Source organism: Amblyomma mixtum, chromosome 10, assembly GCF_055824585.1.
Source record: "Amblyomma mixtum isolate Tamu chromosome 10, ASM5582458v1, whole genome shotgun sequence".
Classification (NCBI taxonomy): domain Eukaryota; kingdom Metazoa; phylum Arthropoda; class Arachnida; order Ixodida; family Ixodidae; genus Amblyomma; species Amblyomma mixtum.
Genome location: NC_143021.1, coordinates 158,196,460 through 158,340,638, shown reverse-complemented (window position 1 = coordinate 158,340,638; position 144,179 = coordinate 158,196,460). Strand labels below are relative to the sequence as shown.

The following is a 144,179-nucleotide window of genomic DNA, read 5'->3' as shown; positions in this document are numbered from 1 at the left end:
CTACAGTAAATGAATTCGAAACTGTGGCGGTAAATAGAGTGCTTCAAGTGTGTTTGGCGCAATTGAGTGTCCAAACAACAAAACTTCGAAACACGCAGGCTGTTTCCGGCACAAATATGCCTACAGCTGGCTCAGACAATGCTTCTTAGTGGCAGCGTTGTCCTCGCTGGTTCTGCCATGTCAAGGCAGTGGTCAGCGCATTGTGAAATGCCTGCTCGCTACAAAGGGCGTGACGCTCCCATCCTAATCATCATTAGCGCAACACTGACGCTGGTCGAATGTGAGGCAAGCTAAGCAATCAGAGGGTCGCACTGGTTGAAGCCTGCATATGCACGTGGCAATTATTAGCACTCAGCATTAGCATTAGATATCAGCACTTTGAGGGTACAACATATACAATGATGGCAACATCCCTGGCATAAACAGTAAAACCGAATTAGTTCGAAGTCATCAGGACTGCAAAAAATATTCTAATTAACCGGGTTTTCGATTTAACAGACCTGAGCAAAAAAAAATGGACGCAGACAAAAATTTTGTTGCGAGAATGTGCTACCTTTGTGATTACATTATAATTACCTACGAAAGGTTGACTCTCCAGCTCGTAGCCCTTGCTGGCCCTCCCCCCAAAAAAGGTCATTGCACACCCTAGCCCTGCATGCTTTGTCCCACCGCTGCATTTTATTTTGTAGTTTCTCACTGGATAGCATCGCGGCGCACGCGAAACTGAAAGCAACAAATGTGTAACTACGCAATTACAAGGACAGCAGTCTGAAGCCACTGGAAATAACAAGCAAAAAAGCGGCGTTCCACACTCGCATGTGGCCTCAATGACAAGCAACAAACTAAACTACGATTCTGTAGTTTCATACTGCGGTGCGATGCACACCCTGGATATTAACGGTTGTAAATGTGCCCTTGCACTACCTACCCCTTCCTTGTCCAAGGAAGTGATCGCCAGCGCACATGAGCTGGGTAAACAGCGCACAATTTGAATTTTCTTCACAGGAACTGAGTAGCATGCGAATTAGCAGCTTTTTTTTATGTAAGGAGCCCCATGCATCCTGCTGGTGAACAGGCACCAGCACGGGGCGCGTACTACCTGGTGCTCGTCCAAACAACCTTAGACACCGTTGATAGATGGTCTCTGTGTGCAGGTCGATCCCGAATTTTAGAATGATCGTAATTTGAAGGTTGACCTAACCCTCCTATCATGGCACACTACTCAAAGAAACGGCGCAGGGCGGCAATGTGTGGAGTCAACCTGTCGCGGGCACATCAGAATGGTCGCATTGTGAAGCACACACTGACGATGTTAGGGAGATGCTTTGATGCCAGCACCTCTTCTAGATGCTGTCTTGACCACGACCAGGCTGGAGATGAGCGACAAGCATGCGCACCACTGCCTCTAGCTTGGCCATGTCTTGACGAAGCGTTGGAGAGCCTGTCACGTGGAAGATGGTACACTAGCCTGCGTTGCAGTATAACATGTCCTTTTCTCTGAAGGCGCATGCTTCAGCGGTCCACAAGTCGTAGCTGATTCGTTTTTTTGCTGAGAGTACTGGAACTGGGGTGCTTTGCATACTGAGCATTGGCATTACTAATCGGTAATGCTTAGCAGCGCTGCCTCACGGCTGGAAGTGGCTGTCACTTCATCGGTTTGTGGCAAAATCAGGATCGGACATCCTCGCATGGCATCTCAGATCATCAAATTAACCGGGCTAATGCATGCCGCTGCTTTGAATTATATGATCAGATTTGCAGTATAAATAATGGGATTGCAGAAATTCTTCAAATTATCTGTGATTTCAAACCAACAGAGTTCGAATTATTGAGGTTCTCCTGTATGCGGAGGTGTCACTGTCTCATGTGCAGAAGCCTTCTCTGACTTAAATGTTTGTTCCAGCGATCACTCTGCGGGTGCTGCACCTTCTGTTGGAGGTGCGCCAGCAGCTGCATCATAATTCACTGCAAAATGAAAAAATATTGCAGAAGCTGGCGGCACTGGAGGCAGCGAACGGGGCCCAGGCTGAATTTCAGCCTCCTTCAGCCCCAAGTGTGGAGCTGCCCACCCTACCCGCATCTACCGTTGAGGAGTTGGAGGCAGCGGAAGCAGCAGTACAGGATTCGGGCGTGGCCGCTGCTGTGTTAATCTGCTGTTTGTTTAGTTTTTTGTAGTGATTGAAGTGACCAGTGATAAACGTATGTCGGTGTGTTGCTTGTTTTTCCTAGTTCTATTAACAAATAAGTCGCCCGCCAAGATTAGTTGGATGCAGTAGTTAGTAATGATGCTTTTCTTACCCATAATCCCTACTTAATGTGGCATGTGAATATACACATTAACCCTTCTGGTCAGGTATACAGTATTGTTCATCTTTATCGTGAATACTTCAAAACATTTTCTCGCCTCAACCGCTGCCTCGTTTGTGGTAAAACTGTGGTAACCGTGCTGTGGTAACTTTTGTCCCGTAGCATGTTACAATGATACTTACTTGAATAAGCCGCAAATGATGCTACTCTGTAATCGTTTGCACTGAAATCCACGAACTGAAAGCCGCCAACGCCGGATTGCCGCGAAGGGCGGCAGTGGCGCCGTCGAGGGACCTGCGCAGCTTGTAATGTTGATCTCGGCGCTCTTTGCGTCGTGGCGCATTCCTCCGTAAACAACAGATGACGCCACGAACACCGTTTTGTGAAAACCTAGGGTTGCTGGCTTTCAGTTCATCAGTTTCGAACCAAAAGATTACGGGTTTGCGTCATGTGCGGCTGAACCAGGCAAGTACTGTTGACAAATTTACTGCGAGACAAAAGTTACCTGCAATACCCAAATTCAGTGCGCAATTTCAGTATAAACGAGCCAGCACTTTAGGCGAGAAAATGTTTTAAAGTCTTCGCGATAAAGATGTACAATACTGTACTTTCCCCACTGACTGCTTCACCAGTCAGTGTTCGTTTAGGTCTTTAGCTCCTCGCAAAGAAAGGGAGTGGCATGTCATGATTTGGTTACAAACACTTATTTGAAGCATTTTTTTTTTCAGCTTCGCTAGGGCTTCAGTGGAACTGCGTCTCCATTCTATTTTGTTTTCTGTTTGGTGCTGACAGGTAGTTACTACGGTTGAAGATATAGTGTTATGACCAAAAAGAGGTCGTGTCGCATTTCTTATATTTTTGTAGCAGAGGAACCTGGTCCGCTTGGGTGGACGGTCCTTGCGGGAGGTGGGGTCCAATATCATGACGGGCATCATGGGTGTGAGGGTGCAGGAGCAATTTAGCCTTCATGGACGGAAAGGCAAGAAGGCGTTTATCAACATGACGCTGTGCAAGGTGGTGACAGGTATATTTGATTTTTATTTTCTATTCTTCTGCTGCCTGTAGACAGTACTACGTGCTGGCACATATTTCAAGGGTATGCGAATATTCCAGCAGTTTGAATAGTGAAATGAGCACCCTCCTAGATGTGGGATTATTCAAATGAATCAAACGTGTTTGCTCAAAATTGTTCATAATGTTGTCAACTGCTGGAATGCTTTCAAATATTTGGCACAATGTTCGAATAAGGCCTGCTGTATTTTCAGCTGTTTCAAAAACGGCGCCTACACCAATGCCATGAGCAATTCTGACGCAATTCATATGCATCGGACGAAGAGTTCAGTGCGACAGCATGGCCCATTTGTGTAGCAGTATACACAGGACTCGTACATGGCCTTGAAATCTGGACGGCACATAGGGGCTCAAGCAAGCTCAGAAAAGCATGCTTTGATGGCAGATCTTTGAGGCGATGGCTCATATGTAGCAGGCGCCCATCTTTTGTTCAGAGGTGCTGCCTCAATTTTATTCTCATCAGTCAAAAATAGCCCGTACATATAACGCTATGCTTATAGATGTAATATGCTGACCTCATGTTGCAGCCACTTAGAGGAGATTAGGGTTGCACCTTTTATCTGCTGGGATGTTAGCCTTTAGTATTGTAACACAGCACCGTCACTGATGCTATATTTGGCACGATTCTCATTTTGTACGAATATTAGAACAAGTAGTGAATATTAGTTTGATTCCTCTTGTTAAGAGTGGACAACGTGGTCCTGGGAGGCGGGTGTGACTCATCGCAAAGGAAGGGATATGACGAGGCTTGGCGCCGGCGGCAGAAGCATAGACGACGACGGACGGGGTTGTTGCACTCCAAATCACCGAACCTCCGAACCGATCGAAGGACGCTGTGTCCCACGGGCCTGGGAGAAATTACTGTCAGACGAGTGTCGTCGTTAGGCAAAGATGCGGCGAGAGCTTGCGACAGCAGCAGCAACAGTGGAAGCAGAACTGCACAGGAAGCACGGCGGAAGCAGCGGTATACGTTGGTCGAGTCGGTCTTTGGGTCACCGGACGAGGTGATGCTACACAAGGTCACGCCAAGCGAGGCTGCTAATTGAAAGACGCTGTGTACTCGAAGAGGTCTCGTGCTTCGGCCATCCGGCGGGGGAAATCGAGGAGGTCATTCACCTGCGGGGAGACTTCGGGATTCTCCTTTCCTGCGGCGGCAACGCACAGAAGACTAGCCCCAGTGGACAAGGCGACACCTCAGTGTTTGTTGGTGTTCCCCTTCCATCCCCCGAGCTGTGAGAGAGCGAGAGAGCTTCAGCACCGCCCCGTGCCGTGGGTGGTACCGCCAGCGTCATCAATGGCCCATCCGATTGGACAACGTTATTCGAACTAAGTTCCCCAGTCAGGGATCTGGGGAACGCGAACCGTATTTAACGGGATGTTGTTGTGTGATCGGAGCATTCGATTCGATTCTCATCTGTAAATATTCATCCGGAGCCGGGACCTGCGGGGCTAAACGAGTTAGTCATCTCCAGGACCCCTCCGTCTCCAACACTGGTTCCAGCGGTGGGATTGTGGCCCCATCTTTAACACTGGTGGCAGCGGTGGGATGGGCCGTGCGACATCATACTTTCTCCACAGGTGAGCGTTTTGGCTTTTGCTAGGGGATTCACCAGGCTGTAAGCTTCAGAGAATAATCTTGACTGGGAATCAGGGCTTTGTCGTTTGAGAGGGGTTATTCTCAAGACATTGTTGAGTTAGCAGAGCCAAAGCGGAGAAGCCGTTGTCATGGAACTAATGAAATTGTGGAGGTCGGACTTGCTGTTGACATGCGAGGAACTATCTTTTGAAGTGCCGAGCAAAATAACCAAAATTGAACTGTGCGAATTCATTCATGAACAGGTCAAGAATAACGATCAGCTGCTGGTAGATACGTGGAATTTGGTACAAGGGGAAAAAGCCCGCAAAGTAAAACCCGACCAGGAGGTTAAAGAGAAAGCCGATCGGGAGAAAAAGAAAGCACATAAGGAGGAAGCTGATCGGGAGTGGGAAAAAGAGAAAGAAAGAAAAAAATGGGAAGCTGAAAAGGCCGAAAGGGATCTAGAGCGTATACAGCTTGAAAACGAACTGCGAAGAAAAGGCGGTATTGTGAGAGCCGGAACTCCTGAAAGAGCAAGCGATGCTTATGAAATAGGTCCGCAGGCAAGACCCGCAAAGTCTGTGACCGTAGCCGAGTTGGTAAATCGCGACACCACGAGGGAAGTGGCAGAGAACGTGTGCAACCGGTACGGTAGTCCAAGGAAAGCCGCAGAATCCGAGACCGTGTCCAGTTTAGTTGGACGTAATGCTAAGAGAGCATTCCGAGATAGCGTCTCAACGACACGAGTGCGAGGATTCTCCTCCAAGTGAGGTAGGAGTGGCAATGGACAGCTTTGTCGGGACTGTTACGAGCGCAACCCTTTCAGTAGAGTCGATACAGGCGTCAAACCGGCAGGACCGCGAAAAGGGAGATTTTCCTATCGAGAAAGGTTTCGAAGTAGAAATAGCGGAAACCCCTTTTGAGAGTAACAACCGCGGTAAGAGCGAGTTGGGATGTCACAGTGGCTTCAGTGGCAAAGGCTCCGGAGAGTAATACTGGCACAAGAAGAGTGCGAGGCTGCCGAGGAAAAGGATAGCCATAAGAGCCAGGCTTCCAGTGAAGAGAACTCAGTCGTAGCTGAGCAGGGCAAGAGCCAGACTTCCAGGGAAGAGAACTCAGTCGTAGCTGAGCAGGGCAAGAGCCAGACTTCCAGGGAAGACAACTCAGTTGAAGCTGAGCAGGGTGACAGCCAGACTTCCAGAGAAGAAAACCCAGTTGTAGCTGAGCAGGGCAACAGCCGGACTTCCAGGGAAGACAACTCAGTTGTAGCTGAGCAGGGCAACAGCCAGACTTCCCGGGAGGACAACTCAGTTGTAGCTGAGCAGGGCGACAGCCAGGCGGGCTCAGTTGTAGCTGAGCACTGCAGTACAGAGAATGGCGCGCAGAGCGACAGCCAGGCGGGCTCAGTTGTAGCCGAGCACTGCAGTGCAGAGAATGGCGCGCAGAGCGACCTTCAGGCGGGCTCAGTTGTAGCTGAGCACTGCAATGTAAAGAATGACGCGCAGAGCGACAGCCAGGCGGGCTCAGTTGTAGCTGAGCACTGCAATGTAAAGAATGACGCGCAGAGCGACAGCCAGGCGGGCTCAGTTGTAGCTGAGCACTGCAGTACAGAGAATGGCGCGCACAGCGACAGCCAGGCGGGCTCAGTTGTAGCCGAGCACTGCAGTGCAGAGAATGGCGCGCAGAGCGACCTTCAGGCGGGCTCAGTTGTAGCTGAGCACTGCAATGTAAAGAATGACGCGCAGAGCGACAGCCAGGCGGGCTCAGTTGTAGCTGAGCACTGCAGTACAGAGAATGGCGCGCAGAGCGACAGCCAGGCGGGCTCAGTTGTAGCTGAGCACTGCAGTACAGAGAATGGCGACATTCAGGCGGGCTCAGTTGTGGCTGAGCACTGCAAGGTAGAGAATGACGCACAGAGCGGCAGGCAAGCGGGCTCAGTTGTAGCTGAGCACTGCAATACAGAGAATGGAGCGCAAAACGACAGACAAGCTGGAGAGGACAAACCCCAAAGGAATGAGCTGGGGATCTCAGGCGCAGTTTCAAGTCCGTCCGTCAGCTGCGTGGAACTGGCACTCTGCTGCGAAGGCACTGAGGCCAGTTTGGAATTTCAAGACAATTTCCGAGGTGCGACTGAGAAACTAGAGAGAGCTAGTTGCGATCAGGAGACGCACGCGGCACAGTCTAGGCGCAGAAAAAGGAAAAGGGCAAGAACCAAGAGGAAACGGATCAAATTCAAAGCCCTAAATTCGGTTGCGCGGACAGGTGCGAAAGAAAGAAATGCAGTAGAAGGAAAGGCGAGGCCTTCCCGCGTTGCAGCTCGCAGACTTGCAACTGCAGTTAAATGATCTGGAGACGTGTGCAGCTCGTTCGAAGGCTGACTGCAGCAACGGAAAAGGAAGTGTGCGTTTTCCGACCAGTACAGGCGCGAAGTGCTTCAAGGGGCATCGGCCTGTAAGAACGCCTAGACCGCGCCGTCGGGACAAAATCCAGTTAGAAAAAAAGCAAAGCAGCCCAAGAGATCAGAAAGCGCCAGGTTGCATGGCACTCAGCGCATGCGAACGCAGGCGTCGAACAACCGAAACGGCGCATGCAGGCGCGTTCGGCGGGCGCACTTGAGAGGGATTCATCCTTCACTTTTGGCACCCCGTTCTAGGAAGCGCGCAGGACGAAAGGGTGGCCGAGCTTCGTGCTTGGGGCGAGAGAAAGAGGCACCTTCTCGGGCTGGTCACTGCTCGTTGTCCAGAGCCAGAGTCAGTTATCGACATTGTAGGCGCGACCAAGGTTTTCGGAGAGCCTCGAGGGGGCGCGGAAACGACAGTGAGAGTCGGGGATCGTTTTTTTCTGCAGCCTTTTGTCACAAGTTGACCGCAGTACAATCAGTCAAAGCGCGACCCCGGCGGGCGCGTCTTAAAGACTAATCCTTTCAACTCGGCGGCGGGGAGTCAGCTTTCCCCCCCCCCGCGTGGCGATTTGAAGTAGCTTTTTTTTTATTCCTCTTTTTTTGTGTGTTTATGAAATCAGGCATGGAAAGGCTAATTTTTGAGTTAAAACGAGTTGATCGGAGGTTAGTTTTTTTTCCTTACCTTAGACAAAGGCTATGGCGTCACTGAGAGAAATCACAGGTGTCAATTTCCCATGCTACCAAGTGATGAGGGCACTCACAGGAGTGCAGCTCGCGTAGACGGAGATTTGATTCCTTGATTGACTGACACCTTACGAAAGGGAGCCTCACTGACGTACACTGAGATGACCTAAGAGAAAACTCTTGAAGGAGCCGAAAGGATGCGCGCGTGTCCCGACCTTTGCTTCGGACCGCTGCCTATGGTAAAGAGTTTAAGTCCAGTGTGACGCCAGTGATAGAGAGAGGACTAGGTGCTATTTTAACTCACATTGGCGACGGCCACGAAGAGCAGCATGTTCTGTACGTCAGCCGCAGGCTGACTTGTAGAGAAGAAGCCTTCAGCGTTTCAGACAAACAGCGCGCGTTTGGTTTAGGCGGCACAGATGCTGTCGGGTTACCAGAGTCACTTGAACGGCGCAAGGCTCATATTTGAGACTGATCATGGTCTGAAACATGCTTATGACAGTTTTGTCCCCCCAAAAATGGTCGCTTGCTTAGACGGAGTCCTGCTCTCCAAAAACAGAATTTCTCGATGCGTTTCAGGAACGGTAAACCGCACGGAAATGCTGATGGATTCAGCCGATTGTTGTAGACAGGAGTACTTAGTAGGACAACCTACCAACCAAACCTACTGTGTGTTTTTTTTTAAACCTTGGTCCAAGCAGTCCGCCTTTGGCAATTTCAAAGGGGATAGTTTGCGCTTTCTCGGCACCAAAATTACACCAAAATCCAATCATGTTTTAGTAAACATTTGTTGTCATTGTGGGAAGCCTGGTGGGTCTTTGGCAAATTCCGAGCGCTTGCTTGTGGGTCAGTGCCCTGTCTCGTGGAACAGTCCACTGATGCCATTCTTTGTTGAATGTTCGAGCTTGGATGCCATTTCTGGAAACCAGCCCTTCCACCCGACTCCGGCCTCATCTCTTCCTGCCCAGCGGTCGTGAACGCTGGCCATTCGAGATTTTTCGGGCCGCGGATGAACTGTTAAGAGTGGACAACGTGGTCCTGGGAGCCGGGTGTGACTCATCGCAAAGCAAGGGATATGACGAGGCCTGGCGCCGGCGGGCGGCAGAAGCATAGACGACGGACGGGGTTGTTGCACTCCAAATCACCGAACCTCCGAACCGATCGAAGGACGCTGTGTCCCACGGGCCTGGGAGAAATTACTGTCAGACTAGTGTCGTCGTTAGGCAAAGATGCGGCGAGAGCTTGCGACAGCAGCAGCAACGGTGGAAGCAGAAATGCACAGGAAGCACGGCGGAAGCAGCGCTATACGTTGGTCGAGTCGGTCTTTGGGTCACCGGACGAGGTGATGTTACACAAGGTCACGCCAAGCGAGGCTGCTAATTGAAAGACGCTGTGTACTCGAAGAGGTCTCGTGCTTCGGCCATCCGGCGGGGGAAATCGAGGAGGTCATTCACCTGCGGGGAGACTGCGGGATTCTCCTTTCCCGCGGCGGCAAAGCACAGAAGACTAGCCCCAGTGGACAAGGCGACACCTCAGTGCTTGTTGGTGTTCCCCTTCTCATCCCCCGAGCTGTGAGAGAGCGAGTGAGCTTCAGCACCGCCCCGTGCCGTGGGTGGTACCGCCAGCATCATCAATGGCCCATCCGATTGGACAACGTTATTCGAACTAAGTTCCCCAGTCAGGGATCTGGGGAACGCGAACCGTATTTAACGGGATGTTGTGTGATCGGAGCATTCGATTCGATTCTTATCTGTAAATATGTAGAATAAACCCTTCTGTACAGTTTCCTCGATAACGCAGTCCGACAACGTCATTCGGAGCCGGGACCTGCGGGGCTAAACGAGTTAGTCATCTCCAGGACCCCTCCGTCTCCAACACTGGTTCCAGCGGTGGGATTGTGGCCCCATCTTTAACACTCTTCAGTTTGGTTTTTAGCTAAGCTATTTGTGTTTGCTGTTGAGAAAGTACTGTCGCACGCCCCTAAATGTTGATTACCGAGAAGCAGGGGATGGACTAGGCTGAAGCGCTGGGATTTATTCGAAGGCGGCTGCCGGGGTCAATTGACCGAGGAGGCGGCAGGAAGAGGAGGTATGCCAAGGAGTTTAGGCAGCCCCTCCAACCTGCAGTCTCGGCAGCCACCGAGCCCAGCGCTGGCTCTTCCCCCTGCTTGCTCGCCCTGCCCTGCACCCCACCCGAGGCCCTGCCCTGCACCCCACCCCATGCCCTGCCTGGCACCCTACCCCAAATCCTGCCTCCCACCCCAAGTCCTGCCTCCCACCCAGTCCTTGCCCCCACCCAAGCCCTGCCCCGCACACCAGTCCTGCCCCGCACCCTTGCCCTGCCACGCACCCCACCCCTGCCTCGCACCCAAGCACAGCACCCCACCACTAGCCGTGCCCACCACCCGACATCGAACCCTGCACAGCACCCTACCGCAAGCCTGGCACCCCACTTCACCACGAGCCCGGCACTCCACCCGAAGTCCAGTCCCCTTCCTAACCCCTAGCCCTCCCTGCCTAGCGCACCTCACGCTTCAAATAAAGAATAAAGATTTTCAAAAATAACAGCGGGAAAAACGGGGATGAAGGGTAGAAAAACACAGGACAAGCGCTGCCCTGATCAGTGCTTGTCCTGTGTTTTTCTACCCCTCGTCCCCGTTTTTCGCGCTCTTATTTTTGTAATGTATCACCAACTCGCCCACTTGGCTATCGTGTTGAAATAATAAGACTTCATAGGATGCAACACTGCCGCTGCACAAAGCAGAAGAATAAAGATCTTATTTTGTAAATACTTTTGGTTGCCTCATTTCTTGCTTACCTTCCTGTGGGTTGGTAGGTGGAATTGTACCATATTTGCGAAAAGTAACCAGAGTGCATAGTTTGCATCACAGTTGTATAGGGGAACCCTTAATTCCCTAACGATGAGTTCTGGACGGTGAGGAGATGCTAGGGTTCTTACCCTACATATGTTTGTTACTCCATGCAAGAAGCCAGCCATGCAGCCTGGTTACTTTCGAAGACTAGATCGAAAATGCTGGTCAGTAGCCAGCGGCTGGGTTTGCAGTTGTGCCAGCGTTCGAACGCTGGATGCCATTATTCGAAAGCTGGAAACTAATGTTTGAAAGTTGGCTACCAATGCTTGAAAGTTGGATGCCAGTATAAGACCTTTGCTGGCCCATGCTGCAGAACGAACATCGGGTCTGCGTTGGCCGCTTGATCGGCCGAACGTTGGCCCAAAACTGGCATGAAAGTAGGGCCAATGTGTAAAGTGGTAGCGCTCGGCCCAAATGCCAGTGTAGGACCGATGTTCGTGCCAATTTTTGCCAACAGTTGCCCGACGTTTGGCCAATGCTGTTGTGCTGCCTGGGTTGCACCCCGACGGCCAAGTGATGTTCCCCTCACCGAGTGTGTCCAGCTGCTGACCAACCATTATTCACCAAAACTGTCAGTGATAGTTAGGGCCCGGAAATTTAGGCATTTGCCTAAACAAGCCTATAAATGCCTAAACGGGGGATTTTTGCACTTGCCTGCCTTTTTGCAATTTTTTAGCAAATACTACCTATTTAACCGCATTTTTTGCCTATAAATGCCTAAATCCGGCACTTTGGTCCTTGGTGCGGTTTTTCAATTTTGAGACATCTGTCTATATATGGTGAAAGGCGCGCGCCGATGCACGCACAAAAGGCGCGGGTCTCGCCGAACGTTTTTCTCGAATTGTAACTTGAACGCAGTGTAACGAACTGTTTATCTCGAAGTGTAGCAAGAGACGAGTTTGGAAAGAGACCTGACATACATTATTACAAACTTCTCAAAATTGACGGAAAGGATGGCAAAGTTGGAAAAGGCTGGACTCTCAATAGATGAATAGTTGAAGGTATACTGGCAGAAGTACCAGCAGCACTTCGGGAACTGGAAGGAAAGGATGCTACTGCTTCTACGAAGATGCAACAATTGGCAGAAAAAAATAGATGCCTAGAAACAATTTCCCAAATCAGAGATTAGAGCCTAGATGCCTGCCTATTTCGGGGTTCTTTAGTGCCTAAATTTCCGGGCCCTAGTGATAGTACAACGGTATCATTTTCACTGCCGGACACAAAGGGATGGTGAACCAGTCAAGGAGTTCGTTGCCGAACTGCGTAAGTTGGCGGACCCATGTGATTTTGGAGGGGGACCGGATTGTGCATGGTATTCGGGACGATGCAATGCGACGGCGGTTGCTGGAAGAGTCGGAGCTGACGCTGGATCGCACGGTCCGAATTATCACCAGCATGGAAGCCGCCGTGTCGGGCGCGAAAATGATGACCGGTCAGGCAGATGAGGTGAACGTTCACCGCGTGTCGAGAAACGGCGAAGCTGCCAATGAGTGTCATCGCTGCGGCGGAAGGCACCACGAGCGATCCTGCAGATTCCGGAATTTATGGTGTTTTACGTGCCAGAAGAGAGGTCATGTAGCAAAAAAATGCACGAGCGGACAGGAATCTGGGACCAGTCCGCATGACACGGAACAAAGGAACAGGCAGCAAGGAGCAGGACCGGCCAGGTATCGACCTCGCCGATGAGTGATGGTCGTAGACCCGGTGGATGCGACACCCGACGGAGAAACGAACGTCGACAATTTATGGCTACTGGAGGGCAGACTAGTGAGTGCCCCCATCAGACCACAGCCGGACGCTGTGAACGTTCTGGAGCCGAGAGTCCCACCAGTTTGCACTACAGAGGTCATCAATGGTCAGTCGATACGCATGGAAGTTGACACAGGGGCAGTCTACCCGGTAATGAATGAAGCGGAGTTCACGAAACGCTTTCCGGGGATGGCGCTGGAGCCGTCCGACCTCAAGCTAAGAGGCTACTTCGGGCACCAGTCGGCGGTCGCGGGAAAAGCTTCAGTGCTTGCCAAGTTTGGGGGCAAGGTGGCACAACTGCCATTGTTCCTCGTCAAAGGTGGTTCGCGGGCCCTACTAGGCAGAAACTGGGCAAAAGCTTTTGGCATGCCGCTCGAGAGCCTGCTCAACGTGAACGCGGTCGAACACATGCAAGACTTGATAGGTCGGTTCCCTAGTGTATTCGCGGAAGGTCTCGGACAGTTTTCCGGAGTGAAGGCCAAGATAAGAGTGCCCGAGGATGCACAGCCGCGGCCAGGACCTTTCGCCCTGCAAGACATGGTAGCACAGGAGCTGCAAAGGCTGCAGAGGGAGGATATTCTCAGACCAGTGCGAACATCGGAATGGGCAGCACCGTTGGTTCCAGTTTTGAAGAACGGGAAAGTTAGACTATGCGGAAACTTCAAGATCACAGTAAACCGGGCAGCAGAGATAGAGACGTATCCCGTGCCGCGGGTCGAGGAAATCTGGGCACAGCTGGCTGGAGGAAGTTGGACCTGCGGGACGCATACCAGCAAGTGGAGCTGGACGAGGAGTCTAAGAAATATGTGACTATTAACACCCAACAGGGACTTTCTCAGTACAACCGACTGCCTTTTGGGGTGGCATCAGCACCGGCCATTTTCCAACGTGAAATGGAGAATTTGCTTCGCGGTTGTCGGAGGACTGTCGTATACGTTGACGACATACTGGTTGCGGGGGTGTCAGAGGAGGACCACCGTAAGAATGTGGAGGCAGTCTTACAACGATTGAGTGATGCTGGTTTGAAGTTGAAAGCCCAGAAATGTGTATTCGCAGCAGCAAGCGTGGAGTACCTGGGGTATGTCATTGACAAGGATGGTCTGTCCTCAGCACCAGAAAAGGTTGAAGCCATTGTCCGAGCATGTGCACCGACTGGGACGCGTGAGTTGCAGAGCTACCAGGGTTTGCTTAACTTTTATCGGAGGTGCCTGCCACAGTTGTCAACAGTGCTACATCCATTACACCATTTGCTGAAGAAAGGAGTGCCATGGCATTGGGGACTGGAACAGGAAGCAGCATTTGCACAGAGCAAGCAGTTGCTGACATCTGCGAGTGTGTTAGTCTATTACGACCCAAAGTTGCCCTTGCTACTGTGCTGTGATGCATCGCCATATGGCATTGGAGTCGTCTTGGCACATCGGCTGAAGTCTGGAGAGGAGAAGCAATAGCCTTTGCTTCACGGCGTCTAACAGCGGCTGAGAAGACCAAGCCTTCAGAGCACGCAGGCTCAAGTCACTCTAGCGATACCGACATAATGGGCAGTGTGACGAGTGGCACTTCCCACTGTGCATTGGTCGCAGTTTCTCAAGAAACGGGGCACGACATCGCGACAATTGAAAGCGTTCGAACCATTGCTGAGTTCCGTTCTCTGCTGGTTGGTTGGGCACTTGAGCACAACATATCCCATCGCTCGCTAACGGACTTGCTGCGTCTTTTGAAAGGTCACGGCTGCTTTTCTGATTTGCCAACAGACGCGCAAACGTTGCTTAACACTCCTCGTAGAACAGCAATTATAGCTGGCATTACTGAATTGCCTCCTGGACATTACTGCCATTTCGGGCTTAAGAAAGGCTTGGAGGATGTCCTGCGTCCCGCAGCGCACCCGCCACAGGTCGTTGGCCTTTCTTTCAACATAGATGGCCTGCCTTTGCCAAAGAGCTCCCGTCTGCAGCTCTGGCCAATTCAATGCCAGGTTGAACTTAGTGCCACTCATAAATTACCGGAGCCTGTGATCGCTGGTGCTTTTCTGGGCCCTGCGAAGCCAAACTCTGCCAACGAATTCCTCCGTCCTTTTGTTCTTGAGCTAAAAAATTTGGTTCAGGTAGGTGTGATGATCTCTGGCAAGCTGGTTAAGGTAGAAATCAGAAGCTTTATCTATGACGCACCTGCACACGCATTTATATTTATGACAAAAGGACATGCTGGCTACTTGGGGTGCCCTAAATGTACTGCAGAAGGCAGCTTCAATGAGATGTTTTTTCCTACCTCAGAATCAACGCTAAGAACTGATAAGTGATTCCGGAAACAGGAAGATTTTGAGCACCACCACGGTGTGTCATTGTTGACAGAACTTCCTATTGACTGTGTGAGCAGTGTGCCAGTTGATCCCATGCATTTGCTCTATCTTGGTGTAGTTCGTAAGCTCATAAACTTGTGGTTTGCAGGACCATTGACAGTCCACCTTGGTCCCACAGATCGTAAAGAAATGTCAGCCAAAAGTGATGCCCTTGAAGGTTGTGTCCCACTTGAGTTTGCTAGGAAACCTAGGAGTCTGGATGAGAAAGACTGCTGGAAGGCGACAGAGTTCAGGCTTTTTCTGCATTAAGTCCCTGCCAAGTCCCATGCTTTTGAATTTTTTGACATTGCATGTAGCTGCAACTATTCTCAGCAGTCCATCACTTTGCCAACAGCATGCAGACTACGCAGAAACACTGCTTCAGCATTTTGTGAAATGCTTTGCTAGACTATATGGACAGGAGGAGGTTTTGTACAATGTCCACTGTTTGTTGCATTTAGCAGCTGATGTTCGTTTGTATGGAACACTTGACTCTTTTTCTGCATTTTCTTTTGAGAACAACATGCAGGCGATCAAACAACTTCTTCGTAAACCTGGTTGTGCATTGAATCAGATATATGATCGGTTAGAGGAAAAACTTGCCTCCAAAGCAGAGAAAAGTTACTTTGAAAGGCTGCCAAGGGAATTCTTACTGGCAAATGACGATGTGGGAATTCTCCCTCCAAGCTGTAAACTCGCACAGTACAAAGGAATCAGGCTTGAATCCTTCACTTTGAGCTTGAGGCCTAATGATAACTGCTGCCAAATGAATGAAGATGTTATTCTCATCGAAAATTTTGCCCATAGAGTGTCTGACGGAGAGCCGTGCATAGTTGGCAGGAAGTTCTGTGAAAAAGAAGCATTGTACACTAGCCCACTTGACTCAAGAAGGCTTGGCATTTCAGTTGTGAGCAAACTCTCCTCAGTAATGTGTTGGCCTATTGAAAATGTAAAAAAATTGGAGAAGCTGCCGCACAAAGACAAGTTTGTAGTCTTGCCACTTTTGCACACAGCATAATTTCTAGTAGTGCATGTGTCAAGGGTCTAAAGCTTCCCAAGAAAGATTGTTTTTCGGCACACAAACATGGACTTGGATATGGTTTGGCATGTTCGTGCAGTCTGATGGCTTCTTGAATTTCATTTCACAATGTGCCTTTTATTTTCACTATGAAAACTTTACGACTCTTCTCTGTTGATTGTTTCTTAGCATTTCTGTGATGAAGCAGCGTTCAGCATGCCTGAAGCATAAGGATGATTAGCACCAGTATTTATGCTGGCTCTAAGCAAATAAGCTGTATTCTGGTTTTAAAATTTAGCTTATTTGCGCTTTGGTTTCTTGCTCTGTGGACGCCTACCCAGTTCTTGCATGTACCTAGAGCGTTGGACTGCATTTTGTCTTGTGTGCAACCTTGTAATGTTCCACTTCATGCACACGTACTGCTGTTTATATGGAAAGTGGCTCAGCCTTTCCTTGGTGTTTATTTGGTTTCGGAGACGCAGGCCTGTCTCTCTTAGGACATTCCTTGCTGCAAACGGTTGCATGGAAAAACAACTACACGTTGGAGAGCTTTCTTGAGCCACCTGCTCTACATAGGGGAAGTTTGGGATTCTCTAGTGAGGTCAGGTGTAGACCTTTTACAACATATAGAACTCTTATAATTAGAGGTCACTTTTATTCATTGGAACAGATGATGTACCACATGTACAGTAGAGCTTGTTCCAGCGACATGGGTTGAGGGCGAGGTGTGCTCATGGCCACCTGGCCCTGGAAGTAAAGCCAACCTCATTAAGAATTGTCAAGCTCCGTGAGAAGACTGGAAGACATTCAAGGTCTCGATCAAGGGAAGCTTTGGTAAGATTTGAGCAATTTTTTTTCTTGTTTGTGCTCATACAGGTAACATTAGTAACTGCACAATATGGGATATTTGGTATTGCTATAATTGCAGAAAAGTATGAGGATCGTGGTAGAAAGCTCGATTTGGCCCAGTATACTTCAGACCTGTAGTCAGAGCAAGATATCAAAAAAAATAAGAGTGCAGAGGCCAGGAAGATACATGGATGATGACGCATTTGATGGACCACAACCGCCTCAGAACTTCCCAAGAGGCCCAGCTCAATGTAGGGCTTCTTTGGTTGTGATTTTAGGTCGATATTAACTTTTGTTTCTTTCACAGGCACTGCTGTGAATGTGTCTGAAGACGAAGGTAACCTTAAGTAGTGAAATGAAACTGTTATATTTATGTATTTTTATAGAGACAAACCTTAAGTTTTGTTTATTTATGCAGCACTTCTCACGTATACTGAAGGCTTATTTATTTAATGTCAAAACTTTCACGTGCCTTGAAATTCTAGCTCTACAAACACAAATGCTCACATGAAAGAAGTGTTAGGAATGAAATTCAGAAGGTTCCTTCCGTAGCAGTTTTGAGATTATCATGTAACATTAAGGTTACAGTTTGTAATCAACACTTCGACTTCACTTAATGATTCCTGGAAAAGCAGCACAACTTGCAAATTTCATTCCAGTTACACCTTTACAAATGCGGACGTATAAAAGATAACAAGGAACTCCATTAGGAGGTTACCACAGTATACTGAAATACCTAGCCATATATTATACGATTCTGTTGTACTGTAAAGATGGGCAAAAGTAAGCATTCTGGCTTGACAAAAACTGACCGCATGTTTCACAGGAGATGAAGACCAGGAAACAAGCTTAAGCCAAGCCTTTGAAGCTGAAGTATGCAGTACAGGTAACATAAAATCAGTTTTTTCTTAAAGTTGCAAAAGCATCACTGCACATAATAATCATGCTGACACTTAACTGTCAGTAATGACTGCTAACTGCTGAGCTAGCGCAACTGTACTGCTGCGGACTATACCTGGTTCAACATAATGGAAACCACGTCTGTGTTGTCTCTCTCATAATCCTGCCCTCGCGCGCTGCTCTTTTCCACAATTGCACCCTGCTGGTTTTCCTGAAAGGGGTTGTTTAATTTAAACCTGTAGGAAACAAGCAGGTGCACTGATCAACTCCAGTCTTCCATGAATATTTACCAGAATGGTGAAGGGCCTACAAATATGGCTCGGCTACTAAGGTGTCTACTGGTTCCACACAACGGGACTGTTTCTTGGCCAGTTTTGTAAGAATCAATTAAGTGCTTTCTTCTGAGTGTTTTGCTTTCCAAATTGATTTACAGCAATTTCTGATGAAAAGCATTGGGCTTAATTGTTTCCTGTAATGATGTATATCGAACAACAGAGCATATATATGTATTTGCGTGTGCCTTCGTAGTGCGGACCCTCGTGGCACCCGTTTATAGTCTCTCCTCTCTGTTCGCAGTCTTTAATGTGCATAGTATCCGAAAAGGTTCTTTTCCCTGCGGGCCCTTCGAAGATTCAATTCTCACGCGATGTAGGTGAAAGGCCTTCATAGGTTCCGCGACCACAGGCGTACGCGGGAATCCGCTGCTCCCCGTACATGCTGAATACCCGCTGCCGGATCAGGTGTCACTTCTGCCCGCGGCAGCGCATTATTCAGCAGCTGACGTTGAACCGTGCTTCTTCGCCGTCTTCCCGGCGCCGCTATGCAGCGACCCACATTGCTCACCGTTCTGCGCTTTTCGTTCGTCGTCAATGCTGCAGCATGCGCATGTGCATACGTACGTAGCGCTGCTCGTTTCTAGCCGTGTGCGAAAGTCCAACCGCTATGCGCTAGTCCAACAGCTATGCGCTAGTCCAACAGCTATGCGAGAGCGACGTGTTCGTTGCGTAATCTGTGTGCATTCATGTGGAGCCATGGCGCGATCCTTAAGGCGCGGTTATACTCCGACGTAGCACGCGCGCGCGGCACGGCGACGTCACGTCGGCGAAACGCGACCCTCTATAGGGAACCGCAGCGTCGCAGAGTGGCGCTACTGCTTTTGACAAAAGTGCCATCTCCCGACAGAAAAACAAACACTGTGGGTATCCGCGTTGGTGCGCGCCCTTTCAGCCGCGCTCGCTTCCGTGCACGTGCCGAGCTCTCGCAGCGTCAGTATGTATCGTCTTAAGTGCGGCTACAAAAAGGTGGCTCAGCTTGACAGATATTTCAGAAAAGCAAACTTGAATAAAGGTGAAAAGCTAATTTTGCATGTATACTCTGTGGAGCAGAGTATTGACCATGATGAAGCCCGGCTAAGTGGGAAATGCACATCGCAAGTGAGCGACCACATCGTGTACGGCGAGGTAAGTCTGTCATTTTGTTATATGCTCGAACTACCGATAAATGACTCGCAATGAATAGGGCAATGAATGACTCGCACTCGATCCATCTGTGCTGGCGAATACGAGGCAGATGCTTTAGTCGCTGGTTGGGAAATTCACTGACGCTTGCGAGGTTGGCTGAATTAAAGCACTGCGAAACTCGGCTTACTGTCGCCTCATTTTTTTTTATTCAGTTCTCATGCCTGCCTACGAGTTTTGTGGACTAATCTTCATTAAGCCTGCGGCGTTAAACCTGTGGCGTGAACGCGTAGTTAGCTGCGAGTGATACCCAGCCACGGGTGTCGTGCGCGCGACGCAAGCGCAGAAATGTACAGTGGCCTTAGTTTTATTCACGACGAAACCGTTAAGCAAAAATAAAACTCAGTCTGTGTGCGTGAGTGCGCGCATGCCTTTGAAAAATCGGGCTCGATTCTAACCCAATGATTTTTAACGGAAAGCAATGCGTGTGATAGGACGGCTGATCAGATGGTGATAGAGAGTGATATAAGATAATGAGACAGCGCAGGCAGTAGCAGAGCATTTGCGAACAGTAATGCAACGAAACATGCATGACGAGATGGAGACGTGGCCCTAGCAAAATTGAGCAATGTTCTTGGCGCATCCAACTATAAGCCAGGTCACCCAAAATCTGACGTTGCCTTTCATATAAAATTAGTTTTATGGTCTAGTATGCCTGGCTGGTTTGAGGAATACCCAGGCAATTTATTTCTCTCATAGTTGGCGTGGTCAAGCCAGGAGAGGCGGAACCTCGTCGTTCAAGGAGGGAGATGCACATGTAAAGCTGGCATCACAGCTCATTGCAAGCATGTAGCTGCTATGTGCCTCTATGCAAACTACAATGAAGAGAAATCGTGCACCAGCCAGCCCCAGAAATGGGGAAAGCCGAGCGACAAACGAAAGAGGCGCTTAGAACAAGTCGTTTCGGACCTCTTCTCCTGTGAGTAGAATACGCTGCTTTATTATATGCTTGAACACTGCAGCCTGAAAATATGCTTTCTGGCCAATTACTTTAGCTTATCTTTCTTATTTCTGTGCATTCAACACGCCGCCCTTAATAGCTGCTGTTTACATTTGTTGAGTATACCATTAACTTGTTTATTTTTTTTTTCGTCCCTCATAACAGGCCAGGACACTAGCACTCAAGAAGGAAAGCCTCATGACCCAAATATTATATTTACCTATCCGGATATAGTGTGCCCACTAAAACAAATATTGGAAATAGAGAAAACAAGTGCCGAGGATATGATTTGTGAGGAAGTACTCAATGATATTGTTCAACAAGTGACGACGAAATTGGAGAAAGAAACCCTAGAGGATTTACTTCAGCCAATGAAGCACAGACCAGTGTACAGATACCTAGAGGTTCTTGAAAACGAAAGAACCCAAATAAGAAATTTCGCCAGCGAAATGGATGACAAGAGGGCTCTGATTTATGCAGGAAAAGTGGTACTTAAAGAGAACCCATGTGACCTATGCCTTCACACAATGGGCCAGGCAAACTGCTCATGGTATGTAATGAAAATTCAGCAAATGGTAGCAAGCACAACACAGAATGAATGAAATCATGTTCATCATACTTATAATTTGCAGATGGCATGAAGAGCGTCACGTCCGCATAAGTAGCACAAAGCACATGTCATCAGGACAAAAAAGAATGATGACGGATTGCAGAAAGCAGCTGAACAATTATGCAAGAAATCATCTTACACAAGTGCTGCAATGCATTACGGTATGCTTTCCAGCAGCATATCACTTCATTTAAAAGAAAAACATGCTGTGCTTTGTCATCAAATCACATCACTGTGCTTCCTGTGCCACAGCAAGATTGAATTCTGTCCTATTTTCATAATAATGAAGTCTAAGACGCAAAATTGTTTTTTCAGGTATCAAGACAGAAGCAATTGCACGAGATGAGCTCCAACAAAAGCTTAGTATTTGCATTGTACAAGTAAGTTTGCTTGCTGTTTTGCCTTCCATGAGTCTCTCTTTGTACGTCAAGTCTTCTCTTCCTTGGCTCTTTCAAATACATCAATAATTAATCCCATTCGTTATTTTCAGACAGGACTCATTGTGCTTCCAGAGCAACCATGGCTTTGCTGCAGCCCAGACGCTATAGCTAAAATTGATGATGAAACTGTGGTCATTGAGATTAAGTGCACATATAAGTTCAGAGATGAACCTTTCATCCTGTATGAAGAAAGGCGCAACCTACTGCCTTACTTAGTTTTCAGTGGGGATGAGATTGTATTGAAAACCACACATAGCTACTACACTCAAATACAAGTCCAAATGTATATAATGAACCTTCACAAGGCCATTCTGTATGTTTACAGTCCTAAACACTCACTGATAGTAAAAGTAAACCGGGATGAGGCCTTTCTGTGGAATCTGATTCCAAAAATGGAGTATTTTTATTTTAAGTCCTTAATTCAGTTGTTGTTCTAGGCCTCAATACTTTATTTCTTTAGCTGATTCAAGACGCTTTGTTCAAGTTATTTTAGATTATATAACCACCATTTCTATCATGTACATCCCGAATTCTGTATTAATTTGAACACCTATGCATTTTTTATTCCAGGAATATCCAGTAATTAACCATATTTAAGAATTTTGTGTTCAGGAGTTATGTATTTAAAATGTGTTACATTATGTGATATTTATTGCCATGAAGCAAGTCTGGCTATAACAGGTGCCTTTTGAAAGGATGTGCCATGTTAATTTAGAACACCTGGAGATTTTAAGTGTTTGAGCATGAATTTTTGTTGTAATGGTAGCTTTTTCATTTGTTAGCCCTAGTGTCCCCTAGTCATAGCATAGAAAAATTCGCCAGATAAAGCTCTAACATAATTCATCCATAATAAAATTGCATTTCAATAAAAAAGCAGAGTAATGCATGAAATAAATTTTTAACAAAGCACTAGTAAAACTGAAAAATGTAAGTTATTAATAATATACCACTGAAAGTAGCATGCAAAGACCACATGACCAATTAGGGGAAGTGTCAAGTGTTGGTTTGCAGGAGTTTTATGTCCAAAGAACAACAGTCACAAGCTTTAACTACAGTAAATTTCAGTGCATTGTTTTGCATTTTCATTGTACATCAGGCTGACAGCCCAGATGTGTCGCACTGTTCAGGCTAGCCAGATGTCTAAGTTTAGGATGTCTCATTTAAGTTTAGTCGGGTGTAGCTCATGTTCAATAAATCAGAGTTCTGTAATATGAAGTCACCATCATCATCAGCCTGACTACACTCACTGCAGGGCAAAGGCCTCTCCCATGTCTCTCTCCAATTAACCCTGTCCTTTGCCAGCTGCATCCACCCTTTGCCTGCAAACTTCTTAATGTCATCTAATTATCTGCCACCCCCCACTACGGTTTACTTCCCTTGGAATTCATGTTGTTACCATCAGTGACCACCGGTTACCCTTTCTTCACATTACATGTCCTGCCCATGCCTGTTCTTGATTTCAACTAGAATGTCATTAACTGAAGTTTGTCCTGTAACCCACTCTGCACGCTTCCTATCTCTTAACATTACACCTACGATGAGGTGATATGAAGCGATGTTCAATAAACCATATTTCTGTGATATCATTTCAGTGCCGTATACTGGCTTGCGTCCACTGCTTTCACTCTTTTGCTGCCATCTATGGGAGAATAAAAAGTGAAAAGCACAGATCTGCTGTGCAAAACACATGGTGACCAACACAGAACCTTTTACAACAAATGAAAGTCAAACAGAAGTCCTCAGTGCTGTGATTAGCATACCCATTTATTGGCTAGGATGCATACAATTAAAGAGTTATGAACTCATTTGAATGCTAACATGAACTGTTATGAATGTAATGCATAGAAAGTAATGTATGGACTACATCAAGCAAAGCAGGCCTACTGCTTAATTATTGGAGGTTGCAAATTTACTAGGGCAGCACACACTGAAAATACTTTCTTCATGTGTGGGATCAGGCTAAGCGGTACTCTGTTCCTTAGAACATGAAAAATTTTCAACCTTTGGATTTCTCTCTCAACATGGATACGTACAGAGGCAATCTTGTAAGTCATGTCTATGTCATCATCAGACATTTGACCACCCGTTGAATTAAAAGGAGGCATAAGTAGCACCGCACCTTTCCCTTCTACCGTTGTGCGGATGCTTGGAAATCCTTTATCACTTAAAATTAAATCGCCTGGTTTAACAAGCTCCAGAAAGCCAGAGTCTTGGGTAATGAATGAGTCAGTGTGTCGCCCTCCATAAACTTTGGATACGAAGCTTATCATACCATTAGGAATTATGCCAATTAAGAATTTCAGCGTGTATCCTCCCTTGTAATGTGAATACAAAATATGTTGACAGTCAGGGTTTGAGGGTGCTTCAGTGCGGATCTCGGTACAATCTATTATTAAGGTGCAGTTCGGGTAGTTTTCCTTAAATGGGGCAGGCAAAGAAAGTTTGATCGCTCTCCGGGAAGGCATGAAGACCCAATCCTTCAGAGCAATGCTTAAAATACCAAGTGTTTTCCTAAAAACAGTGGATGCTGTTGAGGGTGCAACACTGAAAATTACCCCTAGTGCATTATATGTTATCCCAAGACATAGCTTGGCGAGAAACAAGCACAGCCTATCTTCCTTTGACATAGTATTGCGCCTGTACTTCGGAGGAGGCAGGAGGTTCAAGAGAAGGCAGAAGACTTGTAGCGTCACTCCACAAAAATCTTGCAGCACTTTTTCTTTTTGCTTTAGAGACTGAAAGCCTTGAAACCCACAGTTTTTCTTCCAGTTGCCATCCGTACTTGCAACCTTCAGCAGAATAAACAGAGAACACGGTGAAATTCACAGGCAAATATACTTTAGCAAGAGGACTAACCAATGAAAATTGGTATTTACATCTCCCTGCAACTATGCTCATTCATTCCAAAAAGAAAATAAGCACCACCACTATAAAATAAGAGAATGTTACACAGGAATAAAAATTAACAACAAATGTAATCGCACTGAATCCAGAACTCCTCTGTTAGCCCTAATAAATTGTTAGCTACAATTAAGCACAACTGATAAGGGAAAACCGCAGCATAGTTTAACCTTGTGACTCATTTCTGCATGCACAACTTGAGTAGATACATCAGTTCCATTTGTCGCCACACACTCTTTGGTTTGGCATGCCTGAAAAAAAATTATGTATAAATGACTATGTTGTATTGCACTGACATGTTTTCAGTGCTACATGTGAACAGTGTTGAAAGGGCAGTATTAATAGAAAATTAATGTTGAGTTAGTTAGTTAGTTATATTGATTTTTATGGCACAAAAGCAACTGAGGCTATGATGCGCCAAACACAAGGTTATAGTTTTTGTTAAAGGTGAAGCTTTTATACTTAGAGTTTGTTTAAAACACTGGCTTCCCTGAGAAACCTAAAAATACAAGAGATGTCAACCAGTGCTCGATCATCTAAAAGTAACATGGGGTGTAAAGGGATGCTTTCCCTGTAAAATGTTGTAAAATATTTCTTTCTTAGTTCTTCTAGTTTGATACATGAAATTAAAAAGTAGTTCACGGTGAGTTCAGCACCACACATGTCACAGAGAGGTTTGTTCTGTTTGGTTAGTAGAAAGCTGTGCGTGAGGTGGGTGTGTCCAATGCGGAGCCGACATAAAATAACTTCGGTAAAACGTTCTTGATGCCTACATGATTGCCATTCCCCTAAAATTGGTTTCACAGAATGTAGTTTGTTGTTTATGTGTTCTTGCCATGCAGCCTGCCACTTATTTCTGAGTTTACTGGTGATAAACTTTAAACAATCCCTGTGCGGTATGTTCACTTGCTTTATTTGGCCATTCCGGGCTTGTGCAGCGCATACATCTGCTTTCTCATTACCTACGATTCCAACATGGCTAGGAACCCAGCAGAATTTAATGTTATGTTTTTGTTTTGTGATTTTAACAATGTTATGTATGATGTTACCTATTATGGGTTCAGCAGCATTTCTGGAGTGCAGTGCTTTGAGCATACTCAGGGAACCGCTGTAAATGATGCTATTTTTTCTACAGCTACAAAGATGGCATAACACTCAGCAGTAAAAACCGATGCGCATTCTGGTAATCGCATTATCTGTTTATTTTTTTCTTGAATTACTGCACTTCCAACGTGACTTTCTGTTTTTGAGCCATCTGTATAAAATTCAATGTAGGTGTCATACTTTTCTTGTAGTGCAAAGAATTCCTGTAATATGTACTCATTTGGCGCTTGCTTTTTATCTAAATGTGTCATTGTGAGGTCACATACTGAAGGCAGGCTGTACCATGGTGGCAAATATTCATTCCTTTGTGCAATATTCGGTAAGCAGTCTAGTACTGTTAGCTCTTCACATTTGTCTTCAAAGCGCAATAGTAATGGTCTGATAGAATGTGGTTTGTTGATGAATAATCTTTTAGATGGGCACTTGGTGACAACTGGATGGCAGAGATGTTTCGGAAGAGAACGGATTTTTAAGACGTATGTGCATGTTAGTGCGATTCTTCGGTCCTCAAGAGCGGGCTCATTAGTTTCAACGTATAGGCTGGCTACTGGTGATGTTCTGTATGCTCCAGATGATAGGCGCAGACCAAGATTATGAATGGGGTCTAATCTTTTTAAGTAGGATGCTCTTGCCGAACCATATACTATGCACCCGTAGTCCAGCTTGGAGCGCACCAGAGAGCGATATATTTGTAAAAGGCTTGCTCTATCGGACCCCACCGCTTCCGTGAGAGCACTTTTAAGATATTGAGGACTTGAGAAGCTTTCTTTTTAAGGTTGTTAATGTGTGGTAGAAATGTGAGTTTCTTGTCGAAAGTTAGGCCTAAAAATTTGTGTTCTTGTTTAATTGGTAGCGCAGTGTGACTCAGGTATAGACTGGGATCGACCTGTAGGCCTCGTCGCAATGAGAAAAGAACAGCTACTGTTTTTTGAGGGGAAAATTTAAATCCATTTCTGTCTGCCCAAGAACCTAGTTTATTTAGTGTGATTTGTATTTGTCTCTCACAGGTTGATATACTGGAGGACGTGCATGCTATTTGTAGGTCATCTACATAAAATTAATACATTATGGACTTGGGTATTACTTTAGCTAAGGAATTCATTTTTACTATGAAGAGTGTCGTGCTTAGAATGCACCCCTGGGGTACGCCGTTCTCTTGGGTGAAAGTCATGGAGAGAGTTGCTCCTAGGCGGACTCGGAATGTGCGGTTAGCCAGGAAGTCGTTCAAGCAGTTCAACATCCTGCCGCGGATACCTAGCTCTGCTAGGTCCCGGAGGATGCCGAACTTCCACGTAGTATCGTAGGCCTTCTCCAAGTCGAAGAAGACCGCAATACAGTGCTGCTTGTGGATGAACGCCTCCCGGATGGTGTTTTCTAGGCGGACAAGATGATCTGTGGTGGAGCATGTTTTCTTAAACCCACATTGGTGTTTATCTAGTAGTTGCCGAGATTCAAGTACGAAGGTTAGTCTAATGTTTATTACACTTTCGAAAGATTTAGCAATGCAGCTGGTGAGGGCTATTGGTCTATAACTGCTAGGACTTGTTGGTGGTTTTCCGGGTTTGAGAAAGGGTATTATGACTGCTTTTTTGCACTCGTCAGGTATATGTCCAGTTATGCAGATTTTATTAAAGAATTTTAACAGTGCCTCTACAGCAGCCTCCGAGAGATGGGCAAGCATAGCGTAATGCACATTGTCCGGTCCTGGTGCTGTCTTTTTTCCAGAAGATACCTTATTTAATTCTTGCAGTGTGAGAGGCTGGTTGTAATCCTCATGTATACCTGCTCCGGATGGGAATTTTTGTTTTTCAGCTATAGGGAAGCGCACCTGAAGTTTGCTTCCACTGCACCAGCGCCACTTCTCCCCTGCCGGTCATTTTGGCGTTGCTGTCCGGGCACGTCGCCGGCGGAGCGCATTGAGCCAGCAGCCTGTCGGCTGGTACGCGCGTGCTGCTCGCGCAGCTGGCACTCTCTCTTTCATTGTGAGCACGTGCCGTCCTGCTCGCGGGCGCACAAAAGTGGTGTTGCCGCTCGCTGTGAATTCCGCGACGTTCTAAGAGTGGAGAAACTGGTTGTGTGTGCGGCTGTCACAATAGTTCTCTGAACATCAACGGCCAAGGAATGCCCGTGTAAATCTACAGATTTCCTGGTGATGTCCTACATTCTTGGGAAAAAAAAATTTAATATTGGAAAATTGTAACGTACAGTAACGGAAATATTGAAGGTAATGGTCCACCCTTTCTATATGCAGCAAAATCTTAAATATTTTTCATCGCTCGTATCGAGCAGTTGACGATAGGAAAAACGTTAATACGAAAAAAAAATTCAAGCCTATCGATGGGAGATTGCTATAGTCAAATCTTCCAGGATATGAAAAAAAAAAAATGCGGTCATACATTTTTTACTATTCAAAAATGTTTTTGTCCGGAATTGTTGCGTATGAAATGGATCAGAACGAGAAACGGCAGGCCTCGATAACTGCTATGGGCAGGGTGAAGTAAGCTTTTTCCTGTTACTAAACACGTTTGGTATGTCGCACGCGTAATATTATTTCTGCGCAGTTTTTGCTGTAATTCACTAAGCATGCAGTGTTTAGTAAAGCTCGCGCTAACGAAACTCATTTTTTTTACCGTTTTTTATTTTGGAGACTGACTGCAGCTAGCGGCGTTATGCAGACGCGTGTGAGGCAAGGTCAGCGATCGCCTGAATGTTCCGACTTGTGACGCCGGGCTCAATTTTCGAAGTTGCTTTACATGTAAAAAATTTCAAAAAATAAAAATAATCAAAATGTTTGCTTGCACATGAATGAGCGATGGCTCTGCAAATAATTGTTTTGGGAATGCGCGTGCGCTGTAATCGGAATTAAAATAAATATACGAACCGCTTATCTCCGTTGTAGCGATTGACAAACTAGAGCATTTTTTCTCTTAGCCGTATATAGCAAGCAGCTGGTAGGCGCATTTCGTGCGTGTTTTCGTTTTTCTCCTCAGCCTCGCGTGTCGCCTTAAGGCCACTTTATTTTAAGTTAAAACAAAAATTATTTCCACCATTATTCATCGAAACACGTAACAAAATCATTATTATTTGGCCAACAAACCTGCATGCACCGAAGTGCTCAGTTAGCCAACGAAATTAAACATCTTGCGAAGATGGCCGTGCCAAAAAAAAATGGTATTTACCTCGAATTCCACGTCTTAAATGATCTCGTCATTTACATGCGATACACATTTCGCCGTTACGGTACCGGCTTTTTCGTCAACAATCTGCTTCACGTAGTGGGCCTGATCCACTAGCAGTTCTTTTTTCAAGTTCGCAGCGAAAAAAAAAATTCACTGTCCACTATTTCTTTTAACCTACATCTCAGAGCGTACTGCCGCGACCGAAAGAAGTGCGAACAGCGGAGTGCCTAGGCTCTCCGCTGTTGGAATTTATTTTCGTCACGCTTATACTTGGCTCGCAACACAACTACGCTAGAGACATCCGTGATACAATAATGTACCACTCTAGCGTCTTTTTGTTACTACCGAGATAAAAACGCATTGAAGATAAATTCCGACTGCGCAGCGCGTGGGCGCCGTGCTGTTCGCATTTTTTTCTAGCGCCCCTGTACATTTTGCTAATCCTCTGAAGCTCGCCAGCGTTCAAGCACGAGGGAAAAAGCTCGGGACTGCACAAAGAGATTTGCACGCTGGCCAACACGTGCAAAGTACGTGCAGAACTGGCTTTTTTTTCAGGGGAAAGCGCGCTGCTCGCGCAGCTACTCAATGGGAGGGGTGACCGGTTTGCCCGGACAAAAATACGGAGTCGGTCGGAGAGGGCGCTTTTCACTGGCGTCCGCAGCGCCCCCCTGCGAAGCTGCGGTCCCCTATTGCTTTGTGTTTCTGAAATGTGTTTGTGTAGTTGGATGAACTTGAGATCTCAGCAAAATGCTCGCCTAATATGTTGGCCTGTTCTTCTAAAGATGTTTGTGTCCCGGGTGCTGTCAAGAGAGGAAGTGTGAAAGGGGTATGGTCACCAGTAAATTTACGAACTTTTTCCCACATTTTCTTTGATGTTATTGAACTATTTATTGAGGAGACATATTTCTGCCAAGAGGTTTTCTCTGCATTTCTTCGCACATAGCGCGCTCTGCTCTTGCCTTCTTAAAGGTAAGTAAGTTCTCTGCAGTGGGATATCGACGCAGAGTGCTCCACGCTTTGTTTTGTTTTTTTCTTGCTAATGTGCATTCTTTTGTCCACCACACTTTGTGTTTCTTTTGCGCGAGTCCTGTTGTTTGTGGTATAGCGAGTGTTGCGGCCGATATTATGCATTCAGTAAACTTCTCATTAATTTCATCTGTGCTTAGGTCGTCACAAAATTCCTTTTCCAGAGTGGCACTTTTTGTAAAAAGTGACCAGTCGGCGAGCTGAATTTTCCAGCGCCGTGGCTTTGTGGGGATGATTGGAGTCGACGATGAGAGCCTGATGATGGTAGGTAAGTGATCGCTGCCCATGGGGTCATTTAAAACATCCCATTTAAAATCGTTAAAAAGTAATGGTGATGCGAAAGCTAAATCGAGAGAGCTCATTTTTGCTGAGCTTGAACAGCAATATGTGGCTTTTCCCGTATTTAAAAGACAGATATTATTCGAAAGTATAAAATCTTCGATTGTTTGGCCTCTAGAGTCACAGCGTTCGCTTCCCCAAAACGGAGAGTGAGCGTTAAAATCGCCAACTACCAGAAATGGCTCCGGCAGTTCATCGATCAGGCCTTCTAGATCTTGGCATGTTAATGTGATGTGTGGGGGAAGATATACAGAACATATTGTTATGGTTTTGTAGCTGATGACGCTAACTGCAACCGCCTCAAGTTTTGTTTTCAGTTTGATTTCTTGAGCCGGGACGCCGCTTTGGATGATGATTGCGACGCCTCCCGACAGTCTATTTGCATGTTCGCGATCACGCCTAAAAGTTGTATAATGTTTTAAGATATTTGAATGTTGTGGACCAAGATTGGTCTCCTGGAGACATAGGGCTAGAGGCATCACTGACCCTAGAATATGAGTTATATCACTGTAGTTCCTCAACATTCCTCTACAGTTCCACTGAACCACAAATGTCATGTTTGTTTTTTGGGTGGGAATGGAACGGAAGAAGTTTACTGTGCTGGGCCCGTTACCGGGGTTCTATCTTTTCTTCGCTCGTCAGAGCCGGTCCGCCGCTGCAAAGCGGGCGGAGTGTTAGTTGTATCCATCACCTCACCAGAGGTGCTGGAGGACCGCGAAGCCGCGGATGTTTTGGTGTCGGGCCTCCCCCGACGGGGGGAAGTCCTGCGGGATGCTGACCCGTAGGCCGGCACTCCCTGGCTTGGAGTTGGCAGAGCAGCCTTGGCTGTCTCTGTCTGGGGCGTTGATGGCACTGCCACTGGCGCGGTGGGAGTGGCCGCGGCAGATGCCGGAGTGCTGCGTGGTGCACCGCCCCTGCGCGCCACGTCAGCATAGTTTGGTTTGGCTGTGAAAGAGAATGTATTTGTCAGTGCAAAACGCCTTCTGGCTTCTTTGAATGAAATGTTTTCTTTGGTCTTAATGGTGATGATTTCCTTCTCCTTTTTCCAGGACGGACACGCCCTGGAGTACGCAGCGTGGTCGCCTTCGCAGTTAGCGCAGCGTAGAGCTGCGTTGCATTCCTCAGAATGGTGGTCCTTTGACGCGCATTTCGCGCAAGTTTTGCGGCCGCGGCAACTCTGTGATCCGTGGCCAAACCGTTGACAATTAAAGCACCTTCGGGGGTTAGGGATGTAGTGTCTTACATTTACTTTGAGGTATCCAACGTTGATGGTTTCTGGCAATGTGCATGTGTTGAAAGTCAGGACCAGGTGTTTGGTATCTATATCTTTGTTGTCCTTGCGGATTTTGATTCGGCACACATCAATGACGTTTTGATCGGAAAGGCCTTCAAGTATTTCTTTCTCTGTGAGATGTAGAAAATCATTTTCTGAGATGACGCCATGGACAGTGTTGAGGGATCGGTGTGCTGTGATGGAGACAGGTGTCTCCCCCATACACACTATGTTTGCGAGTTTGGAAGTTTGAACATTATCTCGGAGTTCCAGCAATAGATCGCCGCTGGCCATTTTTGATACTTTGTAGCCGGGGCCTAAAGCCTCTGTTAAGCATTTCGATACGATGAAGGGGGATAGAATCCTGGCCTGTTTATCTTGCACTTCACTGTGGACGACATGGAATTTGGCGAATGTTGGTTTCTTTTTGGAAAAAAAGTACTCTGCTTCGTTCCGCACTCTTTTAAGAGAGCGATCAAGTTTGGAAAGGGGGGAGCCATAAAAAATTGATGTTTTTCGGTCATGGTGCCAGCCACCCACCATGGAGCCCAACAAGGGGACGGGACAGGAACTTGAAAGCAAGTCCTGCCCACGCCAGCTGTACACCTTAACTATAACCTAATATGACTCAACTCAGGGTAGTTGGTCACACACGGTTAACCCTTGCCGCCAGGAAAAAGAGGAAAAAACGAAGAAAAGAGGAGGAGACAGGAGAGTTGTAAGAAAGAGATAGGAAAGTGAAAGATAGAGGGGAGGACAGGAAAAGGCGACTGCCGATTTCCTCCAGTTGGGTCAGGCCGGAGGTGCCATCTACAGGAAGCTGGGGCCAAAGTGGTGTGTTGCCTCCGCCGAGGGGCCTTAAGGGTCCAAACGCTCGGCATCGGCTCAACCACCAGGATCCCCTTTTCCCCAGACACGGCGATGCCACGCACGGCTAAGCGCGGATGCTCGGGTCCGTGGTGACGCATTGTTCACCATCATCCCCCTGCGGGGATGTCCCTGCGGATGCTCGGGTTAACCCCGTGGTGTCGCCACTCACCAACGTCTGCATGCTGCAGACGCCTCCCTGCGGGGAAAAATTAATGTTGAATTTGTGTGGTTTTTTGTATACACAGAAATATGATGCCATAATTAAAAGGTGTCCTCACAGCATCTGTCTTTGCAATGAAATGACTTTCTCCTGCGCCACACACACTCATTGAAGTATGCGAGTCACTTGTGCTGATCGTCGAAGCCGCAGCTGCGCTCATCTCCAGAGGTGCATAGCTGAGATCCATCATGTGAATGTCCTCTGTAATGGAGGTTCCTGGTTTATGTGTGAAGGACTGTGTACGGGAGGCCTAGGCATGGCCCAAAAGAACTCTCTCCATCGACTAACACCAGAGACACTGTGTCTGGCTCAAAATTATCAACCCGTCCCGTCAGCGAAGGCGGTTGTGTGGAATGCAGCGGGCGCAACACAAAGACGTGCGAAATAGCCAGAGGGCAAAAGAGGAGAGGCCGCGCGGGGCGCCCAGCGCGACCACACGCATCCCTGCGGCCCGTTTTGCAGCGCGTCCCCAACTCCCCCCCCCCCCCCCCCTTTCGCGCAGAGACGGGCACGTTTGTGCGTTTGTGTGTGCGCGCATGCAAGCCTGCAGACGGCCTTGTTGCGAGGTACGGGCTGTGGACTCGGGCTGTGGACTCGGAGAAGGCTAGGAGTTGGGTCTTTATTAAGGGAAGTTAACCCAAAAGAAAAGAGGGCCCCAGTTCCTTGGAAAGTACAGACTGGCTCCCCAAGCAGCTGCTCTCTTCCGCTACTAGAGGAAGACTCGCTTTGTCCGTTGACGGCCGAGTTTGCGAATGCCGTGGTCGCGTGACCGGGCCGCGGTTCTTGGAAGAGACCACCCCGAGTTCCGATGCGAGAAGAGAGAGGACAGCCGTGGCCCTCATAAACATGTCAAGTCCGGGAGGGGTGCGTCTTCGATGGAACATGAAGCCCGCGTTCGCGAAGAGGCCGGCACCCTGCGGCGCGGAGGGTAGGCCGGGACGCTCGCGGCAAAAACAGTTTCCCGGAGTTCGCGGGCCCACTGGCCTGCAGTGTCTTGCAACGCGACGGCCTTACTAATGGCTCGAGGTGGCGAGGGAGGCCGGCAAGTTAGCAACAAGAGGGCTCCCAGCAGAGGAGGCGAGGAGGACACCGAAGAAAAAGAGAGAGAGTCCTCAGAGAGACGCGTTGGAGACAGAAGGGACAAAGGGAGAACGGGCAGAGACGGGCGAAGTGTACGGACGGGAGCAGATCGCGCTGGTCTGTAGTCGGTGAGGCCGGACCCGAGGGCATCCGTTGCAAACTGACCGCCAGCCGAGACGCCCAAGAAGCCGGACGCCACAACCCGTCAGAGTACCGCCAGCTGAGACGCCCAAGAAGCCGGACGCCACAACCCGTCAGAGTACCGCCAGCTGAGACGCCCAAGAAGCCTGACGCCACCACCCGTCATAGTCACCGAAACGTGGGACCGCCACCAGCCTGAGCGCCACCCTGCCAGAGCAGCCGAGAGCGAGGCACCTGTTGGCCGGACTGCACCGCGACGCCTGATACAAGACAGCGGTGAGCGGAACTCCCAGTTTCACCTTCAGGCAGAGTGAGAATAAATTAGGTTGATTCGGAGGCGTTGTGTGTTGGCTCATTTCTCCTCGCTTCAGCAGAACCCGTAGATAGCAACAAACAACTGTGTTGCATTGTGACTGACCCCCGACAGGCGGGAACGTCACATATGCATTGTCGCTTCATCGTCTGTACTTCGTGATGGATTTTCACTTCCTGCACCGAGCTCTCTAGATGATATTGCCTGGTTGATTGACAATATCAAAAAAAATTCTGTGAATACTAATGCGATAAAAATTGCGAAAGAAACCTGTCCCTGTGGCCTACAATATTATTTATCCCAGGAACTTTCCAGCATGCACAGCAAATGCAACTAACGCGGTCAAATGATGTTGGTACACAAACAAAATTGGTCAGCCTTGCGAATGTGGACCTGGTATTTTTCAATCCATGTAAACTTTTACTTTGCAGAACTTCATGCAGCCTGAATACCGCTTCGTCTTCAGCTGGTGATGGTGACACTGCCGAGGACATCTTCTTGAGCATGCAGAGAAGCAGGCCATCATCACCAGTCACAGAGAGTCTCGTGGATGCTGCATTGCCTGCAGGTGCGTCATCACAAGCACCAATAACATCAACATCACCCCTGACATTGCCAGTGCTCACCACAGCAGCACCAAATCATGTGCCTGAAGCACGACCACATGAGGCTCGCAGACAAAAAACAAAAGAAAAAAAAATGATCGATTTGAAGAAGAGCTGCTAGGACAGCTGCAAAAAAAAATGACAGAAAACGAAGCTTTTGGCCTGTCTATCGGCCTCAGCTTAGACAGGATGCCTACAAAGGTGGCATCCAAGTGCAAGGTAGGGATTATGCAGCTGATTGCCGAATCTGAGGAAGAGATTTAATCTGGTATTGAAGCAATTTTGAATCTTCCTCTTAATTCACTGCATTATCTGGGAGGAATGGTGCGGCAGGGAAAGACATGGACTAAAGAAAGAAAACACACACAAGCGCCAATCGGAGGTAAACTCTTGGAGCATAAGCAAATCCAAGGGCATGTTCTTGACATTTGATGTTGGCAGCCAAGGCAACGAGCACACACGGATCTAAACATTTAAGAGAAAAAGAGCCCGATGTACTAGAAATGTGATTGAGCAGTACATCGGGCTCTTTTTCTCTTGAATGTTTAAATCCGTGTGTTCTCGTTTCCTTGGCTGCCAACACCGAATGTCAAGCATGCGCCGTTGGATTTTGCTTATGATCCAAGATTTTACCTTTGGTTGGCGCTTGTGTGGGTATTTTCTTTCTTTAGTCCAAGTCTTTCCGTGTCATGGTATTCTTCCCACAGCATGTCTCACCAACTTGCCAAAACCTTTATGTTGTTCAATGACTGCATGAGCCTGCATATTTATGTAGTCTTTTATTGTCCTTATCCAGAAATTTTAATCACTACCTTGAGTTTATTATGCTGCAATGATGTTTTGTTTCACAACTGTCTCAGGTTTTTCAACATTTTTTCAATGACGAGAGACAGGGTCCTTGAAGTTCATAAATTTTGTTCTTAATGCCTGGGCATTGCAGGGTTAAAATCTTTGCATGTTTGGTCCCTTTGTCATGCTCATGCTCACTTGTGATAAAAATATGGTTTGGTTTGGTTTATGGGGTTTAATGTCCCAAAGCAACTCAGGTTAAGAGTACAAACATATACGGATGCTGCAATACTAGACGCCAAAAAGATGCCAAAGATACTAGATGCCAAAAATGGCTTGGTTCTAGCTCACTTCCTTTGTGCAACTAGTGCAATCTTTTTAAGCAGAGAACTGAACTTGTCAGACACGATACAGTGTTTTTGGCCGCGAACTTCTCGCCATATACCTGGCAGTGCGTTATTTCCGCCACTTGCTTGAGGGCAGAGCATTTACCATTTTCACGGATCACAAGCCTCTTACTTACTCAATTGGCCGTCCTGCATCCCTGTATACGCCACGGGAAGTGAGACAACTTTCCTTCATATCTGAGTTCTCGACTGACATCCGACAACACCCCGGCTGACGCCCTCAGTCGCGTCGATGCTGTCACGCGCAGTCGTTCTGAAACATCGACTTCGTCCTCCTTTCCCTTCGACATACATGAACTGTCTGCAGCGCAAGCAAGCGACCCCGATCTTTCCCGCCTACGTACAGCGCAAACATCCCTGAAGCTCGAGACAGTCTGCATTGAAGATGTGCCCATCGTTTGTGATACCTCCACAGGTACGCCAAGGCCCGTTTTGCCCATCGTTTTCCGCAAGAAAATCTTCGAATCCTTGGACACCCTTTCTCACCCTGGAATTCGTGCAACTCAAAAGCTGATCACATCCCGCTTTGTCTGGACCCGCATGAACACCGACATTCGCGACTGGGTCCGCGCGTGTGCACCCTGCCAGCGTGCAAAGTACACCGGTACCCTGTGCCCCCAACGCAGCGTTTCCTGCAGCCCAACGAACGCTTCGCAGTAGTCCATATCGACATCGTTGGCCCCCTACCCCACTGCCAAGGTTACCGGTATTTATTGACATGCATCGATCGCTTCACCCGATGGCCTGAGGCTACACCAATCGCCAACATCACAGCAGCCACTGTCGCCGCGGCCTTCGTCTCTACTTGGGTAGCGCGGTTCGGCTGCCCCACAACCATCGTCACGGACCGCGGTCGCCAGTTCGAGTCATCGCTTTTCACAGAACTCCTCAAACTGCTCAGAGCAGCACGGCTACGGACTGCATCTTACCATCCACAAACAAACGGACTCGTAGAGCGTTTCCATCGGCACCTCAAAGCAGCGCTTACGGCGCACGGACCCCCCGTCAAGTGGCTCGAAGCTCTTCCGCTCACACTGCTCGGAATCCGATCTGCCTTCAAAGAAGACCTTTCGTGCGCCTGTGCCGAGCTTGTTTACGGAACCTCTCTTCGTCTTCCAGCCGATTTCTTGGAAAACACGAATCCCGCCGTCCCGTCCACAGCAAGTGAATACATCGACAGGCTCCGGCATATCCTCCGCCGCCTTCAACCACAGCCGACGCGAGAACACCAACGCACTGTGTACGTGACTCCAGACTTAAAGACAGCAACCCATGTTTTCGTGCGTTACGGCCCTGTGCGTGGTTCCCTCCAACCACATTATCTCGGCCCCTTCCGCGTCCTTGAGCGCCGTCCTTCCACTTTCCTGGTAGACTTGAATGGAACGCGAGATGCAGTGGCCCTCGAACGACTCAAGCCAGCGTACGTCGAGGCCCCAGTCTCTTGCGTTTCGGCGCCTGCACTTGCGACAGCCCCATTCATTTCCGACCGACAGCAAGCTCCTCCAGCTCGTCGCGTCCACTGGAATCCCAGCTGCCCAAAGAAGTAAATCGTTCGTCGCCTTGGCTTCCTCTCTCGGGGGGGAGCCGTGTAGTGCGCCAGCCATGGCGCCAGCCCTCGCCGGCACAACTTACGCGTGCTTCTTCCCTATGCCCCCGGCAACGTGAGGTGAACGCCATTGCGGTCGAAGTCTGCGGCGCCCCCTTCAAAGGAACCCGACCGCACCCCGCGCGCACCCGCATCTGGCACGCTCTTTCCTTCTCCTCCCTTTTCCCTCTCGCAGCGGCGGGGCGCGCCTCCCGCGCTCCCCGCCGCAGCTCCGTTATTCAGAGAATAAACGGTTGAACAGAAAAGACGTCTTGTCTTCTCTGAGGATCTCCGAGCAGCTTACGCCCTACAAGTACATTTGGCATGGTGAAAGGTGTCTCAGTGAAGGATGAAGCAATCAGAATGGATGCAAGGTCATGAAATAACCTAAAGCTTGGCAAATGAATGAATGAAGGCAAATGCATGGCCGAATTATTTTAATGCAGTCGTTTAGCATCCCAACCATACAGAAAATTCAGAGAAGCTCAGACTTACTGCATAGAGAGCACAGCATGTGACTGTGTGAGCATACAGCGTAATGAACTCACAAAAAAAAGTTAGGCGTGTTTATTTATTTATTCAAACAAGTGACAGGCTACACATGGGAGTATTATGTGAACAGAACGTGCATGAAATTATTGGAGATGTGAGCAAAAAAAGAGAAAGAAAATACAATGGATAGCAAGAATTAACGAGCAAGATATGCTTGAATTAGCTGATGACATTGCCTTGCTAAGTCACTCAGGACATGAACTACAAAGCATGATCAATGAGTTAGACAGGCAGAGCAGAACGGTTGGTCTAAATATTAACATGCAGAAAACCAAAGTAACATTCAACAGTCTAGCAAGGGAACAGCAGTTCGCAATTGGTAGCGAGGTGCTGGAAGTGGTAAGAGAATATGTCTACTTAGGGCAGGTAGTGACCGCTGATCGGGATCATGAGAGGGAAATAACTAGAAGAACAAGAATGGGGCGGAGCGCATATGCCAGGTCCTCCGAGACCATGAAGGACAGTTTACCAATATCCCTCAAGAGAAAAGTATACAACAGCTGTATCTTGCCGGTACTCGCCTATGGGGCAGAAACGTGGAGGCTAACAAAGAGGGTTCAGTTTAAGTTTCAAGTTAAGGGCAACACAGTGAGGTATGGAAAGAAAAATGATAGGTGCATTGTTAAGAGATTGGAAGCGGGCGGAGTGGGTGAGGGAACAAACGTGGGTTAATGACATCCTAGTTGAAATCAAGAGGAAGAAGTGGGCTTGGGCAGGGCATGTAATGCGAAGGCAAGATAACCGCGTGTCCTTAAGGGTAAGGGGGGGGATTCCAAATGAAGACTAGCGTAGCAGGGGGCGGCGAAAGTTAGCTAGGCGGATGAGTTTAACAAGTTGGCGGGGATACACTGTACTAGCTCCGTCTCACAACACTCAGCTGCCATGGCAATGATCCTTCTGCAGACATGAAATAGTATGCAATTTCATCCCTCATTGCCATAGCAGCCGAGCTAGGTCGGTGATTTGATGGTGGTGCAGGGGAGCCAATTGGGGCAACCGTGCGCCTCCACTCTCCGTCCAGCACAGTTTCCTCACATGACCGGTCACCATAATCATCTGGACAATATGCACTGTCAGTCATGAGAAAATTATGAAGGCACACACGGCTGCCTCTATCATGTTGGTGAGGAGCTCCGGCTCTCCTTCTACTGTCCCAAGGAACACCCGCCACCTTGAGACTAAAATCCCAAACGCATTTTCCACGCACCTGCGCGCTCTCGAAAGGCGATAATTGAACACCTTTTTTCTCTCATCAAGCTTCCTGCCTGGGTAAAGACGCATCAAGTATGTCTGCAACGGAAATGCTGCGTCCCCGAGCAAACAAGCAGGCCATCTTGACACTACCGAAGGAAGCCCCGAAGTTCCTTCTTTCAGATGAGTGCTCAGGGCACTATCTCTGAATACAGAGCCATCTGAAAGTCGTCCTTGAGCTCCAATGTCCACTGCAATGAAACTATAATTGGCATCTGCTATAGCCAGCAGCACCAGTGAATGATAGCCTTTGTAATTAAAAAAGTCTGACCCGCTGTTGTCCGGGCATTTGATTGCAAAATGCTTCCCGTCAATGCTTCCTATAGCATTTGGGAAGTTCCACTGAACTTCAAAATCTTCTCGCATTTTTTCCCATTTTTTCGCACTATGATTGCTTGAAACCAATTGTACTTGGGTGTCCGTTTCATGCAATCATAGATTGCTGGAAGGGTCTCTCTTAGGATCCCCAACACAGTGGAAGCATGCATTCGATAACTCATAGAGATATCTTGAATGGATCCCCCTGTGGCCAGAAATCTGCAAAAAATGTAAAAGAACAATCGGTTCGTATGAACGTTCAAATATTTGTCACAATTAGCTTTATTGCTGCAAGCATTAATTTAAGAATGAAAAACGCATGCATCATGTTTCACAAATAGGACTAAGAGCAGTTACAGGGCCATAGAATGCGGAAAGGACGTTATTTTGAGGTTCGGCATTTCGCGCGCAGCACAGTAGGACATGGCCAAGCAGTGGGGCCCACACCGCTGTTGCGTCGTGTACCATCCGTCCTGCGCCCATCCACATCATATTTCGTTCCCTATCCCATGTTGCTCTCAGAGCCTCCCTTTTTTAACCCGCGCGCTTTCCCACTACGGTTTCAAGGTTGTCTAAAGGTGAGCTTTCCCTCACAGCTCGAGAGCCTTACGGCTGTGATTGAAGCACACTTAAGAGCAGCGGAAAAAAAACAAATGCGTGCTATGTATTCGTATGTTGCTTTCGAAAACCACGCGAAGTGCGTCCTGTAGCTGATGATGTGAGGGAAAAACTTAGTACAAATACGGTGCGCACGTACCGTGCGTACCGCCTCATTGACTAGGTTCTCAAGAAATGTGAGCATTTTACCTCAATGTAACTGCGAGCCGTTCTGCCGGAGAGATGGGCCTCCTATGCGTTGCTGGGTGCAGTATTCTCTCGTACACGAGGCTCAGCAGCTTGTCAAATGAAGCCTTCGTCATCCTAAGTTCAAAAAATGCACGTAAGTTCGACATGAGAACACAATTTTTCCGCTCGTGGTATCACTTTCCGAAGGGTGCTTGAAAACAAACGACAAGCACCGCATGTTAAATGTATATATCTGCTTTTTATTCACCTGAAATACTTGAAATGGTATTCCGGATCACTTTGTCGCAGCTCCTGCACGAGGTGATGGTACTCGCTGTAGGCCGGACGCTTGTCGAAAATTTCACGGATGTAGAGTGACCGCTTCCTCTTGCGGCGCAGGCGGTGTAGGAGCAACGCGATAGTTATATTTCGTCGTACTGGGTACGTCCACGCCATCCCAAGAAGAAATGCAATGCCTACTGCGAGGCGCCAGAACCGACAGACACCTTTCTATATGCAGACGCTTTTAATAAAAGGCGCGAAAGCAGTATGCCAGAGCGGAAGGACAACGCTGAGCAGCGACGGGGGCTGTTTCGCATGTTTCGCGGCAGGCGGCGTGCTAGACTCTCTGCCCAGAATACACCGCATGCGCCTCCCACGCCACTCCTCCCCTCTACCCCCTTCGCCACTCGCCTCCTCTCCCAGCCGGTTTTCGAACGAAGAACGTTCTGCGCATGCGCTGCCTCGTGTCGGAGCGGCTGGACTGTAGAGCTCCCGAACTGAGCCTGGCGTAGCGTCGCCGATCTGACGTATCCGACCACAACCGGCTCTCGCCCGCGCGCCGAAAACGTCGGAGTATAACCGCGCCTTTAATCGCGGCGTGGAACCCACTGTAACCAATGAGGGTAGTGGATTTTAGTGGTATGACATGGCATTCGATCCGTCGCTACGAGAACTTTCGGAATGGACAAGCGGACAAAGTACACCCAGAACTACAAGAAATAATGGGAAAAGGAGCCGGAATTGAAGGGTAACATGTTTCACTTTTTATTGTGAACGTGCTGTTAGTTGCATTGAAGATAAAATTGACATAGATTGTCATCTCATGTCATATCCTTGATTTATTCTGAGCTCATGCTTATCGTTGAATGTAGCTTCAAGATGGCACATGCTAAATGCTTTGAGGTGACGCTCTCAGTGAGAACCTTTCTCCCTGGTAGCATATGATGTTGCTACAACATTGCAGCAATGTTACGTATGTTAGGACAGCGAGGAAAGCTGCGATGATTGTTGCCTACCATCTGCAGTCCCTGCAAAGTCACTCCAGCAGCTACCATTCGTTGGCCGTCCTGCGCCGAGGCCAGCGCAAGTACATGCGAGCCCACTGGTACAAGCAGAAAGCGGAATCCAAGGTAAAAACCTCGTGCCTCTACCTGGCTAGTTGTAAGCAGCATTTCATTGTGCTGTGTGCATTTAGCTCTATATAGATGTGCTCATTTTGGCAAAAATAAAAGTATGGCTAGTTTTGAAATTCTGGCCAGCAGTCCGTTTGTGCTGTGGTACGTTTTTTTTTCCAATTCCTTGCTTTTGCTCATTCTAGAGCTTCTAAAGAACCTTGCACAAATGGTGGCAAAGGTAGAGGAAAAAATTGATGCTCTAACAGAAAAGGTCAACAGAATAGCACATGCTCGGGAAAGTGCAGTGGATCTTTCAGCAAGAGTAGATGAGGTCCTTCAGTATTTGCCTCTTAAAAATGCAGAAGGAGTGGCCATTATGGAACACATACTGGGTGATGAAGAAAAAAGAACCTTGGCAAGTGCATTTTTATCTCATGCCAGTTCTGCTAGTTGGCTTTTTTTTTCACATTGCAGAGCTATACATACAGAGCTATACTACATTTTCAATTGCTGTCACTTGTGAGAAAAAGCAGTTTACTCACTGTGGTGATCTAATAGTTGTAGGGCTTAGCTCCAAAGTCTAAATGCCGAATCAAATTCTAGCTGCCATAGCCTCATTCGGAGGAGCAAAAAAATGCTGTGCAATGTTAGCGTGCAGTGAAGTATCCAAGATCTTTTAAGTAATCAAGATCTCTACTACGATTCTCTCAGCCTGTGCTCTGCTTTGGGCCATTAAAACAGCTCATACAAATGCATAATGCTAGCATTTTGGAGCATATACTCGTGAGTCAAGGACTTATTAGCTATTGATGCATTATTCACTAGGGACCCAATTTTAGTTGTGTTTATCTTACCATCTAAAAGTTCCTTGCATTTTTTTCTGTTCAGATTTCGCACCTTGCCTTAATTGGAGGGTCGTGCCAAAAGCATATAGTGCGCCAAATGATGGGCTGCATCACGGACGAGTTGGCAAAGGAAGATTGCCTGACTGGCCGAAAGGGCAAGAAGCCATTTTCAAACCTTAATATCAGGCGACCCTAAGCCCGAGAATGTTGAAGTGTACATTTGAGACGTGCTGAAGGAGCTTGCTTCACTTCTTGAAGTTGTATTGCAGCATGGTGAGGCTATTTATGCAGTGGTTGTGCATGCATTTGTTTGTGACATGCCTGCGCAGGCTTTTTTAAGTGCACCAAAGGACATGCCTGCGAAAAATGCACGCACAAGGGCGTGTACTCTGAAGAGCACAGGAAAGTGATATTTCCTGATGTATTTGCCCCTTTGCGTACAGACGAAGATTTCAGAAATATGGTACAACCCAACCACCATAATTCTGCTTCACCATTACTTGAGCTGGGTATTGGACTGGTCAGCAAATTCCCGCTAGACTACATGCACCTCGTTTGCCTTGGTGTCATGAAAAGACTTCTAGTTCACTACTGGACATCCACAGCCCCATCAGCATCAAAGCTGCCTGTGGGTACACATCAGAAAATTTCCGAAAAGCTGGTGCAGCTGGCAGTTCACACTCCATACAAGATTCAACGCCACCCGAGGTCACACGAACTGTATAGTTTTGGAAAACATCTAGAGTTTTGGAAAGCATCGGAGTTCAGGAACTTCCTCGTGTACTTCAGCCCTGTAGTGCTCAAGCACCATCTGGCTCACCAGTTCTATGTTCACTTTTTGAAACTGAGTTGTGCCATTACCATGCTGGCATCACCCAAGCTCTGCATGGCTTACTGTAACAAAGCTGAGGAGTTGCTTCTTAACTTTGTTACAGAAGCGGGCAACCTGTATGGTAGTGGCATATATACTCTCAGCACACACAGCCTCATGCATTTGGCAGAGGATGTGCGACGATTTGGCTGTCTGGCATCGTTTTCCGCCTTCCCATATGAAAGTTTTCTTGGGAAGCTGAAGAAACTAGTGAGAGGCTGTGCCCTTCCAACCCAGCAAATTTTTATCAGGGCAACTGAACTGAAGCTGCAGAACAAGCAGTCATGTCATCTTGACAGCAATGACATTAAGCTTGCTAAAATGCACGTTAGCGGACCTGTCCCAACAAATTTCCAAGGGCAGCAATTCAGTAAGGTGACAATTGAAAAAGTGCTGTCTACAAAGGCTGGAAACAACTGCGTGAAGATGAAAGATGGAAATATTGTTCGAATAAGGAATGTGTTAGTAGCTGATAGAGAGGTCTCCATCTGTGGACAGTATTACACCAATATTAGTAGATTTCACAATGTGGTGCGGCAGCTCGCTGATATCGGTGTTTACAAAGCCAACGAGCTTTCTCAGAGTCTCAGTATGTGGGATGTAAGAGAGTTCTCTGAAAAATGTGTGTGTCTACCATGGAGCAAGAACACAGATGTTATTTTCCCTTTGCTCCCATTGTGAAGACCCTTGGCTCGCAATCTCTCATCAGACATTTTTTGTTATCTGATGCATAGAGTCTGTCACCCTTGTCTAGAGCACTTCAGCAGCACACTTTCCTACACTAAACTGACACCTTGTCGCAGCCTCTAGCTTTCAAAGGCAACGCTTGCGAGGACGTCGAGCCACAGAGACCTGCAAGCAAAATTAGCACGAGCACGTTGTCCGGAAACTGTTATCTGCATTCTAGTTTCAGTTTTTATCAGGTGTTGAACATTGCTCAAGCACTCTATACAAGGACGACGCGGGCTCGGTGGCTGTGCCACAACACAGTTCTCTAATCCGCTCGTCTTCGCCATGCAGGTGCTCTCGCCCCTCATCGGCTGCGTCATGCACCCTGGCATGTTTTGCGCTCCCTGGTCGAGCGCGATAGAGCATGCGCCCCTGCACCACGCAGCTTACGGAGGTCCCATCTATAAGACAACCAAAAACGCCCCTTTTCCTGCAATATCGGCTCAAAACAACTGGATCCTCAGACCCGATTGGAAGGCCCCATGGCGCTGCACTGTAAATATTTGTGCTGCGGTTGTTTGATGGGAATATATTTTAACGAGAGTATATGCTAGCTTGCTATTAGCGTCTTTTCGACGCCTCATCGCGATGCCTGCAGGCGAATCTTGGCTTCTGATCTCGGAAAAAGCCGCTGTCTGAGTGCCTGAGTGTCTGAGTGCGCGGCTCTCGCGCGCTGTGTATTGCACGTCGTCGACTTCATCAATTAACTTCTGTCCGGATGTATCCAGAGCATACCACTGTCGCAGCTGCAGCTAGTGCCCTTTTAAAGTGCGCGTTACGCGGTTCTAAAATTTTACAGTGTGTTACCACTGAGGTCCTAATTGACTGATTTCGCCGATAAAACCATAGCCTCGACCCGACAGCGAAATGAAACGTGACTTGCTATCGCACATCGTTTAGCCAATTATTATTGGAACTTTGGATCGACAGCAATTTTTTTTTCTCTCCCTCTCATCGGTGATGAAGGCTTGATCAAGCCCATGACGGGAAGTGTTCCGAGAAATAGTGTTCAGTATTTCAGTCGGTGTTGCAGGTACGCGGCCGGGTGGTAAAGATCTAGAAATATGCCAGCATATATTTCTAGACACTACAGCACGTCTGTTGCCAGTGATGTACATATTCCGCGAATTCGAACCTTATGCCTCAGCAGCATGTGGCATATATATTGAATTCACACGGAATTGGGAGCGCTGATCGTTGTGTGTGTGTGTGTGTGTGTAATATGCACACACTTATGAGAGCACTCAGGCAGGCCCGTATGCACGCCACACCTCGCTTATTGGTAATATGGTTTAAATTGCCAAATTGGTTTCTTGAGGAAGGGAATGGCGCAGTATATGTCTCACTTTATCTCGGCGGACACCTGAACCGCGCCGTAAGGGAAGGGAGGAAGTTGGGAGTGAAAGACGAAAGAGAGAAAGAGGTGCCGTAGTGGAGGTCTCCGGAGTAATTTCGACCACCTGGGGATCTTTAATGTCCACTGCCATAACGCATAGCACATGGGCGCCTTTTGCGCTCGCCTCCATCGAAACGCGGCCCGCCGCGGTCGGGTTCGAACTCGGGTACTCCTGATTGGTAGACGAGCACTTTAACCACTCAGCCACCGCGGCGGCTTGACAAGATTTAAGTAGGAGATTTTGGGGCATGCCTCGAGCTCATAGCCAGGACCTGGCGCCCAGTGATTTTTGCTCCTTTGTTCATTCGAATATATAACAGCCAAATAAATAACGAACAATCGACTGCACGTGCATATATCCGCCAAATATATATTTCTTTCTGATAAACGCGCGGATTCCAGAAAAATAAATCGGTGTTCGTGAATGTGAATTCATCTTTTACAAGAGAGCACTTCTAATTGAACTGTCAGCATCAACTAAATTGTCTTCGAATGTGTGTGAATACGAAAAGGTGTCACATGTAGTGACGAAGCGTTCTTACATGGGCCTCTACTGCCAACAACACTGCGGTTTTTAAAGTTCATACGAGCGTCGTTTCGTACACTAATTCGTCTCGGATGATCACACCAAAACCGAAACAACATCAATTATTTAGCGGTCTCATACATTCTAATGTCTTATGCATTATTACAAAGAAAACAACATGCAAACAAATGTATATGTGTACCGTCCTTTTAATAAAACAACATCAGCACTAGCACGCAAGAACGAAAACCTATAAAACATGGAGAGAACTCCACGACAGCGACATGCATGGCACCGTGCTACGCCGCACGGCAGCCGTCTCTCGACAAAGCTGTAGCCGAATCGCAATCCAGGCGGGAAAGTGGTCATTGCGTTGGCGTCAGCGAACGTGTTGCTCGGTTATAGCTCGGTGCTACGATGCTAGCATACGTGAAGTATGAGGACAAATTTCGGGACGTATTGCCCGTTAATTTGATTAAGGTTTTTGAGCCGATTAACGTTGACGATTTTGATCCCAACAAAAAAGTGGAGGCGTTCTGGTGCTCAGAAGACCGGAGCGTTCAAGGGTATTACCCGGCCTTTGTTTACGCCCTGGCAGGTAAGTTGCGGTAAAAACATTTCTCTTTTGGCAGTTTTCATTCTGCCGGCAGTCGGGATAATTTCTGGGCTGAAGTTCTCCCGGCACTCGCCTCTGACTGGTTACGAGAGGCGCTGTGAGTACGTTTTATTCACTTTTCAAAGTTCCGATCCTCCCACCAGCACAGTACATTTTAGCCGCTGCCAGCAGAAATACGGACTGACATAGCTCTTGCCATTGATCAATTACAGCTTGACAGTAGTCCCTTTGTTATATCTTGCGTCTCTTCTTGGCTACTGAATGCATTTGGGTGCTGTGGTACTGAAGTGAAAACGAGAATACCGCGGGCTCTGTCCCTGTCTGCTCGTGCGCCAACAGTGCTGAGCATAAAAGATCAGTGCTGCTCGAAACAACCGAAATCGAGCGTAATGAATAATGGTTAGCTCCAAGGGCAACAAAAAGTACAGCTAAGCTTCGTAGAGTTCCGCACGTCCAGCGCAGGTGCAGGTCTGACGCTCGCTAACTGAACCCTCTAAATTACGGTTTCGCGTAACCATGGTGAACGTTGCCCGTGTGCAATAGTCAAATGGTACACATTATTGTCCTCCATCTTTTAGTCTTTTTGCTTTTATTATTATTATTTCCTTGAGTACGCACTCAGTAAACTGCGCTTCTTTCGACTTTCAGTGCGCTAGAATTCCTCTCCCCGAATGCTGGTTATTATCCGGCTCACATGGTCTATCTCAAAAAGCAAAGATACGTGGCTGCCTGCAGGCGCTCGAGACCCAAGAAGCAATGAAGTCTCTTTCGCTGAAAATTAGCTGTTGTGAGGCAAGACCTGTCTAGAGCGCTTTCTTTCCTGAACGACGACCTCGAAAGTGTCAAGCATCTGTTTTCATGGTGAAGGGTCCCGGTTCCCTGTACCCAATCAGAGGTGAGCGCGGGGACAATTTCAGAAGGTGAATTGTCCAGGCTGCTGGTAGAATAGATACTTCCTTTCCTTTAGCTTACATACGTGTGACCTTAAGCAACTGAGGGGGCCTGGTACACTTTCTATTTAAAGCGCTCCTGCTGCATGCACCGCAGTGTTAGCGCTAAACGTGAATGCTGCTTAGATACCATGCGACTGGAAGCAACGGACGTATCTGGGTGATAGTTTTGAGGTAACCTACATTTATGTGTGCCAGATATGATCTAGCGCACCGGGGCGATGACTTCGTGGCATTTGATTTTGGCCCATCAAAAATGAACTAAGCGCACTCCATTGCGAGGTTAGCAAGCGTAAGAAGACTAAAGGAGCAGAAGAAAAGCATTGTAGGCGGGTTCACCAGGAATCGAACTCAACCCTTGACAGCAGGTCAGTGTGGTCAGCACATCACTATGGAGCTTCTCCTTTTCTGCCATCTTAACAGAGCTTGGCTTACCCTTTCTTGCTGCCCTTGGCCCAAACTATCATTCATTGCTTCCGCTTTTGGCTGTGTCCGGCAGCTTGGATCTTTTGCTTTAGACTCTGGTGTTGTTGCTAGCTGAGAGGGGGCCACATAAAATAGCAAAGGGACTGCTATCAAGCTTACAGTGCTTAAGCTGTATCAATAGTAAGTACTTGACTTTGATGGGGACAAAATGAACAGTACCAGGAGGATTGGTGCCAGGAAAAAATGGTAGAATTCATCTTGTGTCACCCTAAGTACCCATTCAGAGGTGAGTGACAGGGGAATTTCACCCTGGAACCGTGAAAATTCTGCCAGCTGCTGGTAGAATAGACGCTGCCATTCATTTATGCAGTTCAGAAAACTTGAGCATGGAGTCATGTTATGATGGCAGGTTTATTAATGTGCAGTGATATACATGGGTTGTTTTCTGCTATAGGACCTGCTATTGAATGCACTCATTGTGTTGCTGTTTTCTATCATGTTCATTTCTGCTAATGCAAAGTGCCGTGTTTTGTGGCTGTCCTCCAGATGATCTGCAACTCATGCATGTAAAGCTAAAGAACTTGCGGGAGCCATTTCCGACACTAATTGACGTTGATTTAAAGCGCGGCAGCAAGTATGTTGGCAAGAGAGGGGTGAGTTGTTTCACATATGGTTTAGCATTGTAGTTGATTATGGTTTTTAAAAGTGCTTTGGCATGATAAGCGGCATAATAATGGCTTAGAAGATATTACATGTGAATTCATTCTTTTTTTCTTCGCAGAAAGTGCGTAATGACAAAGAGGCAAAACGATGCAAAGCTATGGCTGTTGATCTCATAAATGAGGAGATTATAGAGCACAGTGAATTGGAGGTATGAGTCTTTTGAATGAGTATCGCCGTGCTTTGAGGGGGTATTCACACGGGGGAGCTCATTGGGGAGGGATTTGAAATACGTAGCTGGCCGTCCTCCTCCCCTTGGGTGTCAGAGCCAAGAGGGGACCAGATGACTGTGGCTTGGTGCACTCACGGAGACTGCTGCAGCTGAGTTGTATTAGCTTGTGCACCCAGTTTCTTGGTTTGCCTTTTCTGTCAGCCAAAACACACTAGGAAATACTGCTTAGATGAAGGCTGTCTGCCAAAGTAATGAGCATTTGTGCTAGCCGAGCAAAAGCTGCATACTCCTGGGGAGGTTGGTGTCGCCGTACTTCCACCCAAAGTCATCACGTTTTTGTGATACAGTGCACTCCTGTGGCAGTGGCGTGGGGTTCTCCTCGCTCTCAATACCCTATTATTGCTGAGCTTATGCCTATCCTATAGTAAATGTGTCCTTTCGACTGAACTCATTGCCTATTATGTATTTTATGCTTAGGGTCACGGATATGGTGAACAGAGGATAGAGAAATTGCAAAGAAAACTTTCATTGGAAAACCAGACATAAAACACATGCGCACCTTTGCATGCATGAGCAGTTGAGGCGTCCAGATGTCTGAAAGAGTGGGCTTTTTGAAAACAGTGCATAAAGCTGCCTTTGCAGGGCACAGTGGTTGTGCAGGGTACCTTTCTTGTGTAGAAGGTTTTCATGAGCTTGCAAGCCTTGCAGCGAAGAGCAAAATTTGCACTGCTACCTTCACGTTTTCAGTGTGCTTCCAGTCTATTGTTCACGTAACGTCTTATCCGGCCTTTGTGCAATTCGCTGCATGTGTAGAGAATTCACAAACCAGTTTGTTTGTTTCTTCAGGCATCTAGGTGATATGTGAGGACACAGCTGTGCAAGCTTGCTCGGTGTTGAAAGAACTGCATATTATTCTGATTAGTCACCTTTTTGAAGTTACCCACTACGGTGGCTTTGGTGTTTTATCCCAAGATCGCTAGTTTGATGCTGCAGTGACTGTATTATTGATATTTTGATGGAGGTGAAATACAAAAATAACTATTTTGCTATGTCAGTGCACATTAAAGAACCCCAGATGGTCTAAATTAATCTGGAACCCTCCACTACAGTGTCCCTCATAGCCCATTTGTTGCTTTGGGACGTTAACCCCCGCGACTTAGTTTTGTTTTGCCTTTCTGATGCTTTGGGTAATGCTGTGAATATGCAGCTCTAGCCTGGCATTACCCTTTACATTCCTTGCTGCTTTGTTGCTTGTGCCAATGTTTCCCTCCATGAGACGGATGCTCTTGTGTGTTGATAGGCAATTGATCTGGCTATCTGCAGCTAGTTTCTGTGAATTTGCCATGGCAGAAGCACATGTTAAGCCAAAGACAGATACGGGCAATAAAGCGGTAAGGGCTGTGAAAGAATCAAGTTATTTGTGAATTTGCCATGGCAGAAGCACATGTTAAGCCAAAGACAGATACGGGCAATAAAGCGGTAAGGGCTGTGAAAGAATCAAGTTATTTGTGAATTTGCCATGGCAGAAGCACATGTTAAGCCAAAGACAGATACGGGCAATAAAGCGGTAAGGGCTGTGAAAGAATCAAGTTAATTAGAATCAAGGTATATATTAGAATCAAGTTGATAATTAATTAGAATCAAGTTGATATTAGAATCAAGTTAAGGTCTGATCGAGGTTAAGCTGATCTGATGTGTTCGTTCCGAAGGTGGAAGCTGATAAAGACGACGGTGTACAATGCACGCAGCGCAATAGTGTGTTACATTTTATTTTTTTCCTGTTTGGGTCTGCACGCAACCCTGGCCAATCTCCCACCGTGGTTATGTGCGATTGTTTTTGAGGCAACAACAACAAGAACACGAGGCGTGATCGGCGGCTGCGATAACACAGTGCTCTCGTGCAGTGGCCAGCGAAGCTGATCCGATTGCGTTGCCGGGGGTTCGAAATTTCCAGTCGCGGCAATATTTATTTTATTTCTGCACCTTTAAATTCAGGGACGCCACAAGATTCTTGGCTAGGTTTGACCCCGTGGAGTGGTGCGAAAGCACCAGCACCACTCCACGCTGTTTGAAACAGCGTGGGTACAGCTGTTTGAAACGCAACATCGTCACAGACTCGTGCCCAAGTACGCTGGTAGGCATTCGAATATCCGTAGGACAGCGCCTGGCCTGACTTTCAGCTTCTCGTGTTGCGGCGACACTGCTTCTCCGTTGATCACGAACTCGTGAGACCAGATCCGTAGGGAAAAATGCCTCTCGCAGACACGGACATGCTTGGAGTCGAAGCTAAATCCACCGCTTTCCTGTCGGGGTATAGCCTGCTTCCATATTTTACGCTGCTTGACGACGCTCGGCAGACAGAATAGCGAGGCCTTTTCCTGCGTACCTCCATAGCCAGAGCGGCAACCTGTCATGCAGCAAGTATTCGGCATCACAGGCTTGCGCGTTACGTGCACTGTCCTTATTTTGCAAATGAAGGCAAAGTGAGAAGAGAAAATAGTTGTTGCCGCACCGCCGGTGTCCCATTCCGCCCGTAGACTTCCAGCTGTAGAGGTGCTCGCTTCCTCACGCCGTTGCCTCCACATGACTCTTAGCACCGCCTCGTGGAAGGCGCGGTCAACATATGAAGCTCTCCCATAGCGTTACGGAGAAGTTTCATGACCCTAAAAGCATTGAAGGACTATGGTATAACGTACCAGTTCTCCCAGCCTGAAGCAAGCGTGCAGAGCTGTGCCCTCATGTCTTTTGAAGAGACAAAAGCTGAGATGCCTGAAGACACATGCTAAGTTGTTTTTTAATTGTGTTGTGCATGTCATGCATGAAATTTTATAAAACTGAAACTATAATTGCATAAGGCCAGATTGGACGCTATGCTGATGACCAACTGGGAAGCGCACTCAGAACCGGAAGGCAGCAGTGCAAATTTTGCTGTGGTCATCCTGGGCATAAAAATGGACCAGGCAGGTATCAAGCTCATAGAGGCCTTTTACATGACAAAGGTGGTGGTCAACTGCATAAATGATAAATTGTGCTTTCTTGTGCAGAAATGCGGGTCTGTTTGCATCCATTTCAATAGGTGCTATTTTTTTAGGCTTCTGGATGCTATGTACAGCTGCGGAAATGCTAGTGTGCGTTCATGACCTTTCTTTTTGGCTTTTTAATAAACAGTTAAGAGAAGCATTTGTGTCACCTCCTTTTGATTGCCTGTATTGTTGTGCTATAACTATAGTCCTAAATGCATGGTGTTTGAGCAGAATGAGGTGGTACAACAAAATAAGGGGGGTGAACTTCAAGAGGCTTTAAGCCGCAAAGAAAAGGAAGTGAAAAGGCTGCGGAAGGAGCTCCGAGAAGCCAACGCATTAAACCAGCGCCTTACACGAGCCCTTCTGGATAAGATCGGTGAGCATGCACTCGCTTATTTTTTTTTATGTACAAGTAGCATAGTAATATTTGCTTGGCTCAGATTTTAGGCATCAAGTGCAGATTACTGAGCCTGATACACTGGTTGTACCACGTAACTTTACTCAAAGATAAAAAATATCCAATGTGAATAATGCAACCTGGACTGCGGGAAAATGTTTTTGCCATTCTATGCCACTTTTGCCAAGCTACTGAGGCTATGAGGGACGCCGTAGTGAAGGGCTCCGGAAATTTTCTCTTGGTGGTCTAAACTTGTAGCTCTGAAGTGAATGGCGCACTGTACTGTTCACGAAGCGACCTGCAGTATCTTTCTGAGTGCAGTCCACGCCTCCACAGAGGGAAAAAAATTAAGCTTCTTTGTTCCCGTGTTTTGAAAACTTCTGTGAGAACATACACATTTAGTGCAGGTTGCATTCTGTTTATTCTCCCGTCTGACACTACAGCACTGGCTCGATGAATCAACCGAAATACAAGACAAAGACGAATTTGATATGCAAGGGTCGGCTGATTTGTAAGGCAGATTTGTAAAGCTGGCAACATTTAACAGCTAAATGGGGTGACTTCCGTATTTCCTTACCCCAACACATGGAAGCGTCACCGAGGACAAGATAAATACCACACTGCAAAGAAGTGTCAGTCTTTTTTGATTTGCCATGGACATTGCTTTTTGCGAGGCAGTAGTTTGCAGCAGCGCAAACAGCTTGTAGCAAAAGAACTCGTATTTTTTCTGGGCAGGTGAAGCATCTGTGTTTTGATTAGCTGTGGTACTTGAGAATAAAGTCCTAGCAGTGAAGTGTACTGCAGATTTGCACCAGTGGCGACAGAATGTATACTAAACTGCACCTTCACCACCCACTCTTACTTCTACTGCGTATCTGTCGGTTCATAATTGGAGAATTTTCGGCTGTACACGGCTCGATTGGTATGCTGAGGCACCAACGCATTCTTCTCCATGTCTTTAGGGAGAAAAGAGAATGAGCACATGCCGCTGACCTAGCGAGAAGCACCCTTATGCTGCCGTCTAATTGCCTGCAGTACCCTCTTTCTGGCACTTCATGCTCTCACCGCCAGGTGGTGATACAATCTACAGACATTGCGAAAAGTTATAGCAGTGGCTTAGTAGTGTCGAAATCTTTTTCATGCCCAAGCATGTTTAATGTCTGTGCATTGGGGTGAAAGCACTTGGCATTTTACTATTGTGTGCACTAATGGTGTTCATTTCTGACTTTCTTAAAGAGGTTGCACGAGATACAACTGAAGTTGTTATGGCTTCTTCTTTGGATGCGGGTAAGGCTTTTATGCCTCTGCATTTGTTCATGTTGAAATACAGTGGTAATATAGCTTATTATGGCTTGCTTGCAGGTAGTGGCCTTCCACAGGAAATGGTGCCAGGTGTACCCAGTAACACAGGTATCTTCCTGAATTGAACTTTGAGACGGGGGCTTCTTGCACACCTGGAACCTGGTTGAGCTATATTAGCTGTCTTTCTTGGAACAGCGAATAGCAAGGTGTTTGTGATGGGCAGAAGATTAGTCACAGGTTAAATTGCTCACATGCCTGCTGTCCTTACAGGGAGTAACGCCACATCATGGCACAGTGGGTTGAGTACCCTTGCCAGAGATGTGGAGGGGGCTCAACATAGCGGTAAGTGTGAAGCATGCTTTTGGGTGCTGTGAGGCTGCTTGCTGCGGAACATGACAGTACGTATGAAAGATGTTCTCGATTGTTCTGTATTGCTTGAGGCTGCTGGCTGCTGAATATAACAGTGTGCATGGAGCATGCTTTCGGATGCTTTGAGGCTGCCTGCTGCTGTAATTGCTTTTCTCCTACGTCATACTGAAAACTTTGTTGAGCTCTACTCTGACCTAGCGGTAGGGTTTCATACCACAGTGAGTGTCAAAGTGTAAAGTGCTTGAGGGCAGGCAGTAGAAAGTTAAATCGCACAACAGCTTATTGTTTTCAAGTAGGTATGTCTAGCTGTGCTCCTTTCACGCACGAGGTACAAAAACACCTCTGCGACAGGATGAAGAAGGAAGGAGAAGTGTTACTAAGAACTGAAAGATTATTGGAAAAGGCATTTTACAACCAGCAGTGCATTCAAAGATATATCAGCTAGCCCAACTTTCGATTTGATACATGATGTAGAACGCTATAAAATGTACGGAAGCGGGCCACTTGAAAAGTAGGTTTTACTCTGCGCTCTTTTTGTGGTTGAGTGGTCAGGGGCATAACATTAGAGGAGGCAACAGTGTAACTTTCAAGAAAGCAACAGCGCATTTGGGGTTCGTAGGTTTGAATCTGCCTTGCAATAGTTTTTTTTTTTGCCTTTTTTCGGCATTTTTATTTGTTGTCATTTCATTTTAAAATCGCTTTGTTCAAAGAAGAGTTGATTGTAACAGTATGCAGAACTGAACTGCATGTATTAGTTTCTTTCACGCATATTGTATCCATATGTCTAAATTGAAGCGCTGCATATGTACTTTGAATGTACTTTCTATGTCGTAGAGAGGCAGAATCGCCCTTAACTGCATGCTGTGCCCTGTGATACGCAAGTAAAAACGTCCCTCTCATAACGCAGTGTTAAGGATTATCACCATCACACTGCAAGTGCTGTAACAGAACAAAAAAAAGCTTATTTTATAACCTTATAACTTTTTTAAATGCTACCTTTACGTAGAAGGTAGCAATTCTTTTCATTATATATGGAATTTAGTGCTTAAATGCTAAACACTACCTCCACATACATTTAAAAAGAAAGCTGCTACAGAAACCTTTTTGAAGGTTGAGCTGCTGCAGGCGTGTCTTTCAGACAGGGCACTTTTCTGAAGCTGCTGAGCGCAGCCTTACTGAGCAGCAGTGCCGCTCCATGGCTACTGCAGGCAGAAAGCTTCCAGCCACTCCGGAGAAGGTGGAGGTGATAAAGAGTAAGTAAATCAAGGCTGCTCACTACTATTTTTTCACTTACAAGTTGCGCTATATTTCACCGAGTAGTTGTGGGATGCTGCATCGTTGTGTTAAACCTGCTACACGCTGCTACAAATTGGTGGGTTTTGATGAAATTGCGCTAAGGCTGCACCAAAGTACTTTTCGAGCAACTAAGAGCTGTGACAAATGCGAAGACGTGGAGGCTACCGCCTGTGTAGACAAACATGACCCTGGCTCCTTCTACCAACATGCAACGTGAAAGGTGGCCTGCAGAATCCAGTGCTGTCCCATTTTGTTTCCTAGCCCTTAACTGCCTACTATTTATATGCACATGGTATGCTCACGTTTTGCACATCTGTTTCGGTGGTCTTGCCAACACTGTCCGAAGTGAAGATGGCGAATGAACACGCAAAGAAAGAATTGCTTTGAGAAGGCTCAAGCAATGCTAAATTTGGATCCTGCTAGATTTCTCTAGCTTTTGTGGAGCACTGTTGTGTGTATGTTAATTGTAGGACTGTATGAAACGTTTGCGAACGGATGACTCTACGGACCTCATTTATGCTCGCTGTTACAGCATCGTAGGCATCCGAGCTTCTGGTTTGTTTTTATAGTGGAACCACATTCCAAATTTCAGCATCAGAAAGTTGGTTCATATAAATAGGAATTCTAACTAAACTGAGCCACTGCTAATGATAGGGCGGCATTCTCCGTGGGTTAGCATACGATGATGCCCATATGCATGCTTGATCACTAGCTTGTGTTTTCTGCCACGTGAGCTTGAATTGTTGTTACGGTGCGAGGAAGGTCGAGCACAGTTTCTTCATCAGAGACTTCAGGAATCATAGACGTATGTTGGAAGCACACGGCAACACCGGACCCCTCAGTGGAGAAAAATAGTAGTGCTCCTTGAGAAGACGGCTTCAAGGAACCTAGGCTATGCCACGATACAGAGACAGTGCAGTCACACTCCTGGTGCAGCATTATCTCTCTTAAAGGAGCATGGACACCCATCTTTCAATTGATGTGTTACACATTACAATATTGGTTCACCTCATGGTGTTCACCTTCGACTGCTAAATACCGAAGGGGCTTTGATTTGAATTTTTACAGCTTTTCGGGACGTGCATGACTCTCATATTTTGCAGAGGTTATCTTTGATGCGTCATCTGTGCAGCGGGTTTGTTTGTCTAAAATGTCCAGACCCCTGGTCAGTGGCCCTTGAAGGGCTGGAATGACAGCAAACGACATATCAGTGGTTATATTGCAGTTTTTTCATACCTCACGTGGACTAAACACTTTAAATGCATCACAGCCATTGTTCGGTTAATGAAACTGAAGCAGCAGTGGTCCTAGGCAAATACAACGGGGTGAAATTTGTATTCTTATGTCTGATGCATCGTTTGAAAGAAGAAAACATGCAACTAAATTTAATATCTGTGGTCCTTCAATGAAGTAGTGAGCACTCTAATCCGGGAACTACCTCTGTAACCAGTGGTCTGTTTATTCATCCTTGCTTTCTTTCCTATACTCACCCTTCAATCGGTGTGCATTTGAGAACATTGAAATGAATGAGTGCGGTCACACGCTAATACTTAAATCCCTCCCTGTCCTAGGTTTAAAAAGAAACCATGCAAGCTAAAGTGGTATTGAAGAGGCTGAAGCGATAGTGAAGAAGACAACTAAATCTGTTTGAAGACATTCCCTGCTACTTTTGCTGAAAATATTTGCGCTTTTGGGTGCATTTAAAAAAGTGTATGCACACCTGCCCAATACGACGTCTATCCTGCACTGTTCAAATCTTTGTGCAACATGTCATTTTTTAAACCATGCTACAAGTTTGGTTGAAATGCTCTCTCCTGTGTATTCGAACTTTTACCTTCCTTTAATTCTCACTGGTAGAAAGCATGAGGTAGTTGCTCCAGATTGAATGTTCACCCGCTAGAAATTTCCAAGCTGCAAAAACCTTTTGGCTATTCTCACCTGAGCACTGAGTGAAACTGATTAAATTCTCGTAATTTTTCAATTTCCTGTCTCATTTTGTTGAGAAACACCCTCTGCCGGAACCGCCGAAGGACCATCGAGTGGCTGCCATGCGGAAGCACCTGCGGAACTTCTTCACTGAGGCAGGCCGCCAAGGCAAGAGGGTGCGAGGTGCTGCTGCACAGAAGCCCCAGCCAAACCCAGCCGAACCAGCTGTTGCACAGGAACCCCAGCCGAACCAATCAACTGAGGCAGGCCGCCAAGCAGAGTGTAACATAGAATAAACACTCTGCTACCATTCAACCTGAGGTTTTAGGCACTTACTGCAAACATGGCATTATAGTGCCACTTTGCCATGATGCATTCATACTGCACGTACTACATGCCGTAATTCTGCTGTGGGCTGCCAGTCATAAATTAGCTTTCGATTGCAGGCAGTCATCAGTCATGTCCAAGTGGTTATGCCTTTGCCTAATTTTGTTGTAACCTGTGCATGATTTATACTCTATACTGGGCGTGCATGCTCATCATTAAGCAAGCCCGCTACCCTGCACACCTGTTACCCTGCATGCCCACCACCCTGCATGCCCACTACCCAGCATGCCCAATACCCAGCTTGCCCACTATCCTGCATGCCCACTACCCGGCATGCCCACCACCTGGCATGCCCACCACCCGCCATGCCCAATGCCCAGCATGCCAGTACCCAGCTTTCCCATCACCATAATCCACTATGATGCTGGATGCCGGGTTCCAGTATGCCCGTATAGTCATTTTTCCAATAGGGCTGCCATTCTTAGAAGCTCTTGGCTGGTCAAGCTATGAAAGGCAGCAGCGCAATCTTCAAGGTGTGCGTGCAGCAAGCGTGCATATTTTGTTTGTAACTGGAATGTTGTTTTATGTTTCTCAAAACGTTATATAACTTTGCTTAAACATTTCACCAATGATGTAGCAACATTGTTGTGATGTTGCATGCTCACATTGGCTGAATGTGATTTCAAGAGGACATTATCCACGTTGTAGCAACATAGCAGTGAAACATTGCTGCAAATTTGCTGCAACATTTTGTACTAATGCATAAAATTGAAATGTGAGGCTGCATAAGTACACAGCAAGGTATTTTCACTCTCGATGTGCCTAATTTGCGTGTGAACATTTAAAAGGTGAAATATTCCTACACTAGAGCAACGATTGCATTATAAAGCGCCGCCGTTCTTTTGCACGTGCAGACTGGTTGTCTTCATCCGCTTCGGGTGATAATGGCCCACTGCCACGCCTGCAAAGTGGAACTGCGGCCCCATCTTCAGGACGTAAAACTGCACCTTACGAGACTCAAACACACCAAAAACATGAAGCTTTCCACAGAACCGATGGCGGGGCGAATGCTATCATTCGCGGAAAGAAGACCATGGGAGCCCTCCGGGTCCTCTGATGAGCTCAAGGCTGCGCCTGGCTGCTCATGTTGCCTTCCACGGGAGCTTGGCGACTGCTGACACCCAGGCTCCCATGGTGACTGGGTACTTCCACGACTCTGCGCTGGCGTCGGCAGTCACAGTTTATTTCAACACCACACTTCTGTAATATGTGAATGAGTTGTGCAAGTAAAATTAGGCTTGAAAGACGCAACAGCTGTGTCAACTAGAATTGGGTCCGTGCAAGAGTACAGTGCTGTGCTTACTGCACGTCATGGAAGGGCTGAAATCCTAAAGGGCTGATGGACCTAACATCTGCATCCCGATTAAGATAGTCGACCCGTCTGGAGACCATATTTTGTTACACTCATGGCCAACCCTTTGTTACATGCAGGTGTGGAATTGCCAAAGGTGGCCATGGCAGCAAACTACTACGAGGATGTCATGAAGTCCATGGGGCATAATGTCACAACTAGCACTTGCGGCCTATTGGTGAATTCCCGTGGCTCGGTGCTTCACAGACAGAATTGTATTTGATCCTGTAGAGTCAAGCCATGGGGTGCTTGAAATCAAATGTCCCTATTCCTTGCGTGATGTCAAAGGGAATAAACTCGCGGCACGCAGTTTCTGCTCAGAAATGACATCCAGCGGGCCAATGCACAAGAGAGAGCACATTTATTATGCCCAGGTCATCGGCCAAATGTCCATACCTGGGCTAAGCTGGGGCTACTTTGTCGTTTACAGTAAAGAATTAATTCTTGTAGAAAGAATAACATTCGACCAGGTGGAGTGGGAGGGCATGAGGGAAGTGCTGGACAGCTTTTACTTTGACACATTGATGCCCTATTTGGAGAGGAATTCACAAAGCTGAAGTGCTTTCAAACCTCTGCAACATAAGTAGTGCGAACATGTTCATTTCAAAACCTGAAAATGTAATAAATCTACAGCTTCCATTTGTCTCATCAACTTTCCTCAGCAAGGGCTCTTGAAGGTTGCTTAATATTGCACAAACAGTCCACATCTGGTTGACTAATTGAGCCAAAGAAATTGGCAAAGGACGGTCGAATACGTGATAGGCCTTTATACAAGGCTCGCACCGACGTCACTTCCGCAAACGCAATTTTGTTTGCCGGCATCGTGGAGCACCGCACCGCAGACCAGTGGAGTGCCATTGCGGTCGTGTGCGCCCACTGTTCTGAGTTGGCTGCAGCAATCGTAGTAAAAGCAGTTCGAGGAAGCAGTCGGCCAACACAAACCTTTTTCGCCTTCCGAAGGTTGTCGAGGGCCAATGCGAGCGAACGAGAACACTCAGCATGAAACGGCGCAGCCTGTGGCTTGCGCATATCAAGCGCTCTGATCTAAGGGTCGATCTTCCAAACATCCGAGTGTGCGGTGCCCACTTTGTAACAGGTAAGCCTTCCCTATTATTACATAAGGCACACTTTACACTGCGCTAGAATAACGTCTGCTTGCATTTGTAGGGAGACCGTCCAAGCTCTGGGACGAAACGAACCCGGATTGGGCCCCAACTCTTTTGCTGGGATACAGCTCGAATTACGAAAGTACTGCGCGCTACAAATGGGCTCCAAAGCGCCGATTCAAACAAACAGCCGAGCTTGACAAGGAGATCACAGAGCTTCCGGAGTCGCCACCACGCCATCCGAGAACCGCTGCGACGGTGATGACAGCACATATGCTGAGAACAACCTGCCACTACCGCGAGCTGAATCTGAAGTCAGCACAAAGAGCAAGCACCTTGCTAAGACTCCTGTAAGTAGACTGGAATTTAAAGCTGTGCATTTTGGCACGTTAATTCAGGGCGTTGAGCGTTTAGCATCACGCTAGCGATCGTTTTCCTGTCGGTTGCAGGTATTCTTCAATACACAGAAAAAATAAATACTGGGCAGTCTATAACAAGCATTCTATATTATTCAAGCTAAGGCAGCCTCCGCTGAAAAGGTCCAAAGGATCACTGAATGTCAGTGATCACTGTGGAACAGTGCAGTAGGTCTGAGTCACCAGTAATATGCACTTTATTGCAAGAAAACTGGCACTTGCCAACAACACACACGATCATGAGGGCAGGCAGAGCTAATACATTTCAGCTTTTCTTTCTTGCATTGCTATGCTTGTGAAATAAGAACCTTGTCTTCTCATTCGCTATATGCAGCGCAAAGTTCTTCCAACGAGAAGGATCCATCGGAGACTGCTGCAGGAATATTGGAAGAAGTTGCTGCTGGTGTAGTGGAGTATGCAGGCGGTTCAACAAGCCCAGTAGCCTTACCACAGGATGAACCAAGCACAAGTGCTGCACCACTCAACAATGCAAGTGCGCCAAGTCAGCAACCAACACAGCCGTCCACAGCAGTAGCACCTACCCACCCGAAGTATGCAGTATCAAAAAATGCAATGAATACAACAGAAATGACTTCATTTACTAGGGTAGCAAGGATTCGGGCCCAAGCATCAGTGACAGCAGTACCGACAAAGCATAAAGGTGCCTGCAACTGGGCAGCAGATATAAAGTCAGGCTGTATAGTACAGTAAAGTAGTTTTCCCATAATATGGTTGGTAGATTGAACAACAAGTGTCGCTTTCGTGTAAGGGCCACACCTTGCCAAAATTGCAAAATACAAGTGCAGACCTTAGTCGAGCATATGCGGCATTTCTTTATTCGTTGTTTCTGAGGTTTTATTTTTAATGCAAGAGTATTAAAATCCTGTTTGGGGAAAAAAATGTGGCAGTCATAAGATTCGCTAATTGTCTGGAGGGAAGCGCGGTCACTTGTGGTAAAGGTACCAGTGGCTTCTAATGCTATTGAATTGCAACACAGGTGGCAATCGGGTGTCCCTGCAAATTTTTTTTTTTGCATCAATCTGTGGTTTGCCTTTCTTAGTGCAGTTTCTGTGGTTGCCTGCAGCAAACCACATCTTGAAATGTTCGCTAGCCAAAACCTTAAATGGGGCACATGCATTCTGAGGCATGTATCCTTGGCAGAGTTTGTTTCAATCTGCATTCTCTGTTTACACATTTCAGCATGAACATCATCACGCTTCTGGTCCACCTACATTTTGCCTGCCCGCAGTTTTATCACAATGCTTGGGGATACTGCACTGTTGCTCTTGAGGAAACCTGCAAACTGCCTGCATTGTAGCACTAGAATTTTTCGCTCATGTTTATGCTAGTGTCCCATCCTGAAGTGCTGCCAGTAATTAAAGCGTGTGCAGCAGCACATATTTGCTTTTTAAAATTGTGCATGTTCCTGAACTGCCTTGTGATAGCATGTGCACCGCTTGGGGAGCAGCGTTTCTTTTTCTTTCCCTATCAAGCATGCTCCTTTGATGTCAGTTTTGCAGACATGCCATGATCTACAATGTGAAATTCTGCGTGTTTGTGATTTTTTTCTCTTGTTCCTATCTCTAGATTCCTTATGCCTACTCTGAGAAGGTTGCTGGTCAGCGCCGGTAAGTGATGCTAACTAAAATACAGTTAAAGGGCCTGCCATAACGGCTCCGGCTGCTGACTGCAAGGTGGTGTAGTCAAATCCTGGCCACAGTTCGATAAAGGTGTAAAAACTCCCGTGCGCTGCGAGATGTCAGTGCACGTCAAGGAACGCGTACATTCAGTCTAAATTAATCCGCAGCCCTCCACTAGGGCGTTCGTTGTTGCCAGTGTGCAACTTTCGGGCATGAAACCCTGCGTGCCATACCACAGCGGTGTGGCTGAGGGTCCAGTTACGTCAGAACGTTGAAGATGTTTGTTTTGAAAATATTTAAAATTGGTTACTAGCTCTATGAGTGCAGCTGTGCACAATGCAAGTGATGGCCAGTGTGCCATGCCTCTTGTTACCATGGCACTGGGCTGAGGCTATAAAAACATTTCAGCGCAGACACATCCAGCTGACAGCTTAGGACTATGGTTCTTGAAGGTGCACTAAACAGGATTTCTTGCAGTCCCAGTGTACATGGTTGACGATTCGACAGAAACCCGTCCGGCGAGGGAAATTCAGCATATTGAAGAAAACAGCACTCGCAACACCTTAACTTCATAAGCAACGGCCCATTTCGTTTCATTTCCATTGTGCACAAGACACCCGTAGCGGTGCCGAAACGTCAATGTGTTTATGTTTTGAATGTTTTTTTCTTTTACTCTGTGACCTCGGCGAGTGCTGTTATCTTCAATATCCCAGTGTACATGCTGCGAACATTCTTACAAATGACCCGGCTCCCACATTTTTTATTACGTCATCATGGAGAGTAGGAGGAGGCAGCCAACATGATTCGTATGGTAAAAAGCGTGTGGAGTGGCTTACAGCCAATTGTGTTTCAGCTCCGCTGTGCCGTTGGCTGAGTAATATGCATGCAGAGTGATCTTTGAAAAATGTGTGGGCTGCTGTTCGGACTATGTACAGCTGTAACAGACGGTCGGGCACAATGTAGCTGCAGATGAGAAAACATTGTCAGCTTGCTTCTGACTTACTTCAGTGATATATTCTCTGAACAACAAATATGTACCGGTTTTATCAGATTACTACTCACACAATGTCCAAAGAGAGCACCCACATTGGAACCCGGCCGGGGCGGCCTTGTTTCGATGGGAGCTAGGCTAAATGTATGCGCCCGCGTGCTGTCCAATGTCAGCGCACAGCAAAGATTCCCAGGTGGTCGAAATTATTCCGGAGCCCTCCCCTACGGCGTTTTCCTCTTCTTTCTCTCACTTCCTTCTCCATTCGACCCCCCCCCCCCCTCACCTCCACGTTTCAGGTGTGACCAAAAATGTCCGCCATTTACTGCACCTTTCCGTTCTGACAACCAGTTACTGTTCATTCCTTTGTTACAACACATGGCAAATTATTGTTTTTGCTTTATTTCTCAGTTACTTAAGAATGCCTCCAAGTGTATTTGACACCCTCTTGGAGGTGGTTGGACCTGCAATCAGCAAGAAGGACACAAAGTTTAGGAAAGCAATCCCGGCAGAGCACCAACTTGCTCAAACTGTGAATAGCCTTTCTTCAACAAATGCATTACTCCGTACACTATCACTGAAGACCACTGCATCGTGTACATGCACATAATCTGATTGCTTGCGTGAAATAATTCTTTCTTCAGGTCCTTAGCAGCCGGTGATACAATGCGGTCGTCGTCATTCTGTTTTTTGAACCACCTGTGTGGATTTCCTCAACATGCCAAGCGATTTGGGACATCCTTGGACCGATATATATTTTGGTCCCAACAACACCTGAGGAGTGGTTGCAGGTAATCAAAGAACTGGGCATACTCGTGGCTACCACACCGAAACTTCTTTACGCTTGTCATGTAACATTCCTATTTTTGAAGCACCTCAGCTTGCTCCCTGATTGCTTTACATATGAGAGTCAATTATTTCTTTCACCTCATTTTTTAGATCGCACACGACTTTGAACAGCGATGGAACTTGCCACATTGTTTGGGTGCGCTTGATGGCAAGCATGTTGCCATTGAATGCCCTGCTAATTCCGGCAGCCTAGACAGAAATTATAAGAATTTCTTCAGTAAATCACTGCTTGCTATCAGTGATGCTTACTACAGGTATAACTCCTTGGTAGCAAACTGCACTCTTTGCATGTTCAACAGGTCCATCGAAAGGGAGACCTTACTTCATTTATATTTTTGTCAACACTGCCTTGCATAAATACTCATCACGTCCACATGTAAGGATAAAGAGGTGCAAACTTCCTTATGTGTGATAGGTGCTTATAATGAACACATGAAAATAGCTCAGTGCATTGTTGCAGTGCTGTACACACTGTATCAGGCATTAGCTGCCTGCCAACGTGATATGGTTGAAATTCATGCACAAGTATAAATGTGGTATGAAATGACTTGGCGTGCCTATGAAAGCACTTATATAAAGTGCACCATTTCACATCTTCATTTTAAGTTACATAAACATCCTGTGCCTGTTGCTTCATTTTTCAGGTTCATTTATGTCGAGGTTGGACACTTCGGGAGCGAGTCTGATGGCGGAGTATTTGGCCGCAGTACCCTCCACGAATCAATTCAAAGCAACCAGAGAGGTTGCTTTGAAGTAAGCTTCATCAATATGTTTGCATGAATACTTTGTTGCAGTAGCAGAAAGCACCGATGTTTGAAGCTATGCTTGAGCTCTTTTTTGACAAGCACTGTCATGAAACATTTAGGCCGACATGTGATGAAGAAATCCACTTCCTGCATTTCGTCCCATGTGATGCGCCGCTGGGAACAGCAGGCAATATGCCATATTTTTTTGTTGGGGATGAGGCTTTTCCCTTGAAAACCTGTATGATGCGTCCGTACTCCAGGAAAAGTAAGCTTCATCAATATGTTTGCATGAATACTTTGTTGCAGTAGCAGAAAGCACCGATGTTTGAAGCTATGCTTGAGCTCTTTTTTGACAAGCACTGTCATGAAACATTTAGGCCGACATGTGATGAAGAAATCCACTTCCTGCATTTCGTCCGATTTCTAACCACAAGGAAGCTAGCCAAAGGTTTTTTTCTCCGCTTTCTCCGCAGCTTGACTGCAATGTGCATGAGAGCGATGTTTAAAACCTGGCACCAGCTATATCACTTAGTGGTATAAGGTACTAACTTAATTAGTAGCAGTGGTAAGCATGAGCCTAGGCAAGCATTCATAACTATGTCTCAGTCACCCAAGGCTAGCAAACCTTCTGGCCGGAGGTGCACAGCAGCCATTGCAGCAGACAAATGGGCTGAAGGCACTGAAACAAGAGGAATGTTTGCCCAACGGAATATAGTGCTAAGATTGACCTGCAATATGCTAGTCCCACATATTCAAGGCTCATTTCTTATACATTAAACTTGTTCATTGCAAAATCATAGCTAACTTTCTTGCATGAAGGTACTATTGCAGTAGAAAATATCACATGGCCCAATAATATGACATATTGGCTGGCATGTCATTGATATATGCTGTCCATGCTGGCATTTCATCAGAACTCTGTAGTGAATTGCTGTTGTTGGCTTGTTAATTTTTTATGTATTTATTTGTTCTCTACTCATGGTTCACATTACAGGCCTTCATCCGCAGTTTTCCGCCAGTGGTTCTAGTGGACCACAGCTAAAGCGCTGCACCAGGTGCCTTTGAAGAAATGCACCAAAAAAGAATTTTCAATTACCGTCTGAGCCGGGCTCGCAGGGTTGTAGAAAATGCCTTTGGCATTATGGCCCAGAGGTGGCGCATTCTGTGTCGCCCTTTCAAGGCAAAAGACGAGAACGTCAAAAAAATATGATCGACATGTATTGCCTTCCTAATTTCCTGATGAAGGAGTCACATATCTCTCGATCTTCACATTGTCTGCCCGGTACAGCTGACAGCACTGATTGGCAAGTGAATGTTATTGATGGAAGTTGGAGGGCAGAAGATGATGCAAATTCCGCACCGAGGGGCTTGCCCTACTCTGGCAGCAACTCAACCAGGTACCAAGAGCTGGCAGCTGAATGCGGGTCTTTTGCATGCCGGTGTTCAGTGATTTTTTCAGAACTGTGCTTGCATGTTGTTGCATCACTTGCTTCAGTTACAGCGTTTCTGTATTTGCCGTGTGTTTACACCACATTTATGTAACAGGCTTGCGTACCATGGCAAGTGTCCATGATAAGGGGGAAATAAGATTCAACAGGTAAAATATCACATTTTCACATTAGCGACTAGTTGTCACGCTTTGCAAGTGCGCCTCCTATTTTCAGTGTCATGCATGGCATCAAATTGTGTTCAGGTGAATATAATATATTAGGTAACATTGGCTTAGAAAACATGTCACAGCTCTGTTTAGAAAATAACTGCAAAACAGTTAATTATCAAACAACAGTAACACTTCCCTCATTTTTTGGATATATAATGTTATCAATTTCATGCATGGCATCTAGCTGCTGCACTTTGGTCAAACTTCGCAGTTTGTCAGCGAGTGCCACGCAAAAATGGTATGGCAGATCTTGCGTCTGCTGTTCAGATTTCATTTTTGATATCCGTTGCAGGCACGCTGAAGCTACTTGTAGATGCATGTCCTTTGAAGAGCTGGAAATTTTTGTGTGTAAATTACAGTTAATCCTGTTTGAAAGCATTTTCATTTTAAATGAATGGTACTAATTTTTAAAGAAAGATTTTAATTGCACCACAAGTGTATTGTAATTTCAATGGTTTAAACGTGGTTACATGTTACATGCCAGAGCATAGTGGAAGAGCAAGTGCATAGTGCTCTAGTAGAAGTAGTAAAAGTAGCACCAGTGATTGCTGCTCCAGAAGAAATTATTCTCATTCACGTGACCAGTAGCCGCCAACGTCATGGCCAACGTTAATGGAATTAAACTCCATTAACGCTGATAGCCGCGGCGGCTTGGTGGCTAGCATAGTAGTGGCACAAGTATAGTACAGGACAATAACAGAAAGGTGCTGCCTGGGCAACAAACTACCCGGCAGGGCATTTACCATAGCCATCCGCGAACTAAACGGCGACGCTACAAACGCTCACTCCTGGACACAGTTTGTTAGCAAAGTAATAAAAAAATATATATATATATTTGTTTTACGTTAAGCAATTAGTGCACGGACATTCACTTGGGCGAGAAAATGTGTAAGAACGCAAAGAGAAATCGAAAAACAAAAGTGTTCCTTTCGAGACGCAGTGTTGAGCGTTGGCGATCGCAGCGCCGCCGCTGCTAGTGTCTCGCAGAGACGTGCACCTGCTGCACTATTCATTTCAGCAAGCTGTTGTTGCGGCAACTAGGGCAGCCCATTTGCGTAAGGTTTGTGCTTTGTTCGACGTGTTTTTATTCCTTGCCGATCGATCCAACGACATGTACGTGCTTGTGCGCTATGTTGGCGAAAAAAAGAGCTACGTGCTTCAGCACACAGACGTGCGGAATTTTTTTCCGCATGTCATGGAGGATTTCGACCGGAACAAGGTGTATGAAGTTTTCTGGGATGGTGGCGAGTACCTGCGGTGGATACTATGAAGCCAAAATCATCTTCATGACAGGTAAGCGCTGTTTTCAGGCGCGTTTTGTAGTTATTTTCTCGTGCCCATAAATTGATGATGTGCACTACAAACCGCAGATACGGAAGAAGAAATGAAGCATTGGAGAGGGCGCTGCAAGGAAGCACGGAAATGCGCCCGCAAAACAGACATTCCTCCGAGGAAAAAGGTGCGAATAGCAATCGCTTTCAAGCGAATTTTCTGTAGGCTGTGGTGCTTGGTCATCAGAAACCCTGCCGCTAGCAACTTGCATCGATCCTGGCCGCGGTGGCCGCTTTTGAATGGAGGTGAAAGGCACGATGTCAGTGCACGTTAAAGAACTTCACGTGTTCGACATCAGTCCGAAGCCCTCCACCCTCGTTGCATAAGTGAACACGACGCTGGCAAATTTAATGCTAAAACAAACTCATGTCCAGAAACAAATGTCCAGAAAGCGCGAGTCCTTATGTATCGCATGCAGAGTGCAATGTGAACATCTGCATGAGTTGCGAGACACGTTCGCCCATGGTAAAAAAAATATAGGAATGGGCACTGTGTCTACGTATGTTTTAATTGCATGGCAGTAGTTCACAGCGCGAGTCATAGTTGTTTAGGACGATTTTTTAAAAACAGTTGCTTTCAAGATAGCATGTGCTGCTAATTTCGGGATAACTTGTACCGTTTTCCGCCTTCGTCAACAGAGTTCCACACAAGGATTACATGCTTTCAGTAAGGCTTGGTTGTGGGCTTGTTGGTATTGCACCACGAATATGACGCACTGTCCAACTGCTCTTAAGGCATGCAAAAAGATCATTTGCAAAGGAAATGCGGGACTGACAATGAATAGTGTCTTTGTTCTTGTAGTGATTTGCCAACGGGTTATACCACGATAAACTGCTTGTCTTGAATATCTACAGTGACTAGCACTGTCTTCGGTGCTATCACGCTGAGCACGTAAGGCGATTTGAATGTTAGGTCTCCTCGATTTGGCTGCACTTTCTGCACTAGTTCGCAAAAGTGCTGCGTAAACAGTTCCTTTCATTTCGTTCAAGTGACAGTGAGGCAAGTGGTATCTTGCTGTAACTGGTTCATTGTTTCGTGCTGAAATGCTGTACATAAATTTTCCAATGAAATTGGTGAGCTCGCATTTGTTATTGTGTTACTTGATTTGCATTCTGATTATCTTGTTGTAGGCAAGACTAGAGAGTCAAGCTAAAGGAGTCGCAAAAAAAAAAAAGCCGAAAAGCAATTGCTGGGGCTGGGGATTCAAGAACCAGGAGCAGGCAACTCGAAGGTGGCTCAATTAGAGGCGTTGGTGGACGACCTCAAGGCTGAGTTGGAGGCGTCGAAGGAAGCCATGGCTGAAAAGGTAGAAGAAGTGCAAAAGCTGAGGAGGCTCAATGAAAGCCTCCAGAAAGCACTCTGTGCGAAAATTCTTCAGAATGGCATGTAAACCACTATATAGTCTGCTGCTGCTTCCTTGCACAGGCTGTTGTCAAAGCTAATCTACTTTTGTGAAGTCGAGTTAGACTTGCTTATTCTTTAGGATAAAGTTAGCGCCGCTTCAGGAGGGCACTAGAATGAAGTGCAGGACATGGTTTCACTAACAGCTGATTTGTGGGCAAAAAACTGTGGCTGCAGTATGAAGTCTTGTAGACGCATCAAGTGGGAAGAGGAAAAGGAGCATATGGGAACATTCCATTTGCTTCAGTAGAAGTCATGTGAAATGATTTCTGTACAAGACTGATGCAGCAGTGACTTGCCGAAAGTGCTTGTCACGAAGTGCCTCTCATTCAGTTTTAGGGTTACATGGTTGCATCTGTACAAGACTGATGCAGCAGTGACTTGCCGAAAGTGCTTGTCACGAAGTGCCTCTCATTCAGTTTTAGGGTTACATGGTTACATCTCTTTCGGCCATTTGTTCAGACCTTACTTTGATATGGCAGTCAAGACTCAGTACCATTCATGATAATTCGTACCCATGTAACCATTCATTTAGTTACAACCCTGGATGACCAGAATAATAATATCATTGTGTACCGCTGGGCTAGTTGCCATCGTGAGTGCTTAATAATGCAAACATTTTGTGAATGAAGGCAAGACAAAAGAAAGGGAAATTCTGCTGCCTTTGCTTGATGCACATACTCTTGAGCCAGTGTGCAAGTTTTTGCCTTTTCCATTAGATCATTCACAGATGAAGAATGACGGTATCTTGAATGTGCCCTGTGCTGTGGAAGATGACGAGCTGGGCTACGAAGGCGATGATGCTGCTGAAACTGTCAACTCTGCATATAAGCATACATGCTTGGTACCTTAGACAACCTTTAACCTTCAATTCCTCTTCTAGTTATGTGTAGATTGCAAATTATGCTTCCTTGGAATTTCTATCCAGTGTTTCTGATTTAGATCACAAAGTTTAATTTTGTGACCACGTTTTTTTTTTTTTTTGAAGCAGTGTTTTGTATTTGCTGGTTATGTCTGTTGTATACTTTTCTCCTGGCAGTTTACCAGTATCCCTCAAGAGAAAAGTATACAACCGCTGTATCTTACCAGTACTCACCTATGGGGCAGAAACGTGGAGGATAAAAAAGAGGGGTCAGATTAAGTTAACTCTTTCGCTACCGCGCCATAGGCCGTCGTTCGCATATGATCGATTCAAATCGCCCGCGCAAAAAAGCTCATTTTGAAGCGTCGTGGACGTGCTCCGCCATCTAGTTAGCAAGCTCAACAACTGCTCTTTCAATTGCAGCCTTGGTTTGAGTGTTTTGACATGAGGGGGCGCCGTGAAAAATAAAACTTTGAACGGCCGCAGCAGCGTCAGCCGGAGAAAATGGCGTCCGCGTCGCCGCGCGCTCCTCGAAAGCAACAGCTGACACCGAGCACGTCGGCCGGTTTCGGTTTCGTTTTTTGCTACAGAAGCAGCAGTTATTAGTCGGGCAGCAATGTACAGACGTCGGATTTCGGTTTCGACAGCGAGACTTTGCCTCGGGAGCCTGGAACGACAGCGCGTACTTGCATGCAAGTTCTGTTTTCGTTCGCTGTATGTTTTCTGCGGTGCATACGGTTTGTAATTGATGACAGTGGTTTATTTTTGTGCTTCAGGGTCTTGACAATGTATAGCGAAGACAGTTTGCCAAATGCTCAAGGTCGCGTCGCGTTTTTCAACCAAGACGACAGCTAGGTGTCCATATCGGCACATCGCTGCGGAACGGCGCTCGGAGATTCGCTCGACTTTTCGACTTTTTTTTGATGCTCTTCACGGCGGAAATGATGAAGACCGTGTGCGGAAACACTAATAAGTATGGATGGATGAAGATTTTCAGCAAATTCGGCGTGACGGCTCATGGGAAGAGGTGAATCTGTTGGAAATTCTGATGTTCATTGGAATCATCATTTACATTGGAATTCTTGACCTGCCACGATTGTATCTCTACTGAAATGCCAGAATAATCTATTCTGGCCCTCTGCCATCAATAATCAATTTTCAAAATTGGTTTTTCGCATTTGTTGTTTTTTTTTTGCACGTAACGGACCCGGATGATTCAGTGGCGGCAGCTTCTATTGGCAACACTTGGAAAGTGTCCTGGCTTTTGAATCACATCGATAAAACATATTTCATCCATCCTGATGTTTTAGAGCTTGCCTAAAATGCCAAATTTTATCAGCTGGCTTTCAGGGAGCAGCTCATTCAAGAAATCTTCGGGTATGATGAGGGAAAAAAAGTCCACGCCCCCAATCCTCTGATAGAATCCATTCAACACCAACCGAAAAGAATGAAAAAAAAGAACAAACTGCAAGCTCGGCTATCAGAGAACAAGGGAGGAACAAAGATAAAACCTTATGTGAAGCACTTGTCAGTCTACCTCTGCTTCACATCTCCACCCCTTATTGCTCTTCACAGTGGCACCACAGTCATGACCCCTGACTTGACAAGCCATGGAAAGTGCAGTAAATTTTTCTCGTAGCTGAAACTGTGAATAATGACAGCTATAAGCATGTGAAACAGTTTGTATATTCCAGTTTTCCTCTAATCAAGCTCGTGCTTAGTGCAGCCGGTAATTTTTGTTTTTGCTATTTACTTTTTTTGTATTTTTAGCAAATTTCACAAATAAATGTTCATTTACTTTTGCACACACAACTCTTCTGTTTGTTTCATTCAGAAGTGCAACTAATAAGCTACAATTTCATGCATTGCAATATGTGCGGGGTGTAATAGTTCTTGTGAAAAAAATTTTTCTTTCAGTACACTCCAAATCGGGCATTTTTCCGCGGTAGCGAAAGAGTTAAGGACAACGCAGCGAGCTATGGAAGAAGGTGGCTAGGGCAGAGCATGTAATGCGAAGGCAAGATAACTGCTGGTCCTTAAGGGTAATGGAGTGCACTGTTCAACCAGATGTTGGTCATCTGTGTACAAGCTAAATTTTAGGCCTTCTCCCAGTCGAAAAAGACGACAAAAAGACAACAAAATATTTGTCTTGTCGTATTTTTGGCATGTCGTATTTCTATTATCTGTCCCATCTTAATTGTGTTGTTCTGTCTTCTGTTGTGTCGTATTCATGTTGTCGGTGCTGTCGTAATTGTGTTGTCCAGTCTTCTGTTGTGCCGCATTCTTGTTGTGGCGTAATGAGTGAATATACAGTAAAATCCAATAATTCGACCTGTTAATTGAAAATCCCGGATAATTCAAAGGATTCCTGTGGTACTGTAATGCCTAATATAAATTTTAACAGACAGTTCAGTTCGATGCGGCGGCATGCAGCAGCCAGATAATTTGAAGAGCTTAAATGCCATGCGAGGATGTCCAATCCTGATTTCTCCACAAACCGATGGACCCTCGGAGGTGCGATGCCCTGTAGAGTGATGCCAGTTAGCAATGTCGATGCTCGATATGCGATACCCCAGTACTGTCAGCACAAAAACCGATTTCGTACAGCTTGCAGAGCACTGGAACACACGCCTGCAGAAAAGACGTGCTTCACGAAGCAAAAGTTTGCGCTACCACTACCTCTCACTCATCCGAGGAAATGACCGCCAGCATGAATGAGCGGGGTAAACAGCGAGCAATTCAAATTTTCTGCGGCGGAACCGATTAGCATATGAAATGAAAATTTTTATGCATTTGGAGCCCAATATGGGCCTGCCAAGAACCGGCACGAGGTGCGTACTACCTGGTGCTTGTCCAAAGCTATCTTAGGTTGCAAAGAGGTAAGCAGTGCTGTTAGGTCGACCTAACCCTCATCACAGAACACTAAAAGAAATGGTGCAGGAGAGCATTGCACACAGTCAAGCTGTTGCGGGACACGCACTGACAATGCTGGGGACAGAAGATGCTTCGATGCCAGCACCTCCTTTAGATGCTGCCTTGATAGTGGCCGGGCTGGAGAGGAGAACGCGCACCGCTGCCATGCCTTGATGAAGCGCCGATAGCACGTCGCTTAGAAACTGGTATCCACACCTGTTTTTCACAACACGACTCCATTTTCACTCCGGCTTGTGAACTGAGATGCACCGAAAACGAGCATAACACGGCACTAAAAGTAGAGTTCGCCAATCGAACATGAAAACAAGAAAACGATCCTTTCACGTGCATTTCCTGGGTGACGGCCGGAGGGGCCAATCATCATTCAGAAAAGAACTCAGCTGGCCGAGCCAAGCCGAGCAGAGAGTCGGACGAAGAGGATGTGCGAGGGTCCGCGACGTGGCGGCAAAAGTTCGCAGAATTGCGCTACCTCAAAATCAACGAACTTTAGTTGTGTCGCGTGTCTGCAGCCTTGGACACTTGCTGGATAGTCATCGTTCTTGAACAGTCTGCGGCATGAGTGCTGAACAGGAGAAAAAGAGACGCAAGACATACTTCGAGGAAGGCAACTCGTTTATCCTCCCACGCTTGACAACGTGCTCGAGACGACGAGCAGCTTGGTTGCCCGAACAGCCGAGCTCCAAGGCTAATACCGGCCCCTCAACCTCCTTCGCGGTGCCATGGGCAGGAGAAGCGAGTCGCATGCACGATTTGGCTCAACTGGCGTCGGGACAGACTGAACATGCTTTTTCGGAATGTATAGTCTCAGAGGAAACTGAAGGCAACACTCCCCGGCTGGCGCAGCCCGCAACGCCTTCGCTGACTGAGGACGCAAGCGCATTTGTGTCGTTCTTGGGAGAGCATGGCGATGAGACGCTACCAAACTCGACTACTACCAAGGCAACAGCCATAGTACTCATCATGGCTTTCACTGTTGCCCACGGGCTACCATGGACCGCATTGGATGATCTCCTGAGATTAATCGAGGCCCTTCTCGGAGCTCCCCAAAAAGTTCTTCCAGCAAGAAAGTACCTCTTCCGCAAGCTTTGGGCCCACCATGCTACTGAACGCCACTACTTCTGTGATACATGTGGAAACCCCCTAGCCCGTTCCTCTAGCTAACTGCACTGCTCAGTCTGCAGAGTCACAACTACCATGTCTCGCATGAACAACAAAGGGCACTTTTTTTTATAACATTCACCATCAGGGAACAAATTCGTCACATAATATGGAAAACTAACTAAGGACTCATTGGCTGCAAACCTTGACAAGATAAAAGCAAAATTATTGACTTGATCCCAACAACTGAAGACATCACCGATGGAAGAGTATACAAAGATCTTCGAAAGAGCAGTGCCTTTAGCTGGGGAGATCTTACCATTGTTTTTAATACGGATGACAGCCCATTGTATAAGTCGTCGAATTCCTCCGTGTGGCCGATACAGTTTATCATCAATGAGCTGTCCCCAAAAGAATGCCTGAAGAATGTTGGCATAGCAGGAATTTGGTTTGGAAGCAAACATCCCGACATGGTGCTTATCTTGGATAAATTTATCGACAAAGTCACGTCTTTTGGGACTTTAACGTGGCAACATGCGTCAGGCACAACCGCATCTGCAGTCCATGCCATATGCTGCTGTGTCGATTCCCCTGCACGAGCACTGGTCTGCAATCAGATCCAGTTCAACGGGTACTTCGGATGCCAGTGGTGCCTGGCCTGTGGTCAGCATGAAGAAGGTATGTTTTTACTCTTGTGATTTTCATACTGGTTATACATGTGGACTGTGCAATGTGTGCATATAATATGACAAGAGTGCTTGATAAGAGTCAGAGATGCTGACCTTTGCCACTATATATGGTTTTCCTCCAAAGTAAGTTGTGTCATAGCGTGCTGTGAATGTGCTGAAAGCAAACTACGTAAATAGTGTCTATCGTAAATTAAAATGGAACAGCTTTCTGCCGCTTTATGCAGGCAGAACGCAGCGCTTGTTGACGTTTTGGGCCAGGTGCGGCAGTTCAACTGTCGTCAGCAGCTTTGTTCATTTTTCAATTTGTTCATTTTCGCTATTCTCGCGTCTGGTTGCCACCATCCTTTTCATTATAGCTTGTGCTGCTTGCTGTAACAGCTAAATTCAACTTTTGAATTTGTTTCAGGGGTGCTCCGCTACACAGATACGGAGCGAGCTACGGAGAGGACATTCTAAGGTGTTCTTTGTGTTCTGGGACATCCCAAGGACATCCCAGAACATGAAGTTGGCTTTGCAGCTGAAAGTAGCAGTGAATGGGCTCAAGGGGCTGTCCCCCCTTGTTGACTTGCCAAACTATAACCGCAGCCAAATATATGCACAGTGTCCTGCCGGGGGCCACAAGGCAATTTGCAGATCTGTGGTTTGACACATCCAATTGCCAAGAGGCATTTCACATAGGTAAGGCTATTTTCATGGCATACAATATGACATAATTATAAGTATGTTGACAAGGGCAGCCATAATGGCGTGGTTGACTTCTGTGACTGATTACGACTCATGTTAAACGTTAGAGTCATAAAAAATACATAGCCCAAGGATTTTGTGCATAGTTTACCCTAATGGTGCTCCCGTAGCACCCCCTGTAGTCCTTAGATCTGGATCGGGCAAAGGCAAGGTTTCCTCTCACCTTTGAGAGATTTAAGATGCTGACAATGCAAAATTAGCTATATAGCACGGCCATAGCAGCGCAATTGCTGTATTTATTTGACAGAGGCTGTTCTTTGTGGTGATTGCCTTGCAACCAGAATTTTGGGCTACGTTGCAGCACACAGGGCGAAAACTTTTCAGTGGTGTAATGACAAAGAATTGACATGCTTTTGAAGTAAAGAGAGTTATGATGACGCATTTTATGGTGCAAAGGCATCTACATAGGGCCAAAGAACGCCATTGCACAAGTTCTGTCTGGGATCCCCATCAGACTAACCTAATTAATACCATTGAGTCAGTTCAGAATTGTGCCGCCAGGTTCATCTCATCTGACTACTCCTATCATACCAGCATCTCAGGTATGAAATCACGATTGCAGTTACCTACGCTAGTCACCCGTCGGAACGCAGCACGTCTCTGCTTATTTCACAAGTTCTCTCCAACTTTCCAGAAGCCAAGCGATTAATTCCACGTGTGCATCACATTTCCTGCCATAACCACCCGAACGCTGTTTACCCTGAACGTGCACATACCACCACATTCCAGCAATCATTTTTCTTAAAGACTGCCCGTTAGTGGAATGACCTCTCTGCTGAAGTGGCCACCATCATGAATCATCGACTGTTCAAGACCACTATCGAGGAAGCCTATTCATCAACGTAATTTTTGTCCATTTTTAATTAATGTATAATATTTTTTGCCGTATTATCCCCACCCCTCATGTAATGTCCAGAAAAGACCTTTAGGAAAAATAAATAAATAGATTACTCAAGGTGGGGTCAAAGACCCATTTCCAAGCATCTCATCAAACCGAGCACCAGGCCAAGGGAAATCTTGCACCCACAGTATCACCGGTGGGTGCCCTGCGGTACTGGAGAACCGAACCTCGCGCCTCCCGCATGCGAGGTGGATGCTCAACCACTTGGCCACCCCTGCGGTCAAGATAGTTAGGGTTTATTAATTTTGCAAACCAAAGCATGCCCAGTAGCTGAACTAGTGGTCCGGTAGTTTAAAGTTCTGCTTGTGTGGGGCGAATATGAAAGATAAAAATACCAAAGCTGCTGGTGATTCGCTGATGACATTGCCTTGCTGAATCACTCAGGAGATGAACTGCAAAACATGATCAATGAGTTAGACAGACATAGTAGAATGGTGGGTCTAAAAATTAACATGCAGGAAGCCAAAGTAATGTTCAACAGCCTAGCAAGGGAACAGCAGTTCACATTTGGCAGCGAGGTGCTGGAAGTAGTAAGGCAATACGTCTACTTAGGGCAGGCAGTTACAGCTGACCCGGATCATGAGAGAGAAATAACTAGAAGGATAAGAATGGGGTGGAGCGCATATGGCAGGTTCTCTCAGATCATGAATGGCAGTTTGCCAATATCCATAAAAAGGAAAGTACACAACAGCTGTACCTTACCGGTACTCATCTACGGGGCACAAACGTGGAGGCTAACGAAGAGGGTTCAGCTCAAGTGAAGGACAATGCAGCGAGCCATGGAAAGAAAAATGATGGGTGTAACGTTAAGAGATCGGAAGAGGGCGGAGTGGGTCAGGGAACAAACGCGGGTTAATGACATCCTAGTTGAAATCAAGAGAAAGAAGTGGGCTTGGGCAGGGCATGTAATGCGAAGACAAGACAACCGCTTGTACTAAAGGGTAACGGAGTGGATTTCAAGAGAAGGCAAGCGTAGCAGGGGGTGGCAAAAGGTTAGGTGGGCGGATGAGATTAGGAAGTTTGCAGGCATAAGGTTGGTGCAGCTGGCGAAGCACAGGGAGGGACATGGAAGAGAGAGGCCTTTGCCCTGCAGTGGGTGTAGTGATGATGATGTGCCTGAAGAGCTGTTTTCAGACTTGGCAGTTCTTTAAGAGATAGCTGTTATGAAACTGCTGATTTAAAGTGCCAGGCCCAAGCTTCCGCTTTATTTCTTGCTTATAAGCAAACTGAAGACAAATTTCAATTAGCATTGCTAGATTACAATGGTCTGTAATGGCAAGTGCTATAGCCACTGAAAACAGAGCTTTTATAAGCTGTAAGAAGTAAAAATATACTAATTTTAACTAAAGTTACAGCAATTCATACTGTTGACAAAACTTTTGTGGTGTGTCCGAGTGGCTGAAATTTTTTCTCCATAGTATGAACTGCTCTAACTTTTTAAAATTAGTCGAGAACATTCATTTTTGCTGATTGCACTCTCTGTTCTAGAATATTATAATAAATCTTGAGTATAGCACTTGTAGTTTGACAGAAAAATCACCTCCAAACAAAGAATGTGAAAGCCCCAGTATCTTAAAAAATTAATTGTTTACGGAAAATATAAACGCATATTTGAAATGAGCACAAAAAACTACACAAACAAGGAAATTTTCATCATAATCCTGCAGTAAATAAAAAAAATTTAAGACCAGGGTCCCTCCAAAAGGTATGCTTCCTGACAAAATGTCGAATAGTATTTATGGTAAATTCTTAGTGAGATGGCAGATTGAGGTGAGGTATATCCGATTATGATTTTTAAAAATTGGTAACAAGCGTGTAACTCAAGCATTTCAATCCTCTGGCCTTGTTTCAACTCCCTCAAGCGCATTAGCAAGGTGGATGTGATGTGTATTGTTGACGGGTATTCTAAATGAAACTGTGCAAGTAATTTTAAGCCTGTAATTTCGAATATTGTATGGTATGCAACAGTACTTGTGGCTTCTCTAAAATTACTTCGACTGTTTTATGATTTTGAGTGGTAATTGTGAAATTGGGCATACAGAGTGAGTGTGTGTGTTTGCCTTCTCATCGGGATCTCACGTGTAAAACGCTTTATGGTACTAATTTTTATTCGTTTGTTGCGTAGTTTTATTGTAGGGCACATTGTTCTTTTGTGGCGTAGTTAAGTTGATGAATGAAGTCGGTGTATTCCATTACAATATTCAGTTGAATTTTAACTATTGTACTCAGGAAGTAGGACACGGTATGTATTATGTTGCACATTTCATTTGTATTTGAATTATTGAAATGAAGTCGCTGCTGCCAAAATGGTTCCCTGACCTAGTCAAGCTGTCCTCACAGCTTTTTGTCACGGAAGCCATCAACATTGTATCAATGTTGAAAATAAATTTTTGATTTGATTTGATTTGAACTAAGTACCGTTAGTGTTTAAGCAAATGTTTATTTTGTCCTTTTCGTTTTTGGTGTCATTTGAAACAATATGCACGTGCAGCTTGGGAACGGCGTGCACGTGAATACAGATGTGTGGGCAGCACTAATGACGCAGACCACAGACGCTGCATTTTGCAAGCGCCTTGCTGTTGCCTTGTGGGGCGTAGAGGTGCTTGCAAAACGCAGTGTTTTTGGAAAGCAAAGCAACAAAGACATTTCACAGGGCAAGACGACAGTGTTTCCACCTCTTTCGCCCATGAAGCTGATGGGAATGTCGTGCGAGTAGATGCAGCAGTCTTTTATGCTTATCTTTGTTTTTGTTACAATGCTGTAAGGTGATGAACACTCTAGACATAAAACGTGTAGCACAACAGCAGTCAGTGTCAAACAACACAAAACAGGAGTGCTGAGACTGGAGCAGTGAAATGATCACATTTCAGTTCACACCACTGGGATACTAGTGCACTTTATTGTCACTTATTTGGTATAATGACTGCTGCGTGAAATTATTTCACCTCGTCTGTATTTTTTTTTCTTTTAGCTAATATTTCTATGATATCCTGCTCGCTTTTAATTTGTTGGCTGGTGTACATAATTATATTGAAGCTCAATTTTGTGGCCCATCAGGTGTCACAAATTTATTGCAGGTACTCTGGTTTGAACTTTTGTTTCACATACATTCCTGGTCATTCTAAGTATGAAATATAAATGTATGTTTATTTCCACTCGTGGTGCAGCCACTACTGTCTAAATAACAAGTAGGCTAAATGCTGCCATAAATACTGTGCCCATAGGCTGAAATGTGTCTTCAGCATTGAGGTTTGTCATTTACTTGCATTTTTTTTTCTGTTTAGCTGCCTTTGCTCACTTCCTCAAGAAAAAAAGGGTGCCCAGAGGAGGAAGTTGGGAAATGCCACAAGCAGCTTGTGAGGTACTTGGCGCAAAAGTGTGCTGATCTGCGGCGCTAATGAGGTAAGATTCATACCAGGGGTTTTCCAACTAGCTTCTGCAGAATTGCCCGGGCTCCAGAGCCCCTGTTGTCCTCTTCAGGAACAACAGGTCCTCTGTCCTGGTTGGTTTCCTCTCGTGTTTTCTGGTTTTGGCTGTTTCTGACCTTTACCATGTCCTTGGAGTGCTCTGTGGGGTTCTCCAAACATCTACGTCAATGCATACCTCACCCACCACCTTTTCGTTACCCACTTAATATTGGAGCTGAACATACTGTGACTCCTTTTGCCAACGCTTTCGCTATACAACCCGATATTAATTGGTTTTAGCCATCTTTTTGGAGGCCTGTGCACCGCATACCCCCTTTTTTTGTGGACTTTGCGATGTCGCTTAGGTCAGGTACATATACTCCGGATGAATTCACATTTCAGAAGGCGTTTTATATGTGCCAGCATAAGCTGTCCCTGAATAAGTTGGGTTTGGAGTTAACCCTGACATGCTCAAAGGCAATGCAGTTGTCCAGCTCCTCAGAATGCTCTACGATTGCATTCGCTATCAGTCTTAGTTCCGAAAATTGTTCCTATGCTGATGTAGCTGGTAGGAGAGTCAGCACAGGGGTTTTTTTGTAGACGATGCCAGATGATTGTTCGGTGCACGGTCTTTTGGTTGAGGCATGAACCGCCTAAGGGTTGGCAATATGCGGTAAACCTGTATTTCTTGCTTGAGAAACAGGCAGGCCAGCATTTTACTTGTATCTTTGACATATAGGCTGGTGATTTGGGCTGTTTTGATAGCGTGGATGCTCTCCTGTGGTTTTCGTTTTATCTGTCAATTTTCACTATACACAACATGGTTACAACGCGGTTTGACTTCACTTGCACCAGTATAGTATATATCTAGTAGCAATAGTTCTTATGTGTACTCAGAAACTGTATTTACTTATCAAATCTTATGCTCTGTGCAGGCTCACAAGATGGTGGATGATGGAGAGCGCAGTGCAACCATGATCGTCAAATAAATCATCAAATGCTAAGCAGCTCCTTTTATGCGTGTCATGCTTTTCGCTCTAAGGCAATCTTGAGGCTGCCTTTCGCATGCTTCTCACTAAACCATATGCCTGCTACAGCATAATGCACAAGCTGGGAGGTTCTACATAAATCTAGGGGGTTTTCTAATCACATTGTTATCAAAGAAAATGCGGTAGCGTTTAGGTTGCCTGCAACAGCGTCCACATTATGTTTTTGCAACTCTTCTGGGGGCTAAGCACCTGGTTGGAATCAGTTCCATTGCCCTTATACAGTATGCATGAGTTGTCACTTTCTAGAGTGTATCTGGATTATCTGGATTATATGTGATTGTACTAATCCGATCCACTTATCCGCCATAATTCATTTTCTGGGCTGTGTCTACTTCCTAAATTTTGGAGTTTGAAATTAGTGGTCCTCAGATCTTAAAATCTTAGCAGTGTTCTATGATTAGTCAACTGGTGGCAACAAGGTGTTGATGACATCACAACCCTCCCAGTCGCATTCATAGATCCCTGGGGTTCTCATACCACTGCTGGCACAGTGGTGCAGTGGTTGAGCGATACACCAGTGCCTAGGTAGGTAGCTCGGCCACCAGTGCAGCTTGCAGGACCCAGGTTGCTCTTGCCGAGCTCCTCTAAGGTTCATGTGTAACCCCGTGATGGATTAAAGTGGGAATTGCATTGCATTTATTTGAATCAGTTTCATTGCTAAGTAGCATGGGGGGCAGGTTGCTCACAACCCATGGTGGCCAGGTTGTGACGATGTCGCAGTGTCATGTTACCTCTTTTGACCAGTCGAGGAATTTTGTGACAGAAACCGAAAATTTTTTCAGAGACAACCTAAATGCTACCATATAAATATGCATGGCATAACAGCACTGGACACAAAGTGACAGGCGAGCGAGAGCGTTAGCGAGTGTGTAACAGAATTTTGTGGGCTACATACTGCTACAAATGACACAATACTACAACAAACGACACAAGACTGCAGACAACAACACTACAAACGACAAGATACTACAAACGACAGAGCATTACAAGACGACAAGGTCCCATTATACGACAGGTTTGTTTCTTGTTATATTTTTCTGTTGTTTTTTTCGACAGGGTTCTCTTGCCGCAACCATCTCTCATGACAAATAATGGTTTCGCAAACTATTCTGCGGAACTCCATGCCGGTCGCTTGCAGGCACAGCCAAAGCGTGTGAAACGCTGCTCTGGGGGTGAGTTTTAGCGGCATCTACCGGCTGGCTCGGTCCCTACCCAGCGGTCACGTGGTATTTCTTCAGCCGTGCGCTCCCGTAGAGGGTGGCGCGATGCGGAGGTCGCCCAGTTGAGAGTAGGTCGTGGTTACGATGGTGGCAAATGCATCACTGCTCTGACCGCCTTGAAACCTGAAAGAAGATATTAACTGGGGACAGTGCAATGCCGCCGCTATTGGACACTGCGAGCTTCCAGTCAACAAACCCTGGGCTGTCAACGACGACCAAAGTACAGTGCTCTAGAACCTTGGGCAGAGTGTCGTCCGGGTTGAGAAGCAATGGAGGAGGCAAGGCCGTCGCAGCGACGACAGGCGCACCAGGCGGCCAGGGGGCGCTGCTAGTAAGAGGAGTGCCAAGGATTGGTGGAAGCACTGCTCGAGCGCACAGTCGTTTCACGTGCTGGCCGAGAAGAATTTGTGTTTTGTTGTTGTGCGCGTTGCATCGCCGTGTGTTGCGTTTTCCTGGTGTATTGTTGACGTCTGCCTGTGCTTAAGGGTTGGATTAAGCGAGTAATGCGTGCACAATGACAGAGAGACGACGAGAGACAAAAGGGACACCACATGTTTTGTGCCGGGCTGCAACAGTAGTTACTGGTCGTGCAAGGAACCTCGCTCCCTTTTCGTGTACCCACTGACCCTGATCGCCGCGAGATATGGTCACGGAACATCAAGAGGGGAGATCGAGTGCTGAACCATTTCGACCCAATTTTCGTTCAGCGCACGTTTAAAACAACCATAAACGGCGAAGTCATGGAGATCCCTCGAGACTGGCTGCTGCTTACAGATGATGCTGTTCCAACCATCTTTCCAGATGCACCAAAGTATGTTTCGAAGTCGCTACCGAAGAACAGGAAGGACAGGAACATCTGTGAGCAGACTATTATTACTGCAGCAAAACGGAGGCGGCGTTTAAGCACACAAGGAAATCTGTCAACAGCTACGCCTGATTGCGACATTCCTGAGGAGCCAAACAATGCGGTTTCCGCCGATAAAAACGCGTATTTACATTATGCAAGCCTGAAAATACCAGATATGTGGTCAAAAATCACCTTGCCATGCTGCGAAAAGTGCGTTCATTACGCTGAGTGTGCATTGGATGCTGCCGGAGACACAGGCAAATTGGCTTTGCAAAAGCTTATAAAAATTGACCTGTCGGCTATGCAGTTAGTCGGGGAGTCTGTTGTTGTGGCTGAAGCATATATAAGAGGGAAAAAGTTGTTTCAGCGAGATATTTCAAAGCCAGCAGATGCGGAGGCGCTAATCGAACACGTCAGTAAGCTGAATCTGTGCTCTGGTGCAGGCGTGCAACCAGTTACCGGTAATTGCTCATCATTCAATGGGAATTTCTTTTCCAAGAGGTGCACGCTTGTGGTGAATGACGGTACAGCCATTGCATGTGTTCACTGCAAGTACCAGCGCAAATTAATACAGAACCAGCTGTCTCGAAGAAGGTGTCGAAAGGTGGCCGCCAGGAGCAAAACTGCTAACGTGCGCCGGGCACTGCGACGAATGAAAGTGAAACTGCACAAAGCAAATGTGGATCTTGACGAGCTGAAAGCAAAAAACGAGCAGCTGCCTCAAGAAGTCCTTTCTCAGAGAATTAAAGGCCTGCCTTGCAAGCAACAAGCTGCCGTTCGCGCATGCTTTCTTGCAGCACAAAGGAAGTCGAAGAAAGGCATGAAATGTGAAAATGAATGGCTTCTCGAGTGCATTCTAATGAGAATGTGAAGTCCTAAGCTGTATGAACACTTGAGGAGGCATGAAATTCTGACTTTGCCTGGCCGGAGCTGCCTCAGGAAAGCCACACAGCACTTTAATAGTGGCTTTGGTTTCAATCCAAGTGTTTTTACAACAATCAATGAAAAAACAAGGACAATGGACGAGTTCAGCAGGCACAGCACTATAGTTTTTGATGAAATGAAGCTGTCTGAACAGATCGATGTAAAATCTTAAGGGATGATATCCCACTTCTGATATTTTTCAAATGTTTGACTAGTTTGACTGACGATGAGACGCGATAAAAAATGAAGATGCACAGTATACTGACTTATTGGTGGCCTTACCTTGTTGTAGTGATTATAATTTTTGGCATGCTGCATGATTCACTATTCTGTGCAGGCTCCATTGAAGGGTTTGTGGATTTAGGACAATTCGACACAGAGAATTCTGCAGAAGAGCTCGCTGATCATGGTTTGGTGGTTGCATTCCAACCCTTTACTGGTGAGTAACTGAATTTAAGGCTTCAACACTCCACACTTTAGCCCAAAATATTACTTTTCCAGAATCTGCACTTTCTTTCACTCTAGCCTGGAATGAACAATTAGGAATAATGAATAACCAAAATTCGTTCCCTGAATTAATTTCTCAGTATTGCGACCTCTGTATCTTGTTTCAGGGAAATGGATGCCAATTTTGGGAACTTTTGTATCGAAAAGCAATGTGAAGGCAGAAGTGCTCACAAAGATAGTGCTTGAGGCAACGCTACTGTATGAAAAGGCTGGCCTATTTGTTGATGGAGTGACCTGTGATGGGGCGAGCTGGAACCGCAGCATGTGAAGGAAGTTCGGGATTAGAGGTAAGCGGTTGCATAATTTTTTTGTACATGTTTATTCACATCATTGTTTTGTGGAACTTGTGATATTTGACAGGCAAGCCATGTCAAATGGCACTGGAACTGACAAGTGTGCCAGCACTTTACACCTGTTTAGCGGAATGTTTATCAAAGTCCGTCTTTGTTATAACTATTCTCTTATTCTCCATGAAATGCAGGTTCCGCCACAAGCATCCGGTGCAAATGCCTTCACCCAGCGGACAACAGTCATGATCTCCACTTTTTTTCATACTTTCCGCATTTAGTGAAAAATGTGCGAAATGCATTTCTAAGCGCTGGATTTAACACACCGAATGGTCGTGTGCATGCTGGTTACATACATGAAGCATGGAAACACGACAGTGCGAATGTAACCTTGAAAGTAATGCCTCACGTCACTAAACTACATCTTCATCCGAACAACTTTGAGAAGATGCGAGTTGCCCCAGCGCTTCAGCTGTTTGGTGAAGAAGTACTAAAAGGACTATTCTTTTACCGCCAGCAGGTAGAGAAGGCACATGGCTGTTCAGCACAAAAGACTGAAGAATTCATCTCACGGATGTCGAGGTTAATTAAGGTCATGACAGCACGAATTTCGAAGTCTGCTTTAAGACCAGATTCTGCTAATGCCGTGTTTTTGCAGGAATTCCTCAATTTTTTGACAGAACGGGAATCGCATGCACACAGCTCAAAAAACGGGTTTCTCAGCGACAGTACAGCAGAGGGACTTCGTGTGACACTGCAGTCGACACTTGATCTTGTGCACTACCCTTCTTCACGTTGCAGTTTTAAATACCTGCTACCATCCAAGCTTAGCCAACACAAGCTAGAAAATTTATTCGGAATTGTGAGGCAATTTAATGGAAATAATGGCCATCCAACCCTAGCACAATTTCTTGTCGCAGTGAATTCACTCGCTTTTTATAACTTAGCACAGCCCCCCAAAACTGGAAACTGCAACCCCAACGTAATGAATTCCATTGCTTGGACATCATGGAATGGTGCCCACTGAAAGTCATGCAAACCCTATTGATGCACTGGACAAGCTGCTTAACGAAGGAAGGCTGGATGAGGCAAAAACTGCTTTGAATTCTCTTCCTCCTGAAGACCATTTGGACTATATTGCTGAAAAGAGTTCAAGCCGCCTCGTGCACTACGTTGCTGGGTATGTGGCCCGTAAAGCGCTGCAGAGCACAGGATGCAGCCTTTGTGCTGAATGCTTGACATTTATTTGTGCACGTGTTTTTATGTGTCTTTTTTTGTTTGGAGCCTGTAGATATCCTACCAAATGGTGGTAGCAATAACTGAGTGCTGCTAAGATGGCTAAGCTACTGAGGGTTAAATGTAAGGAGCGTGAGGCGTCGGTGAATTTAAAAGAAGCGCGGTTCGAATCGGTGGAGGAGGCCGAAGGTGCAGATTTTATATGCAAATGTTGTGTATTAGGTGCACGCCTGGATAGGGCTGAACAGGCGAACAGTAAACTAGAGCTACATCTGGATGCTCCAGAAAGAGAGTTACAGGTAGAGAGGGCAGAGAAGCACAAACTTCAAGAACAGCTTGGTCAGGTGGAGTCAAAAATGGCTGACACCGCCATTGGAAGCCACACTGGCGGACATTCTGGCACCAGCCACGTGGATGAGGCTTGCACTGGCATGGACAGCGATAAGAAAGTCAGTCAGACAGGTTCAGACAGGAACAGCTACGCACAGGTGGCAAAGCTAAGAAGTCTAGAGAGAAGGGGAACAAGCTAAACCCAAAGGAATGAGGTCACAGTCACTGATAAGAGGCAGCAAGATGACAAACTCAGCCTTCCGAGCAGGTGGACAAGACTCAATGTGCCTGATTTTGATGGAGTTGTGTGCGCTACAACTACCGTGACCAGAGATCCATTTCTTGTTGCGCATGAGAAGCTGCTGGTGTTTACTGCAGACGACAGGAAAGGGGTCTTCGCTCACCTTTATTTTCATGGCAAAGAAGTGAAAGAAGTTGAAATCAAGTCCATGGTAGAAGGTCGAGAACTTCAACAAACAGCCATTGCCATTGTTTGCACAGGAGCGATGAACCGAGAGCAGTACACCAGCGACTACGCTGTACACCTTACAGACCGGCTGAAGGCTTCTGTGCTCCTCGTACAAGATAGTGTATTCAGCAAGTCCTGTACAGGGACTGTTACTGACATAGGTAAGAAGCTAGATTTTGTTGTCAATATAAGATAGGTTGCAATGAAAGTACTTTTAATCAGCGAGGAAGATCGTTGTAAAAATAATGTACATAACCGAAGCTTACCGCCCCGAAATTATACATTTTTGCTGTTTGAGTAATAATGATCATATTTTTGGTTTTAGGGTTTTTGTAGCTAATGTAGCTGTTAAATATACCACCAAAGGCCTGTATTACCACAGAAACTACATTTTAGCAAAGAGCACATAGAGCTAAGATTTTGTATGTAGCATCTTTCACATCCTATGCTTTTAAATTGCAGGTACTGCCTGTCTGGCATGTCACTACCTCAGGAAAGGGCTAAAGGCAAGAAGATTCCGAGTAAAAATGCAGAAACCAGTGAAAAGAAACCTTCGAAATTTGCTGAAGTTTTCCCAGCAACAAATCACCTTCTCTCACGTCTGTGCACGCTGGGCAGCATACTCTCAGAATGCAGGACCAGAACAGTCGCATTACTGAAGAAGTTTTCAAAACAAAAATAGAAAGCCTAAGCAAAAGCAAGCAGCCCACCACATTTTTACAGCAGCAAGCGTAAAAGCATGAAAGGTATGGTTTACTCAAAGGAGTGGATGCTTGAATGCATCATTATGAAAATGAAAGGACCAGAGTTGTATCAACATATGCGCAAGCAGCAGATCCTTGTTCTACCGTCAAAAGTCACCCTACGCAATTACACTATACTCCGTTTCATACATCAGGTGCAACGCTGCCAAAGCTAGCGCTCTTTATTGCGCAGCCTGCATCCGTGACAGAAAATAGTGTGTTGCTTGTGGTGAGCGGAAAATAACAAATGCTTTGCCAGCAGGCTTCGTGGATAAGACATTTGTCATCAGCGTGACAAAAAATGCTGTTATTGCGAGCGAATCGATCGAGATCTGAGATTTTGTATTTTGCGTCTGTCGTCTTTTTCCATTTCACGTTTTCGCTGCCTCTGCTGGCCGCCGTGTTTACTCTTTCCGTCTGGCTCCCTTTCACTTTTGAGAAAATGGCGTCCAGCTCAGCGGCTGCAGCCAGCTCTCCTGTACGCATTTTCTCGAAGTTCCGTACATCCAAGCTGTCCAGGCACGCCAAGCAAGTAATTGCAAATGTGTAGTCCCATACCAGGATCTGTTTTCCAGAGAAGTCTGTTCGGGAAGTACTGAGTGCTGTGAGCGAGGACACCGTAGTATCTCCCCGTACCGTTGCCAAAATTAGGGCGGAGCATCTGTGCGGGCCTTTGGCATCTCTGAAGAAAAGACCTCGCGACCTGAAGATTTCAAGCTCGCGAACAGTCAAGAATGACAGCTTAAAAGTAAATGTCATTTGTCTGAAAGTGCACAGTATGTACGCGAAGAGGGAAGTCCCAACATTGGACAGTGTGCTAAAGGCTGTCAGTGAGGACAATTACCTGCCGAACTTCAAGCAAACCACAATGTTGATGAAGGACATCGGATTCACATTTGAAAAAAAAAAAAAGAAACGGAACCTTGCGCTGATTGAGTGAAGTGACATCACTGCCTGACGTCACAGGTACCTGCGGGCGACCAAGTAATTCTGAGGACAGGGCAGGTACGAGTCGTTCCATGCTTATTTTCTTACGCAGCACGTTTAGACTGGCTTCACATAGAGCTTGATGTTAGCTTTGCAACCTCGCAGTTGTAACAGTAAGTGTTGCTTCTGAATAACACATTTAGAAGAAATCGTCTTAATCACGTTGCTGTTGCCGACCTTTTCCGTAGAGGTGACGTTTCACGGCCAGTTTTACGTTACGTTTGGATGGGGCGCGTGCCTGCATGGGTCCGATTTAGTCGCTAATTCCCAATTGGTGCGGCAAGCAAAAGCAATAAAAATGCTAAAAATGTAGCACTGCAATGGGTAGTGCCATCTCATCGTCACCGTAGGAACGAATGAACACCCACCGTACACTGCCCGTTGCTCCGGTGCTGTGAGTTACTGCCGCTACTGCTGTGTACGTTGGCAATTTTTGTTCGCTGTCGCCACAAGTGAAGAGATTTCAAACGTTGCCGAATTAGTCAAGTACCCCATGCAAACATACAGTGAATATAAACTGACTACCAAACGCCACCTGGGCCCGAAACTTAAGCCCAAACAAGGGAGCAATAAAACCGACATAATTCTTTTCGTCGAGTATCCTTGAGCGGCTGTTTGTGAGACAGTGGTCAGCAGTGCGTTTGTTGCAGTGCGTTGCTTACTTACATGCTGCAGTGTGTTTGTTTACTTACAAGCATTAACTCGTGCACTCTGTTGTTTTGCATTTACAGGTGCATCATCTGCCTAGATGAAACATGGGTCAACGCAGGGCACACAAAAGAATACGTCTGGCAGGACAAGACTGTGAAGTCATCTCAGGATGCCTTCCTGAAAGGTTTAACAACGGGATTGGCTGCGCCTTCAGGCAGAGGGGACCGTTTGATCCTTGTACGTGCTGGGAGCAGTGCAACAGGATTCGTGGAAGACGCTGCTGACTTCTTCAGAGCAAAAAAGGGAAACCACGTTGACCACCACTTTGAGATGGACGGCAAACACTTTGAGAAGTGGTTCAGTGACAAGTTTTTGCCACACATTCGAGCCAATAGCATTGTCATCATGGGCAATGCTCCATATCATAGCGCGGCTCTCGAAAAACCACCTACCAAGTCTATGCACAAAGCTGACATTCAGCTTTGGCTCACAAAGAAAGGTGTTCCGTGGTCACAGGACATGGTGAGGGCAGAACTGCTCGAGCTTCCTCAAAAGGTAAACACACCCAGCATTGCGTACCGCATGACACCTTGGCGGCTACCCATGGCCACGAACTGCTTCGTTTACCACCGTACCACTGCGAGTTCAATCCCATTGAACTTGTTTGGAGCCAGGTGAAGGGATACATTGCAAGTCGCAACAAGTGTTTCATTTTGGCTGAAGTGAAAAAGCTCCTGCCGGAAGCACTGGCGTCTGTGCGACATGAAAACTGCCAAAACTGTTGTGTTCATGTGGAGCAAGTTGAGGCTGAAGCATGGCAGCGCGATATGATTGTTAATGCCTAAATTGAACCGCTTGTCTTCAGCATTTGTGACTCGTGCACCTCCTCTTCTGATGAGCCGAGCTCTCATTTCAGTGATGAAGATTTAAGTGGCATCGAGGAGCTTTTCTGACTTTGAGTGGATGTGTAATATACATGCTACTGAGAAGAGAGATGAATCATCGGCACGCTGTGATCACCTTTGTGCGTGTGTGGGCGGAAACATTAAAATATGTGTGCATGTGGGTGTGCGTGTTGATTAGTCTACCGAGGAAAGAGAGAGGACTCATCGCATGCTGTGATCACTCTTGTGTGTGCATGTGAGCAAAAGCACATGCTCATTGGCATCAAATTGTATCAGGTGGTGAGGTGGATGAGAAGGACATGGTGGTGACGGTGGTGGTACATGGTCGTGTTAATAGTGTCTGTATAGAAGTAAAATTTGTAAGGGAGTGCAAATAGTACTTTTCCAATTAGAATATGAATAGTGGTACACGTCATCAATGCGTGCAGTTTTTGGAAGATTCATTGCAGAAAAATACAGTGGAACTTAATCAAGCGTGTCAATTATTCAAAAATTACCTGAAAGTTTGAGAGCAAATTCTATTCGTTCAAAATAATTTTGAACATGTACTGTTTGATTCGTTTGACTAATTGAACAGGAATCTATTCAATTTGCTGTCCAAAAATTTCGAGCATTCACACACTCCAAGGAACGGGCCTCATTTCGTGTATGGGAGTTGGGAATGGTATGTATGAGTGTCTGATCTTCATGTCCTGAAAAGGCGTCCTGGTTTGGTGTTTTCTTGCATTACTGTCAATCTCTGGACGTTTCGACATGTTATGCAACGCTGCAGTGCCAGTGTTGAGGTAGCCAGTACTGTATGTTTTGTCCTTAATTTTTGGGGGGTGCAAATGATTTCAAGCTGGTTCTTGCTCAGTTCAGTCTGAATTTGGTAGTTTCGAGTCGTGTATACATTAGCACATGACCCAGGAATTTGATTTTGTGGACTGGAAATGCTTTTTGAACCCTGTCCATACATTGGTCAGGTTCTCGTTGTATGAAATGACATTGTTCGATGGCCTGCACATTTTTTTTCCAATTTCGGAGCACTTGACTGATTGTGTGTTGGTGTACCACCACTGCACGTGTCCTTTAATTTGTATGCACTGTGATCCATGCCACTGGCTGTTTCCAGAATAAACCATTTCTCGCAAACACTGTGGGGTCAACATTCTTTATTGTCATGTCTCATTTATTGTTTGCTCTTTCGATATATTTCTTCATAGCGTTGTACGACTTTTTCTGCATTCTTTCACGACGCTCCCACAGTTCGGAACTCTTTTTGCCTGGCTGCATGAAAATCCTGCCTGAGCAGCTTCTGCTCTTCTAGGAGACCAGGGAAATCGAGACAAACTGACTTGCCTCTGTTTTGCCTTCATATACATTTACGCTCGACAACAAATCTGTAACTCTTGAGGCAGTAACATTTTCTTTCACTGAGTGAATCAAGACTATGTTCTAATTTTAACACTGAACATGGGAAAACAGGCCATAAGTGCGTGTGTAGAAATAGTTTGACCCGTCAGTCTAAATATACTGCTCTTTTGCAGCATATAATAGCCCAGTTATAGTGCTCTCTTATCAATGAGAAAGGAAAACGCGCTTTGCTTAAACAAAAAAAATCTTAACAAAAACAAAAGAATTGCAGATATGCACAGCGTTACATATATACAGTCAGAAAATAGGCTATTATGAAGTCTAGAACATGTTTTCTGCGCTCCTGTATGATAAACCAGCTTTCCAAATTAACAGACATCTTCCTTCTGAACTTTGCGATTAGTAAAAAATAATTGCTCTCGCCAAGTCCTTTAGGCTACTCTACAGCACACTGCCAAAGTCGGTCCCAGAATCTTTTGGGGAAGTCTGGATCCGCCACTAACCGGCTGCACGGAACAATTGATAAAACATGCCAGGTACCTTAAGAGAGACCCACAAAGGAGTGGGTTCCTCGACAACGGCGAAATCGAAAGTTGCAGACGGCCACTTGTTAATCGGGCCACGGCAGAGCACTCACCACTGTGCTAATTAAACCCGACGAAATGCCATTTTTTCACACAAATCTCTCGATTGCATCTAAAAAGTACAGTGAAAATGCTGCGAAATTGGGAAGAAAACCGCCACTGCTGACCAAAAGCAGCTCACATTAACACGGTATGCATCCAATGAACAGATGCATGCAATTCATTTCAGAACACGGCATAATATTCGAGCGATTCTGAACAAAAACAGAGATTTCTCATTCAAGTCACGCGAAATGCAACTTGCGATGGAAAAAAAAATGTGCAAAAAAAAAGTTTCACCATGCGGGATTTGAACCCACGCACCCCCACTGCCTGTCGACTCTCCGGAGCGATGCGTTAGAGCACACTGCCACAGAACAGCGCGGAGTGATACACCTTTCTTTAATTTTTTTTTTTTTTGCGGACTACTTCCGTAGTCTTCACAGCGTTGCACTTGATGTTTGAAACAGGGTATAAGGAATACAGGTCAGGACTTGGATTCAGCAGAAAGGTTTTCAGTGTGCTAAAGGAGAAGACGAGCTCAATGGATGTCTTCAAGAAACACGGAGGACTCTCGGCCGACGAAATGAAACTTTCAGAGAACCTTTCTGTGATACCTGGTGGCCACATTGAAGAGTTCGTTGATTTGGGCGCTTTTACCCCAGACACTGACAAGCATGCAGTGTGTGACCACGGAATGGTAATTGTCTTTGTGCCTTTTGTTGGTAGTTGGACACAAATTATTGCCGTGTTTGCTGCACACAGCAATGTGAAAGGAAGCCTGCTAGCAAAAATCATGCCAGAGGCTCTAATCCTTGCTGAGCAAGCAGGCCCATTTGTTGATTTTATTACCAGCGATGGCGCTGCATGGAACAGGAGAATGTGGGCGCTCATGGGTATTCGGGCAACTCCAACTTTCACTAGGAACAAGGTGTAGCATCCAGTGGATCCCAGCCGCTCACTCCATTTTGTATCCGACTTCCCTCACCTGGTACAAATACCTTAGGAATGGACTCCTGAAGTCGAGCTTCAACACCCTAGCAGGCGAGGTAATAGCAGCTTTCCATTTTGTTCTTTTCCTAAGGACTCGGAGCAAGAAGCATTGGGCCATATGTGTAGTCATGTGCAAACTATTTCTCATGAAAAATTTATCTTTTATGTGTATTACAGGTGTCACTTCAGCCTGTGCGAGAAGCCCTGAAACTCGATGGATCTAATGTTCCTCTTCAAGCTATGCCTGGGATCAGAAGCTGCCACGTCAACCCGAATAATTTTGAAAAAATGAGGGTCAATTATGCATTTCAGCTGTTTGGCGACACTGTCCTCCGCCTTTGCAAGACCGAGCTTGAAGCAAGCTGGGGAAGCCTAGACCCAGTGCTCACATTTTTTGGGTAAGTCCTTTTCTCAATGAACTTGTTGTCTAAGCATGAAAGCCATTTTTGGTTGACTGAAATGAAAAAGAATACAGTGCTGTTTAGTGTAAAAACAAATTATTAGACACTTTTAGTAGGACGTACGCAGTGAGCTTGCGTACGCAACGACACCGCGGGTAACGAATGCGCATGCGCAGAACGCAACGTATTTAGCCGCGCGTTGCAGACGCCCGCCCGCTGGAAAGCATAGCGTAGCGTACGCAGCGCGGGACGCTACGTGCTGCGTAGAGAACATGGCGGCGACGATCTCGCCCGCTTCGGACCGATTTCACTTCACCGCTGCTTTCTTCAACACGATGGCTCGCTCTAAACTGTGCTGTTAATTTTTATTTTGTCTACTCTCACCCACACGCCAAAATATTAGGGACAAATGCCCCTTGTTTTTCAGATAATGAGGCGATTTTTTACCTTTTAAGCCTAACTGACATTGTGTACGTTTATCATATAGCAACCGCACCTGTCGAATAATTTTTTTTAGTCATGTGCCTACTTTTGCACTTCATTAAACATTATACATTTTTTCCTCCATTAAAAACAGTAATATACTATTCATATTGTCAGAAACTGAAAAATGTTCAGCCGAGCGCTACAGTGCTTTCAGTGTTTGTCACTCGATGGCGACACAACACAACGCGCTATGCGACTGCTCTGCGGCGGTACGGCTAACTATAAGTGTGACGGGGGTGTCCTTTACAGCGTACGGAGCGTAGTGAGCGTTGCGTACGCAATGTCGCTACGTACGCAGCAACTAAAAGTGTCTATTATCTTCGGTATTTCAAATATGTTTTTATCATACATTTGTACTGCAGAATGATTCGAGACTTCATAGAAATTATGACGTCCCGGTTTGCCGCCATAGCCTTGCGGACTGGATCTGTTGCTGAGGACCAGTTGCTGTCTTTCCTGGCCTACCTCACAGAGCTATACAAAACAACCTGAAGCTTAACAAATCAAAACTGAAGTTAGGACTTTCAGGCATTAAATATCCGGGTGTCACCAGCTCTCCCTAGATGGGCTATCCCTGTTGCGAAACCGAAACAAGACCGTCCCAAGTCAGAAGGCAAGACAAGCCAAGCAAGCTGGGAAAGAGAAACCAAGGAGCGCCCCTTGGGGCGGCAGTCGTGTCATGTAGCCTGAAATAAACGGATGTCGTTTGTACTCGCTGAACGAAGTTGTCTAATTTTAACGAACACGACATAATATAAACTGGTGCTGAAACCCGGGATATTCCCCGAGACCTAACGAAGACGACCACCTGGATGCGACGTCGATGAATAACGAAGAAAAAGCCCATTTCTACTGCAAAGCCGCCGCCCAGTGCTAACGAGTGCAGCGACATGGACAGACAAAAAGCGAAGAGATCAGCTGTCCAATCACAGGTGACTCGACTCACTGGGGAAATTGAATCCTGCATGAAAAGCTGCACGGGCAACGAAAAGGAACTCAGTGTCTTTTTGGCAAGAATTAGCTCTCTGCAGACCCGTCTAAACGAAGCTAACGCCGCTGTCGAGACGCTAGTGCCAGCGGAAGAAGCGGAGCAGGACTATATAGAAACCATCGAGTATGACGACAAGATCATTACATACATTGCGAAGCTCCAAGCGGAGATACAAGAAATTCAAGGAAAGAGGTAGCCGAAAGAAGAGCCATCACCAAGCAACAATGCAGGCGCGGCAGCCACGACCTGCCCGGTGAAGCTTCCAAAATTAGAGCTCGTAAAATTTGACGCCAAAGATGTGTCCTGGTAAGAATTTTGGGAACAGTACGAGCAAATTATTCACAAGAACGATCGGCTAACGACCTTGGACAAGTTCAGGTACTTAAAATCAGTTGTGACTGGCGAAGCAGCAAGAACGATCAAGGGCCTTCCCCCCCCCCATCGCAGTGCTATGGCGACGCCATCTTGCTGCTGAAAAAACACTTCGGCGGTGAGGACGCCATCGTGCAAGCGCACATGCAAAAGCTCTTGGACCTTGAAGCTGTGCGAAACGTCGAAGACATACGGTCCCTCCGACGGTTGTACGATGCCCTCGTCTCTCGCCTCTGCGGGCTGGAGGCGCTCGGCCAGAAACAGGAGACCTAAGGCACGCTCCTCTACTCCATGGTACAGCGCGCCCTGCCGAAAGAAATATTGCTCGAGTTTCACCGAGCCGTGGCGAGGGAGGATACCTTCGAAACGTCAACACAGAACACTGAACGAACTGGATCTGCGCTGCGGAGCGACGACGTACCGGGGCAACCAACCGAAACAGCTACAAAAGGTACCCAGTCTTTATTTTCGAAGTTACTTGACTTTTTGAGGATTGAAGTGCAAAGCCGCGAGAATCTGGTTGCTCAGCAAGGTACTGGACAAGCCAGCACACAGACTTTCAAGCTCATCAAACAGAAGCTCACAACACCTGTGTTGCATTATTTGGCTCATCCAAGCCGATCACAATTTCAACAGATGCCAGCTCATATGGCCTGGGATCAGTTCTCGTGCAGGAAGGCAGACCAATCGCATGTGCTTCTGCAGCCCTTATGCCTCCCCAACAATGTTATGCACAAATAGAGAAAGAACTTTTAGCTGCGGTGTTCGCATGCGAGCAGTTCCACTATTACACTTTCTGCCGCTCTGTAACAGTGGAAACCTCTTGTTATACCCCTGTTACACGGGCACTTTAACGGCCGTTAAGGAAAACGGCAGTTGGCCGAACGGCCGTTAGGCGGAGTTACACGGCAGCGCCAGCGCCGTTGGAAATCCAACGGCGATTGACATCAACGGAGCTCACCGGTCTCTGTTCCGTCGCCGTTTCCGTCCGTTTCGTCGGGAAGTAGGCAAGATGGCAGACCCCAGCAGCAACGCGTCCCCGCTGCAGGCAAGCGCGCCGGCGCAAAAACGCTTTGCGTGGACAGCGTCACTGACGCATTTACTGATCAACTTGTGGCAGGACCACCTGGCCGAACTGCGAGCGCAAAAACACAACGCGCCCGTGTACTTAAGAATGACGGCACTCTTCAATCAGCTCGCAAGCGAAGAATGTGGGCACGCTGTGTGCGTGACTGTCAAGCAAATAAAGCACAAAGTGGAGAACTTGGCCCAGGCTCACAAGTAAGTTACTATGAATTTATTAGTGATTTTTCAGCCGACATAGCGCCTTGTCAGGCATGTTCAATGAAATCTGGTGACTTTCTCGATGCTTCAGGCTCATTGTAATGTTCATGCAGCAATGCAGGAATAGCGATCACATGTTAGCGTAGTACAATTGGTTATAATATGTAGCCGTTTGCCGTAATCTAGGCATGGCCAGCGCAGCCTGACAGAACGTATTTGCACCGAGAAGTCTGTTCGATCAGAAAGAAAAACGTACGTAGGCCAGACTAGACGCTGCTTGAACGATCGTGCACGGGAACATAGGTTATCGCTAACAACGGGGAGGGATCTAATCTGGCAAAGCACTGCCTGTCCTGGAGTGACTGTCGGCCACGGCTTGATGAGATTAGAGTTCCGGGCAAGAGTCGCAATTCAATCGCACGAGAAAAGTTATGGAAGCTTACTTCATAAAGAAAAGAGGAGATGCATGTATAAGTGATTCTTCGATTGTACTATTCAATAATGAGGTAGCCTTTCTCGATAAGATGATCTAAATTCAGGCCTTGGTGTGTCACTGATTGCCACATGATGTATCCTTGCGCTGCTCATGCTCTAAGTGCATTCTTTTCTCCTTTTTCCTTTAAATACGTGCTGTGTCCTTTGAATAAAATCAGTTGTAAGTTTGCGCTCGTCCCGTAACCTGTCTTGTGTGTGTGTGTTTCGTGCAACTGCCATGTCTGAAGTATTGGACCAACTAGCCCAACAACACGTTCTACATTCTCCCAAACTTATGTCTTGACATTGTCTATAGGCTAATAACTTGTATCTTGACAATCAGCTGATTTTGATCAAAGCCTATTGAGCTCGCATCGTAATTCAACAGCGTTCTCCTTGTTGTTTACCTCTTTGCCTGCTGTTTTAAAGGGGTTGTGAAAAGAAAATGAAGCTGCCCGATTTTAATTTTTACTGCTTCCATAAACATTAGACATGCTAATTCCGAAATATTTCGACTCAATATTGAGTTTGCATTTAATAAAGCCCGTTCGAAATCGCTGCCTTTTTGAGCTCATGAAACGACCATGCGCCGCCGTCGGCTGGCACACGCACTACTCGACTACGTCACTTTAAGATCTTCAGAAACGTAGAGATATCTTAAACTTTTGTTTGCCCTAAAATAATAGCTTTATGTGAAATTCAGAAAGTGAAAAAAGGTTTTCCAATTATTTGCACGCGTAATTGCACTCTGTTATACTGCAGCGCGTGGTCATACATCAATCACTGACCTGGGACCAGTTTCGGTTTCGGTTCTGCTTCTCCATCCTCCTCGGCTTCAGTATCAGCGGCTCGACATAGCCTTGCTTACGTGAGCCTATCTAGGTGGTGTTCCTTGACAGCGGTGGTTTGAGTCAGAGAATCGAGCTGAGCAAGGCCAGCCCATCTCGACGACTCTCTTTACATGAACTCGATACGAACGAGTCAGCTATCGCGGCGCGCATCGGCTCCGCGCTTCTGTTCTTTGCTGCAGAAAAATATATTCCAGAAGCGTGAAGAGAGTTAGGCATAATTTGCAGATGGGGCTGCGAGTCAACCCACCCCTTGCGATAGAGATGAAGACTCGAGTCCACGACCGGGTTCGGAGGTTCACGGTCGGGGCTCCCGCAGGCAGAGGTGTCGCGGTCTCTCGGCATGACTGCTACTTGCCGGGCGCGCGACGTGCCGTTGCGAGCGGCGTAACAACGACTGACAGCAGCTCGCCGCCTGCGCCCAACCGATGTCAATGACAGGCCGCACGCGGCGCGTCGCACTGACAAGGGGCAGAATGCGAGCGCGCAGAGGGCCAGCGTCATAATGACGTGGGGACGCGTTTCTCGGCAACATTTTTTCTCGGGGCCGGCCTGTCAGCCTGGATGCCCGCCGCCGGCGTCAGAAAAACACGCTAGTATTATTTTTTCACACTCATAACAAGCACTAGAATAGATGAATGCCAAAAATGAATCATTTTTGAGGATCGTTGGCTGATGCCGAGTTGCTGGCAGTATTCAATTCGGCGATACAAGCAAATTTCATCCAATGACCGCTTTATTTACTGCCTGGTCGCCGCTCGCATAGCTGGCATTTGCTAGCTCCGCTGGCGTCGCGGAAATCGAGCATATCTTTATTTTATTATGGGACAGGTTCACAGTTAAAGGGGTGACGAGAGTAGTACCTTTTACAGCGCTGACCAGTTCCGAAGCTCCCTCAGCTGCGGTATCGATAGTATCGATGCAAAACCAGGTAGGCTTTGAGACGACCAGGGCCGCCAGCAAGCCTGGATCGCAGCTTCATCGCCCGGCGCGTCCGCAGGCGGCGTCGTTGCCGAAAGCTCGGCATGCTGCCACTGCTCGAATGTAACAGGCAGCCTTTCTGATAGCATGGCGCTGTTTTGTCTTTTCCGGTGCGAATGTGAAATACAGCGAGGCTGCAGGCCGGCCGGCAAACCTGGATCCCGTCCGCTGGCGTCATAAAAATGAGCTAAATATTTTTCTTCATGTAAATAATAAACTTTGGGAGCAAGAAGTGTGGAAAATAGATCATTTTTGAGGATTGTTGTACAATGCCGAGTTGCTGGCAGAAGCAGCAACTGTAATACGAGCAAATTTCCGGCCACAACCGCCGCTCAGCTGCCGCCGCCCGCAGCCGTTGTGGTCCGGCTTGCGCGCCTGGCGTCCGCTATATAGCTCCGCTGCCGAGCGCACCGCTACAATGACCATATGTTTTGTTGTGAGACGATGCTGTTGACAGTAAAGCGATGCCAAAAGCAGGCATTTTATTATAACCCAGGCTACTTCCGAAGCGCTGTCCACCGCGGTTTCGATGCGAAAAAGGCCTAGCGACGACCAGGGCAGCCAGAGAGCAGTGCAGTTCGTCGCCCGGCGCGCCCGCGTCCAGCGCCGTTGCCGAAAGCGCGATACGTGGGCAGGCATGCTTTGTGGCCGCCCGAGTACAGCCGGCAGTCTTTCTGATAACATCGCTATTTTGTCTTTTCTGGTGCGAACTTCAGTAGCCAAGCAGCGCGCAGGCGCTGGTGTGCGGTGGCAAAGCGTTACACCAGATGTGGGCCGGGCATGGGTCAAGTGGCACAAAGATGCTTGCCGCTCCGTGTCCTTGCTTGCTGTAGGCGGCAGTTCGCAAGCGGCGACTGGTGCGGCGCGCCGTCCAAGTTTTCGCACATGTGTCAGCTTGAGAGCTAGCAGACTCCATTCTGAGCAGACAACGGTGCCACATTCGAGTCAATATGCGTGCTGTAACCTCGGTCAACTATGGCTAAACAAGCCTCGCTAAGCCGCCATGTTGTGTTGACGACAGAAGCCTCTGATTGGCTTCTTAAAATGACGTTTTCGGTGAGTTGAGGGGGACGCGCGCTGGGAAACCGAAATTTAGTTTTTTTCGCTATTCAATCAACCCAGACGATGAAACGAACCAAAGTATACTATAGAATGAAGGGTCAGAATTCCAAATACACACGTCGTTCAAAATTTTCGGAAAACGTTTCACGACCCCTTTAACTACAGCACAAGGAGGTTAACTGTTCTTGGCAGTTTGTACTTATGCAGAAAAAAAATTCATGTTCATCTCTTACGACATAAAGAAGTGACTCTTAGCTGTACTTTGTTTTTATTTCAGAAAGGCAAGCACTGCTGGCACTGGGTCGGCTGCAACTCAGTGCCCATTTTACAAGCGGCTTCACACCTTCCTTGAAAGCCTTCCTCTGAATGATAGAAGCCTGGTATAGGAAAGCTTTCAGGTGCAACATTTGTTTATTTGGTTGTATGCAAACACTTGAAATGGACTGACAAACTGAAATTGTTTTTTTGCTGGCCAAGTCTGTCGCCGGAAAAGGGTGGCAGCAAAGTTCAGAGAATTTCATGTTACTGAAACACATGACATGAGCATAAGGCATTGTTGTGTTCAAGAGTACTAAAAATGCACAGATAACTTTAATAAGCGTCACAGTCTATGTAGCATCGAAATCATTGCCTAACATTTCCGACATACTGGATGGCACAATACTTATTACTTTTCTTGGAGTTAAAAAATAGGGTGAGATAGGTAAGGATGGTTATGTTACAAAAGGGTGCCAGGGTAGGCTGTGTGCTTTAGGGTGTACCAAAACTCTTTTAGAGAAAACGACAGCTATTGCATAAAATTCTGGTATATTGAAATGTTTCTGCACGTTATGTGTACCACTTCCACTCATCATGCAACGCAGTAATAATCACTTAGAAGCAACATTCGGTAACCTTCCGTTCTTCTTCTTTTCTTAAGCTGGACATGGTGGAACGGCTGCCAGAGGGTGCTGAGATTATTGCCTCACAACCACCCTCAGAAGCGCCGAGCAGCCTAGACATCACAAATGTCGAGGCCTCAACCAACGAGGCGTCGACCAGTCTCTCGACCAACGAGGCGTTGACCAGTCTGGCCTCGACCAACGAGGCATCGACGAGCCAGGCTTCACCATCTGCTGCCTCAGCCGAGCAAGGCCACACACGGAAAAGGCGACAGCCGACATCATCAATGGAGAAGGTTGTGCTGCTGCTGGAAAGGCAAGAAAACCATGCCAGAAAGATCGCCAAAAAAGAATATAAGTTGGCCAAAAAGATGGTCAGTCTCCAGGAGGAGGCGAATGACATTCACCACGAAATGGTGAGCGTTATTCGCCAGTACTTTGAAGGCCGGCAGGAGCGTCAGCCTGACTGCCCAGAGAACGGTGAATAAAAGACCAGTGAGCACACGTGCTCCAAAAATTGCCACAAAGCCCAGTCTTTCACGTTCTGTTCATTGTTCACAATTGAATGCATAAAACAAAGCTTTTCAAAGTAGTCATGGCTTCAATGAACAAATGTGCTTGGCCAAAGCACGTCGGACACTTTCAACTGACGAGCTCACTGCGTTGCTCACACAAGCAGGATGCGGAAGCTCCCCGGCTGCTGCTTCAGCACTCCACTGTGTGTCACACTGATCACGCATGTGTTCGCATACATTGTGGAGGATGCAACAAGCTCGCACAATGCTGTTGACATTTTCAATATGACACTCAATCATCTTCAAGACCCTGAATCTAGCCTTCAATCTCCCAAAGGCATTCTCAACAACACGCCTCGCTTTTGAGAGAGTGTAATTGAACGTTTGCACTGTAGGGTTGCTTGCACTCATGTTAGGGAAAGGCTTCATCAAGTGACGCTGCAAAGGAAAGGCCTGGTCACAGAGGAGGACCGCTCCTATTGGCATCTCGTCAATAATTTGGGTTGGTAGAGTGAAGAGATCACTTCCTACTACGTCCGGTAGTATCGAGCCTCTGTACACTGCTGCGTCATGATTGCGCCCTGGAGACCCTACATTAACAAACATGTACTTGTAGTTGTGGTCTACAACAGCAAGCAAAATTATGCTATACCAGCCCTTGTAGTTGTAGTAGTCCTGCGTGTTTTCTTTGGGTGGCGAGACTTTTATATGGCAACTGTCCAGCGCGCCAAAGCCCTGCGGAAAGCCTGTGCAGGCTTCGAACTGTCGCACGTGGTCTCTAACATTGTTCAGGGATGGAAACCGCACAACCTGGGGCTCGAGAATATCTACGACAACGTCACAAAACTCGCGGAAGATGAGGTTCACGGATGGCCGACTCACGCCGAAAAGATGCGCCATAGTCCTTTCCTCTGCCGATGTGGCGAGTCTGTACAGTGAGAGGGCGACGCGCTGGTGTAGGGGTATGCATGTTCGTATCCTCCCGTGTTAGTGAGGGACACGAGCTCACGATGTATGCAAATGTGCAACGGGTCACGCGAAAGTTGGCCTTTAAGTTTTCATCCGACAACGTCGGCACGGTGGTGTTGTACCAATACGGTGGTCTGGAAAGCGTTCACACACTCCTTTGCCTGGCAGACATCGCCACAGCGAGTGCAGCGAGGCTGCGACACCGCCTCTCTGCCGCCTTCCGCTTCTTCTTGACAGAAGCTTTCTGAACGCGCACAGCTTGCAGTTCAGCCCTTTTTGCTGACAACAAGGCCTCGTAGTGCGCAACCAGGAGAAGCAAATCGGGTGGACGATCACGGTCCACCCGGTGAAGCGGCCGGCTAAGCGCCATTCCATGGCTCTTCTCGCGTTCGCGTCGCGAAGTCACACCACGTTCAACACAGCACATGGTGAATCGCGTAGACGGTCACTCGTGATATGAAAGAAAAAAGGAAATGCACAGTGCTGCTGCGGTTAGTACAAGTGATGGAAAGTGAAATGGTATGCTCCACCACATTCAAACCACAATAAGCACAACTAGCCACAGTACCACAACAAACGCAGCCATTTTGCAACGCCATGGATCGGATTGGATCGGCTAAATAAGCTTCTCCGCTTGCTTTGCAAACAACTCCTGCAAATAGTTAGAAAAACACACTGTACAGCATGTAGCGCAGAAAATAATTAGAGAAACAAAATTTTTTTGAGTTGGCGAGGTAAAAAGCTCAAGTGTCACATGATAAATCCCCGAGACGGAAGTGAACCGACCGAACATGGAAAGTGCCGTGTGAGCGCAGCCACCACCGTTCCGTTCCCACAGCCGTTACGGCGTTCAACTGCCGTTTGCGTTAACGGCCATTGCAAGTGGCAAGTAGCAGGGGTATTAGACTGCAGACACAGGACCTAACAAAAATGCCACCAAGACGGCAAAGACTTTTGCTCCGGCTACAGTGCTACAGCACTAAACTTGTGTATGTACCGGGGAAACAGCTGACTGTGGCTGATGCATTGTTAAGATCCCCAAACCCCGAATCCAAGATGGAAACTGTAGACAGTGATCCAGGACTGTTGGTGTCCAGTCTCATTGAAGATACAATTACCAAAGTGTACAGTCATTATTCTGGATATTCTTGACATGATAGTTTTATTTTGACATGTTGTGAGCGGCTGCCATGCTGCACTCAGCACGCCTGCCTAGTATCCAGTGACTCACTGCCTGCGAGCTGGCGGGCATGACGTCAAGCCTACCTTCAGTAGCGCCGTAGGCAAGCTGGCTTGGCAGTGTGCAGTTAAGAATTCCTGCCCACTCGTTCCTCTGGCGGGCATGAGATGGCGTTACATGTACCTTCTGTGAAATGTTGCTCTTTTTGGTTCACCATCGCTGCACTTTCGTTAATTCTGACCAAATCAGGCAACTAATCACCCGAGGTATAAAACCACGAGAAGCAGGCAGAGAATCTTGAAGCACGGACTAAGAAGCCGAACGAAATGGACTGTAGAACCAAGGAAAAGCACATTAAATACGGTCATTTTCGTGCTGGCGATACATATTTAGCTTGTGATACGTAAGGTTGACGCCACAGCCACCACGGGCGATTGCTAGGTGCTGCGGTTCATTAAATTAATTAAAACAATTGCTTTCTGCTCATTTCTGTTTTAGTTTAGTGCTGTTCCGGCCACTCTCAGTGCCACAGCTATCGTTTCTTGGCGATCAGAAATCTTAGCGGCAAATTTTTTTGTTCACTATCACTTTATTGCAGATTCGGTTTTCATCAAGTTTCTGAGCTTCAGTCGTCAATGTTTCACTTCTGAGAGTTTTCATGATTAGACGTTGATGCTGGATATCCCTGGAGTGTGAAAAACTAAATTTCAGGACAGCGGCATTTAAACAACATTCCAAAGGCATTTCAGTACCATTGGTCGAGAATGCACAAGACAGTACCAATGGTAATGCCACAATATTTCAACTCAACACTAGCCCTTGGAATTCATAGAATTTCAACGCGACCACATGGGTCAATTTCCAACAGATGTCAGTCTCAATGCAGACCACAACAGTTTCTCAATAGGATTTCAACAACTGCTCGGTAAGAATTTTTGCAAGAGAGGAATTGTGCTACTCATCTGTCGGGAGAAGTGGAAAGTCAGGAAGGGGGCAAAGCAACGCAAAGAACAAGGATGACTGAAGAAAGAGAAATGCGCTGGCTGTACAAGAGACGAACTGATGAGTCACAGTCAGCGCGTGCGTTTGTCTTCCTTCAGTCGTCCGTGTTCTTTGCACTGCTCTGCCTCTACCTAATGAACCAACTAGACCCAATTGCCACTTTTCTGTAGTGAAAAGTCTGTCAAGGACAACGAGTGCCAATTCATTTCTTCAGAAAAACACCACGTACCACAAATGGCGCATTAAGAAGATTTTAAAATAATTAAAAAAAATAATGACCTACTAACACCATGAAGGCAGTGTCCAATATGCAGTAGGAGAAGGTGATTGCTATTAAGGCTTACTCTACACATTTAAAATACGCAAGATTCGAAATCAGCTGCGCAGTACGTGCATCGTATATGCACCGTTGTTTTGCTTCCCGCAGTTTACTTTTGTGGTACTTATGTAGCTACACCACAAAGCATTGTCTGATGGGACCCTATTGGACCCAAAATTTGTGCCCAAGTCGGTATGTCTACAAGTTCACAACAATAAGCACACAAGCATTCACTTTGGGCCAAAGAAGTAATGCATATAGAACAAAAACATACAAAGAAAACTAAAGACGATGAAACAGAGATGGCAGGACAAGCGCTTGTCCTGTCATCTGCGTGCTTCTTTGTCATACTCATTTTTTCGCACTGCCTGAAGTTTCCAGATCAAGTTGGGGACATACCAGTCACAGATCGCACTTATAATCATCAGCATTGGCGACAAAAATTGGAGCATGGTCTGCAACCATCACCTAGATTTGGCCTGCTGGGCTCCATTCAAGGACCGCCAAGGCTTCAATGGGCATTACTTTCATGTGAGAAGTGATTAGTCAAGCTGCTGTGTGCGCTTGGAGAGGTTCTTCATGATTCGCTGGGAGTGTCACGATGGCGCGTCACAATGGCGCGTCAAAAGATTGGCTGTGGCTTAGCTAAGGTTAAGCCTGGATATCTCGAAGCGAAAAGCTGTGGTGATGCTCGTGGTTTAGCTTAAGGTTATACTTACGGTTACCCTTAGGGTATAGCTTTCTGGCTTTTCTGAAACCTATTGTCTTAGGTACACAAAGTTTGTACGGAGGCGGAGGAGGAGGAGGAGACTGGTGCTGTCTTTAAAGGTTGCTTTAGAGATGTGTACTGTGGTGTCCATTCCTTTCGGGTGTACACCAAGATATGAGAGACAGGCATTTCCTTTCCTTAAAACCAATTTTCATTTCATTTCATTTTGTTCAAGTATCCATGGAGATATGGACAGGTGGCGATTTCTTTCCTTAGGTGCGGTTCAGGTGTCCACTAAGATATGAGTTTCCTGGCGCACTGTTTGTCTTTCATTTATTTTTTTATTTGTGGTATTTTACTGCTCTCATGTCTTTTTTTATTTTTGTTTGTGTCAGCGGCGACGGCAGCCACCTGCCCGTGTGTGACGTCACTCGGTTCCGCACATGCGCAGAAGTGGCAAATCTGGGCTCTGGCTCACGCAAGTGCGGTGTTGACTAGCCTAGTAAAGCTTTTCGCTTCAATATGCGCCACAGCTGCTGCATGCAAGTCATCCCTGTGATTCAAGAATCACGTTTTAGCAATGTAACTCAAGTGGAAGACGAAACGAGCAGTTTCTGAGAGTCACCCCAGCGGTGGAGTGAACTGACCGTGATGTAGTTATTCAACCAGTGCTTGGTCTCTTCTCCACTAAGCCAGGTGCAGACTTGGTGATCACGCTGGCAGATTGTGGTGGACCAAGGATGTACTGTCAGCAGCAAAAGTTTGCGGGATCTCCAGCGCGTGGCGGAGCGACGCAAAACAGCATTCCAGCGCCATCTGCCGCGATTACGCCCGATGTCGAGGCTCACAGCACTTCCGTGTTAGCCATTATTTGTGCATGCCTGTCCTTTCTTTGTTATAGGGCATGTCTCATCGCGTTCTTCGCCGGGATCCGCTTTTGCCACTGGCAACGAATCGCCGTGTCACCGTCGTTGTGCGTCTGTTTCGGCTGCTGCGATGGTGACAAGTGCTCCGATCCCTCGCGCGAGCCAAAGTAGGACTGGCTGCGAACATCACACAGCGCAGCGGTTTCCCTGAGTCTGATAAGCACGTCACGGGGAAGCAAACGTCAAGGCATGCTTGATAGCGAAGAAAGGATAGGCATGCGCAAAGCGTGCTTCAAACGCCATTTCCGTGAGCCTCGACATCGGGCGTAATCGCGGCAGATGGCGCTGGAATGCAGTTTTGCGTCGCTCCGCCACGCGCTGGAGATCCCGCAAACTTTTGCTGCTGACAGTACAGCAGCTGTAGCAGAAGTGGACATGGATCGTCCCTCATAACTGCCCACCAAGGCTGGAATTATCTGTTTCAGAGGGTAAGAAGCATCAACCTCGCTCACTGACCCCAGCTCTTGACACAGAGAAGGCCTCGAACCTGACAGACAGCCTGGCACCCAAATGTTAGATTTTGCTTCTGTAAAGACTGACACTGAGACGCGCTGAGCTGAGCGTCCGCTCGATTGCCTAGCCTTTCTTTAATCCCCCTTCCTCGTCTTCCTCCGCCTGCTTCTTTCATCACGACTTCGTCTTTGCTGTTCCGGCATCACACTCGGCCACGACTGCGGACGCCCTGTTGATTGTAGGCCGCGTGGCACCCAGACCTCGTTGTCGTACACGCGGCCACTCGTCTCGCCCCGCTTCAGCAGCCGCTCCTTCATGGTCTCGTCCTTCACCTCGACGTAGAGCAGGTTGGTGCACTAGCACACCTCAGCCTCGAAGCGGTCACCCTGCTCGGTGTTCCTGGGGTAACCGTCAATCAGGAACCCTTTGGCTGTTGCCACGCTCTTCCTCGTTGCTTCTTTCAGCAGCTGCAAGACCGTGACCAGTGGGACGAGCTCACCCTTCGTCATGATCTCGTTCATCTCCTTGCCCAGGTCGCTGCCGGACTCCACCTCCGCCCGCAGCAGGTCACCGGAATAATGTGTGTGAAGCCGTAGTTGGCCGTTATCTTCTCGCATTGGGTACCCTTGCCGGAGCCGGGGCCGCCGAAGACAAACACGACGGGGACGTTGAGTTTTAGAGGCCCGTCCATTGGCGTTGAAGTAGGGGGAGGAGCAGGGGAGCAGGCCTGGCTGGAGGCGGAACTTCCTCAGCCTTCTCATCTGGTTCTTTTCTCCTCCACTTTCTTTTCTTCTTCTTTCTCTTCTTTCTTCTCCTCCTTCTTCTCTTCCTTCTTTTCCTCTTGGCCTTTCTGATCATGAACAGGCCGTCCATATCATCGTCAGCATCCCTGACATAGGCGCCGCGAAGTCGTCCACTGGTGGATCGGCTTGGAGGGCCGCGGCAGACCAGGACAGTACCCGGACAGTTGCAGGCTCTCGACCGTGGCCCTGCGAGGTCGTCATGCAAGGTGGTGTGTTCAAAGCTGCGTCGACGCATCAAGGGCGACGCTGGTGGTGGACTATCTTCTCGATTCTCATCAAGCTGCCTGCCCTGCTGCAGCCTCTCTCTAACGGGAGGGGACGTGGGAGCATCCAATCCTCGTTCGATTTGGAACATTCAGAGGTGCGATACTGATGGCCCGCTGCCGACCCTGGAACCCAGAGAAGGCGGCAGCAGCGAACGGCCTACTGGTAGCCTGCGTCCGGAGCGGGACCCGGCAGTTGCTGGCTGCCGAGCAGGTGGCACTGGAGGGGTCCGCTGCTTTCCGCTGAGGGCCTCGTAACCCTCGTCGATGCGGTCCTCTTCGCGGAAGTCCACGCTGGAAACAGGCTGGCGCCGGATTTTGTTGTCTGGGAAAATTGGCTCATGAAACTGACGTCCCGGCAGCAGGGGACGCGGTTGTCCTGGAGTGGCCGTCATCCGTTGAGGCGGCAACCCAGGCGAGCGCACTCCAGGCGACATGCTACCCAGGCTATTACTGCTCGGACTTGAGCATCCGATGACGCTGCTGATAGCCACTGAGCCCGGAGCCGCCGTCACCGAGCTGGCGAAGCACGGGTGCCGTGGCGAAGGTGGCGTCACGAACCCAGCACTACCTCCAGGAGGCCGCTGCGCCGCGGGCCGTCCGAAGCGGTGTCCATCATGCGGCGATGCCGGAATGTTGGGATGCCTCATCGGTTTATGAGACGGAGGCCGAGACATCAGCGGGGACGGTGGCACTGCTGAGACGGAGCCCGCGCTCCCGATGGAATTGGGAGGAGCGCTGGCTGCACTTTGGCCGGGAACTGCCGACACCTCGGTGAGGGAGGCAGTCATCTGAGAGCGGTGCACCACGGGGGACGCGTATCCGCTCGTTGGCTGCGGTGACTGCGGTGGCGGACTGACGATTGTGTTGGTGCCGACCCGCAGGAGCTCGGATGCTTCCACCGCGGCAATGGGCGCCTCAGAGCCCAACGCCTGCTGCGGCAACGTGCGGCCCCTGCAGGCCTGAAGAAGACGTACCTTATCATGATTGTAAAGTGCAACGTCTTCATCTGGAGCCTGGCACCGTGCTCTCATCGTAGTGAGTTTGGCGTCGGGCGTACTGGCCAGGGGTGTAAACGCGGCAAGAAGTGCAGAGGTCCAGGCCGGCCATGTGGTGTAGCGGCGGCCTTCGTACTGGTGCCAGGCGCGGGCGGCACTGCGGAGATGGTCTTCCACGACGGCAAGCGTGGTGGCTGGAGACCAGGCGAAACGCCGGGCAGCAGCGTCGACCACTTGAATCCACGCTTCGGCGTCGTCAGAAAATCCACGGAACTCCGGAATTTGTACCGGGGTTACTGGGTATCCAGAGGACAGTGATGCGCGGCCAAGCGCTGTAGTCAAAAAAGCAGATAACTCCCGGACGGTGGAGAGAGCTTCGGGAAGAAGGACCAAGGCCGAATCCGCCGAGGAGGCATGGACGCCGTTCTCGGGCGGAATAGGGGTTCCAGGCGCCGAGGGAGCCGGCTGTGGGACTGCCCGGCCGCTTCGAAGGAGGAGCGACAGGTCGTGGAGGTCCGGGCCGGGCTCGACGTTGGTCGACTGCGCCATTGTAAAGACTGACGCTGAGACGAGCTGAGCTGAGCGTCCGCTCGATTGCCTAGCCTTTCTTTAATCCCACTTCCTCGTCTTCCTCCGCCTGCTTCTTTCATCACGACTTCGTCTTTGCTGTCTCGGCATCACACTTGTTAATCACTGCCCCAAGCCTGTATTTCCTTCTGTAGTTGAACGCAATCGCTCACAACCCTCCACGTGATCTTCGAGAAGATGACCGACTTCCATTACACTACAGCAGACTTCCTATCCTAGCCCTTCCAGTAACCATACTGGTGAAATGTAGAGAAAATAAACCCAGTTATTGCCCGTTAAAATAAGTCGTGTTTTTCACGCCCTTGAACACACGAGAGATAGAAATGATGTCTCGCCTTACAGCTTGCAGGAGTGCAGTAAGGGTTGTCCATGAAGTGGGACAGCACCCTTCAAATTGCATGGGTGCCTTGATGGCCAGCACTGCTTTCAGGGTGAGGGCATGCTGGGTCCCACTCTCTCGCTTTGTTACAATGAAGCAATGCGGCGATGGGCTGTTTCGAAGAAAAAACTGCCTCGACCGCATGATATCCCATAAATCTGGTGTACTCCCAATAGAGGATGGTGTCATAGACTGTTTAAAAAGTGAATCACAGTTAGTACGCAAAAAAAATCTTATTTTGCAGCTAATCTCCCGAGAAACTCAGCGCCTGCCTTGCGAACAGTCAATACATTCTCACAATGGCCGAAGCATATTCCAGTGGAATTTGTTGACCCAGCTAATTTCCATTTAATTATTTTCAGAAAAAAAAAGGGATCACTTGTTTCGAGCTGCATTTTCATTAACGCCAGAGGCTACCATTCAAAAGCCGTGAAGTCAAGTGCGAGAAGTCGCCTTTGACGGCTGCTAATCTTAGTTTATGAGAATGGAACATTAAAGTTGTGCATTGTACCTCTCCCCACCAAAAACTGTTCTAGAATGTGTGGGGACCTTGCCCCGCTCGTCCCCTGTGGTTGGCTTCCCCGAGATGCACCCTCCCTAGCTTAGTTAGTTACCTTAACTAACAAGGAAGGGCGCTGGTGTGACTGCTACGTGCGCACGTGGGGGAGATGAGCTCTCTCTTCGGCTCAGGATTTCGGCACGCACTGACGTTCAGGCGCGGCACTCCGCCATCTGCCAGCGGTGTGAGGCCTCGTGGTGGAAACATTATCCCTTTAGCCACCCCCACCAAGAACTTGCAAGGCCGGCGCGCCACCTCCTCTCACAGCCGCCTGTGTCACGACCATGGGATGGAGCCATGAATAGTCAGTGGACGAAGCTTCTCACGCTGACGAGTTGAGCCGTTGAGCTACTACCACCGGTCGAGCCGGTTTGGCTGTCACTACAGAGAACTTCTACCAGGTCGGCCGAGTGGCGAGGTGACGGCATTCCTTCGGCGGCTGTGTTGGTGCGAACTCGTCATCGAATTCCCTTGTGTTGGTTGTCAATGGTGACGAAAAGGTGCTCTTGGAAATAGGAGCTGTGCGCAGGCACACATCAGAATGCCTGGCTCATGCCGTGCCCCAAATTGCAAGTCTAACTACAATGTGAAAGTCTCAAATGTCCGCATCTACAGGTTTCCGAGCGACCCACAGCAGAGAGCGGCATGGACAAAGGCGATTTCTCGTGAATATTTCACGCCAACAAAGCATACTGTGGTAAGCATCGTTTTTTTTTTGGATATGCTCTATGTATTCGTAACATAAAATAAGCGCTTTTCTTATGTTTGTTGTGTTTCTTGCGGCACACTAGCTCCCTCGCCTGTAGGTATTTGTTAAATCTGTGTTCATGTTCGCTTCGACCGTTTCACGTCAGCATCCATAGAACTATACATTACTCTTTTTTTTTTCAGCTGTGCGAGAAACATTTTGTCTCGACAGACTTCGTTAGAACTGCAACATACACAGATGCGCAGACCGGCAAGGTGATTGAAGTGCCGTTGGAGCGCATTCACCTAAAGCAAACAGCAGTGACCACTGTGTTCGCCGACTGCCCGAAGTATCTATCTCGCCCGACAGCGTACGGCTGCGAGGCACCAAAAGAAAAGAAAGCTCGCTTAGAAGCTGCGTCGCTGCGAAAAGCTATTGAGCTTTCTGTTGCCGCACAAGCAGATGAAAACGTGAACAAAGTAGGCAGTTTTGGGGAGTTTTGCGATGCAATTTCAAACTCCTCGATATACGACTTCTGGACTGTGACTGTCAAGGAGTCAAAGGTCGTATTCTTGGATCTGTCACTTGATCGTGCTCTCGCTGTGCGTAGTTCGGTGACAGTGTCAGCAGAACTGTGCGTTGAGGTGTTTATTGGAGAATCGCGCATGAAGAACCTTTCCAGTGTGAATGTGTCTTCACACTTGCAAGACCTCAGGCAGCTAAATGACGTATTGCAGTCTGTTGAGCAGCTACAAAGCAGATGCTCTGCGGATGGAAACCAAAAGGCTCACCATCTTCTGGAAACTGCGTTGCTACTGCTTCATGATGTGTGCAATGAGTACCAGCAACAAGAATATCAGGGATGGCACTTGGAAGTTCTCAAATTTGTCAGCAGTCAAGCAGAGCTTGTTTTGAAAAATGCTTTACGTTACTCTTCAGACATGCTTGTTTTTGCGGGACTGCTGTGCACAATATCATCGCATGCATATAAGTTTATCCGAAGTTCTATGAAAGTGAAGCTGCCCCACCCTGTAATCATAAGGCGCCTCTGCTCTTCATACCTGGTAAACCCTGCCCTAGAGCAGCACGACTCTTCCTGCCTGAGCTATACGAAGACAGTGTTGAGTGTGATGAAAGAACATGAGCGGACTGTTACTCTGATGATGGACGAGATTCATCTCCAAAGCTACTTTGATTATAAAGGTGGCTTTATCACAGGCGCTGCAGTCAACAGCTCAAGTCCAGCCAAAACAGCTCACGTTTTCATGGTACAAAGCCTTCTTTCAAACCACAAAGATGTTGTTCACATTCTGCCCGTAGCTCAGATTGACGCAGAAACTCTTTATAAATTCTTACACAAACTAATTGGGAATCTTGAATCACTTGGACTGAAAATTATAGCAGTTGTCTCAGACAATAACTCAATAAATCGAAAGGCTATGAAATTTTTCGCAAATCCGCCAAAGGCCAGCATTGTCTACCAACATCCAGCCGATTCTTCTCGGCCACTGTTCTTCATTTTAGACCCAGTTCATGTTTTAAAGTCGGTGCGAAATAACTGGTTGAACCAGCGTAACACTGGCAAATGCATGTATTTTCCAGACCTGAACAGCGCTGAACCAAAGCCATCAATTCTGACAGCATCATCTAAAACTTTGCGGGAGCTCCACGATGCAGAGAAAAATCAGCTGTTAAAAATAGCACCAACCCTATCGTTAAAGGCACTAGACCCATCGAATATGGAGCGGCAGAATGTGAATCTTGCACTTCGCATTTTCAATGACTCCACAGTGGCTGCAGGGAAATCTACCAGCATACAGCATGCGAAACAAACTGCTAATTTTATTGCAACAATTCTGACTTGGTGGCGGATAGTCCATGTTAAGACGCCAAGGAAAAGTGAGTGCCTGCGGGATGAGATGCAGTATCCTGTGAGTTCCACGTCATGCCCTCAGTTGGAATTTTTTAAGAAGATAACAGAGTGGCTTGACTACTGGGCTAGCCTTAAGCATGATGCCGGGTGTTTCACACCAGAATCGCACATGGCTCTCAGACACACAAGCCACACTCTACATGAAATTTCCCGTCACTGTTTAGAGGAGCTTGGGTTTAAATATGTCCTACTTGGAAAGTTTCAGACAGGCTCTCTAGAAGAGAGGTTCGGAAAATATGGCCAGCTGAGCGGTTCTCAATATCATGTCTTGGTTCAGCAGATTTATGAGTCCGAGAGCAAACTGCGGCTGCAAAAAGCCCTAGATCTTCCCGACCTAGATGTCACAGGACGGCTAGTGTCGAAGACGAATGCCAGCTCAATTCATGAGCAGTTTCCAATAAAAGTTTTCAACGAAGACATTGAGAAAAAAACTTAAAGGATGCCAACTGTGACATACATTGCTGGATATTGTGCACATGCTGTGTTGAAGAAGCTCATGTGTGCATCGCGTAAAGAAATGCGTGTTTTAGAAAATACAGATTTAGACAAAGATGAAAACATACTCATTGCAGGTATCACAAGAGGGGGTTTGAAATTCCCCCAAGCAGTGGTCGTCAATGTAGTGCTCTTCACTGAGATTGTCCTTGACAAGCTTAGAAGCCAGCAGTATTCTTCGCAGTTTCTTGCTCTGGCTAATCAAAAGGAGGCACTGGTAGCACTCGTATCTCATGCTCTTGTTAGTTGTGAGGTGCCTGGGGGCATTGGGGGACTAGTTTCTTAAGTAAAAACAAGCCAGACGAGGAAAGCATGCAGGAGTTAGCAGAGAGTCTGCAGTCTTTGACATCACTGGGCTGGGCCGAGCATGGAAAAAAAACTTTAGGAACTGTCCTGAAGTTCTATATTCTTATAAGATTTTGATTGTTTGTAAAGGGTTTGAACAGAGAGCATGAAGTACAAAGGCAGCGGCTGAGATATTTGAAGTTGTGGCACTGCCAATAATTTGTCCTTGTTCAAATTGATGCTAAAGATTTGGATGCAGATTTGCATATTTGTATTGAGCTTTTAGCGTCTTGTGTTGAGACTTAAAAAAAAACATTCCATGGCTATGCAATGAAATCTGAAATTATTTTGAGGCCTTTTTTTAATGTCCAGGTTACTGTTAGATATGCAAACACAAGAAGTGGCATGACCGCGCTGACAACTGCGATCGGTAGGTGTATCACCTGCTTTTTCCAATAAGGCTGAAAGAAGACAAAAATTTAAGAGAAAACGAGACCTCATGCAAGTACAACGCTGCATCCGTACCCCGAGTAAATATAAAAACACCTACAGTGCTGCCAGTGACTCAGCTGTGCTTGCAGAAACTGCTCATAATGTCTGAGAACATTCTCTGCAACCTGGCACCCGCATCTAACAGCATAATCTGGCGACGCGCATTACGAATCCAGAGAAGCGGCCGCACCGGCACGCCCAAGCAGCACACTCTCGCATAGATGTGCCCCCGCACAGCTGCCGGTGGCATTCATTGCCCTCCGAACCACTCCTGCGGGCATGCTCGGCAGACATATTCTAGGCACTATATTTCGTGCGCACATTTGGCTGCGAAGTGCGCGCTTGGTTAATTTTTTTTTTTCTTCAAGCTTTTTGAAGTTTGGTGGCAGCTGGCCTGGGTCACTGAGGGGAACCAAAAGGCAGTGCTTGCGTAAGTATACATTCTGTTCTTATCTCCCTTGCATATTAGCTGCCAGCTAATATTTACTCGTGAACTTGTCACAGCTGAGGACAATGAGCACACCTCGAGTGTCGCCCCTTTAACTTGTCTGTAGGCATCTATTATCAGTTGTCTTTTGATTAATGCAGCAGTGCATTGCAAGGTACAACGGCGCGAAAAGGTTGGGATAATATGAAGTAACGCACACATACACGAAGCAAAGTGCGTAGTGCTTCCGAATGTCGTGTGTATTCTTTCATCAGTGTGAACCGACTAGCCTGGCAAATCTTATTAGCGCATTAGCCACTAGAATCACCCCGATGCCGCAACCCCAACCGACAATCACCTTCCGCCGCCGCACCAGCCCAACCGCTCCGACACTGAACGCCGTATTGTCGAATAGTTTTCCCCAATGCGCTGCTTGGATCACCCTGACACCGCAACCCCAGTCGCCGACCAGCTTTCGTCGCCACACCGACTCAGTCACTCCCAACAGCCATCAACAGGCCGCACTGAAGGCAGGGTTTCCTTGGACATCCCTGTTCTCGTCAACACGAAAGAGGTAAGTGCGTTGGTCAATACAGGCCCAGATTATTCCATCCTTAGCGGACGGCTTGCGAAGGCCCTGAAAAAAGTGATGATACCGTGGGAAGACCCCGACATACGTACGGCCGGCGGACATGTTGTTGCACTGCTCAGTCCGGGTTACAGTTCGAGGCTGCACATTCGTTTCCACCTTTCTCGTTCTGCGCGAATGTTCTTGCGATGCCATCCTTGGCATCAACTTTCTGCGTCGACTACAGGAAGCTTAACAGTGTGACAAAGAAAGACGTGTACCCGCTGCTGCATATCAACGACTCCCTCGACCGACTTTGCCAAACCAAATACGTCTCTTCAGTCAACCTCAGGAGTTGTTATTGGCAAGTAGAAGTTGATGACAGGGACCATGAGAAAACCGACTTCATCACACCGGACTGGCTCTACGAATTTCGCGTCCTCCCATTAGGGCTCTGTTGCGCTCCTGCCAGGTTCCAAAGAATGATGGACACCGTCCTCACAGGTCTGAAGTGGCAGACATGTCTTGTTTCTAGGTCTGGGGCAAAAAAAACCCCTACTCAGTTACAGCTCGGAACATTCAAAACTGGTGAAGAATGGAATAGCTATTTCATGTCTCAGATCCAGCCTGGCGAAATCGTGTCTACATGTTCTTAATGATAGTTTCAAAGCCCAAGCTTCCAGATTAGTAAGCACCGGCTACCCTGATAATGTCATTGTTCAGTCTTGAATAAAGTTAATGAAACGGGTCAAAGGCAGTTCATCCCCCGCTGAAGGGAACTTGAAGAAGCATGCGGTCATTCCCTACATCCATCGCTTATCACATGAGTTAAGACACGTGGCAAAAAGATATGATGTCAAAGTAGCCTTATCTGCCCCCTTGAAATTAGGTAGACTATGCCCCCTTGTGCAAAAAAGCCGGAAAAGGTTGACCGTATTTCCCGCGCATGCACAGTCAAACACTGGGCTACGTTAGTGCGCTGTGAAACAGGAGTAGTCTACAAGATCCCTTTTCTCTGTGGCCTGGTATAGTAGATAGGGCAGACTGGGCGTTGTTTGAACATTCGCCTTAAAGAGCCCAACAATGGCAGTGCCTCAGGGGTGAGGGAACACCTCCAAGGATGTAATACTAATTGCCGGCCTATCTTTGCGGCAACACAGGTTCTATTCCGTCACCCTGAACAAAGAACCAGGGAGGTGAAGGAAGCTTTCTACATTGCCTCGCACGGTAATTGTGCGAGTAAGCCGTCAGTATCGCTTACGAAGAAGGAAATAGGTTATCTGCGTAAACTTTGAGTTTGTTTAGTCATAACATGAAATCGTAACTGTTTTTATCCGTACCTACCTGTGATATCTTTTCCTATTTAAGTGTTTGTTGTCTTCCCATTAAACTAGTTGTGAAAAAGGCGCCTGTACTGTGGTATCTCCTCTGTGTGTAGTTTGTTAACGCCCACAAATTCCATCATGGTGTCATCATTCTTTCCGCAACATTCGTGGAACATCTGCACCACCTCAGAACTGTCCTCGAAGCCGTTCGATCCACCAACAAAAATGTCACTTTGGGTTCACCGAATTGAAATTTCTCGGGCACGTCATTAGTGCTGACAGAATCCGAGCTGACCCAGAGAAGCTTGCTGCCATTGCTGCCTTTCTGGTCACGACCCACAAAAAAGCAGTAAGACGTTTTCTGGGCCTGTGCTCCTACTATCGTCGCTTCATTAGAAACTTCACCCAGCTCTCCAGCCCTCTGACACTCCTAACCAGGGATGACGCATCATATTCCTGAGGCAACGAACCGCAGACTGCCTTCGACAAGTTACGACGCCGAGTCCAATAACCGCCAATCCTGGCACATTTCGACAAAGATGCTGACACGGAGGTACACACAGATGCGAGCAACATTGGTCTTGGCGCCATTCTAGTTCAGCACACCCTGTGATGCACTCTGTCGAGCCAAAGAGGAGTCTTCATTTTCTATCCGACTTCCCGCACTTCGTCAAGTGCCTTCGCAACGCACTCTTGAAAGACGGCTTTGCCACATCAAGAGGGTGGTTTGATTTTTCATATGTTGCAATCATAGTGCTTCATATAATTTGCCAAATAACTCATTATTGTCGTTTTCATTGCTGCAGGTATCTATATATTTTCTCAGAGAGGCTTTCAAACTAGACAAAGACGTCACTTTGAAAGCGATGCCTAGGTTAACCAGCAGCCACCTTGACCCGAATGGTTTCGAAAAAATGAGAGTGTCTCTGGCTTTCCAACTTTTTGGAGACATGCTACTACAGGGCCTGCACCATTACAAGGATAAACTTGAAGCCAGCTATGGAAAGGGGGCCATCGATGCAACAGAATCATCCTTCAGGTAACAAAACATTTAGATTCTTTGTGCCTTTCGAAAACTCTAGGACTTTTTGAATATTTTTTTTACAATTCCAGGTTGATGAATCAGGTCATTAAAATTATGACATCCCGGTTCAGGTCAGAAGCCCTTTGGCCGGACTCTAATGGTACAGCTGTGCTTTCTGGCTTCCTCAAGCACCTCAACAAGTGGGAGCAGCACACCAGCAACGGCAAAGGATTCTTGAGCAAACCAACTGCTATCGACCTGAGGGTTACCCTTTCTAGTGTGCTGTCCTTGCTCAGCTATGTCATCAAAGAACTTGGATACCGATATCTATTGATGTCGAAGCTCTCTCAAGATCCTATCGAGAACTTGTTTAAGGTTGTGCGCCAATCGTCTGGATGTAACAATCACCCAACCCCTCAGCAATTCTTAATTTCTGTGCACTGTCTAAGCTTGTAAAGCCTATACAGACCAGTTCATGGCACAAGTGTCGAGCCACTGGTTCTGACGTCACTTCTGGACACAACAGATGCACGCCGTAGTGAGGCTACAAGTATTCTTGGTACAACAGATGAGCATATTTAAGAGGGGAACCTCACCAGGGCTGAGAGCGCTGCCTGTCTGCAGTGTCTCCCAACTGAACATTCCAGCCTTGTAAAAAAACGAAGTGATGAACGCTTAGTACATTATATGGCTGCATATGTCGCGAGAAAATGTGTGAAGAAGTCTGGCTGTGAAGCTTGTCTTTCCGTTCTTCTTGTAGCTTCAACAGAGGGCAAAACAAGCGAATGCGCTGGGTTTACAAGCTTCTGTGATAGGGGTGGTTTGCTGTACCCATCAAAGCAGCTGTTTGACTTTGTAAACCACTTAGAATGTGCATTCACTGACTGCTTCAGCATGAATAACCTTCATTCTGACACCATTTTAGATGTCCTTGCCATTATTAAGGGCTGCATTCTGCATGCTGCTGAAGTGAAGGGCAGCATAGTGAAATTTTATATTTTCACCCGTTTGCACTTCTTGTTGAAGGGTATCAAAAAGGCAAAAGAAGAGTGCCACAAGATGCTACAGCACCTGAAGGTGCGTCGATGTGTGCAACTGTTACTGTGTTGACCCTGAAGGCTGCCACATTTTTTTGTGCTTTGACACATTCACATACTTTCGGAGAATTGTTAGTACCATCAGCTTATTCATGTGCACTGTAGCGTATCCCATTTTCTTCCCAGGGCCCCTCACCTTGTTCTCGAACCCTTCTGTACGTCAGACACTGAATTGTAATTACAGTCATGCGTCTTTAATATGTACGCTTTTGTTCCTGAGCAAAACTGTCCACAAATCGAATCGTCCGTAATAACGGATCACAAAAGAATATTAAAAACAAGCACTTTATGATTAAGGTCAGTTTTAGTGCAGTTATGATGTTGAAGCTGTTTTTGACGCATGCTTATGGTATGTTGAAAAATACGGATTTTGTGTCTGGTTGTTTAGTAATTTGCTAATGTTTTGTGAAATAGTCATTAAACAGAGCTTTGTAATTGCATTTATTGTTTTTCAATTACATGACCATTTCCATTTAAGCGATAAATGCAAACTTCACATTGTGTCTTTGAAAAAGTGTAGAGGTAGGTGACAGAATATTTTGCAAGGTTTTGTGCAGTCGGACTGACATGTGCCATGACTGTGCGTGTACAGTCGCGGGTAAAAAAGATTAGCACACGAGACGGAACATCGGAGCGCCGGAATGACAACGCGTGACGCTGCGAGTGATGAAGAGGCTGATAATGAGAGTGCCGGGCCGTTCCCATTCTACAGTATTAGGGGGGTTAAGTGGATTGTCACGGCCCAGCAAAATTTATTTTTCACTCTCACCCTCTCTCTATTTTTTAATACAGCCTTGCTCCCGGAGCCGACTGGTGAAGAATAGGATAGTTGTTTGTTTTTTGCTTGTTTGGCAGTTATTTTGGCGAGCAGCCTCAGCCGCGCTGTGGAAGGATGACTATGAAAGAGGAGGGAACAATTGCCTGAAATAGGATAGTTTACTGGATGTTGCCTAAGCGATAGACCAAGCGAAGAAAAACGGTGATATCGTCCACCATGTTCGCGATGGGCAATAACAGGTGTTATAAAATAGAACCACGCCCTACAGATCTCGCCAGAAGGAAAAAGACATGCCGCACGTCAGCTTCTCTACAAGAGCGGAAATCCTGGCATTAGTCCAGGAAGGCAGGTCCCGAAGAAGCATTGCTGGCGAGGTAGGGTGCGCAGTAGGGACCGTAACCCGCGTTGTGCCTGCCTTCCTAGAAGAAGAGAGGATTTGCGATGCGGAGCGTAGCGGACGTCCGAGAGCCCTAACTGAGGAGCAAGATCGGCTGATCATTGCCGCCGCCTTCCGCAGCCCTCATATTACCGCTGCCAAGATACAGCCAGAACTAGGCCTCCAGGGAGTCTCTTTGTGGACGATCAGGAAACGCCTTCGGTCAGCCGGACTGCATAGTCGCGTCGCTTGTCGGAGGCCACTTCTCACGGCAGATCACAAACGACTCCGTCTCGAATTTGCCACAAGCCACCTCACTTGGACTGCAGAAGATTGGAGGGCAGTCATATTCTCAGATGAATCGACTTTCTCCACGAAGTGGGACCAACAGCGGCGCGTCTGGAGACCGGTTGGCACGCGGTAGGTGCACGACAATCCTTTCTTATCTGTAGTTACTCGAGGGCGAGAAATTCATCTGGCCAGTGGGTATGATTAGTGCTACTTTTCAAGTGAAATGCATTGTATTCTGCAGTTATTTTTATACGGTTTGATTGCTAACAGTTCATCTGGGTGCACTTAGGTTCTGCATTCTAATCTTCAACACTTAGAGTTATGAATGAGTATGCATAAGTTAATAGAAAATGCAACCTTTACTCAATTATAACTAGAAGTTTTGGGTAATACCTGCTCAGCTTTTTTCAGACAAATTGCACAGTCTTATTTATTTTTCGCAGGTATGACCCACAGTTCGCGCAGGCCGTCGCATCCAGTGGACGTCGCTCCATTAACGTGTGGGGTTGCATTACGCACCAAGGGCTCGGGCCACTGATCAGGGTAGAGGGAACGCTGTCTGCTGCTTCCTATGAAGTCATTATCCAAAATGACCTTCTCCCTTTCGTTTTGGATGGCCTGTTTCCTGATGGGTGCCTCCTCTTTCAGCACGACAGAAGTCCTATCCACACATGCAGGTATAACCACGTTTTAACTGAGGTTATGTCCCGCCGAGATAGCGTTTGCAAAACAGGTTGCATTTTCATCAGAAGTGTGAACTAAAACTGCGTAGAGTGAACAGCGAAACGAGGCTGCGCTGATAAGCAGGTCTAACGGAATCGTTCCGCTTGCTTTATGCAGTGTCCTCTTGCGCATTTTTTACTTTCCTTACTTTCATGCAAACACGAAACGAATGCTTGCTCCATCGTGTAATTGTTCTCCTTTTTTCTCTCAGGCGGGTGCGGCAACTGCTGGAACAGCTCTGCATCCAGGAGCTGCCATGGCCTCCCAAGGGAGAAGATTTTAATATAATCGAAAATATATGGGGGTTAATGAAAAAAAGCCTAGCTAAAAGGCAGCTGCACGAGTCATCGCCAGATATTCTTTGGGTGGCGGTTCAAGAGGAATGGAGCAGGCTCCAGGCTCTTCCTGACCTTGCAAGCAGCCTGACTGACTCCTTGCCTAAGCGCCTTCAAAGCGTTGTGAGGGTCAGTGGGGTCTATGCACGCCACTAGTGCAATGACGGGTTTGCTTTCGCATACCGACAGCGAGCTGGCTGTCCTCCTTACTTCTTTTCATGAATTGATGGGATAGTGCTCCTGTTAATAAAATTACTACACTTTCCCAACAAAGAGACGTGTGAATTAGTTGCATTGAAAAAATAAACTCTGTCTGTTTGACAAACCTGTGTAATACTGGCTAAAAGCAGCGCTCTCATCTATTGTTCCCTCGAGTTCCCTTTGGAAAACCATCACGGACATAAAAAAACAGCAATAAAAAGGAAGCCATCTCTGCTCACGATAACCGAGCCAAAATAAATGCGGCATGCGCAGTCACGTCGGGTCGGCCCTTCAACGCTCGGGCGGTGCACGCTTACTTCCTGCCATCCCCCCCTATGCTGCAAAAATGGAAACGGCCCGATATGCAGGTCTACGAACCGCAGCGCAGTGTGGAGAGATATACCAATTCTGATCGCCAGTGATCTGTGCTAATAATTTTTACCCGCGACTGTACATCACACTCAGCACCAGGTTTAAAGTGCATTGGAATGAAACTGGCCATACACTGTGCCGAAACTGTGAATGCGACCGTCGTGTCGGCTGCTAGGTTCGACGGAATGGTTGTCCTTGCTTGAGTTTAGACAGCTTACACAAAGCAAATAAAAACTTGCATTTGCAACATGACGCTGGCATCGAAGCAGACTTGTCTAGGTGATTGATCGCCGCGGTCAAAACAAGTTCAGAGCAGCGATTGCGCAGCGCGTAATCCGTCACAGCAGCAGACGCTCCGAACAAGCAATTCCCTCGACAGTATTTCGTTACAGTTCGGAGGCACTTAACTTGTCTTCGCACACAAGCAGTCTGTTATTTAAAAGATACTCATGCAAATCTGTGCCCGTACTGAATAAACAGCATAACTAGCCACCGGAGTACCACCAAAGTGTGCGGCAATACGCAAAGCCGCAGGCAGGCGACAGCAAGCCGATCAAGCCAGGTCGCTCACAGCGCCCTCCGCCCTTTCCGTACACCGCACCTCACGGACGTGGCTGTGGTCGGGCCACTGAACCTATTCTAGTACACTCTAGCATAGTTGAGCTGCTGCTGATGAAGATATTAACCGGGAGCCGCCCTTTCTGCCATAAAAAGAATTTTATGTACATCCTATCTCCTTTTCCTTATAAATCAGATTAATTTTACACTGTCACCAGCTGTCTGGAATTTGCTTATTTGTTATTACTGTTTCCAATGCTGTCAATAACGCTTCCTTGCTTCCTGGACCAAGTTCGTTAATCAGCTTGATTGGAATTTCGTATAGCCCTGCGGATTGCGGATGCAGACTTGGGAATATTTGCTTCCGCCTTTTCCCAGTTAAGACTGGTCAGTTCCACAGTAGGATACAACTTAAACAAAAAAGAAGTTGTTAGCACTGGGCCACGGCCCGCCGTGTACTGTATTACTCCACTAGTCAGACACAAAAGTACATCAAACCAACGTTTTATTTATTTATTTACTTTTTATTCCCAGATACCTGCAGCACCGAAGGCATTATTGCACAGGAGGCGCACAACGAAATCAAGCCCTATAAGTGCTATAGTCAGGTAATGAACATTGACACATAAGTGGTAGGCATTTATATGTTCTCAATATCGGGTAATTAAACATCTGTAAGTTTCTAGAGTTGGTTGATATCGCATGTCAATGTATCCTGTATGTCTGTGCCTTGGTCGATCGTTGCAAGAGCGCGAGTACGTGCGCGTCGTCTTCGCGTGTTAGTTTCCGTCCAGTTAGGCAGACCCCCCGCAGTGCGCGAGCGGGGAAGTACACCCGGCTTGTTGTCTATACGTGTTAGGCTTTCGAGCTCAAAGTCACCCCTAACAGGCCCAAAGCTTTGGGCTTCCTTTTCATCTTTGTAACTTTCCTCGCCTGCAAGGTGACCCCTTGCAGGACAGAAGATGTTGGCATACGTGACCTTTTCTTATGGTTGTACGACTTTTTTTTCACCCTCAACATGGCGGCCATGCAGAGTGGAAGGAGCGGAGCCTACGTGCCTCGTCCTGTGTGTATCGACTACTTGGTGCACTTACGGGTATTTGTTTTATGGAGGCCGTCCCTTAGAGTGAATTATTGGATGGGAGTGTCTCGTGCGCTGACAACCGACGGCTGGAGAAGAAGCCGAGTCGGCCGCAACAGTAGTGCGCCTCTCGCCTCCGAGCACTCCGGACTCCCCGACCCGCCGCCACATCGCACTCCGAAGAACGCCACAGGACTCCGGAAGGACCGTCACCTTCGAGAGCTCCCCTTCTGCGTCGCCTTTGTGAGTGGACTGCCAACGCACTCGCTGGACCGTTTCCTAATTCACTGTGAACTTTCTTTCCACTCCTATTCTGTAATTTTAAATGTCTGTGTGCAATCTGCACGTAACCCGATAGTTCAAATTTGACTGTTGTATTGGTAATTACTAGTTTTCCTGTCCGTTACTTATAGATACGTGTACCAAGTAGTAGCTTATGCTGTGTTATCTTAACTGTTTGCAAATGCTTGCGTGATTCTCCTGCGGACGGTACTGAGAATATATCTTATTTTCGGAGACTGACTTCGTGGTTCTTCATTCACGACACTGAACATAAATCTGCTGCCACTGGGCGTCAAAGCTCCAACCCTTTGCGTTGGTTTGGGAAGGTGCCTCGCACTCCGTTCGGAGCCGTGACAAATTCTGGCGTCCGCGACAGGACTTTGACGTAATGAGTAAGCGTTGTGGATGGTGATCGAGCCTCGAATGATGAAGTGATCTCGAAGGGTGAGTTAATTGAGAAGTGTGCATTGCTGATAGATGGTTTTTCAGGTTTGATAGTTCCTATGCTCTTGCGAACATGGAGCTAGAGAGATTAGTATCCATAGGTGGGCAGTTAGGTCTCTCAGGAGTGGAACTGAGAAAAGGGGACCTCCACTAGGGGGCCATGCGGGGCGGACGCGTTTCGCATGGGCTCCGCAACAAAGTGCCGAAATCCTGTGAAAGTCCGCCCCTGGATTCCCGAATTTTGTTTCGAGGACCTTTATAAAGCCTTCCGGATTCCATCGAGACGACAATCAAGTCTGTGAGTGTTTTTCGGACTCTTTTACGGACTTGTGAAGTTTCGAGGCGGCGGGAGACGCGCTAGGCTTAACGCAACTAGGAGCTCCCTAGGATTTCCCTAGGAGCTACCTAGCTCCCTAGCCAGCGCGTGGTGTGTCCAAACGCAGCCGACCGAACCCCATGGCTTCGTCTACCCAAGCGACAGCTGGTCCCAGCGGACTCCAACCGCCTTCCGTTGACCACCTGAACGTCCAGAATTATCAGGGAATGAATGTAGACCCCACCAACAGCAATCTTCAAGTGACGGAAGGGGGGCGTACGTGGACGCCCGACGACCCCAACTCCAACTGGCATCTCCAAATGTGTAAACGTAACCAGAAGAAGCTTGCACGAGGGGAAACAGTCGTCATCGCAGGAACGGCTTATGTCCCCCCAGCTCATTTGTTGAAAACCTTTGTGAAACCAATAACCACTCCCCAACCAGAATGCCATGTGGCACCGAGCAAACCGCCACCGAGGCGCCGACGCCTGCCACCGCTACCCAAGACCGACTTGAAGGTAATAATCCGACCAAAGCAAGGCCTAGAAGTCAAACAATATACGACCCTCCAGTTTTCCCGAGCCATCGTAGCTGCCTGCAACGACCGGGAAAAATGCGATCACACCAAATTCCTGGTGAGACTTTGCATGGGCTCCAATCTAATCATTGCAAGTACTCCCTACGACGACACAACTGAGGCTCTCTGCTGCATAACCAAGCTGGTCCTAGGGGGCAAGGAATATCACGTCAATGCTTATGTGGCAGCACCGGAAGACGTCGTGCGGGGCGTGATTCATGGAGTTGACCCAGGAACACCGTCCGAAGAACTTTTGGCCAACCTCCGTGTCCGAACCCAGGGAGCCGAAGTACTACAAGCCCGCATGCTGGGCCAGACCAAAACAGCGGTCATTACATTTCGCGGCCCGATCATTCCCCGCTATGTCATATATTACGGGGGTGAGATGGCCTGCTATCAGTTCAGACCTACCCAACAAGTATGCCATGTGTGCCTGAGAATGGGGCACAGATCGGACATCTGCCCGACCCCCAACATCAAAGTATGCCAGAATTGTGGCCAACACAACCCCAAGCAAGACCATCCCTGCATAGTAAAGTGTGCTATCTGCGAGGGAAAACACCCAACAGGATCCAAGGAGTGCAAACAGTGTCTGAAGCAGCAAAAGAGGCAGGTGAGCTCGAAGCCAAGCTTCTTCAGCTAAGATTAGCGCTTCAACAGGCGGGAGACGAGTCCGTGGTAAGGGCTGACGGCCGCGACGTGCTATCAGAACCCAGTTTCCAACTGAACCCCAGCCGGCTGCTTGCTTCCTTTGACGAGAGGAAGGACAACCTGGATGCCTACATCAGGTGGTTCGAGGGCATAGCCCGAGCCAGAAGTGGCCTGAAGACCAATGGGCGACGGCACTGAGCACATGCCTAAGCGGGGAGGCGTGGAATGTTTTCGGGCGACTTACACCTGAAGACGCCTACGATTACAAGAAGGTCAAGGCGGCACTCTTGAAGTGATTTCGATTTACGGTCGACGGGTTCCGAGAGAAGTTCCGGGGCGGGAAACCAGCCGACAGCGAGACAGCCGGACAATATGCAGCGCGTCTAGGCCATTACTTAGACTGCTGGGTGGAGCTGTCTGAAATCCCCCTTGAGTACAAGACGCTTTGTGAGTTGTTCATTAAGGATCAATTTCTGAGCAGTTGTCACGCGAGCCTGTCATTGTACTTAAAGGAGCGGAAGGCAGAAACACTGCAAGACATGCTAAACCTCGCTGATAAACTCTAGGACACACAAGGAGGGACTAAAGGAGGATAAACTAAAAGGGACTAAAAGGATAAAGGAGGATAAAAAGGAGGATAAACTCTTGGTACACAAGGAGGGACGGCACAACCTAGCGAAGGGAAGAAAGGAAAGCCGGGAGGAAGCAAACAAAGCGGGAGGTGACGAAAGAAAAACCGGCGAGAGGGGAGCGTCGAGATGTTATCTCTGCGGCCGGGTGGAGCACAATGCCGCGCACTGTCAGAGCAGCGTCCCTGCCAACCACCTCCCCCACTGCTTCAAGTGTGGCCGGAAAGGGCACAAAGCGAATGCGTGTCGACAAGGGGCGCCTGACCAGAACCAGGCAGCCTGTGGGTACTCCCCCTCGCTGAGGGAAGTCGAAGAGAACATTTGCAACGGCTACCTTGAGTTGAAGGATGGTAGCCGTATTCCCGTTGTCAGTGCAGTGCGAACGGCGCGGAAGAGGTTTCTGGTGGAAGGATTACCCGTAGTTGCAGGAAGTTTGAACGGGAGGGCAATCACTGTGTTGCGTGACACCGGTTGTAACACCGTGATTATCCGGAAGGATTTGGTAACAGATGACCAGCTAACGGGGACAAGTAAACCCGTGTACTTGGTCGACGGCACAGTGAAGATGCTCCCAGTAGAGCAGGTGCAGGTCCAGACCCCCTATTACAGCGGAAATTTCGTAGCACTGTGCATGCAAGACCCTATCTATATATGACCTGATACTGGGTAATATAGAGGGTGCAAGGATTCCCGATGATCCCGTTGAACCAGTCGAAGGGGCTACTTTGGAAATGGATTTAATCGCCGAAACCACCGCCGCTGTAGTAACTCACGCTCAGGTCAAAAAGGGCCCCCGAAATTCCAGAATCGGCACTCCGGACGCTGAAGGACAATTCGGGGATGATGAAAGCTACGCAGCCGATCAAGAAAAGGATCGATCACTGCAATCGTGCTTCTCACAAATCGACAAGCAATTAAGGTGCCGGGATGGTGAGAGCAGCATTCTGTTCAAGAAGGAAGGCAGTCTGTTGTACAGATGCTACACGGAGAAGGACGGACTGGTGCGACAGCTGGTCGTCCCCGAACGGCACCGAGAAACGGTGCTCAAGATGGCTAATGACAGCGTAACGGTAGGACCTCTGGGAGCCCAGAAAACAAAAAAGCAGATTTCAGAAGAGTTTTTCTGGCCTGGCATCACGGCGGATGTAAAGAGATTCGTGGCATCATGATACATTAGTCAGCGAACCACGCCGAAGGGGAGAGTGCCACATGTTCCCCTTGGGAAGGCACCAGTCATTGACACCCCCTTCAAACAAGTGGCCATTGACATTGTCGGGCCAATCTACCCTCCGTCCAAACAGGGCAATAGATACACATTAACACTGATCGCCTATGCCACCCGTTACCCGGACGCAGTGGCTTTGCCAGGCACAGAATCCGAGCGTGTTGCCGAAGCTCTGGTGGCGATGTTCTCGCGATTCGGTGTCCCCCACGATGTACTGGCGACCGTGGCGCAAACTTCACCTCAGAATTGATGAAGGACGTGGCACGGCTGCTTTCCATCCGTCAACTTCACACCACTCCATACCATACCATGGCTAACGGGTTAGTGGAGAAGTTCAATGGCACACCGAAGACGATGCTGAGGCGAATGTGCGCTGAGAAGCCAAAAGACTGGGATCGGTACCTATCCCCTCTTCTTTCTGCCTACAGGGAAGTTCCCCAATCCAGCCTGGGTTTCTCGCCGTTTGAGCTCCTCTACAGTTGACACGTGCGTGGGCCACTGGCTATCCTAAAGGAGGTGTGGACGAACGAGAGCCTAGATGAAGAGGCAAAGACCACTTACGAGCACGTACTCCACCTTCGAAACAGACTGGAAGAGACGTGTCATTTGGCGTATGAGGAACTTCAAAGGGCGGGGACTCATTATAGGAAGTTCTACGACCGTAAGGCAAAAGACCGGAACTTCAAACCTGGCCACAAGGTGTTAGTGCTGCTCCCAACTGATAGCAACAAGCTGTTGCTGCAGCGGAAGGGCCCATTCAAGGTCACCGCCAAGAAAGGAGACGCAGATTACGCCATTGAGACGGCTAGCGGGTCAAAGATTTTTCATGCAAACATGCTAAAAAAGTATGGAGGGAGGGGAGACACACCCGCCAACAGACTGTGCCTGGTGATCAGCAGCCTGATTGAACCTGATGAGGACATTAAGCTGCCAGTTCCAGAGTTTGAAAAAACAGAGGGAGTGGCAGAAGTGAAACTATCCCCACACCTCGATGCCGCAAAGAAACAGCTCCTTTTGTCCACAATGGAGAAGCACGTGGCTATTTTCTCTAATGTTCCCGGCAAAACAGAATGGATGGAGTGCAATCTCCCGCTTACGACAACCGCACCAGTTCACGTCAACCAGTGCATCAACCGTTTGCAACCCAGCAACATATTGAGAGCGAAGTGCAAGGAATGGAGAGGCTGGGAATTGTTGAGAAGTCAGTGTCTCCATATAACTCTCCTGTACTCCTGGTCAAAAAGCCGGATGGAAGTAATCGCCTTTGCATCGACTTTCGGAGGCTGAATGATGTTCTTGTCGGAGACTCGGAGCCTATGCCCAGAGTCGATACCGTTTTTGCCACGGCAGGAGATGAGATATTTTTCCAAGGTGGACTTCGTAAAGAGATACTGGCAGATCCCGCTGTCTCACGACGACAAGGCTAAGACAGCGTTTTCCACAACGTCGGGACTCTACCAGTTCCGCTTCATGCCGTTCGGCATCAAGACGGCGCCCGCAGTTTTCACCAAACCAATGCGTTGGCGGCATTCTTGGAGTAAAACACTACTACGGCGACATACTGGTCGCCAGCTCGACCTGGGAAGAACACATTGCCGCACTACAACTTTTTGGCCGAATTGAAGCAGCCGGGCTCACGGTGCGACCCAGCAAGTGTGAACTGGGGATGACAGAAATTGATTTCCTCTCGGCCACCGAATCGGAGCAGGCAAGCTGGCGCCCCTGGGAAAAACTCTGGACAAGATACAAGCGGCCGGGCCACCAAAGACAAAGCGCCAGGTGCAAGCTTTCCTGGGATTGACAGGCTATTACAGGGAGTTTCTCCCCAACTATGCAGAGATAAGCGCACCCCACACCCAGCTGACCCAGAAGGGTAAAAGTAACGCTGTGAAATGGGAACCCGTGCACGAGGAAGCCTTCCGCAAGCTCAAGCACTGTATATCTAATCCCCCAATTTTGCGGCTGCCAAACTTCAAAGAGGCCTTTGTACTGTGCACTGATCCCTCCGACACTAGCTTAGGCGCTGTGCTCCTGCAGCAGTACGAGGGAATGCTACACCCTATCGCGTATGCAAGCCGAAAGTTGCTGGCTAGGGAGGTAGCCTACAGCACTATCGAACGAGAGTGCCTTGCTTTGGTCTGGGGAGTACAAAAGTTTTCGACCTACCTATATGGTGCCGAGTTTCTTGTGCAGACAGATCACCAGCCGCTGGCCTATATCCAGAACAGTAGGCAACTGAACAGCCGAGTTCTTTGCTAGAATTTGCTCCTCCAGGAGTATAATTTCCGTGTACAACATATTAAGGGTAGTCAGAACGTCGGGGCAGACTACCTTAGCCGGCTGTAGATTTCATGTTATCTTGCTTGCATTGTGGAGTATCGGGTTATACTCCTATATGCTGTCTGAACTTCGTTTCGTTATGTGCTACTTATGGTATATTGCATGTCCATGCATTGTGTCGGCCTGCATGCCACGTTTTGTTAGTTTAAAATATTATTCCATATTTTCGGAAAAACTTCTCAACCGTTACTTTGGACCCTACAGGGTGCTGCACCGAATATCAGATGTGAATTATGAAGTTGTTCCAGATGGAGCTGTGCCATGTTCTAGTCGACAACACCAATCTGACGTAGTGCAAGTACTTCGCATGAAGCCGTACTATACCCGCTGAACGCAGTGCTCCGCATCTGAAGCATTCCCTGTGATCGTGTGCATCTATTTTTTTTTAAGAGGGGGAGTAATGCCACCTGGTGGTTTCACGTGGCATCAGAAAGACAAAGAAGTTAGAGATGCGCGCGCTCTTCGAGTGTGATTTTCCATTGAGAACAGCCGCCGTTGACTGTGTGTCCGCTTGCCTTTTACTTTGTGTGGTGCTCGCTATTTCCATGACAATAATCTGAAAGTGGGGAGCCGTGTCACAAAAGTGGTACGCATTTATATGTTCTCAATATCGGGTAATTTAACATTAAAGTTTTTAATTAAAGTTTCTAGAGTTGGTTGATATCGCATGTCAATGTATCCTGTATGTCTGTGCCTTGGTCTTAATTAATCTCGCAGCGGTTGACTGACCTCAGGCAGTTCTGCTGTAGAGAGTTTGTTCGCCTTCCACGCCCTCTGAGTGACTTAGGCTTTTGGAAAGCTACTGAACTTCGTTTGTTCCTTTTGTGCCTGGGTTTAGTGGTGTTGAAGGGTGTACTGGATAGAAAGAGGTATGAACACTTTCTTGTGCTCTATGTTGCCATTAGAATCCTTGCTAGTCCAAACGTGTGCGTCTTGTACAATAAGTATGCCGAAGAGCTTCTTTGCTTTTTTGTTAGTACTTTCAAGGATCTGAATAAATTGATTCGAGATTATGGTGGGTGAATGGTTAAGTGTTTGTAGTGACGGAAGTGAAGTCAGCCATTTCAACTAGTAAGCTTATAAACTAAAATGGGGTAGCTTTTAAATTTGCTCATTCAGTCGCCACAGTCTGGGAGATTTTTGTACTCTCGTCCACACACCAGTTGCAAGCACTTGAGCCACGCACTACAGATTACAATGCTGTCAGTTATGAGTGATGTAGAGAACACAATTTTGTGCACAGATGTTTGCAACGATTTTAACTAGTTTCTCAGTGTCTGAAAAAAATAACACACTAAGACAGTGATGAATAACGCTCAATAGAGCTTAATAGAGAGCTCAATAGAGCACTCTAGACAAATATGTGGGTGACTGTACTTTAGGTGTATTTAATTTTTGGTGTAATAGGTGCATTCAAGTCTTGCGTTTCCAAGACCACCTTGTAGTCGTTGCAGCGCAGTAAATCTGGGCTCTCCATGTAGAGTATAGGCATCTAAAGAGAATGCATGTCATTTAGCAGCACACTGAACCAGTCCCACGCTGCTTATCACACTCTTGGTTGTGTCGGACTGCAGCAGAGCTGGGCCATGGTCGTCATCGCTAGAGATGAGCTGCAGAGCAGGCTGCATGGCATGCTCCCATGTGACATGTGTGACATGGGTGTGCCTTCGTGCGTCCAAGGCTGTGTGCTTAATAGTGCCACACCTGTATACAGCCAGATTTCCTTTTGTTCAACAATCACAATAGTACTAGAATATATGAAAATTCATGCAGCTATATAGCCAGCCATGACTGCGGGAAGGTACCAAACCATTGATTAAAAAGTAATGGAAATTTGTTTTAACTGAACATTTATTTCCTTGAAAGTGTGTGGAGGAATCTGTAATATGAACTGCAACGTAATAACAAGGCTTCCCTTAGCTGAGCCCAATTTTATTTTCAGTTCACTTCTTGTTCAGAATATTAAATCGACTACACTTTTAAAAAAATTGGTGCAGGTATTTGCTGACATGACACGAGAAATGGTTAAACCAAGTTGTAACTTGAGAAAGGTAGCTTTCACCAGAAGTAGGGAAAAATAAACCACAAAGTGCTCGAGAGGAGTCTGATGCTGTGTTTCTGATTCACAGTGAAGCCTACTTTTACCTGCATTAGGCGCAAATTTAATCATTTCTCGTATTCCTTTTAAGCATGACATGTACTGTACATAAGCAAACAAGGGAAGGGGAATGAGGGGCTCGTTATAAATATGAAAGAAGCCAACAGCCACAGAAACCAAGGGGCACAGGGGATTTTTTTTTAAATTATTTATTTATTTTGTGGTGTTGATCAATTTAGAATGTTACTAAATATGTTATCGCTTAAAGCTAATTGACTAGAAAAGCAGTAGAAAAAACAACCACATGCCGCCGGTGGGATCCGAACCCACGACCTCCGAATTACGCGTCCGGTGCTCTACCTCTGAGCTACTGCGACGGCTGTCAAATCTTCTGCTTTCGGGGGTATTTATGTTTACAAGTAACCTAACCTTGAGAGTGTTCATCAGCGCCACCCACGTTCATAAGCGGCGGACGTAGTACGTCCTGAGTTACCGCAGGTGTGATGTAGAACGTCATCAAACGGAGAGGGTGGAAGCTGCGTGAGAACCCTCTTATGCTTCCTATGGCATCAAGGCTGCCAGAACCGAGGCCCTCGCTAAGCAATTAAGCAAACAAGGGAAGGGGAATGAGGGGCTCGTTATAAATATGAAAGAAGCCAACAGCCACAGAAACCAAGGGGCACAGGGGATTTTTTTTTTTAATTATTTATTTTGTGGTGTTGATCAATTTAGAATGTTACTGAATATGTTATCGCTTAAAGCTAATTGATTAGAAAAGAAGAAGAAAAAACAACCACATGCCGCCGGTGGGATCCGAACCCACGACCTCCGAATTACGCGTCCGAATTACGCAGCCTTGACGCCATAGGAAGCATAAGAGGGTTCTCACGCAGCTTCCACCCTCTCCGTTTGATGACGTTCTACGTCACACCTGCGGTAACTCAGGACGTACTACGTCCGCCGCTTATGAACGTGGGTGGCGCTGATGAACACTCTCAAGGTTAGGTTACTTGTAAACATAAATACCCCCGAAAGCAGAAGATTTGACAGCCGTCGCAGTAGCTCAGAGGTAGAGCACCGGACGCGTATATCGGAGGTCGTGGGTTCGGATCCCACCGGCAGCAAACCGACGGTTGTTTTTTCTTCTGCTTTTCTAATCAATTAGCTTTAAGCGATAACATATTCAGTAATATTCTAAATTGATCAACACCACAAAATAAATAAATTAAAACAATCCCCTGTGCCCCTTGGTTTCTGTGGCTGTTGGCTTCTGTCATATTTATAACGAGCCCCTCATTCCCCTTCCCTTGTTTGTTTAAGTTCTTGGTGTAGCTGTTTTTCTTTCTGTTGTTTTTATGCAACTGCATCAGCAGGTGCCTCCCCTGCATGGAGCCCCTGTCCTGAAAGGTGTTTTTTTTTTTTTTTTGCAAACTGTTCTAGTCATGCTTTGCATTAACAAATGTTTCTTTGCTGACTTTTTTTTAGTCTTGCCTTAGTGGAGAGTGGCTTTCTGCCTACATTCTCTGATACTGATGTGGAAAAACAGCTCTAGGCATAAATGTATGTTTATCATGCCGTCCATTTTAGTGAAATTGAGTTTTGCCAAGCCGTTTCCAGCATCTATATATATAACTGTTGCTAATTGCACAAGTGCTCGAATGGGTCTATGCTCATTTGATCTGTGTATTTGAACCTGTCCATTGGACAAAATGTGATACTGTTCTGTAAGAATACCTCCAAGCGTAACTTATGCAGTGCCTTCTTTTCTTGCGGGAAGTGTCTGTCAAGCCATTTCTAATGTTTTCAGATTTTGATGTGAACTTTGCTCTTGTTTTGCCTGTAAGTCCCTGTAAACAAATGTCACTTTGCAGTCTCTTTTTAGTGCGTGGACAGTTCATTAAGCCCTAGCAGGGTAGTAAATTTCACAGGTTCTTCTTTCCACGCACCAGAGGTGCCCCGCCAGAGACGGTCTTGTGATGAGTTGAGATGCAGGGGTAAGGCGAATACTTGAAGTTTATGTACAGATATTTAAAATCGTATACAAGTTATCGTATACAAGTATACAAGGCTATCGTATACAAGGCTGTCACAGAATATTTAAACAAGAACACACGATTCACTATGGAGGCCTGTCAGCAACACAAGGATTCTCTGGCAAACATACTGATATCAAGTTATGCAAGAGTACGGCTACGCATTCACCTGCGTCAGCTCGAAGCTGCGAGAGTCAATGGGCATGGAAGCAAGACATGCGCTGCAGTTAATTTGCAGTGAGTTGTAGCGCTTGTTTTTGACATTTTAAGGTTTCCGACCAAATAAACAAGCTATCACATCGGAAATCGCTAATTATCGGATGCAGTTTCTTTTTTCATTGTTCAGAAACCGTGTGGCTGCTTTATTTTAGCGGCATCGATATCTGATTTATAGTAGTGAGCAGTTTACATTATATTGCTGCATAAGATATGCTAAACAGGGCTTATAGTCCGTGACTGCGTGAGTCAAAATTTAATGCTATAGAAACCATATGTGTGAAGCACCAAGTAATCTGGCATGTATTAAAAAGTTTGTTTATCTCCATCTGCATATCGAAAGTAACGCGAAAGAAAGGAAAACGAAATTCAGAATAGCTATGGGAATGCTTTTCTGAGCATAAAATAGCCGTAAAGTACTATATTGTGTAATGTAAAATGAAAGAACATGCCTATATGTATACTCAAGCTTAACACAAAAATGTTCCAGAAGTCGTTTATTTTGTAGTATTAGCGAGTAATGCTCCGCAAAAATTATAAATCACGTTTGAAACTACAAAGAAACATTAAAAGTGGCCCGGATGTGTTCGCTGGGCGGTATATGGCGCTCGGCTGCACGGGCGCGACACAGCCGCGGCGGCCGAGTTTCGATAGAGCTGAAAAACACAGTGCCTTGTACTAGGTCGATATCGGTGCATGTTAATAAAAACCTGAGGTGGACGAAATTTCCGATGTCCTCCACCACGGCTTCATAACAGCCGATGTCGCGAAATTACAAAAACCGTGAATGTGACACTGGCTGGCTCGCCGCCCTTGGCTGCGTACGGAGCGGGCATCCTAATGGCGGACGTCGTAGCAGACGACGCGGTTGTCTCCACCCTGCACGGCGGCGGCGGGAGGAGCGCGCGCATCGAGGCACCCTAAAGCAGCCGCGGACGTTGCTCCGCGCGCCGGATTATCATCCCAGGGGAGGACGGCAAGAGTGGGGTGTCGCACAGCGCACGTGTTTGAGAGTATTTCTCCCTCTCTTGCCTGCTCCTCGTAAAATGGTGTATAGACAAGGTAACCACGATTTGTCATTGATTCACAACCTAGCAGGGCGCTGGCTGGCGATGTCGGCATACGCGGCCTCAGTCCTATGTTGGCAGCCAAAGGTCGGCCGGTGTGAGGCTAATCACCAATCCCGATTTCGGCCCAACCTAGTTTGCCAAGCTAGGGCCAAGGTCGACCAGGCTGGCTATCGACTTTGGCCCAACATAGGGCCGAGGTCGTTTTTTCAGTTGGGAATACACTTAGCCCGGCACGTCCCAGAGGCAAATAGCTCGCTAGACGCTTCAAACGTTACACGCTCCAAACGGGCATGCAACAAAGTTTCTGTATACTAAAAACAAAGCGAGCGCAGCTGCTTCCTTTACAATATTGCTCTCCGCCCATGTCATGGCCCCCACGCTCACACAAGCGCAGTCACCGAAAAACAAAAATGGCAGTTATGTTATAATCAACACCAGTGGCAATCGCTTTGTAACGCACGCCGTATTGAATCACTGGTGAACGAACAGCGCGAATGCCCCTTAGCAGCGGCGGTCTCCGAGGAGTGTAGCAGTAAACGAAATGCCTGTGCGATCGTTGTCGCCGAACACGTTGAAATCCGTGCACGCAACAACGAGAATTTCGGACTGAATTCCAGTAAACGGCACCAACGTCAGCCTATGAGCACGACCAAAAACAGAAATTCGAGCAGTTGAGAAAAGTACCCCTACGACGCACAGCAAATGGTACGCCGCGGTGCTCTGCTACCGTCCTATTTGTAAACAGCAACTATGACGCCGTTGCTAAGCTGCGCCCGGCCAAGATGCCCTCCCGATCGAGAAAAACTATAGTGTACTAGATTAGGTGTAGTGGGCCGAGGGAAGGCCCTGGTAGGCTGCGCGCGTGAAGCTCAAATCCCAGAAATCTCAAGCGGCCGCGAGGTGGCGCAGCTGCGCCTTTCACCTGGGGATTCCGGCGCGGCGCAGCGGCTGCTTGCCGGCTTACCTGTCTCGACGTGCTTCTTGTGTGTTGACGCTTCGCTGTGCTCCGATGTTCGTGGTGTACTGTGTTTTTTCTTCACGATGAAGCCTCGACGCAGGAACTACTACTTCGCGCCTGGTTGCAGGACGGGGTACAGTGGCGCTAAAAACTCGCCAAAACTTTCTTTGTTTGGAGTCCCCGATGACGAATGCAAGCGCCGGATTTGGGAGCAGGTCTGTTTGTGGATCACATTACATGTGATGGAGCGGCATGGAACCGCAAGATGTGGAGATTGGCCGGAGTGTGTGCATCGGCAACTAATATTGTCTGCAAAATGGAGCACCCTGTGGACAATGAGAGAAACTTACATTTTATCTCAGATTTCCCCCACCTTATTAAGTGCCTGCGGAATTCCCTGCTGAAGACTGGCTTCACTACACCAGAGGGAAAAGTATGTCATTTGTTTGGTGAAGGTTGCATTTCTACTGAAACTAATATTTCCTCCTCTTTATGCTGTTGCTTCTAGGTATCTGTACGGCCACTCCGAGAGGCATTTCTCCGTGACAACAACGTGAGGACACTGAAGGTGATGCCTGGTTTGACAGAGGCACACCTTGATCCGAACTCATTTGAGAAAATGAGAGTGTCTTATGCATTTCAACTTTTTGGATCAAATGTCTTGAGGGGAATGATGTTCTACAAACATGATATTGAGAGAAAATGTGGCAGCATCACTGCAACTCAGGAGTTCTTTACGTAAGTAGGCATTTAGCAGTTTTTTCTGCATATTTGAAAGCATAGTTTGATGATTTACATTTCTGCTGTTTGCTTTTGCAGAAGGATTGAGAAGCTGATTAATCTCCTCATGACATCCCGGTATGCAGCTCAGGCATTGAGGCCAAATTCTGCGGATGCAGCCGCCCTTATGGACTTCCTGGATTATTTAAAGAGATGGGAAGCATGTAAGGGTGGTTTTGTTAGTGAATCGACATCAACGGGACTCAGAGTCACTATCATGAGTACACTTTCGCTGTTGCAGTACCTGACTCAGACTATTGGGTTCAAATACATGATGACGTCACGGCTTAGCACTGACCCTCTTGAAAACCTCTTTGGCATTGTTCGTCAGTCAAGTGGCTGCAATGCCCACCCCTCACCAGAGCAGTTCTTGATTACAGTTAATTGCCTTTCCTTTTATAACCTAGCCAGAAGCGTTGATGGCGCTAATGCTGAGCCTGACATTGTTAGTGCACTGATTAGTGTTGATGACCGGGAATGCTCACAGCCTGGGCCAAAAAGGATTGATGAGATGCTTGCTCAAGGCAAACTCGAGGAAGCAGAAATTTCTTTAAAAACAATCCCTCGCAGCAGTGCTCAACACTTCTCACTTGTGATTGAGAGAAGCGATGCACGCCTTATATACTACACTGCTGGATATGTAGCACGAAAATGCGTGCTCAGCCTCAACTGTGCGTCGTGTAAGAAGATACTACTAGTTGAGCCAGCAGCAGCAGCTTCTGACCGCCTCCCTTCTAGCTTTACTGAGCAATGTGACTGGGGTGGACTGTTGTACCCATCAAAAGTGCTGTACAACTTCATGCTTGCACTCGAAAATATATTCACTAAATGTTTTAGTGTAACAGAGCTGCATGCCAACAGCATCTGTGATGTTGCGTCACAAGTAAAAGCGAACTTTTTGAGCTCTAACAGTGTTGGTTGCGATCAGCACAGGGAACAAGTGAGTGTAAAAATTGTTTCATTTTACATACTCACGCGCTTGCACTTCCTTATTAAGGGCCTGAATAGCTCAAATGCCACAAAATGGCAGCGAGCTAAACATCTTAAGCTCAGCAGGAGCACGTGAACTGCAGTTTCTCAGTACTTTTTCCTTCAGTGCTGTATATTTTTGAATAAAATAAATGCTGTTCTGTGTGTGGTAAAAGGTTCCTTGTTTTTATCGCAGTCTCCGCATAGCCCTACTTGTAAGCAGTATATGTAGTGTTGCATGCTTTCTTTCTTTTAAGCGTCCATAGAATTAGCGTTGAATCGACTTCATAAAATACATTCGATGCGCGCGCCAGAACGCCGCTTGAGTGGGAGCATGCGGGAGTGCGGACGATGACCCAGGTGAAAGGTACTGCAGCGCCACCTAAGCGTGTCTGGGATTATAGCTTCACAGCGTCTCCAGTCCTCGCCCCACTACACCTAATCTAGTACACTATAGAAAAACCACGCGATTTTTCCTCCACACTTTTCTCCCAGAGTGCTGTATGGGAAGGACCTCTCCTGAGTTCGCTCAACGTTTTGCGAATGCTGTTTACTTTCACTCGCATTATTAAGCCTGGACAAGCGGGTTCGGTCGGCGTGTTAGCGCCTGCCGAGATTGCCAAGACTCAGGCAGACGCAAAGTTGGTGACAACTCGCAGCGATGGTTAGAGAAGAGCTTACCAGGTAGGAGCGGAGCTGTCGGTGCAATTTCCTCCGGTACACGGAACTTGACACCTGCGGGAGCAGCTCGAATGCACAGGCACAAAGAAAGAGTCCTCACGAAACGGCGAGCGCGCACAGATCTGACACTAGAGCACTACACCATGCTGTTTGACGAAGTAACCAGCGATGTGGCTGCCTTGTCGAGCTGCCGGGTACAGTTCTTACGTGCTCCTTCTGAAAATGCAGGAAAGGCAGCATGTCCGATTTTGTTTTGCGCTAAAAGCATAAGCATTCGCGCATACACATGAGAACACGCGCCGCACACTTGTTGCCCGACACATAGAGAAAGATATTGGTAAAGAGCGGACACTCCCATAGGGCCCAGCGGCCCATTTGACTGCAGCGCACCAAGCGGGTGGAGTCTCATAACATCCGGTTTCGGTTTCAACGCGCGCAGTTTGAATGGCTGCATGCGCTGCGCCTCGCTGCCAGGGACGACTTCCGGTTCCGGTTTCAGGGGCGCGCGGTTTGAATGTTAGCATACGCCGCGCCCCGCTGCGCCGTTGGCAGCGTATAATTAAATAGATTTCGAGTGCTTTTGACCAGCCATGAACGCAGCTGCATCACAGCCTTTGCCAAATATTAGCACTCCACAAAAGACACCAGGTTTTGAGTGAAATGAGAACATTTATTTTGTGCAACATAAACAAAGCCGTGGGATGCGGAAGATGGTTCCTGGCCTCCTGCTCAAGGTGATCCTGTTGCGGCACCACGGCACACAGCAGGTGTTGCCGACGGGTGGCATCACCTGAAAAATTCGCAAGTATGGTCATTCTCAGTCACCTTATATTGTAACTCTGTAAACAGTGAAAAGGTGCGAAAGCGGCGAGGGAACGAAATTACGAGCGGAGTAAACATGTTTTTGCGAAACTCGCGTGCTGAACGTCGTTGCGCAAAGTACACACATACCGTACTACACGGCAGATACCAATCAGCTTTTTGCAAGCATTTCTACATTCCCCGACGTTATTGTCTACCTTCTAAAACCTAGGTGGACAGCAGAGTACGCGGTTTGTTCGAGAATATTTCGTACAAAGACGGCCACAACACGGACTACGAACCAGAAGTACCCAATGTGTTAGGAGCACTGAGAAATACACGGGTGCAACGTATGTTTTAAGAAGCATAGAAAATTAAACTATCGGCGGAACAGTTCTTGGTTTTCAAGCTCTTTAGAGTTTAGAAAGCCCGACGCGTTGCCTTTTTTTGCCGGTTTTCAAAAGCGCATCCCTGTACTGTCAATGCACGGGCGAAATGTGCGTTTCCACGAGCGCAGATAACGGACTCTTTCACACGTACTACATACATACATACGTACTACAAGAGTAAGGTTTGAGCTTTTCGTGCGTCATCTTTTTTTTCCACCAGTCTTGAAAACTACGGTCCCGTACTTGCTGCGCGGGAACGGTCGTCTTCGCCGTTCGCCCACTTTCAAAAAAGTACATTTTAACCTTACACTGACAAATGTCACCCATAAGAAGTTACATATTGTCGGGGGCCATACAAAAACGTGACGTCCCGAGAAAGCGCGAAACCAAGCAAAACTAACCGCTAGGCACAGCGCGTCGGGCCACAGGCCGTGGGCAGGTTTTTTTTTTTTGTTTCTACGCACCGACCGGCGAGGCTGCATCATGCAGCATCATTCCTCCCGCCGCTCCCGCCACGGCGTAGCATGACACAGCGTGCGCGCGCCCTTCACAACTGCGCCGGCGTACTAAGCTAGAGTGCTCGAAATGCAGCGTAATTTTGCATAAAGTGCTTGAAATGTAGCGTACTTTTGCAAAAACAAAACATTCCTTCCTTGACGTTGTCACAAACTGCAAGAATGGCGTGAACAACAGCCGGCTGGCCACAGAGCGAGCGCGCCGCTTCACGAACTGCAGACAGGCAACGGCGGCCGGCGCGGCCGCCTAAATTGCATGAAATACAGCGTACTTCCACAAATAAACATTTCTCACCTTGCCGCCGTCATAAACAGGAGGAGTTCTGCGTCGAAGGGCAAGGGAGACGAAAAAAATTGCGGTCTGCCCGCACGAACAAATACGCCGCACGCTTTCACGCGCACAAAATAGCCCCCACGACGCTCCGTTGTCTGCCACTCGGATGGGTCTGAGCCGCCGCGCCGGCTACCCGCCCGCGCGCGCGCGCGCGTTTAGAGACTGGTGGCGCCATCCTGGAGTTGGAAGATTATCTATTGGAGGAGGAGGATTGCGCGTCATTTCCTGGGGCCAGATTTCGCCGAGTGTCCGCTCTTTACCAATATCTTTCTCTATGCCCGACACGTGCTTTCTATCTACCACTACAAGAGAGCTGACAAAAATGAGGCCGTGAGGCATAAGCGGCGGTGGAGAGATGAGTGCTATCACTAGATTCATGGCGCTTTCATGCTCGCTACGCTAAAGAGCGCAAAGAAAAGGCTCAAAACAATTTTGTTTTTGTGCGAAAGAAATTACTTTTCGTTTCAGATAAATATGGTGCGTGTTCTTCACGTAACAGTAATCAGTTCTGAAATGATGCATTTATCAACTCGTGCAGAAAAAAAAAAAAGAAAATACATCAATAAGTTCTAGGTCTAATAATATTTTTTTTTCACAAATTTGCTATGACCCATTTATTCTGCACGCACTTTCATATATTCTTCATATACCGTATTGTGCGTTTTTATTGTAAAGACTTTCAAAATTTTTCTTACCTCAACCGCTGGCTCGTTCGCGTTGAAACTGCACACAACGCTTGCGTATTAAGCATGAAATGCTTTTAGCTCCCGTTGTCGGCAGTGTGGTGACGTCACGCCGAGACCGAGATCCACTCATCCGGGCACTGAAATCCACTCATCCGGGCACTGAATTCCAGTTATCCGGGCACTGAATTCCAGTTATCCGGGCACTGAATTCCAGTCATCCGGGCACTGAATTCCAGTTATCCGGGCACTGAAATCCACTCATCCGGGCACTGAATTCCAGTCATCCGGGCTCTGAAACGAGAACATCCGGGCACCGTACGAGACTTAACGAGATTTAACGAGACTCTCTAAGCCCTCCTACGCGACCGGCATGCAAGCGCCGGTTGGTCTCCAAACGAGACAAAAAATAACTGCTGCCAGTGCCTTCTCAATGTTTATCAAGATATCAGTGGAGCTGTGGGTTTGATAATGCACGGAATTATAATTTCCGATTTCTAATAACGCGTGCAAAAAGCACATAAATGCCACGTTACACTTCGTTGTCATACGTGATCCGGGGGAGAAGCGCTGCGTTCAAAGGGCAAGGCATGGCGCCGAACGGGTGGTGGCGTTCCTCCCTTCCTGTACGGTGCGGTTCGGGTGTCCACCGAGATGACATTAGGCCCGTAAACATTTCATGCTTACTCTACTCTCGGTTACGGGAGAGGCAGATAATTTTTATGGGAACTTTTGTATCGTAGCAAGTTTTACAACGGTACTTACTTAGTTGAGCCGTGCATGATGCAAAAGCGCTATCGTGTGCGTCGAGATCGGCGTACCGAAGCCCAAAACACCGAGTTTTTGCTGAAGGGCGGCAGTAGCGCCATCTGTCGTTTGCAGTGAAAAGCGTCACAAGGCGAGCGTTGCAAGGAGCGCGGGGGCCTTTTCGTCTGCTTCAACTGAAGCGCTTCGAACATTTTCGGCCAACTGAGCCGAAAAAATGCCAGAATCAACTATTTTAACGAGGCTTTGCCATTCAAGGAATATTTATTGTTTGACGTCTTCTTTTCGTGCAATGATTTTATTCAATTCAGCTTATATCGTCTGCTTCCGTGAGCGTCGGAGGACGACGTCGCGAAGTCCTGAGCTGGGTTCTCCTTGTTTAATTTCGTTGTGGAAGACAGATGGCGCTACTGCCGCCCTTCAGCAAAAACTCGGTGTTTTGGGCTTCGGTACGCCGATCTCGACGCACACGATTGCGCTTTTGCATCATGCACGGCTCAACTAAGTAAGTACCGTTGTAAAACTTGCTACGATACAAAAGTTACCATAATACGCAAGCTCTGTGTGCAGTTTCACCGCAAAGGAGCCAGCGGTTGAGGTAAGAAAAATTTTGAAAGTCTTTACGATAAAAACGCACAATACGGTATTCTGCACGCACCTTGATGTATTCTACTCACGCGGCCTGTCGCGTTCAAGAATATATTGGTAAATTGGTTTTTTTTGAGGAAAGGAAATGGCGCAGTAACTGTCTCACATATTGTCGCGAGAACCAGCGGTATAAATTTAGGTATAATTTGCAGACCACATTTTCTGAAAGGGACGAACTCGGGTTAAGGGAGCTACACCTTTGGTACGCCATGAATAAAATGGCAGTCCTGCGAGAAATATGCTGCCATTATATTTCGAGCACAGCATCAGCATAGGTTAATGTAGTGAGTAATATGTACTGTCAGCGTCAATTGAAACGCGAACAAGCCAATTGAAACGCGAACAGCACAAATCGCAGATATTAAACTAGGGAGGCAAAATACATGAGCAGTTGATTTTCCCATCGAAGCGGGAAAGACCGCTCTTCTGAAATGTCAATAGCCCACGCCTGTATTTCACCTCCATCCTCTAATATGCTTGATTTTTTGTGCTCGCGTCTCAGGTGTTTTGTTCGCATTTCATTTGACGCTGATAGTACATATGCTACAGAGATATATACGTATACATGTGTGACCAATATGAGCGGTTCTATTATTAGCCAAACAAGACCAACAGGTATATTTGTATCAGACGAATAACCGCAGATCAGTGTACATATTTGACCAATACACATGCCCAATATATCTCTGTATCCAGTAGCTACTGGCCTATTGGGCTGATTGATATTTCAATTAGTCCTATGAAAAGTAAAATAGAACCAATAGAAATGCAAGGACACCTGTCCCTGGGTGAAAAATTGTTACCACATTGGTTTTATTTATGGAACCAGCAGAAAAATTTCTGACATAGTCCCAGTAAAGCATGTAAATGGTTTTGTGCTGGTCCTAAAAAAAATTTTAACCAGTCCAACTGGTTAAATGACAACATCACATGTTTTCCTCTTTGTAACAAACTTCTTTTCACGAAAGTACAAACTAATTATGGTAAGCAATGTATACAGCTTTCTGCCATAACACTCCGGCTTTCATTAGCTCAAGATACAAAACTGCTCTCAAATTTTTGGTTCAAAAGAAAAACAATTACTTGTCAACCATGGAATCCTTTGTCACTTTTTCCTTTCTTGTCTACACGAATTCTCACAGCACTTGAACATTGCCTACCAGGCGTCATCTCGTTCTAGTGAGCGTTTTTTTTCCACGTTGCTTTTGTGCATTTTGAATTTGTACCCCAGTTTCCGCTTTCTGATTACTGATCTAAACTTAAGCTTAACATTTTTCTTGTGTACTTTTATACGAGGCCCGAACTAGTTTCTCAGCCTTGGGACCTCCTCCTGTATAATCTACCTTTCGAATGCGAAAGTTTCGTATATTTTTAACATAAAATTGAAGCCTCAACACTGCCAATCTTGCACCTTAAAAATGAATAGTCTCCCATTTGTGTCTATTTCAGAAAATTTATTTCACTATAATAGATTACTAAAGAATATTCATAGGCCATCCTATGATGTGATGTGCTAAATCTCTCAGTAGTATTGGTTTTACATTTCACTTTTACAACAATTGTCTTTCTATCGCGTTTTTAAATATGGCTGTCGCTGGTCAAATGTTTTAGGGGAATCCCCCAAGGTGGAGTAGATTTGTAATAAGGGAGTAATTACTCATTGGCATCCACCCGAG

The 144,179-nt window shown here is 47.1% G+C and overlaps 3 protein-coding genes, 1 long non-coding RNA gene and 3 pseudogenes across 7 annotated transcripts; 4 read left to right on the top strand and 3 right to left on the bottom strand.

Annotated features, from left to right (window-relative positions):
• Positions 1 to 20,980: 20,980 nt before the first annotated feature.
• On the top strand, positions 20,981 to 21,706 carry LOC149327476 (uncharacterized). The gene is made up of 3 exons (XM_089563151.1): positions 20,981 to 20,990; positions 21,145 to 21,209; positions 21,320 to 21,706. The coding sequence occupies exons 1-3, from the start codon at positions 20,981 to 20,983 to the stop codon at positions 21,704 to 21,706; spliced, it is 462 nt and encodes a 153-aa protein (XP_089419277.1).
• Positions 21,707 to 23,761: 2,055 nt separating this feature from the next.
• On the bottom strand, positions 23,762 to 37,120 carry LOC149327475 (uncharacterized; annotated as a pseudogene). The gene is made up of 5 exons (XR_016286545.1): positions 36,831 to 37,120; positions 33,847 to 33,998; positions 32,240 to 32,406; positions 24,341 to 24,421; positions 23,762 to 24,058 (listed from the first exon to the last, which is right to left on the bottom strand). The product of XR_016286545.1 is annotated as an uncharacterized LOC149327475 (transcript).
• Positions 37,121 to 38,503: 1,383 nt separating this feature from the next.
• Positions 38,504 to 140,690, bottom strand: LOC149327470 (uncharacterized). Of its 3 annotated transcripts, XR_016285900.1 has the most exons (4): positions 140,369 to 140,591; positions 138,369 to 139,158; positions 40,030 to 40,143; positions 38,504 to 39,441 (listed from the first exon to the last, which is right to left on the bottom strand). It is a non-coding gene; the product is annotated as an uncharacterized LOC149327470 (long non-coding RNA). The 3 variants fall into 3 exon arrangements; XR_016285902.1 differs by lacking the exons at positions 38,504 to 39,441; positions 40,030 to 40,143 and adding an exon at positions 93,798 to 95,992 and having other exon boundaries at positions 140,369 to 140,588; XR_016285901.1 differs by lacking the exons at positions 38,504 to 39,441; positions 40,030 to 40,143 and having other exon boundaries at positions 139,018 to 139,158; positions 140,369 to 140,690.
• LOC149327474 (uncharacterized) lies at positions 87,077 to 93,009 on the top strand (annotated as a pseudogene).
• On the top strand, positions 96,067 to 100,875 carry LOC149327473 (uncharacterized). Its single transcript, XM_089562336.1, has 2 exons — positions 96,067 to 96,138; positions 100,426 to 100,875. The coding sequence occupies exons 1-2, from the start codon at positions 96,067 to 96,069 to the stop codon at positions 100,873 to 100,875; spliced, it is 522 nt and encodes a 173-aa protein (XP_089418462.1).
• Positions 106,363 to 111,670, bottom strand: LOC149327472 (uncharacterized; annotated as a pseudogene).
• LOC149327471 (uncharacterized) lies at positions 110,592 to 117,306 on the top strand. The gene is made up of 3 exons (XM_089563457.1): positions 110,592 to 110,747; positions 110,942 to 112,054; positions 117,226 to 117,306. The coding sequence occupies exons 1-3, from the start codon at positions 110,592 to 110,594 to the stop codon at positions 117,304 to 117,306; spliced, it is 1,350 nt and encodes a 449-aa protein (XP_089419583.1).
• Positions 140,691 to 144,179: the final 3,489 nt, after the last annotated feature.

Bases quoted from the DNA above. Each gene is read 5' to 3' on its own strand.
- LOC149327471 (XM_089563457.1), top strand. From the start codon at position 110,592: ATGCCTGGCTCATGCCGTGCCCCAAATTGCAAGTCTAACTACAATGTG. The intron at 110,748-110,941 runs GTAAGCATCGTT...TTTTTTTTTCAG, and splicing joins CGCCAACAAAGCATACTGTG to CTGTGCGAGAAACATTTTGT. The intron at 112,055-117,225 runs GTAGCTCAGATT...ATGCTACTACAG, and splicing joins ATGTTGTTCACATTCTGCCC to GGCCTGCACCATTACAAGGA.
- LOC149327473 (XM_089562336.1), top strand. From the start codon at position 96,067: ATGTGGGCACGCTGTGTGCGTGACTGTCAAGCAAATAAAGCACAAAGT. The intron at 96,139-100,425 runs GTAAGTTACTAT...TCTTTTCTTAAG, and splicing joins AACTTGGCCCAGGCTCACAA to CTGGACATGGTGGAACGGCT.
- LOC149327476 (XM_089563151.1), top strand. The intron at 21,210-21,319 runs GTAAGTTTGCTT...CGTTATTTTCAG, and splicing joins TTAGTATTTGCATTGTACAA to ACAGGACTCATTGTGCTTCC.